Source organism: Haliotis rubra, unplaced genomic scaffold (assembly GCF_003918875.1).
Source record: "Haliotis rubra isolate DU_JTF1 unplaced genomic scaffold, ASM391887v1 Scf20, whole genome shotgun sequence".
In the NCBI taxonomy this organism is placed as follows: Eukaryota; Metazoa; Mollusca; class Gastropoda; order Lepetellida; family Haliotidae; genus Haliotis; species Haliotis rubra.
In genome coordinates, this window is record NW_025766003.1 from 2661149 (window position 1) to 2805327 (window position 144179).

At 38.8% G+C, this 144179-nt stretch overlaps 3 protein-coding genes and 2 long non-coding RNA genes across 13 annotated transcripts; 1 reads left to right on the forward strand and 4 right to left on the reverse strand.

Annotated features, from left to right (window-relative positions):
- Positions 1 to 2064: 2064 nt before the first annotated feature.
- Positions 2065 to 29115, reverse strand: LOC124275601. The gene is made up of 12 exons (XM_046711195.1): positions 28146 to 29115; positions 25270 to 25466; positions 12138 to 12245; positions 11158 to 11251; positions 10306 to 10355; positions 8418 to 8499; positions 7109 to 7194; positions 6199 to 6393; positions 5494 to 5589; positions 4198 to 4440; positions 3928 to 4013; positions 2065 to 3569 (listed from the first exon to the last, which is right to left on the reverse strand). The coding sequence occupies exons 1-12, from the start codon at positions 29113 to 29115 to the stop codon at positions 3371 to 3373; spliced, it is 2406 nt and encodes an 801-aa protein (XP_046567151.1). The 3' UTR covers positions 2065 to 3370.
- Positions 19383 to 60142, forward strand: LOC124275602. 9 transcript variants are annotated; one of them, XM_046711203.1, is made up of 5 exons: positions 19383 to 19467; positions 19688 to 19866; positions 20998 to 21077; positions 56380 to 57310; positions 58815 to 60142. In XM_046711203.1, exons 4-5 carry the CDS (start codon positions 56533 to 56535, stop codon positions 60125 to 60127), a joined length of 2091 nt encoding a protein of 696 aa, XP_046567159.1. In that variant the 5' UTR covers positions 19383 to 19467; positions 19688 to 19866; positions 20998 to 21077; positions 56380 to 56532; the 3' UTR covers positions 60128 to 60142. The 9 variants fall into 9 exon arrangements, with proteins under 9 accessions (XP_046567159.1, XP_046567158.1, XP_046567160.1 ...); XM_046711202.1 differs by lacking the exon at positions 20998 to 21077 and adding an exon at positions 51128 to 51283; XM_046711204.1 differs by lacking the exon at positions 20998 to 21077 and having other exon boundaries at positions 19383 to 19492.
- Positions 33789 to 62813, reverse strand: LOC124275607. The gene is made up of 3 exons (XR_006898318.1): positions 62539 to 62813; positions 60453 to 60456; positions 33789 to 33829 (listed from the first exon to the last, which is right to left on the reverse strand). It is a non-coding gene; the product is annotated as an uncharacterized LOC124275607 (long non-coding RNA).
- On the reverse strand, positions 37473 to 54133 carry LOC124275606. The gene is made up of 3 exons (XR_006898317.1): positions 54012 to 54133; positions 39050 to 39053; positions 37473 to 37592 (listed from the first exon to the last, which is right to left on the reverse strand). It is a non-coding gene; the product is annotated as an uncharacterized LOC124275606 (long non-coding RNA).
- A 176-nt stretch (positions 62814 to 62989) lies between the features above and the next one.
- Positions 62990 to 65953, reverse strand: LOC124275604. Its single transcript, XM_046711207.1, has 2 exons — positions 64773 to 65953; positions 62990 to 64527 (listed from the first exon to the last, which is right to left on the reverse strand). Exons 1-2 carry the CDS (start codon positions 65029 to 65031, stop codon positions 63890 to 63892), a joined length of 897 nt encoding a protein of 298 aa, XP_046567163.1. The 5' UTR covers positions 65032 to 65953; the 3' UTR covers positions 62990 to 63889.
- Positions 65954 to 144179: the final 78226 nt, after the last annotated feature.

A 144179-nucleotide genomic window follows, 5' to 3' on the forward strand; every position in this document is an offset into this window, starting at 1 on the left:
TACTTATATGCATGAGTATAACACACTTGCATTGCAAAAAGAGCGAAGTTTCTGAATATAGAGTATAAAATTAAATGAGACATTGTACATGTTAGCATACAGCTTCTATTATGTATGGCGCTGGATTGTATTGCCATCTTTGTAATTGTATAATGGGTCGGTGGTCCCTGTATGAAATAAACTCTCTCTCATTAACACTGACTGAAGACCACGTAGAGTCGTACATAGAATTCACAGCTCTTTGAAAATTTCCTTTAATTACGCTATCGTTACGCTCTAACCATCTGCTGAGGCGAGTGTTGAGGATGTCAGAGTAGATTTTACAAGGTATGGATATTAACGAAATTCCTTTATAACCAAGGGGTTAGAATTGGTCTTCAGCAACCCATGCTTGTCGTTAGAGGCGACTAACCGGGTCTGGTGGTCATGCTCAGGCTGATTTGGGTGACATATGTTATAAAATTGCGAAGATCGATGCTCATGGTGGTGATCACTGGATTGTCTGGTCCGTTTTACAGACGCCCGCCCCATATCCCCGACATTGCTGAGTGTGACGTCAAACAAGAAACAAACAAACAATAACTTCTCATATATTCATGAGATGAACAGGTCAGTTGCCTTTGTGTATGTTTGTGACGGGTGCCACGAGTGGGGCTAGATACGATAAATTTGTCGGAAAAGCCTAGTATCAACACTGTGTGCTAAAGATCATTATAACTCGCCCGTGGAAGATACTGCAGTGTAATATTTATACAGTTATATCTAACTAGTGTAATACCGCCGCACGTGAACCAGTTCTTCTGGAACTACTTTCAATCACGTGATGTATCACATGACAAAGCAAAATGGCTTCTGTCAAAGTGTTTAGTCCCGTCTGTTCAAAAACATAAGTAACACATTTTTATACGATGTTTTTTAGGATTATATATTTTGGAAGCAAAAAACAAATAAATCGATAGCTTTATATTTTATTAACACTATTGATCACTACAATCAACAACAAAAATACAATGCATTGCAGACGATGCATTCACGAAACAATAAAAATGGACGCAGTTAAAGTTAATGACTGTGTGAGAATTGACGGCTGTATGCGAGGAAGTTATGAACATTGTACAACCTTTGGGAACTTTCCACGTGTACGATGCGCATCTAGAAGATGGATCCAGTAAACAGGTTGCACGTTACAGATTACAAAAACTGTCTGAAACTGTAAGCGCTACACCTAGCGAAAATATCTTTGATGATGATCTGATCAGTAGGATCGTTGACGATGATTTCTTTTGTGAAGAAATTCAATACTGTAATCAGTCGGAAATTGAGGATTTCATTCAGGGAAATGTGAATGTAAACACAGCAAGGAAAACCTCCTATGACTTGAAGATACTGTATCGATTTATGAATGAGCAAGATGATTACAGAAAGATAGAGGATATTTCGCCAGATGATCTATGCAAATTGCTATGCAAATTTGTGATGGTGGTCAAGAAAGGGGATGGGTCTAACTACGAACCGAACAGTCTGAGGAGCATATTATCGAGTATCGATTGGCATCTTCGTTCTAAATCTTACGGAAAATCGATCTTGTTTGATTTTGATTTCAATAATCTGAAAGATGTTCTAAAAGCTAAACAGAAACTCCTGAAACAAGATGGATTAGGGAACCTACCCAAGCGGGCTCAATCTCTCAGTGATATCGACATCGAGACACTATGGGATTCCGGCGAGTATGGGGTAAATAATCCTGAATCCATTTTGAATACGTTGTGGTGGCATAACACTACATACTCTGGTCTGCGCAGTGTAACCCCTCACATGAACTGGGGGACAAACTGATGTAAATGGTGTTGAATATCTTGAATTCGACGAGAGTCAGACAAAAAACACGCACCGGGGTCAACACCCGTGATGTCCGTACTGTCACACCGAAAGCCTGGGCCACATGGACCGATGTCCGGTGTTAGCCTACAAGATGTATGCTGGACTCAGAGCTCTTGGGTTCAATGCACCTGATGCACCCTTGTATTTGGCGACCAATTCAAAATCCGCACGAGTTACCCTGGTTTAAACGGCAATCGGTAGGCGTAAATGAACTCGCTTCTATTATGAAGCGAATGGCATCCAATACTGAACTTGAGCAGACTAAACGCCTCACAAACCATTCTGCACGAACGTATCTTGTTCAAACACCCTCTGACAAAAATGTGCCTCCAACGCAGATTATGCAGATCAGTGGGCATAATAACGTGCAAAGCATCAATAACTATTCGCACATATCCGAAGATCAACACAAAACTATCAGCAAGATATTGAGCAGGTCGAGCGATGATGCTAGTGATTCGCACATGGCACTTTGAGCGCAGGAAAACCGCCAGTTATCAGTGGCGAATGTCGCATCTCAAAATCAAGTTCAAACAATAAATGTCACAGATTCAAGTTCACAATCTGAGTTCAATCTTCGCAGGTGCCGTAAATAATTCAGTAATCAACCTGAATTTCTATGGTGGACAGAACAAATAAACTGACACTTCTTCAAATCTTCAAAATAAAGTTTCCGCCACATTCAAGGGAATCCCTGTTATTGGTTACCCAATGAGACTATGTCTATCACTTCAAATGCATTGTGATTTCAATTGTTGAGTTTTCGATTGAAACTTTTCAAAGTATAAAATGCTAATTTGTTCAAATGACACCATCTATTGTGTTTTTATTTTCAAACTATATGCAGATGGAAATCCCATGATTTCACCGAAGCTATGTATTCATACGCGTGACCTAGATTGTCTTGCTGCAAATGTCTGCACACTGTTAGGTCGTTTTTCGGCGATTTCGCCTGATTAATGTGGGCGAGTAATAAACAGAATACTAAACTCCCTTCCGTGCAATACCATATTTATTAAATTCGTGAATGATTTGGTATCAAACTTTCGCTCGTTTGATACCAAATCATTCACTCGTTTAATAAATATGGTATTACACGGAAGGTCGTTTAGTATCCTCTATATACACTCATGCTCATAATATATTTTACAGTCGACTCAAAATGGGCAATGCCTAAAATTTCTAAATATATATATTCCGCATAACCCATCATAAGACGTCTCCTATTCTGAGGCCTTCCGAATGTTGTAAAAGCAAATACTGAACAAAAGTTGTATGACGCTTTTTGAAATCTTCTTAGAGAGAGCATGTCCGATCGTTCCTTATCAGTAGTGAAATATATAAGTGGCTGTAGTTACTGGAACTTTGGCACAGGCCACATCGATGTAAACCATAAGTTCCCAACTTATGTAAACGGGAAACACAGGAACGGCTTTACTGAAAGGGTCAGAATGTCACACAGAAAGTGCGAATGTTCCGTCGATGATATTCAAGCTTCTGCCGACACAGTTGGAGTACCACCCCTGGATCTGTTATCAGTGGTGCCGCTCCCCTTCCACCAGGAGGATGCTGCTGAGCGTCGAGAATCAGATGACCCGGAGGTCATGGACGGTAGCAAGGTCAAGGACTTTGACGGACTTTGCATGTCTCCTTTTCCGTGTAGTCTCTGCATTGCCATGTCCCAATCTCTGAAATATGAAAAACAGGTCATTGAAGTTGTGTGTTACTGAAGATCTGAACCCAGAAGAAAAGAAAGCAATTGTTTAAGTTCTGACATGAATACACGAGAGTAAATTGAGTCATTGAATATTGTTTTACGTCGGCGTTGGCAACATTTCATATGTATATCCAAGCGGCTAGCTTGGTCTCCAGCATGGGCAGGCAATCAATGGTTGGCAGGAATGACCAAAACTTCCATTTACGATGACACATATTATAAGTCGGGTGACACACTCAAAGTCTATATGCATGCACTGGATTCTCCCCAGACGGACTGTTGGTGTTGATAATCAATCTCATATCATAGGTTTAAAAATCAGTTCTCACCGGATGAGGAAACGCTTGTTGCCGTTTGAGTGAACGAACTGGTTCAAAAGTGCCTGGGAGATCTTATTTCGTATTTGCGTCGACTTCTGTGCAAACAGAGAAATACAGTCAAATGCGCTATTTCATAGGATTATATTTAACAACTGACTGGAATCAATGCAAACATGCGCAAAAGCAAAATAAAGGCCGTATTAAGGAAGTATATGGTTGATCAAGACAACGTTGTCACGTTTATTCTTTCAGCAAGTATGAACACTTTAATACTCTCACCAACAAACGCTGGATGACGTCACTCGCTGAGATGATGACGTTATCTTCTATGATGTCAGCGAAAATGCTTGTGACGTCAAGTTTTAACTCACGAATCAGATGGAGCAGGGATTGTATGTAGCTGGATAACACGTCCCATGATCTTCCTCGACGTGATGGTTCTAGATGGTAAATAACCTTGATCTTGCCGTCCTCCATGAGGTCAGTTGCGTGGGATTCAAAACTGTGGTTAACGTACACACCCTGCGGATTACAAATCGATTATTGGCAACTATATTCACTCAAAACGAATGCTTTCAAAAGATTTATCAGACTGACGCTGTGTCAACTCAGCATGATCAGTAATGTTTGCGAACCAAATTCAACATCAAATAAATGTATCATTTTCTTTTTCTTTCTTCTATCAGAGGTTTCGGGCCAGTGGGGTAGCCCAGTGGTTAAAGCGTTCGCTCATTACGCCGAAGGTCTGGGCTCGATTCCCTACATGGATACAATGTGTGAAGCCCATGCCTGGTGTCCCCCGCCATGATATTGTTGAAATATTGCTAAAGTGAGTGAGTGAATGAGTTTAGCTTTACGCCGCTTTTAGCAATATTCCAGCAATATCGCGTCGAGGGACACCAGAAATGAGCTTCACACTTTGTACCCATGTGGGGAATCGAACCCGGGTCTTCGGCGTGACGAGCGAATGCTTTAACCACTAGGCTACCCCACCGCCCGAATATTGCTAAAAGCGGCGTAAAACCCAACTCACTTACTCACTCCGTCAGAGGTAAAGCAAACATATACATTGTATATATATATTTACCGACAGTAAGACGAACTGATAAATTGATAGTGAAGGTATAATGAAATAAATATCTATAAAATTAATGTTAGGCGTGTGGATCTATATGTGGTGTGTCGTCCGTGTTGGGCCATACAGGCATGACGCCTTGATGGGATTCGGTTGATGAAATTAATGAAATCGCTATACGATATAATACCAACAGCACCTGGACTGCATATCATTGTTTTCTGGATGTCGCCTTGTACACAGTTGTGTAAATACAATGTAGAGTTTCAGAATTTCAGAATACAGCGTCCACTCATACACTGGCTGTACTATTTTAGTGCACAATATAGACAAACAGCACATACATTTAATGTCTTTAAGCATCCTTTTTTAGGGTCGATGTGGGACTATTCGACGTCAAAAGGAATAACTTGGGACTCAATCTGGCATACACTGGAAACTACAGTAACTGTAATGGTTTGGGGATTCTTGAATACGCCTTAATTAATTAATCCGCTTACCTCAAAGTCAACCACCATACCCTCGCTGTTGTCCCTGCCTCCCACAGCATCTAATATGGCTTCTGCTCCTTCAGGGGTTAAGGGATTAAACCCGACCTGTTAAAAGGAAACATGACGCGTGAAAATTCATTATTGTCTCATCTGAATGAGCCTTTGTTTACAAATCGGTAAATCTTCCCCTATTCCCTTGTGGACAATGTGCGAAATAGCCACTGGCCCGCTATCCCGTGGCTGGTAAAAATCCAGTCGGGCCAACAAATCTCAGTCACTGGCTAGTGAATTTTTCTTGGGTCATTTTGTAAATATATCACTCTCTCCGACTTGTTAAGTTATAATACACTTTTAAATCAAGCAAGATTAATGGCCTGATACAAAAAATGTTCATCACGTTAGCAGCTTCATGATGAAACCCGGGCTGGTGAATTATTTTGTGGGATAGTGTTTGTCACCGGGCAGAAGAAGGTACCAATCACTTTATGCCTTGTACAAAAGTGGTTACCAAATTGGACAGTTTTAATTGGTTGCTTGATCCCAGTGAGAGAAGTGATGAGTGATTGGGGAAAGATGGATTGTGCAAGTAAGACTATGGTTTAACATAACTTGAACAGAATGTCGGGTGCGTTTGATGTTGGAAGAAAGCCCGAAATGACCCATGTCTTAGATGTATATCTACTTGCAATGTATACTGCTTGCAGAAAGGCACACCTTGAGACACCTGAGTTCTGTGTTGTAAGCCATGCCTTCAGCTAGTGCCCGAGCCCCAAGCCTTGATATCCTATTTGCACTGACGTCCAGCTCCCATAGGGTGGTGTTCTCCTCCAGCGCGTCGCCCAGGGCCCGTGCACCCTCCACGTGGAACCCGTTCATTGACACACGCAGCACGCGCAGTTGCTGGTTGTACTGAATTAGAACAACCATACAGATCCAGAAACAAACTTTGATAAACAAACATATTGATGCAGAAACAAACATATTGATGCAGAAACAAACATATTGATGCAGAAACAAACATTGATGCAGGAACAAACATATTGATGCAGAAACAAACATTGAACAAAAAACAAACATTTATGCAGAAACAAACATTGATCAAGAAACAAACACTGATACAGAAACAGACATATTGATGCGGAAAGAAACATATTGATGCGGAAACAAACATTGATCAAGAAACAAACATTGATCAAGAAACAAACATTGATGCAGAAACTAATATGTTGATGCGGAAACAAATATGTTGATGCAGTATCAAACATATTGATGCAGAAACAAACATTGATCAAGAAACAAACACTTATGCAGTAACAAACATTGATCAAGAAACAAACATTGATGCACTGAATTCTTTTCACAAAAGGTGATCAAGGCGCTACATTTACCAAATGGTCAATACGCTACACCAGAGCGAAGGCAATGAAAATAGCTTAAGTTTTTTTTGTTATTAGATAGCTTAAGGTTAGTGAATAAAAGACCATGTTTGACAGAAGAAGACAAGGGTACCGTTGTACAAAGCGATCTTAGTACTAAGGTGACCGTAACTCCCATACCTTAACATAGTCTTAGCGCTAAGGTGGTTTTGTGCAACGGTACCCAGGACTCTAACGTTATTACTGACCTTGACCGCCTTGGCCAACATAACAGCTCCTTGTGTGCGTATGTGATTCCAGGAAAGGTCAAGGACATCAAGGCTGACGTTGTTGGCTGGTGATAGAAGTGGACATAATACTTGCGTGTCATCGGGTATTAATGTCACGGTGTAATATGTAACGTTAGATGCAATATTTCATTTAAATGAAATGGCTATCATGTGCATGAGTTTGTTTATTTTGTCTCACCAAATACATTTACACTAGTTTAAATACAATATATGACAAGATAAAATGTTTAACAATGGTTACAAGAGACGGGGCATGCTGGTCTCCCTCACTGAAATCATCTTTGTGAACATTTGGGCTACGACATTTACACAAGAAGTAGGCATTACAAACTTCAAGTTTCCAAGTTTCCACCCACTTTTTCTCATTTGTTTCATTATACATATGATTTGTACGTTTTGCTATGATTGGCAACTAGGTGATTCTGGCACGAAATTGAACTTAAGCTATAGGTATATCGGTCATCAGATATCGCTTGATCACAATTTATTCCCTACCACTGGTGTACCCACCTGGACTACAGATAAATGACTGAAGACTGAATGACAAAGGAAATAACTTCACCTTCCCAAGCGCCCACTACCCCTTTATGCCGAGCAATATTTCTGCACTTCTAGCCATTCTTTACCTCAACAAACTTAGTAGTATTCTGAAAGGCCAATACGGTTAACATATCTCCAGTAAAATAAGTCAATATTTCTTATTCCCACCATGCAAAGTTAGAAGATGCTCAGGAACGTGTGCACGTACCTATTAGTGACGTCATATTATGATGTATATGATGCTTAATTTCCTTCCTACATATGCGGTTCATATTGTTGGACATACTAAGGGAGATTACTTACGCATACATATTTAATCACCGTACTGAAGCACGCGTGGGTGATAATTTCAATATCAAATACCTTTTCTTAAAATACGCGAAGTTTAACAAACGTTTCGTGTGAGTTTATTTTTTCACCGCTTTTAGCAATATTCCAGCAATATCATGGCAGGGGACACCAGAAATGGGATTCACAAACTGTACCCATGTGGGGAATCGAACCAGGGTCTTCGGCGTGACGAGCGAAGTCTTTATCCGCCCAAGAAACTTTTTACTATGGTATCTTTATAAAGGAATACATAGACCCAGGTATTGGCACCAAATGTACAAAACATGAAAGTAGTTCAGAATTGGTTATTTCATATGTACATTTATCGAATCGTGACGGCATATTTTTTCATTGGTTTCATGGATAACACTATCCATTGGTACAGAAGGCTACATACCGATAAAAGGACACAAGTACTTCAATCCTCTTTCACCGACGTCATTGTGTGACAGGTTTAATTCTTTCAAAAACACGTTTCTCTGTGGGAAGGAAATGCGCACAATTAGGACTATATATGGACAAGGATGTACATTATCAGTACTGTTATTAACAATCACATTCGCACCATACAAGTAAGACATGCATCTTTCTTTAACAAATCAAAATCTTGGCAAAAATATTGCACTTTTTGTATTTATTTTTCAGTTTATATCAGGTGATTGTACATGAAATATCTATATCTCTCACAGCATTCAATTTGCTGATCGTCTCTCGTTAAAGCACTCCTGATACAAGACAGTTCGGGTAGAAAACACAAAAAACATACTACCAGACAGGCTCGGTAAGCACGGAGTAAAAGCCACAATTGTTCCTCATAACAAGCATTTGCCTCAGATTTTGGCTACAAGACGATTCTGATAACCATTCTTTAACACATTATATTACGCAGTCCTTACATTAGAATTTCGGCTACGAGATGTACGTTCACGTCCACATTTTATCGAGAAGAATGTGTTTTAGATTTCTAAACGATGAATTTTCCACTTATTCCTTTCTGCTATGTATCCACAATAATAAATAGTAGATTTCCAATTACACAATGAATCTGACACTTGAGCTCATTCCTTTCCACTGTATATCCACAAGAATATACTTTAGATTCCCAATTACACAATGAATCTGACACTCATTCCTTTCCACTGTATATCCACAATAACATACGTCAGATTCCCAATTACACAATGATTCTGACACTCATTCCTTTCCACTGTATATCCACAATAATATACTTTAGATTCCCAATTCCACAATGATTCTGACACTCAGTCCTTTCCACTGTATATCCACAATAACATACTTTAGATTCCCAATTCCACAATGATTCTGACACTCATTCCTTTCCACTGTATATCCACAATAATATACTTTAGATTCCCAATTCCACAATGATTCTGACACTCATTCCTTTCCACTGTATATCCCTAATAATATACTTTAGATTCCCAATTCCACAATTTTCAATGACCAACGACTCTGAGTCTGACACTGATTCATTTCCTTCAAACCTAAAAAAGATTTATAACACGTGCAAGGCATTACTAAATGGTCATTTCATAAACACATACATATGGTTTTGTCTTCATCGTGCTATCAAACCTGTAGCTATTTGCGGTGAACATGAAAAGGTCAGTGTCGTTTATATTTTCACATTTTGTCCACAAGAATATGCTGGATATTTTCAAGTACAAGATGATTCTGATACTCATTTGTTTGAATATTTTACTAACAAGACTATGCTTTAGAATTTCAATTACAAGTGTAAACACAAGGTTTGAGACACTTTATCAACAAAATATTCTTTGGATTTTAAATTACAATATTAAAATGAAACCTATTCTTTTACACATTTTATCAAGAAGACATATTTTCATCTACAAGATGAATCTGATACTCATTCGACATTTTAGCAAGGAGAATATATTATAGATGTTGAATGACAAGAGGATTCTGACGCTCGTTCATTTACTTCAAACTTTGAAATCGTTATGACATGTAGAGAAAATGTCTAAACAAATGATACAGTCGTAATTACGGTATCGACTACTTTCCACAGATATTACTTTTGAATACGAAAACAGTTTTGTCGCTTTATATATTACAAAACAAAAAAAATACTTAAGATTTTCAAGTACAGGTATGAAACACATTCTTGAACACCTTTTATTAACAAAAACTTACTATATTTCCAATTACTGAAGCTCATACCTTCATTCATTTTGCTTTTAGCAGCGTTTTCACGTGATTATGGAAATATTTTGTCACCTGTCTTCCATACCCATACATACCTCTAGACCGCTAACGATGAGTCGGACCCCTTTGTCTCCGATCGCATTACCTGTCGCAGGAATAATATACTAATTATAGTAGGATGCTAAAAAAAATATCACTAATAGTGACTTCTAACAACGTATAATAACCCAGATGTGACTACCAATTGCGTAGATCGATGTTCATGCTGTTGATCTCTGGATTGTCTGGCCCAAACTCGTTTATTTACAGACCGCCGTCACATAGCTGGAACATTGCTGAGTGCAGCGTAAAACTTAACTCACTCACTCACTCCTACACAGAGGCAGAACTGTGACCAGCATTAAACTACGAAGGGTTAATTTCAAAACACATGGAACATTTAGTGTGTATCATATATAAAACGCAGGAGGTGCTTGACTAATTTTCATGTGTGTAGTTGAAACCAGTGTAATCCAGCTACGCTGTATGCATTATGCCACACTAAACGAAGGTCACCTCTTGGCGTGCTTCAGGTGAAGGGGCATCCTCCTCCTGTACACAAGGCGAGCTGCGCTCAGCTGATCACAAACAACGTTGGGTTACTATCAGGGCCTGGAGAACTTCCTTCGTAGTTTAATGCTGGTCACAGTTCTGCTTCTGTGTAGGAGTGAGTGAGTGATTTTAGGCGACAATGCAAAACGGCATAATCCCCCAAAATATCTCTTAAGGGTTTGCACCGCCGACATTGCGCACTCAGGTAAACGCTCTGTACTCTCGACCATGGACTCCGCCAGTGTCAGCACAACATAGATGGTCTTTACTCGTTCTACGTTGGCCTAGACCAATACCTGTCCATCGGTGGTGAAACACAATATTCATTCAAGTGACAGGTAACCTATTTAACTTACCTGCGAGATTTAAGGAATGTAAACGCGACTGTCCCTTTAGCACTAAACGCAGAATACGGGATCCATTGCTTCCGATACTGTTTTCAGACAAATTCTGGAACAAACATGTGATAAGTGAGTGAGAACTGTTTAACGCCACTCAGAGTAATATTTTTGAGTCAGTAGACGAACATCTAGTCTCTGAAATGAACATTTACAGAAATGCGGATCCTAAATTATATTCTTACAATGTAATAAAAATGAGTCCAGGAACTTTCTTCATTTTCGGTAAGGTAACCTGGACATATATTCTAGGTTTGCTGGGGCTATATTGGGTATATTTGATTAAGGGTCAAAATGACAGGCTAGCGAGTTACCTCTGTGTGGCGAATAGCCTTAAAGGGGCATTGATTAATTGCTTCAGCCGGGCAGTCACCTTTGTCTCATTAGCTGCTGTGAGACGATTTGCCACTGAGCGTGACACCAGACTGGGCTAATCTCTGTCGGGACAGAGACAAACTTTGATGCAGATCTTACCATTTTGACAGGATTCAAGGGCACGGGCAGGGTGTTGGAAATGGGTGAAACAAGGGGGGAGTCTGGGAGCCGAAACGACGACAAACCTTTCTTGCACTTCCAAAGAAGAGTACAGACACACTGTGGGGCCTTTGAAGTAAGTGAGTTGATCTTTACGCCGCACTCAGCAATATTCCAGCTATATGGCGGCGGACTGTAAATAATCGAGTCTGGACCAGACAATCCAGTGATCAACAGAATGATCATCGATCTGCGCAATTGGGAACCGAAGACATGTGTCAACCAAGTCAGCGAGCCTGGCCGACCGATCCCGTCAGACGACAAGCATTGGTTACTGAAGATCAATATTCTAACTCGGGCCTTCACGGGTGGGGTCTTTGAAGGCTGGGCGACCACGACCAATGACTATGATGAACACAGGATGGAGTGACAACACGGTGATTGAATTGATTCGATCTACTCACAATATCTGTGATTGTCGTGTTATTGTGTAGCATTTGAGCAAGCCAATACGTCTGGGAAGGTCCTAGTCCGTTGTCAGTAAAGTCTATCTTTGATATGGTGGCGTCATTCTGAAAATAAAATGAAATATAGAGCCGCAGCGTTCTGCTCCTCACATGAATAGTCTCGAATGTCTGTATATAAATGTGTACTAAACGGAGGAGAACGAAATTAAACTAGTGCTCAAAAGAAATTGTACACGGCATAATTTTACATAACAATTCACAAAATTAATATGACGTGATAAGACCATACTAAGCCAATTCACACACGTACAGACCCATCCTTTCCGGGAACACACGGTGAAACAAGTTAATGAATCACGTAAACGTCGGGAAAAATCCAAAACGATTTTTCTTATGTGAAATTCACGTGCATACTGACGGTATAAAACACGTGAGTAACACAGTTGTGAAAAGAACACAAAATATATGCCACGTTTGAGACAAATCGAAGAAAAGAGAAATTTCAGCAAGCATTTATGAAGATCGCTTCCGATCTTATAACTGAGCATTTTAAATCTGTTGTGCAACCTCTCCAAGGCTCAAAGGCGAAAATGCATCCGTTATTCAAGAAAACGTTACTTATCACAAAATTCAATCCAGGCATTATTGGAGAAAATACAGACGAACTGGTATTTACACCCGGACATCCGGACCTCGCAGAAACATTAGGAGAAACACGATGCTGTTATAAGGCGAAAATGCATCCGTTAATATCACAAATCCATTATTGGAAATACGATTATTTAGTCATAGAATCAACTGTTACTGATTGGTAATAAATGACAGATAACAGAACAAAAAGACTCTTAAAAGTAGCAATTAACGGTGAATCACCGATTAGTTTACAGTAATCCTCTGATCACGAGGTACGACATGAGACCATGGAATGATGTAACTTTAAACGAATCAGAGGGATTGTATCTGGTCATGTGACAAGGGTGGAGCAGGCTCGAACACTTTAAAAAGAAACCGTCAGCACTAGAAAGTGGTGCGGGTTACAAAGTCAGCAGAACGTTCGCATCGCGATCGATCAGTTCCATATCTGGTGAAGAGCTTGCCCTATCCTGTCCTGACCACGTCACCTTGTAATGACGAGAGAGATCGAGTAAACCTATGTGAGTATAGAACCTAGTGTTGAGTTATTCCTTGTAATGCCAGAGTGCCAGTACATGAATGTAATGTTGTAGTTAGGAGTCTCGGTCGTCAGACCTCTCACTTCTAAACGTAGAAGCCCCGGACGGACCAAGCGAGTATGTAACCTGAGCTTACATCACCCTGACAATGCGGAACGGCCATCTTAAGGTAACTGGTAACTGGTTACGTAGGGTTTACTAACACCCAAATCCTCACGGTTACGACAAAAAGACGAAAAATTAAGGCTTCATGGACACGCGATGGACGGATTTACATTCTAGAACAGCACGAGGGAGCAACTCGTGTGATATCGTGTGGAGCCGACTTGGATTGTGTAAACTATAGAATACAGGTAGGATTTAAGAGCGTCCTTCATGCGCGTCTTTCATGTAATAATGTAACTCTCTTTGGACGTGAATTAAGGTTAATGTTTGAGAATTTCTGTAACTAATGGAAAGCATGCACTGTGTTTCTTAGTGTCTGTTGTCTCCAGTCACAAGCTGGTAATGTTGACGTAATCCTTGTGTTACTATTGTTATTACTGATTGCTGGGGACGTGCAACCCAACCCAGGGCCACTGACCCATGACAACACTGTCTGTGACCATTCATTGTCTAGTTTCCATCTAAATACTAGAAGTATACGCAACAAGCTGTCTTATTTGAGTGAATTCTTATCAGATCATAATGTTGTTTGTTTTACGGAAACGCACTTAGACGACAGTATTAAAACTGAAGCGCTAATCTGGGAAAATTTTCCTGAGCCAGTACGCAAAGACAGAAATATGTTTGGGGGTGGTTTACTAGTTAATGTTAATAAAAGCCTACCCTTTAAGAGAATTCCAGAACTTGAAAACATCTATGATGATATACTATCCGCAAAATTCGCTGTTGTTATGCAATATATACCGTCCAGAGTATAATTCATTGGCCTTTTGGGCTCGCTTAGATAATAGCGTTGAAATCGCTCTGGATATGTCGTCTAAGGTTGTCATTGTTGGTGATATAAATGAAAATCTTTTATCCGCTAGAAAACTTAATGTAAATGAACTCTTGGTTATGATTTTTTTTATTTGAACCCACTAGAGTTAGCAAAACAACCAGTACTTTGCTTGATCCAGTGATTGTCAGTGAAGACATTGATGATGTTGACAGTGGTGTTGTTGAGTTTGATAGCAATATAAGTGATCACAGAGGAACGTATGTAAACATAAGTACACAGTTATGTAATAACATAGCTTATAAGCGAGAAATCGGGTGTTACAATAAGGGTGATTATGAAATGCTCAATTATCTTATAGAAAATTCAGAATGGAAAGATTTATATGATGGATGTTCAAATTTTAATGATGCGTGTTCACTATTTTATAACAAATTTACTCAACATGTGAAATCATGTATTCCTTCAAAGATAGTATCTATTCGTCCAAATGACAAACCATGGTATGACTCTAATTTGAGGAGAGAATCCAGAAAAAGAGACTGATTACGGAGAAAAGCGAAGAAAACAAAAAAGAGAGCGATAAAAATGCTTCTAAACATCAGAGAAACAGAGTAAACAACATGAAATGTTATGCGAAAGAAAACTGCTATATATTAATGGCCTACTTTTGGAATTATATGCTGAAAATAAATATTCATATTGGAAATTATTACGATATATTGTTATAAACTCGGGCTCTACTTCGCATATTCCTCCTCTCAAGCAGAATATTGATGATGAATTCCCAACGCTGTTTTCTGATTTAGAAAAAGCTGAAAAACATATTTCGAATCAATATCTCGATTGAATGATAAAGATGTACCGTTACCACATTTTCCCTCAAGGACCAACACGCAGTTAGAAAATTGTAATTTCCAAGAAGGAAGTATCTGATGTTATAAAATGTTTGCAGCTAAACAAAGCTTCAGGGCCGGATAGAATAAATCATAAATTATTAAAGAACACTGTTCATTCTATATCTGAGCACCTCTGTTTACTGTTCAATTTATCATTAAAACATAGTGTGTATCCAACTATGTGGAAAAGTGCACATGTCATGCCACTGTATAAGATAGGTGATCACTCTATTGTTTCCAATTATAGACCTATTTCTCTTATAAGTTGCATAGGAAAACTATTTGAAAGAGTTGTATATAAACTTCTATAACTATTTCCATGTTAATAAACTTTTAAATAAGTAATACTCGGGGTTTCAAGCAGGTCATTCAACTGTCCATCAATTAATTGAACTTTACCATCATATTTGTACATCTCTAGACAGCACAGGAAATATTGTATGATATTTTGCGATGTATCCAAAGCTTTTGATCATGTGTGGCACAAAGGGCTTATACTTAAATTAGAGAAGTACGGTATTAGAGGCCAGCTTTTACAATGGATTTCGAGTTACAGAAGTGATCGCAGTCAACACGTCTTTGTAAATGAAGCTATATCCAAGCCCAGGTTTTTAAGAGCTGGCTGGTTTACTCCCGGAATGCGGGTGGGTGGCTCAGTGGTCTCATATAATCCTGAAAAAACAGAAGCAGTGTTGTTTTCCATAATTGATGAAACTGAAGAATTGAAATTATTTTTTGACGGAAAGCAAATCAATTTGGTAAACAATCATAAACATCTCGGAATAACATTTGAAGCTAATGGCAAATGGTCTTGTCACACTAATAAAATTATCAAGTCTTGCTCCAAAATGATATAATCAATGCGAAAATTGAAATATTTACTAAACAGAAATACAATCAACAATATTTATAAGATATTTATCAGACCACACTTTGAATATGCTTGTGATATTATGGGATGGTGGTACCATACAACAGAAGGAAACCTCAGAGAAACTTCAGTTATAAGCTGCCAGAATAGTTACGGGTCTTCCTAGATATACCTCACAGGAAATTCTAGTTTCAAGTCGTATTTAAAGTGTTAGCAACCTATAGCTCCACCATATTACTCGTTTGGTATTAGAAAATGTAATATTATTCACACAAAGTTGAGATATATGATTAGTCAGCTAAATTATGATCTGTATCGTTTCAACATGAAACATTCTGCTTCCAGTTACTGTGGCAATGCTTGTGAAAATGTACATCTCACCCTATTAAAATGTACATCACAGAGAGAGAGAGAGATTAGAGATGTAAACTGTACAAGAGAGAGAGAGAGAGAGAGAGACTTTCGAACAGTCTCTCCGAAGAGAGGAGGCCGAAGAGCCATCTTTAAAACTTCGCCGAATCAAAACTGTCTTTACAATTATAACAAAACTATATTCGAATGAATCCAATCCTCCTCACAACTGTGTTTTTAGTCATCTTTATGAACATTTGTATAATTAAAATATGCACTTGTTCCACCCTTTGGGAGTAGAATCCAATGCTTCATTTCTGCTGCTGGCATTCAGCTGGAAAATATATCTCCTTCCTGTTTGCTTTTTTCTCCTCCTTGGCAATTGGTGGGGCCACAAGTTGACCTCACACTGACATTTAAATAATCAGAAACTAAGGAATTACAATATAAACAAGAATATCATCAATTAAAAAGTAAATATAACACATGTACATACAAATCCTTATTTACAGATGGATCCAAGGATGGTAGCGCAATTGCTTGTGCCACTGTCATTGGATCCAGAACAATATCGTCTCTATTACCAGATAATAGCTCAATTTTCACAGCTGAAGCAAACGCCATATTAACAGCCATGTCTTTCAAAGTATACTCAACTTCACCTTACTTTTAATCGTAGAATATATGTTCATTTAAATCAATGGCTAGAATTGTCCAAATTGCCAACAGCTGAAGGGGTGATGTAAATCCAGCTAGGGTCCATGCAGGTAGCAAAAGTACTGTAAATCCACATAGTCTCTAGTATGGTGATAGACCTTAAGTTTTTGGCGATCTATAGCCAGTTTTTTTTTTACTGTAATGTCCAAAAAATGCTATTTGGTTTAACTTAACATACTAGTTTTAATTCAACTGTGTTAGTCTATGTGTTTTACTGCCCTTTGAGGACAGGTTTTTCCAATGTGCACATATTTTTTATCAACGTCAAAATTGTTCTCGTTGCGATATGGCTGAAACACTGCCGATGTGACGTTAAATATTAACTCACTCACTCCAGCCATATCATGAAAGCATACACTGCCAAACAGAGTCTGTATTTACAAGCTTGTAAATATCTTGAAAATATTATATTTTCAAGACATTTACAATTTCGTAAATTTGAGATTTACAAAAAATTACAGTTCCTGAAACAATATACCCAATAATGTGGCAAGTCTAGATTATCATAGCTTCCGGGACTGAAGGAAGTCTTTGTGCTTCTGTTTGTCATATTTATGAACATAATTTAGGTACCATTTTTAAAGGTCACATGCAACGTAAAACACAACTTTGCAGATTCTGATACCTTTCGGTATGGACTTACCGAAACAAATCATCAAAAATGCAAATTTAACTTATAAAGTTGAAAAATAACGCGATGAAAAAAACCGCGCGAAATCGGAGTTCAAACGATTCACTAATTTTCCCCCAGCGCTTGGGGGAAAAGTGGTTTCAACAGCTGGGCTGCGCTGGGCTGGGCTGCGCTCATAGCGGTACCCTCATAGCACATGCGCAGTGAAATAGGTTCGCGCAGCTTTGAAGCGGGTTGGCCGGTGAATACTCGGTGAAGGTTATGACAGTAGATGACCGATTGAACTGTTTATATAATTTCATTTGTCTGTTTCACCACACGTTCTTCTTACCGACTCACTTTCTCAGTTCGATACTTAAAAGCAATGTCATTATTTAGCGTTGACAGAATTTCTAACTGTGATATAGATATGTCGTTGGCACAGACAAAACTCAATGTCTGTTTTATTGACACCTATGTGTCTGCCTGCCTGTCTGCTAATGACAATATTCAATACACAACTTCGATCACTGACCACATGCAATTTGAACTTAACACCTATCAGGCTATACAACATAAACAAAATGCATTGATTTATGGCCCGAGTTCGGTCTCTGTCACATTATGTAATTACACAGACAGGCAGGTGTGATACTTGTACACATGACATGTTATGATGTCTGTTGATTGCAAAATGTTATACACAAAAAATGAGCATGTATTTACAAAACCCAACATCTCTATATATACACCCACAATGAGCCGTGGGGGCATCTGCAAATGAACCAGCCATTACACTTGAGTGCACACCCACCCGCTCTGACTGGGTTCGGTATCCCGGCTGCTTCGTTTCTTGGGAAATAAACCCAAGTACAAAATATTGCACGTTTGATTTGCGATTGTACGCTTATAATTTTGTTTATATGTTTTTTCATAATCAGCAATGTATATTATATGTCATGAATAAGTGATAATTGTGTTTTAATTATGTTTGATTTTTTGGTTGCACGTGACCTTTAAAGAAAACTATATTCATATCACAGACTAGATGTGGCGTCATATTACATACATTTGCCCCTGTGCTATAATAAATACAGCGCTGCATTTTATAGTGGATAGACAGACGGACCCGTTGAACTTGTTTTTGTTGAGCTATAGGTTAGTTCGACAAGTCGCGGTGACATTGCTCTAATGCACCGATGACAATTCATGAACGGACTGGATTGCACAGGCGGTGAAGGCTGTTTTGTGTTGAAATTACTTTTTAATCTGAGATGTATTTGGATGATAGCCGTTTACTTGAGAAGAACTTAACCCAACTTCAAAAGACTGCTCATTAACAAACTGAATATTTTCAAGCAGATCTCAAGGATAAACAAGCTGATTGGATGGTAATTACATAGTTGATGGACTCTGTATATTACGATATAGAACAAACTTTATGGATAACAACTTCTTTTTATTCGTGAATGCTTGACAACGGTACAAGAATCTGTATCGAAACGTCGCACTCACGAATAAAAAGAAGTTGTTATCCATAAAGTTTGTTCTATATTGTACTTCCCAACTTCTAAAATGCCACTCAAAGAAGTTAAGGACTCTGTATATTGGCTTCAAGACTTTGTTTTAAGTTATACACAAAGTTAGTTAAAGGTCACATGCAATGCAAAACACAACTTTCAGTATAGACTTTCAGGAACAAATTATCAAAAATGCAAATTCAGCTTATAAAATTGAAACATAACGTGACGAAAACCTTCACTGGCGGTGAGTACTCGGAGTTGGCGTTGATGTGAGCTATTTTTCTAATGTTTTGTTGATATTTCACAGGCGCGAGATTTTTGTATGTGATTACCGATTTAGCTGTTTATATAATTTCATTTGACTATTTCACCACACGTTCATCTTACCGAGTCACTTTCTCAGTTCGATACTTAAAAGCAACGTTGCAACTCCGTGTCATACCCCCTAGTCTTTGCCCTTTAAGCTGAGACAACTCATTGGGGCTGCTCCTCCAAGTCGCAAGCGAGTCTACAGAGAGATATACAACAGGATCATGAGGCTCAAAGGAATCCAGGTACTTTGCTCACAGGAACTTTGCCCAAAAGGAAGTTTCCCAACAGGAACCTTGCTCACAAGGAAATTTCCTCACCACATTTTTTATAGGTGAGGACCTTTCCCCACAATATAATTTTTTGCCTATCTTAATACTCACACACCTTAATACTCACACACCTTAATACTCACACTGCACAGGATATATTGTTTTAAAGAGATCAAACATTCATAATCATTGCTCTTCACCAAAGCTTTGTATTTCATTTTCTAATTACAATTAATACCTTATACTAATACTTAATACACCTCAATACTAAACGCTGTTCATTTTGACTCTCTATCAATGTGCCTGATATTATATACTGTTTCGTGTAGTTCAATAAAATAATACATATTTATTTTACATAATGCTGAATTAGTAGAATTATTATGATGGGCAAAGTTCCTCCCCTGTAAAAAATCGTGGTGGGCAAAATTCCTGTGGGCAAATTAAAGTTCCTGAGGGGACAGTTTCTTGTGGGCTTCTTTGGAAAGTTCCGTACTGGATTCCACGTACTTTGCCCACAGAAACTTTGCACACAAGGAACTTTCCCCACAGGAACTTTGCCCACAAGGCACATGAAGATTGCCATGTGCATTAATTCAGTTCAAACTGGTAAATAAATGATACATATTTTGACGTTTTGGTCAGTTGTTGAAAAACACATTTGATCAAGTTAAAATTCTGCTAGGTACAGGCGAAAGGCTTCGCTTATCAAAAGCTTTACAGGAATATGTAATGTAATTTATCAACTGTTGGCAGGGAATCGCAGAGCGTACACAGACGTTGTTGTCTGAATGCATTATTCTAGCAGCAATTGGTAAATTGCATTTATCATAACGACATTTCAGGACCAGATAAAAACGAATTTGAGTAAGTACGGACAGTTTTCAAATAATGATAATTCTAAATGACATTTATAATAAAACATTTTGGACTCGACAGTATCAATCGTAAAACTTGGTCGGTCAGAATTCTTTCTGCAGACGGGAATGGCTTCTTGGCATATGATGGGCTCATGTAATTACATTCCCTGCTAGGATAAGGGTCCAGCATTGATATCGTGATAATACAGTAACACAGTAAGTCCATTACGACATTCAGCTTAGGTTAACGATATTACGTTATTCATTCTTAAATTGTTAATTAATCTAGTGTTAATCTGCACAGCTTATCAAGACAACTCTGTGTTGCTATAGTTCGTCAAAAGGCAGGGTCTAGCGGACCACCCTTTCTCCTGAATAATAGGCTTAACCATGCCTTAGGAATAGTACCTAAGGTAAATACGAGGTTGAGATCTAAACTCGATTCTAACAGCTCAAATGCATCAGTAAAAATAGTTTATTTTTTTCAAATCTAATACATGTATATATGCTTTATTTCGTTAAAAAAATGTAATTCTCTAGTTTATATATTCCATTAATGTAACTTTATTTTACACTATAGTGTCCAACTCCTGATCATCATTTCTTGTTGAATATACGTGTAAAATTGTGTACAATCTGTCTACATCTGGGATAGGAATATCATCAATGCTGTCCTCTATCCCATTTAGGGGCGGTGAGGTAGCCTAGTAGATTTCGCCGTAGACCCGGGTTCGATTCCCCACACCTGCCCGAGGCTGTCAACTTTCGTATCGGGCTGCCTGAAAACAGTTTCCACCAGCCCGATTGTCGGGCTGATATTTATAAATACCACCTTTTGGAAGCTTCGTATGAATAACGCAAGACGATACATTTGAGGCGGGTATCGTTCGAAAACTCTAGATATCACCTTGCCAGGAGTATATTCGCAGTTGAAAGAAACGATTTTATTGGATAAAGATTGGTTTCTAATGATGCTTTTTCGGCCATTGTCTGCTGTAAGGATTGTGATTGGTTTAAAAGCAATGGATACCGCCCTCCTGAAGGAAAACTTTTACATTTAGACTCAAGTTTTTTGTAAATTCGTGCTATTGTGAACGTCGTAAGCATATCATCGCTACGTATACGTAAATTATGGAACTCTGATGACGTATCGTGCTTGGTTGCAGCCGGTGACAAAAATTTCTCATGCATATATTTTCGCATTAAAAATCGTGAAGAAGGAGGCGACGAAAGCCGAGATGTCACTTGACTAACATTTCACGATCGCATGAAAACATGGAAATGGTAACGTATATGTACGTTTGACAACTTTTATCACTACGTTACTTTATTGATTAGTTTATTCAATTTAGATAATTAGTTCCCTCGAAACATCGTTATTTTACTCATTGACAATTTACATGTGGACCCGTTGCCGAAACATTTGTCCGAGAGTTTGTTTTGCAATAGCATTGCAAAAAATAGTTTCTAATTTTAATTCTGTCGAGAATATGTGGTCAGTTGAAATGTAATAAGTGTTTTCATTATGACATTATGAAAAGTGGCAGATTTAATACATAAAATATATGTTAGGTAGGTTCCTAAAATTATATTTCACATTGACGCGACTACTGCCTGGCCGGTAAACCGGCCTCCGGTGTCTGGGGATTCGTGACGTCTTGAAAACCAGCCTGCGGTGTTGAATGGGTTAAGAATTTTCAGAAGTATATATTTTGTGGTATTTTGATGATGAAAGTTGAACTTACAAAATATGAAAGGTACGCTTCGTTTCAAGATCATACTTTAAAACTGGTCATTACAATTAAGACTGTGTATTGGCAACTAAATTGTTCTCAGGTACCCGAGTTGCGATATACTAGGAACTTAGTGTTTCACAGTAAGTGACACTACTTGTACATGTCGATCCTATTTTCTACATTTTTAGTCCTTAAACATATATGTTATGGTTCTGATAACAGTAATCTCAAAATTAGGTTGCATAGTCAGGGATTGTAGTGTCTTTTTATACAATATGTAGTATTACAATATGCCGTTTTGTCATTAAATAACAAAGGAAAACATCTGTTGAGAATGAAAGTCTGTGTAGATTTGTATTTAAACCGTAACAATAATCACAAAAAGTTCACAGATGTTCTTTACCCAATATTCCGGTTCTCAGATAAAAATATTACAAGAGGTATCGTTTGAAAAGCGTATTGAGGTATACCGGTAATACTGTGCGGGCCTGATTAAAATGAAATACTAATGATGTAAATGGTTAACTGGTGCCTTTCGCTATTAAACATTTTCAGAAAATATGTAATTTTGATGATGTAAACCGATAAGTAGAATTGCAAGTTTCAAATGGCATAGGCTGGGGATGTGATTGCGAGTATTTCATGCTTGTTGTTTTTATTTTGAAACAATGATACTTGTTTGTTTTTGTACAAAATGGCTATTTGTCTGGCAAAAGTACGGGCAGTCAACTTTCAAGACGGGCAGGCATCATTTATTGGTCACCTGCCCGACAGTCTGATTGAGTTTGAAAATTATTTCAATCACTGCACATGGGTACAATGTGTAAAGCCCTTTTCTGGTGTCCCCAGCCTTGATATTGCTGGAATATTGCTAAAACGTTCGTAAAACTTAAACTCACTCACTCACCCACTCACTCAACATTTTTTGAGAAACTCTTTGAATGAGGGCGGGGTTATAAATGATGTTTTTTCCTGAACTGGGTGCTAATTTCATGCCTGGTTAGTCTTGTAATTCAGTCCCTGCGATAAACACTATGGTTTCATTCAGTTCATTGGCTTCAGATCATTGTTTTCGCACAGATCTGCATTTTTCTTATTAAACCAGGTTCTATTCATCGTGTTAATGTTGCATGTCTAATTTGTTTTCGGATGTGATTTACCTATGGGCATATGTGCAGCAATGTGGATATATTTATATTTCCTGCACAATTCTATCAGTCACAATCGAGCGACGTTGGGTGGACGTTGGGCTGTATGTGATGGCGAAATCTGATAAATCTTGCCTGGTTTGTTAGAAAGGGGTATCGAAAACACGGTTAGTGCAGCGCTTTGAGCATCGCTCTTGTGTGGTGGAAGTGTGAGCTATATAAATACCCTTATTATCATAATCCTTATTATTAAGAATGACTTCGAAATGGGTATGGGTTTGTATATGTGTCGTCCGCAGGCACCGCTGCTCCTGGGCCTAAACCAAGGGCGATCATTTAAACGCATGCAGACCATATATCAACCCACTCCCTATAGATCATGCAGACCATATATCAACCCGCTCCCTATAGATCATGCAGACCATGCACCAACGATATTCAATGTCCAGACACAAACCCACTCCCTACAGATCATGCAGACCATATATCAACCCACTCCCTATAGATCATGCAGACCATATATCAACCCACTCCCTATAGATCATGCAGACCATATACCAACCCACTCCCTATAGATCATGCAGACCATATATCAACCCACTCCCTATAGATCATGCAGACCATATACCAACCCACTCCCTGTAGATCATGCAGACCATATATCAACGACATTCAATGTCCAGACACAAACCCACTCCCTACATATCATGCAGACCATATACCAACCCACTCCCTATAGATCATGCAGACCATATACCAACCCACTCCCTACAGATCGTGCAGACCATATACCAACGATATTCAATGTCCAGACACAAACCCACTCCCTATAGATCTTGTAGACCATATGCCAACCCACTCCCTATAGATCATGCAGACCATATACTAACCCACTCGCTATAGATCACGCAGACCCTATACCAACGACATTCAATGTTCAGACACAAACACACTCCCTATAGATCATGCAGACCATATACCAATCCTCTCCCTATAGATCACGCAGACCATGTACCAACGATATTCAATGTCCAGGCACAAACCCACTCACTATGGATCATGCAGACCATATATCAACCCACTCCCTATAGATCATGCAGATCATATACCAACCCATTCCCTATAGATCATGCAGACCATGTGCCAACAGAATGCAATGTTCAGATACATTTACATTCCCGAGATCATGCAGATCACATATAAGTGATATTAGGTTTACAGACATCTTTCGACTCCCTCTATATCATGCTGAACCTATAATGTAGGAACCTTTTGTGTAAGTTCAAGCTACTGAATTTATTATTCTATGTTCTTTGAAAGACTCAACCTGAAAAGATGTGATATCATGAATAGGATATATAAATATGAATAGAGAAAAACATTGACAACAGCAGACAATGTTTTCAAAGCGTTAAGGCATATATACTACTCAAAGGAATACAAGAAACATCCAATATTTAATCTGTCATGGCAATTAAGTGGGTAATGCGACCCACAGCCGTCCAAATATGTGTGTACGTACTTTAAGATGTTTGGAATAGGATCACTGTTCATTCCACACATGGCTTCTCTGTCCCATAAAAGGATGTAGTTGCGTAGAAATGTCACAACACCCCTGCGAAATCCCTCCATCCTTACAGGGGAATTTTACTTGAATTTTGCGAAAAACAAATACCCATGCGATGTTTTATACAAGTTTGCATACAGTTTTAATTACTTACCTTTATTTCCTTTGACAATGCCTTTGTGTCTTTTACACCAAGGTAGCGAAATCTCATTGCAAAATCATCTTCCAAAGCATGACGTATGAAATAACTGTTGGGAACTTTGTGCAGCGTACGACACATGTGTTTGTAATCTGGGAAGGGGCTATCCTCTCTTCTCTGTCTTGCTCTCTCAACAGACACCAAGTCGGCACCTGGTGTGAACAGCAACAATTCATCAATGACATTACGACATCACCTTACAATCGGTAGTCAAGGAGGTGAGGTGAGGTGAAATTTGGTTTAACGTCGTACTTGAGAATATTTCGCTCATATGACGACGTGCGTGCGTGTGTACGTGTATGTGCGGCTGCTTGTACTAGCCCAGACTGAAGCTGGTTTTATAGTGCCAGCCCACTGAGATACCATGCCGCAGTGAAGCATGAATACCCCACTCAGACACATTATACTGACTCCGAGCCGACCAGTCCTTGTGGTACCCATTAATGCCGAGCGCCAGGCAGGGACCAACAAGTACCATACTTTAACGTCTTTTGGTATGATGCGGTCGGGGATCGAACCCGCGACCTTCCGCTCTCCGGGCGGACGCTTTAACCACTACACCACAGAGGCGGTCCGGTAGTCAAGGAGCATCGAAGGCTAAATTGGGGGGTTCAATGCGCTTCAATTTGCTAATCAGACATGTGCTTACATCCGTTGATGTGAGTTACAATCCCTTACCCGGCCCTATACTGCGTCGCGTACGTGTGTGAACCCATATATATATATATATATATATATATATATACATGCTGACTTACATGAACACAGACATGTACTGTATGTCTTATATGGTTTTCAGTATATGTATGAGTTCAGCGAATCGTACGTTACCGACCAATAATCACGTACGTGACGCATTGTAGGTTCACACCCGGACTGTCGAATGTTTTATCGACTACCGGACTGTAGTGAATGTTTTGCTCTAATATCGACTACACACCCGGACTGTCGAATGTTTTATCGACTACACACCCGGACTGTCGAAAAGTAGTGGAGCGTGGCAATGCTCAACACTGCTCTAATAACAGCCGGAGTGTCGACTGCCTTGGACCTGCGAACAGCAGAAAGACTGCGCTAATCCGCTCTACTCTAATTAACGAGGGAGAAGACATGAGTGCTATTGTTGTTGAAATGAGAAAAGAGTTTGAGTTTGAGTTCACTATATAGATTTGTCACATTTCCTTCTCAATGATACAGATACAGGCGAAAGTACACAACTGTTGTTGTTGAAATGAGAAAAGTTGCCAAGATTTGTATTTGTATCTGTTGTTGTTGAAATGAGGAAAATTACCTAGATTTGTATCAGGTTTGTCACATTTCTTCTCACGGATACATATGTAACTATATAAGCTAGGTAAGCAACATAAACGATGTCAATATGGCAAATGCGCAGGTTGCGGTTACCTTCACAGAGAACGTATACGGTGACAGAAATTTACATCATGTAGGTTACAAGTACAAGAAGAACAAGGAAAAGAATGACGTCACATAATGGCGTTGTCATAGAAAGCCTACCCTTAACCCTAAACTTAACCCTAAACCTTACATTAAGCTAAATCTAAACTCTAAACCTAAACCCTAACCGCTATAAATAATCGTAATAAATAGAATACATTTCAAGTGGGGGTTACGGGTGGAACTCTTACCCAATGTACTGTATAACGTATTTTGTTTTCCTAAATGCTCGGAGCGTCGAACGCCATAGTGTTAACGCCTAACTGCCTCCTTACGCAATCCCGGAACATCGATTTTATAAACCCAGTGAAATTAAACCCAGTGAGACATGTCGAAAGGAATGTCTGCATGACCCGACCAACAAAGAATGTATTGCATAACAAAATTTGTATGGGTCCAACACAATGTTTACCCGCACTGCAAGCTCCAGCAGCTTCGTTAGAGACGTCAATCCTACACACGAACACCCCCTCCCTCCCCAGACACACCCAAGCTCAATGAATACCCAGGCCCCGTACTCTCAAACAAACGTAAGTCTTAGTTTCTACTTAAGTTAGAGTTTTTACTCAAATTTGAGAAAATGCATTTCCCAGAATGAACTAAAATCGATATTAAACTCAAACATAGTAGACGATTTGAGTTTGGTGGATAGATTACTTAAGTCGTTTGGGCTTTTTTATTTAAAAATTCAGCTGTTTCAAATTGTCCAACTCAGTTTGAAATTTGAGTAAAAGCTTAAGTTTGTTTCGTGAAATCGGGGCCTGAAGGTACGTTTCAGATAGCTACGCCGCGTCCTGTAAGGGACATTTTTATCCTATAAGCTGCATTTATGGTGGGACTATGAACAGTTGAATAAGACATAGGGCTAAATCGCTTTGTAACTTAAGGCCTCGCCGCGTTGATCATTTCACAAAACCACTATTTTAAATACGTTGGTTAGTAATCGAATTATCGCTATCAGGTAATCCTTTGAACATTTGTAACAACACTGATCGCTCTATGGATACACTGTTAAATATGATGCATATGCAACGTTTGTTTGTTTAACGGCTGTATAACGCCGCACTCAGCAATATGCCAGATATATGGCAGCGGCCTGTAAATACATATAATCCAGTCAGGACAATCCAGTGATCAACATCGTGAGCATCGATTGGGGTATGATGACATATGTCAACCAAGTCAACAAGCGTAACCACCCGATCGTGTTAGTCGCCTTTTACGACAAGCAATTGTTGATGAAGATTTTCTCAAAAGTAACAATATGTGATGCCACTGTTTGAAAAGGCAAGTGACACTTATTTCTGCATAATGTAGCATTTTGGTAGACGCCATTGTGTAACACAGTGGTTCTACGATCAGCATAGATGCCATACCTTCATCTAGATCTGTATCATAGTCTTCATCATCAGATGGTATAGGCACTGCCAGCAACTTCTTCCTGGAAACGTGTGGGTAATAGTTCTCAAACTCAGCCCCAAACTTTCCCTTCAGCAGTTTCTGCCTCATCTCCTCCTCGTCCGGGACGGTGTAGTCACTCCAGGCAGAGATGGGGGTGCTGGTGTTTATTGGGATAGTGACCGAGCTCCTTGTGGAATATCTTGACGCGGACGACTCAGCTCGCATTGAGCTTGATTTCAGGTCTAGGTCTCTGATAAAACTCACCGGAGACCCACCTTCACCAGATTCCAGGATGGGAGATGCTAAACGATCAGGACAATGTGATGATGGTGACCTTAGTCGATCTATTGTATCTGGTTGCACACTTGTTGGTGTGTGCTTTGGAGATTCCGTCCCTTGCCCAGCATTTTGTGATGGCTTCTTGTCCTTGTAATCCGTTTCAGAAAGCCCGTTAGATTCACTGTTGCTTTTTGTTCCTATTGGTTGTACCTTCCCAGTATACGCTCCTCTGTTTTGAAATTTTGACATCGTGTTTACATTCTTCCTTCGTTTGAGTAGTTCAGTTGTTCTTTTCTCCACGGATCTTTTACTTCTACCTTCTGGCATGTTGTCCACAGATGTCGACCTTGTATTGGAGGCGTTCAATAGAATGTTAGATATTCTGTCACTGAATCCGCGCATTTGTGTCGACGTCTTGTCCTTAACGCCTCCAGAATGTCCATTCTGCACTTCAGTCCCATTGGTACCCTTACTGCTACCTGACTTGATCCTCCTTTGGGACAGCCCTGAAACACGAGTGTTGTTCTGCTGGGTAGCGCTTTTTGGCTTCTGTTTTTTTGTATCGCACCATGCGTTACCGCGACCGTCGATGGCAAGTTGATAACGGGACTGTCCGAGGATACCCATGCTCTGGGAACCAGAAGGAGAACAGTTTGCCGACGGCATTGTGATCTTCAAAGGAAATTACAAGGTCAGTTGAATAAACGAATGGGCGCTCTGGTCATTTTCATTTGTGCGTTTACAATGTACAATGTATATTTTCACGCCGCTTTTAGCATTATTCCAGCAATATCACGGAGGGGGACACCAAAAATGAGCATCACACATTGTACCCATGTGGGGCTTCGAACCAGGGCTTTCGGCGTGACGAGCGATCGCCTTAACCACAATTTCTAGCATATGATTGTACATCTCTCTATATATTACCGGTAGGCGCAGCATATGTAAACAAAATCAAGTATGTATTCTGGGTCTTTATACTGTTATAAAGAAATCTGAAATCGCTAACTTCGACACCAAGGTGTTTGACTGTAGCAACTTTCCCCATCCCATTGTACGTGCTGCTTGGAAAACATAAATCCCTCCACAAGTTAACCATAGAAGCCTATGAATGCAGTGTGACTGCACAGCCCTATGTAGTGTCAGCTTGCATGTAGCCATTTATGTCTTCGTATTTAAACATATTTTGGGACTTTCGCATCTAATTTGCTGTAAACATTTTGCTTACTTTAAACTGAACACGTAGACATCGTTAAAAAGATTAAAAGTTAAATATATATCCTCATATATGTACATGTATGTAAGACCACGCCGAAGGCCCGGGTTCGAAACCCCGCATGGGTACAATGTGTGAAGCCCATTTCTGGTGTCCCCCGCCGTGATGTTGCTGGAATATTGCTAAAAGCGGCATAAAACCAAACTCAGTCAGTCAGTCAGTCAGTCAGTATGTAAGACACGCTCCCTGAACACCTGAGTTATTAGTTCAGCCTTCGAATCTATCTTTTAGCAGATAACAAGTTCTTAGTTAATTCTAAAACAACTTGATGTTGAATTGTAGAACGGATTTGTAATATCGCAATGTTTGTATTTTCAAAGTGTACTCACATGCCAGTTGGTGATCGTTCATAGAGACAGCCTGACTTCAAATGGTCACAAACTCCCTTTCCTTACACGGAGCTAATGCTCTCTGGGTATAATCACTGTACAGGGATTCATAAGCTGATTTATTGGCCCACAATCCCTAATCTCTCTGCATCAGGTTTAACCCAGGGTAAGCAAATCTTCCCTGGTTATTACTAACGTGAAAGACTCGTTCCGGTAACTCCATTTCCTAGCAATTGTCGTATCTGGGGAATTGTGTGGAAACCAGTGTCTTTCTTACGATCATTAGTTGAAAAATTACATCTGAATGAACTTCCTACTTTTAACTGAGACTTTGAGATGGTGGAGTAAAGGAATTTAGAATGTAAAATTAAAGATAAACAGCATTTAACACCTCACTGTAAACAATATGAAAATAAAACAGAAAAGTGTTGGATCACTGCGTTTACATCAGTGAGATGCTTTCATTGGATTGGCCTGTGTGACAGTAGATCACCGGCAGAAATTACAAAGACTACGTTCAAAGTTGCATAATGCCATGATCTCATGTCTTACCTCGTGACAGGATAATTAACCGTTAACTAATACTTTAAGAGTCTTTTGCATTCTGTTTATCTCAGATGCTGTAACTTCCTGCTTGGGTTGAATGATTTTAAACAGTAGTCGTTGTTCTATGGGAAAATGTTTTAAGGGACACTGATAGAGACAAATTCCGCGGGACTGGTTATTGCTTTTATTGTTGTTTTTCCCCCCGCGACTACCCGGATAGTATCCCTGAATCCTTAACTGGGTTGTGATCTCTGTTGCGCCAACCGCAAGTGCAATTGGTACTATAAGTATAATATGTATATGCTTACCTTGATCAACTAAGATGAAATCATTTTTACTCATAATACTCCATCTTTATTATTATGACAACAAATGTACACAAAGTGAAGTTTAACTTCATCCCTCGGTTATACAAAATGTTAGGACTGAAAAAGTACGAAGTCAGTGTATGTCTGCCTATATGTGTTTCATAATCATTTAGAATTTATTATTATAATTTTATGCATTTTGGAACTTCACGAAAAGTACACGATCTGATTTAGTGTACTGTAATGTCTAGATATTGTTTAGATTGCAAGCGGAACCATATTTCACACACGCGCGACCTAATTTCTGTCTAATCAAAATTCCCGATGAAAAAATGAAGTGGAATGATTTTGCTGAATGCTACAACAAATGAATAAATTTTTTTTACAAAAATTAAACTTTAAACCGACTAAAATTATAGCAATAATAGGAGGCTATTACCTCGTTCGAGGAGCGTATCCAACACTATCCACATAGAGGAACGTTATGTCATTCATTTGCAGCTGTTATGATTCATTTATTAGTTTAATATGCAAAAAATGTAGACAGTTTCTCAACTGGTCACGTGACTGTTTCAGGTTTTTCACATTGGGGTATAGGTTCATTGGTCATCTCAGGTAGCACACCTCACAACTATTTGCATGATGTGTACCATTCTTTAAAAAAGGTAATTTAGTTAGATAACAATGAGCAATCAATCAACGTTTTGGCTGTTAATCCTTTGAAGGAAGGACGTTGTTTTTACACAGGCACTTTACGACAAGGTGTATTCAGTATAGACTACTAAATCTACATACATAAACACTACCTTTGAACAAATCCGCTGTGCGAGATAAACGCAATTAATCAATCAACATGTTATCGGTGAATCCTTTGATCGATGTTTGTTTTTGTAACTCAGCTGATAATTCCTCTTGCTGCAGTTCCATGCGCATATTACAAACCATGTAATACATTTGCCACATCAGACCTCAATTTATAACTTTGGGCATTTACTCAAAAGCTGAGAAATGCTAAATAGGAACCTTTATCGGATAATCTGCCTGGTGTTACCACTAATTATACCTGTTATAAATTCATTAACTGACCATCAAGTGAATGGTGACAAATAAACAGGTGTAGGTTTATACCACCAAACATGGATTACATCAAGGGAGCTGTATTACATACAATTTTAATTGCCTAAAAAGTTAGGGGACAACGCTATTTTCAGGATACGAATGGAGTTTTCAGATTTTTCTAGCAATGGCAAAGTGGGATTGATTTAGGTTACAGATTCAAATGTGTGTTGTTTATATCATAGACCAATATACATCACATTGTTACATTACATGAATACATATCGAGGTAAAAAGACATAAATAAGATCGAATTGGATCAGTCATGCCATCCACGGATCGGAAAATCTGGGATATTTTATTACAATCAGACAAACACTACCGTAATATTTCAAAACGGCATCTAATGGGCATCCACCGTTCTTATTGTCCCATTGTTGAGGTTGAAAAAAAATCTTCCAAAATGGACAGCTGGCCAGTTCCCATGACCATCACTGTCGAGGGAGCACGGACCCGCTACCTGGCGTAATTAGATTGTTTGCGCGAAACATTAATCGCTCTGGATCAGTGCCCCTTTAAGTCGTTAGCTGTTGCAGCCATACCCAACTACCCTGTAAATAAAACGAGACCTCGTTTTCAACTGTGCAGCAGCGTAATAATACGAGGACTCTTTTACATTTGTCAGTGTGTTTGCAGCAAGTAAACATGCCCAGCGATATGAGTGCCGCACTACCGATCAACGATGCATGCAAGGTAAATAAGTATAATAATCTTTGATTTCTTTTAGAAAGTGGTCAAATGTAATATATGTTATATTTGGGATTACACTTTCTTAGTAAAGTACAAATTCTAGTACTTTTTTTTTAAGTTCCCGGAATGGGACTCAACTAAGAAAAAGAACTAGAATTTATACTATACTAAGAAAGTGTAATCCCGAATATAACATATGCTATATACTAATCTTTTCCTCTTGTCTCCTTTGTATTACATTGCGCCGTAAATATATATATTTTTGACAAACGAAGATGCATATGTCGTTTGTACGTAAAATCAGATACTTCCCAAACTATGAAGTTAACCATAAAATGAAGGCCACTCCCTAAAGGTTGATAATACTATTGTTTTTTCTTGCCGTCCTGTAGGCGAAGGGCAAAAGTATAACAGTTCTGTTTTGACGACGATAGCATTTTCCAAACGATATTCGTCTATCAAAATGGTTGAAATAGCTGACAGATATTGATTTCAGCATAAGGATAGGTTCTTGGGAAAACGTACTCCATTTAATTTGCGTCAGCCATGACATAGAAGACGAATTTCACTTTCTGCTCAAGTGTCCATCGTACACTAACCTAAGATCTATTCATTTAAAGAACTATTATTGTAAGAATTATTCAGTTTATAAATGTATACAGTTATTATCATCAGAAAATATTAATACTCAAAGGTCTCTAGGCAGATATGTGTATGAAGCATTCCGTGTAAGAAACAACGTTTAACTTATTAATAATGTCATCCTCACCATCCAACATAAATATTATCTATATTGTATTGTATGTATGGCCAGAGGCCCATGTGGCTTGCGTCAATAAAATCTGTCTGTCTGTCTGTCATAAGGATCCGTGAAGGTCTGGGTTAGAATGAACCTTCAGTAACCCATGCTTGTCGCAAGAGGCGACTAACGGGATCAGGTGATCAGGCTCGCTGACTTGGTTGACACATGTCATCGTATCCCAATTGCGTAGATCGATGGTCATGTTGTTGATCACTGGATTGTCTGGTCCAGACTCGATTATTTACAGACCACCGCCATATAGCTGGAATATTGCTGAGTGCGGCGTAAAACTAAACTCACTCACACTCACTCACTGTATAGTGTTTGCCCAAGTTGCATAACCTCAGACCATCATCTTCATCATCATCAGCTGAAATGTATGTGTCTTGGGAAAATGTCCGGTACTGGAGAGAGTTTACTTCGGTTTAAAAGCCATTGGCCCACGTAAAATCACACACAACAAGAACATACATTAATTGAATAATAATGGCACGAATTTAATTTTAACACAGTAATTACTCATTCAAGACATGTGATTCCTTAATCAATTTTACACAATTGTCAGGAGCAAGGTAGGATTTCCATATGTTAGCAGTGACATGATAGTGGTTTGCGGACAGTAGTACAGATATCTTATTCTTGAGTTATGATAGGCAAGACATTCTATAGTCTGTTTGCAGTGAAAACGTACCGATGAATGTAAAAAAAAAGTAATCAAATACAGTGACATTAAGATGGCGAATCCTCATAATTTTACCTTGCCAATTGAATATTTAAATCTCAGAATTTTATTCAACTTAGGATAAAAATTGTTTTACAAACGATCATAGATTCAAATCGCTATTATTGGTTTGTATTAAAAGGGGGTAAGCGCAATAGTTGGAACAGTTAAACAAATGCACATGCGGTACGTGATGGGCGTTAACGTAGACCAACTCTACTACTTGTTCTCGGTGATTCATTTAATATGCATACCAGCATAAGAAATTGATAGTTGAAGCTGCAAATTGTGAACACTTAATGGCATGTGCCGGTGAACTGTAGACATGAATACCCTCTTTGAGGCATATGGCAGACATTCATATAACGATGAGACTGTCCTGGTCGGTGACTTTAACACAGATCTAACACATGAAATCTAGATCGAGAATGCTCATTCGAGCCTTGAATGAACGGAATTTGATATCTGTCATTCCACTTGATGATCCTACATTATATACTTATACAAGCAAATGTAGGGATATCCAAACTATGATTGATTATGTTTTTGACAACACAGAGCATAGATGTAATGTTATTGGTTACGCCATAGATAACCGTCAGCTTTACAGTATATCTGATCACTATCCCATACAGGTATACTTAGCTCCAGACACTCGTCACCGGTCCTATGGAAACGCTCGTGTTAACTGGAGGAAAGCCAGTGATGATGATGATTTGGAGTTTAACGTCGGCTTTTAGCTGTAGCCAATGTCGCCGACGGGGTAGGTGGTGGGTAAGATAATAATAAATAGGTTTGAATAAGGAGTAAACCACCGTACCTAAAAAATATAAATAATGGGGCATTAACCTAGGCGTGATTTTGAAATGAAAAACGTTAAAAACATGGGAAAAATAAATAAATAAAAAGCCGGTATTAGGAATGGAAAGGGGGAGAGAAAGAAAAAACAGTACAATTGAATTTATAGGGATAAGAGGTAGAGTAATAGCTGAATAGTAGTAGTGAAAATGTTGGACCTATGGTGTTTGGTAGGGGTAGTGGAGGGGAGGGGAGATGATAAGGGAGTATAGCATAGTGGGGCATGAATATGAATGCAGGTGAGCTGCATAATTAATATAAGGGGATTTAATAAAGAAAGAAAAATGGATTAAGTTGGTAGGGGGTGGGGAATGGGGTGAGGGAGCGAAGAAGGCTGTGGGTAAGGGCCGTGGCTATAAGTGAAGGTTGGAGGTGAGCTGGCTTGGGTGAATGGCATTGACCTTACGTAAGAGAGGTTGGGCTGGTTTGTTTACATTTTAGTGGACTGTGATTGGCTAGGGATGGGCGCGGACCTCGCAGCGGATTTAGGGCACTATTGATGAATGAAATTTACTCCCGGGTCTAAATGTGTAGGCATGTGCTGGTGATAATATGGGTAAATTGAATTTTGACGCCTGATCTGAATATATAGGCTAGAAGTGAGTGGTAATGAGAGGGTTTGTTTGGGAGCTTCTAAATTTTTTGAAGTAAGTTGGAGTTTTCAAGGAAGGTGGCTATGGCTTGGAATATATTGGGCGGGTTGTGGGGGTTGAGAAGGAGATGAATGTTGTTGTGGTATTTGGTGGGAATGTTGTTGTGTAATTGCTTAATGTTTGTTTGTTGCAGCTGGCAGTGTGTGAATATATGGTTTATGTCTTCATGGGTGTTGCAGTGAGTGCATAATCCGTCCGGGTGTCTGTTTTGTTTGTACAGTGTGTAGTTTAGGTTAGTGATGCCTGTAATTAATCTGGTAATTGCCCTGTCGATGATTTTGATGTTAGAATATGTGGGAATTTTTCTTATTGGGGATTTGATAATGGATGTGACCCAGGTTGATTTGTTTGTGTTGATGTTGTGTTGAAAGTTGGTATTTGATATGTTTGTTTTAATGAGTTTTTAATTTCTGATTTGGATGTGTGGAAGTTGAGGTTTGGTGATGTGTGATGTGGCGAGTTTGGCTGCTGTGTCGGCGGTGACATTTCCTGTGATGTTTGAGTGACTGGGTATCCATGTGAATGTGATGTTTTTGTTTGAGCGTGTGAGTGAGTCTGTTTGAATAATTATATTGTGAATTAGGTCTGGGCGCGATTTAGAATGCATGTTGTGAAGTTGTTTGATAGAATTGAGTGAATCGGATAGTATAAGGAAGTTTGTTTGGGAAGGGAGGGTATTAGGTGTAATGCAGTGAGAATGGCAGTGAGTTCGGCAGTGTTTATTGTGGTATAGTTGGTATAGTGAAAATTTGTTGTGATGGGAGGGTTTGTTGAACGTGAATGCCTAGGCCTGTGGGTTTGTTAGAGCTGACTGATGCATCTGTATATATGTGTGTGTGATTGGGGTAGGTTGTATTTAAGTAGTTGTTTGTGATATTAGTTATGGTGGATTGACGGGTGTTTTAGGTAGTTGTTTGAGGATTGTGCCAGTGACGTTGGCTTTATGTTATATAGATATGAGACTGAGAACTATGCTTCCATGAAGCAGACACCAAATGTATTATTTCAGAACTTTCTACAAGAGCAGCTTTAGCACGGTATCACCTTACTTATGAAAACTGTCCGAGCAGGTTGTGGTGTCTTGCCCTAGAAAAACATCTATGCTTCTTTGACATTGCAGTACTATTACACATCGGTACTTACGTCAACAACAACAACAACAACAACCCGAAATGTGTTATTTATAAAATAAACTGTGATTGTGGACAAAGCTACATAGGTGAAACATCCCGACCCATCAACACCCGAGTCAAAGAACATCGCACCTCTGTTGCTAACTCCGACACCAAATCAGCTATCTCTGACCACATCAAAGCAAACCCCAATCATCAAATAGAGTGGTCCGACTTCACCATTCTCGCCAACAACCAAACGGACTTCACTAAACGCAAGCTCACCGAAGCCATTCACATCAAACGCCATAAGCCCACCATCAACCGTGACCAAGGATACTTTATTCCATCAGCTTATGATCCACTCCTCCACCAAGCCCAATCTATTGTATAAACATCGCACCTATTGTATAAACATCTCCTTCATTGTTCCACTCCTGTATTTATACATCTCTGGCTTCCATTCACTATCCTTTGTGTACTCACTGGCTTCATCAGCTTACTGCTTAACCAATTATGGCAATTATGTTGTTTCCTTTGTCAATTACAATGTATGTAGTTTCATTGTTATACACAGCATAAATATGCAGCTCCTCCACTTCATGTATCACTCTTGCTTGACAACGGTACAAGAATCTGTATCGAAACGTACTCACGAAGTAAAGAAGTTGTTATCCATAACAACATGTTCCATATTGTACTCAACTTCTAAATTGCCACTCAAACAAGGTACTAACGTAATTCAATCTCATGAATGTCTTTGTGGTACGTTTGCCTATGACATTGTTAAACATGTATTTCTTTATTGTACTGAAACGCAGTATGAAAGAGACAGACTAATTGAAGATTTAATCGACATTCTTGATGTAGAAACGTTTAGTAACCTCAGGAATAATGATGACGATATATTATTTTCTACTTGGGGGTCTTCCTACTCAGTGCACGAAGACCCTCGACTATGAAACACGGGCAATGTGCATAAGCCGAATATGCAGAACTATTAAGTTGTGGAAACGATATTTCTATGAATGTGTATAATTTCTGACATGTATAAATACCATACACATAATACCATATGTGTATATCCATATAATTCCATATTGATTTACTTGTTGTAATGTACCTGTAAACCTTGCATTTATCTTCATATGCTAAGGAGGAAATAAATCTATCTATCTTTGATCCTGTCTGTGATGCTGATATTAGAAAGATCATTATGCCCTCCAAGATAACATGTTGTCACCTGGATCCTGTACCCACCAAGTTCTTCATGAAAATTTTGGACACTCTTCTACCCACAGTCACCAGTATTGTCAACAAAAGTTTGGAAACTGGCATCTTTCCCTCCCGCTGTGATAAAGCCTCTTATAAAGAAGCCTTCACTAGATTCTGAACAGTATTCCATCTACCAACCGGTTTCAAACTTATCTTTTTTGTCTAAAGTGCAGGAGAAAGTTGTGAAACACCAGTTAACTCGACACCTTAACAAATTTCAGTTAATGGACAAGCATCAATCTGCGTACAGAGCATCACACAATACAGAAACAGCTTTGAATTGTGTGTTGGACAAGGTCATTAGTGACAGGTTAATGGATCGACTGCATACTGAATTTGATATATCTGGAACAGTAGTATATACAATGATGGTACAGGACCAGGTCCCCCCAAGGACTCAATTTACAAAACTGAGCCCTTGGGGGAGGCACTAATCCCGTACCATCATTGTATACACTACTATTGAGTTGCATGCAAAATTTGACGAAAATCGGTCGAATAGTTTCTGAAATATTGACTTTTAAGTGAGCATGGGGTCGGTCGGGAAAAATCAAGGGCTTTTATAAGAATCTCATTTTCACTAGGGCTACCCATTTTTTCGGCAACCACAAACCCCATATTCGACCCGATACCAAGACAGGTATGCAAAAAACTGGCACCACACAGACTGTTTCCATAGCCGACAGCAAATAGTCTAGTCTTACCCCAATTGTATAGTTTTCTAGACAGACCCTCCGACAGCTCGCCTAGTATTTTTGCAGATGCACAGTCGCGGGCTTGGGGTTGCAAAAGACGAATGGAGTCGTAGACTTGTCTAGGCCCGTTTTCGTATTCCAACTGCTTTTCGTGGAATTCGTGGTACGGAAAGTAGGGCGCACGCCCGGACGAAAAAAACAAACGCATGGTTCGTATACCCTACTACAATACTTTTTTCCAAATAGGCTGCATTCCACACATCGACTTCTCTACTCCATATAGTGGGGACCCCGAGTTTGGCCGTGGAAACTGGTTTGGGCGTTTCTGTCTTCTCGTCGACCGGTATGTGTGGGCCGGCGTGCTAGCCGGTGTGCTGTGCTTCCAGGTCTTGTGGACGACCTTCCAGAGAAAACGGCAACTAGCGAAATATAGACCCATCTTTGGGTCGATTCCACCATCTGCCCCACCTTCTGGATGTCGAAATTGGTCTGTTCTTTTGTTCCTCGTCCATTTTGTCTAGAGTGCAGTTTGGAATCATCCTCGTCGTCGTCGATGTCCAGCCTAGACAAGACGTCGACCAACATATTCGTGGTTTGCCTCGCACGAGTGTCGATCTACCCCAGGCGGTTGTAGATGTCCTGGATGGTTGGCAATGTACTACCGGGTATTTCTACTTTCGATTTATCTCGAGTCACCTTTTGTGACAATGGTTCGATGACTAGCAATGATACTTCTGGTGATGGTGGTGGTACTTCTTGTTTGACTGGCGGCATGGTTGTGGTTTCCTCGATCGGATCTCGCCATATGTCGTAGAGTCTTTGCGATCCAATACCGAAACGCTTTTTGGTCTCGGCTGCCGACAGCACACCTCGAAGTGCACGTATTTCTTGGACTTGGTCTTGCGACAGTTCTTTTTTCGGAGGCATGTTGAAATTTTTCCTATATTTTTCCTACTTCCTATATGTCTATATGGAAATCCTAATCCTATCCCATTTTTTCTTGGGAAGGCCGGTTTTTCCTCCATCCCACTGCAAACCCAGGAAATCCAGTGGGGAAAAAAGAGAGAGAGAGAGAGAGAGAGAGAGAGAGAGAGAGAGAGAGAGAGAGAGAGAAGAGAGAGAGAGAGAGAGAGAGAGATTGTAAATGTATTTGGTGGGACGAAATAAACAAAGTCTAAAATACAATACATGTATATCGCAAGTTAAAATGTTTAAGCTACCATAACGGTTATGAGAGGCCTTAAAACATCTAAGTAAATATATTAAAAAATTGAGGAGAAAGGGAAACCTTTCACATCATATCAACAAGCATAATCAAATCTAAAGCTCACGGACAAGAAACACATATCCACTCGTGCATTCACCATCCACACACATGCACACATAAGGGAGATAGCTCAATTTCTCATCCGCCTCACACCCATCCCTTTCACCCTTTCACCTCACAGAGTACTGACCACACCCTTCCAATATCGTTCACTTTATAGAGACATACACACACACACACTTAAACCCAACTTCCCTCATCCGTAACTATACCATTACTTTACACTCAAAAGTAGACTAACAAGATTGTTAGCATACATCACCGCACCCAGCTGCCCCCCACATGCACACAATATCTCATTCACAGATAGAACCTAACATCCCAAACTACATTGGTGCTGTTTAACGACTTATTGGTTGTCACTGATGATAATCATTATCAAAATCTAATATTAAATCGTAAGTGAATCCCACATTTCATCAAAATCTCTTTATTCCATTACTGAAGAGGCCACAGGCCTATAGTACAAAATATAAAAACAATAATGGCATACAATCACAATGTTTGCAAACGTTATTTTCTTTGTTCAAAAGCATGGTGGATATACATACCAAGTTTACGAATATAAGTTGTATTATTAGAGTTCATTATCAAATTAAATTTAAACATGGTAGGATGTGAATAGTAATATTGTGGTAGATATTTTGTCCTTAAATCAGCATAGTAAGGACATACCAGCAAAAAGTGGAATTCATCTTCAATTACATTTAGTGCACAAAATTTGCACAATCTGTTATCTCTTGGAATATTATAATATCTGCCCTTCTCGATCATAAGATCATGTGAAGAGCATCTAAATCTGGATAATGAAACGTGGAATTTTCGAAGATTGATATCGTGTAGGTATTGCTCTGTATGGAAAAAGATTTAAAAGTACTGTAAAAAGTGGATTTGGGCGACTGTATTAAAGATGAGTTCCAGGTCTGAATGTACATATCTTTTAATCTTTGCGATAAAGCATTATAAAATGACTTCGGGCAGGTAATCTTTTGTGACAAAAATACATCACTAAAACCACAATGATTTAGTAAATTTCTAACATTCGTTACCCAATTTGATTTACCGTTGGTGTCAAACAAATACATCATGTTATAACATTTCTTAGGAAATCTTGATGCAGGCATATTCAAGAGCTTTACCCAGTATTTGATAACTTTTATCTGTGCTTCTAGATAAAGTGGGAAGCGACCGCATTCACCATAGATCATCACATTTGGGGTATTTAATTTAACTCCTAAGACTTTTTTACACGCGTACAAGTGAACCTTTTCCAATGCTTCCAACCGAGAAAACCCCAAACCTCTGCCCCATATATAGCAAAATTGGTTTAATTTTTGTATCAAATATTTTGAAATATGTTTTGAAATTTACATTGCCCAATTTCTTTAAATTACTGTAAATGCCCATAAAAACCTTCCGTCCCTGTAAAGCAGCACTATTACCATGATGATACCATGATAACGTATTGGCAAAATGGACCCCTAGATATTTATATCCTTTAATAACTTCTAAGTAGTCTCCGTTATAAAGCCATTTTTCTGATTTGAACAATTTAACGCCTTTCTTAAAGACAACAACCTTTGTTTTATTTGCATTTACATTAAGCTTAAATTCAAGGCAATGGCTTTCCAGCAAGGTAATTTGTTTTTGTAGACCCTTCACTGTACTTGAGAACATGATGACATCATCAGCAAACAATAACAAAAATACCTTAACAATGTCCGGGCGCAACTGAATACCATCTGTACAATTTTGATACACAACTGACGCTAATTCATTTATAAAGAAAATGAACAGAAATGGGCTTAGTATACAGCCTTGGCGTACACCAATATTGCAATCAAATGTTGATGACATAACACCATTGTTACGCACACATGCTTTCACATTGTTATATATATTACATAATAGTTTTCCCATTTTGCTACTCAAGCCGTTCTGGGTGAGTAGTTTCCATAATTTGTTCCTATCAACCGAGTCGAATGCCTTGGCAAAATCTACAAATAAAACATAAAATTTACCACCTTTACGTGAGATATAACGCTGTACAAGGCTTTGAAGAAGAAACATATTGTCAGTGGTGGAGTAGCCCTCTCTAAAGCCTGCTTGTGATCCGTGAATTTTATCTTTCGAATCAGCCCAGAAAACGAGTCTTTTATTAATGATATACAAGAAAACTTTACTAAAAATAGTAAGTAATGTGATACCGCGGTAATTATTTGCTAATTTTGGATCCCCACCCTTAAACAGTGGAATTATAATACCGGTATCCCATGCTTCTGGAAAGGCTGCATTTTCTAGCATAATGTTAAATATTACTAGTAGGTAAGGCGTAAGCACATCTTCCGCATTCTTGAAAAACTCTGGTATAATATTGTCTATTCCTGCAGATTTGTCATTCTTCAGATGTCGTATACTTTCTCTTATTTCAAACTCTGAAATTGGTGCATCTAGAATATCAGTTGTAATTTCATCTTCAACATCATTGTCATCACTACTTTCCAAATACATCACGATTGTATACAAGATTTCAAATGAGTGGATGACTTGTTAGAACCTGAAAACTATTTAAGTGTAATGCATGAAATTAAATATTGTCATTTTCTTATAAAATTCCCAGCAGGCTTATAAAGATTAAAAGTAAATGAAGGAAGATGGTTAAATATCGAGGTATCTCTACACGCATGTTGTAAATTCGGTATAGAGGATGAATTCCATTTTATTTCAGCATGTAATTATTATTCTGAAGATAACAACATCAGATAGATTGATTAGCAGGCTTTTGCAGTCAATATAGGATGAGGATTTATTTAGATAAAACTAAAGTTATGGTATTTCAGAGAGGTAGTGTAATAACATAAAAGGAAAAGTGGCATTATAATGGTATTCCTCTCAAGCCAGTGTCAGCTTGGTGTGTTCTTCACTCTTAAGCTCTCGTGGAATTGGGACAGAAATACCCTAGCACAACAATTAGAAAAGGCTCTGTACATTTTGTTGGTTGTTTAAAAGAAAGTCTAAGCTTAACATCAAAGAGTCTATGTTTCTATTTGACAGGGTGGTTTCTCCCATCTTATGCTATGCATGAGGAGTTTGTGGGTTTGAAAGTGTTCAGGTTCTAGAAAATGTTCACCGTAAATTTCTCAGAAAAGTTCTTCATGTCAATTCAAACACCCTAGCATCAGTTTTATATGGAAAGTTGGGAAGGTATCCACTACATGTATCTGGTTGAAATTTGTATAGATGCCCACAACTAGATATTCAAAGGCTTGTTATCTGATGCTGTATCAGCTTGAAGTAGTTGGTAGATTCACGTGGACAACAAGAATAAAATATTTGTTGAATATTCACGGATTTGGTCTAGCTTGGCTGGAACAGGGTGTTGGAGATGTCTCCCATTTTCATGGAGTTTGTAAGGGACGGTTGCAAGATTGTTAGAAACAAACATGGGCATATACCATAGGTGAAACCAGTAAGCTCAATAATTATTTCATACTCAAATCTCTGTTAGAACCTGAAAGGTATCTGTACAAGTTGAAAAGTAAATATTCAAGAATTGTTCTTAATAGATTCAGATGTTAGCCATTGAAACAGGTCATAGGGGAGGAGTTGCTAGAGAGGACAGAACATATAAATATTGTTTTGATAATTTGAATGTATCTGCATTTGAAGACGAAGCGCAGTTTATTACTTCATGTCATTTGTATAACAAGTTGGGAAACGCGTTTTACCAAGTATTTGTACAAGTAATTTATGTAATGTAAACGAACTTAAAAGTTATGACACATGCAACAAAAAATCAAACATAATTAAAACACAATTATCACTTATTCATGACATATAATATACATTGCTGGTTATGAAAAAACATATAAACAAAATTATAAGCGTACAATCGCAAATCAATAGTGCAATATTGTGTACTTGGGTTTACTTCCCGAGAAACGAAGCAGCCGGGATACCGAACCCAGTCAGAGCGGGTGGGTGTGCACTCAAGTGTAACGGCTGGTTCATTTGCAGATGCCCTCACGGCTCATTGTGTGTGTATATATAGAGATGTTGGGTTTTGTAAATACATGCTCATTTTTGTGTATAACATTTTGCAATCAACAGACATCATAACATGTCATGTGTTCAAGTATCACACCTGCCTGTCTGTGTAATTACATAATGTAACAGAGACCGAACTCGGGCCATAAATCAATGCGTTTTGTTTATGGTGTATAGCCTGATTGGTGTTAAGTTCAAATTGCATGTGGTCAGTGATCGCAGTTGTGTATTGCATATTGTCATTAGCAGACAGGCAGGCAGAGTTCTCAATTCTCACCCACAAACGAAATTTCAACCAATCAGAGCGGCGCGTCTCTGTGACGTCATATGAGGAATAGATATGAGGGCTGATGCAGAATTCATCTACATTTCAGGGGTAAATTTATCTTGTTTACAGGTTTGTATAAACCTGAAATCGTGACAACTGTTGTGGAAAATGAAAGCTACATGTTCTCACAATCTACTGTCATATATAGAGAATACTACACGAGGTCTCATTACATACGAATTATACGAAACGAGTGTCCTTCCCATGTTATCTAACCGAGGCGAAAGCGAGGTCAGATGCTTATAGGAAGATCACGAGTTTCGTATAATTCATATGTATAAGAACCGAATGGTATTTTATTTATTACCCACGTCTTACATGCATATAAATTGACAAAATGGCGTATTTTTTATTATGTTTTGGTTTCAAACCGAAACCGGTTTCATAAAGAGGTTGCGGAAGAGTATTGTACTGTAGTACAATATTTGCATGACGTCACACTAATGACGTCACTGCCATGGTAACGGACGTCACGATGCATGTCAGTTGTCATCGCCTCGTACAGCCTCCTACAGTAAACTACTCCGTTGCACCTCGTTTCTTGGTTTCCAGCTGCTTCATTCGGCTAACATCACTGGTGGAAACATTGCGTTTATGTTTTCGACAGATATAATGTCTCAGTTCGACTCACAATTAAACAGCGACACGGCAACGTTCGCAATGTTTACATTCCACAATGCATTTAAGTTGTAGAATGAATGAATTCACGTGTTTGTTATGAATGAAAAGATAGTTACGTCAGAATGTGACCTAATTGAGAGGTAATCGGTTATCCAATCAAATCGTTAGAATTTCAGGTCAAGTCGTTACGACACAGGTCAACGCGATACGACACTCGTGTGACGTACGAGATTAATATGCAACTACCCATACGTTGACCACGTGGGTAATAAAATTGTGTCTCCTGCTTTGCCTAGTGTCCGAGTTACAACTTGTTTTCATAGACGGTTCTGTCAAAATCGCTTGGTGTCGTTAGGCCTTATTTGTATAATGACTGATCCAAATTGATCCCATTTCTGTGTTTTTACCTCGATATTTAATAATGTCATGTAAAACTATGACGTCTATTACGTATGATATTAAAAAATTGACATTTGATTTATTTGAATCGGTAAACTAAACAACCCTATTTTGCCATTGCTAGAAGAATCTGAAATTTTACTTAGGTACATTGTAAATAGGTACATACAGTTTTAGCACACAGCAAATGCTTATATGTATTTCTTATGCAACAATGAAGTTCTGTTTGTATTCTCAAAACAGTTTCGGCCCATAAGTTTTCACATGCAATTAAAATTGCATGCACTACAGCAATTGTACTCCCTGGTTGTAACGAATAAATGGTTTATTCTCATAAATAGTGACAGAGAAAATACAAATGTACAGATTTGTTTCATGGGAGCATACGTCGTCCGGTTTTCACATAGTTGCTTATTTTTAACAATAGTGCTTTATGCGTACAAGACATGAGGGATATAAATTTATCTAATGATTGATAATTACAATAATAGTTTGGTAGGAATGAATTTCTTACATGGACAATATAACATGAAGTGAAGTTCATCTCCTATTGTGTTCGTACACAATGTACATAATCTTTCTTCTTTAATAATATTATACCATCTACCTGTTTCTATTGAAAGTTTATGGTTACAAGTTATAATATAGGTAAGCCAAATGCGTACATTGAATGGGGGTGTAATAGATAACTTTCAAGGTAACCCGTGTTAGGTGGTATAAACCTACACATGTTATTTGTCATCATTCACTTGATGGTCAGTTAATGAATTTATAACAGGTATAATTAGTGGTAAAACCCTTAGATTACCCGACAAAGGTTCCCATTTGGCATTTCTTTTGTCTGGAGTAAATATTCAACATTATAAACATCGATCAAAGGATTAACCGATAACACGCTGATTGATTAATTACTTTTGTCTTACACAGCGGATTTGTCAAAATGTAGTGTTTATGTATGTAGATTTACTCATCTATACTGAATACACTCTTTCGTGTCTGTGTCTGCGTAAAAACAACGTCCTTCTTTCAAAGGATTAACCGCCAATACAGTGATTGATTGCTCATTATTGGCTAACTAAATTACCGTTTTTAAAGAATGGCGGACATTATGCAATCAGTTGCCAGGTGTGCTATCTCTATCTTGGGTGACCAATGAGACTATACACCAATGTGACATACCTGAAACGATATATCACTTTTTCGTATACTAGACTGTTAAAAGACACATTACTTGAAACAGCTGCAGATGAATGGCATATCACTCGTTTTTGTGGATATTGATGGATACATTCCTCGAACAAGGTAATAGCCTGACATTGTTCCTATAAATTTAATCTGTTTTAATTTTAATATTTGCATTTTGTTTTTATTCATTTGTCGTAGCATTCAACAGAATCGTTGTTTTCGCCGTGAAGTGTAATGAGACATACACTAGGGCGTGTGTGCGAATTATGATTCACATTGGCAAACTATAAACTGTCTAGATATTACAGTCCTGTTATAAATGCACTATAAGTATCAGCAGATCGTCTGCTTTTTATTTAGTTTCAAAATGCATACAAGTATGATAATAAACTAATTAGGATTATAAGACCAAATATAAAGACGTACATTGACTAGTATCTACATACTGGTGAGTGCACGTTAACCACGTGAATGTAGCAAGAAATTTATAGCGCAGTATTGTCACTTCGACCCCCACCTCGCTTCCGTGGAAGAAATCGTTATGTTATAAGTTGTGTCATGCAAAATGCTTTTGGTTATGATTCAAATACATATTTAACTACGAGTAGAAAGTAGTTTTGATTTTCTAACTTGATGAAAACACACCATAATCTCATTAATTCTAACAGACTTTAGCCCGTGACTTCACGATTTTCAAAAATGGCGGCGCCCTGTCGCGAACATCCGCCAGTCTGAGGATAAATGCTATTTAGGTTTGTTTTCACCGAGTTACAAAATCAAAACTACTTTCTACTGGTAGTAAAATATGTATTTGATTGATAATAATAGGATTTTGCATGACATAGCGTATAACATAACAATTTCTCTCGTGGAAGCGAGGTGGGTGTCATATAATACTACTTACAGTATTATTGTTACTTCGACCACAACCTCGATTCTGAGGCAGAAATCGTTATGTTACAAGTTGTGTCATGGAAAATCTTTATGGCCATCAATCATATACATATTTTACTACGATTAGTAAGTAGTGTTGATTCTTTAACTTCCGTGAAGCGATTTGAACACAAGTAAGATATCGTTTCAGGCTTCCACAACGCTCGCTTCGCACTCACAAACATAACCCATTTTGCACGAACTGCGGGGTCCTGTGGAAATCTGTGCATGGTGACACCATCGCCCGACCCTAGGAGCAATTGACGACAACGCAACGATTTGGCATGTCTTCGTTGATGTCGAGAAATCATCAAAATGACGAGCTTGCTGCACACTTTCTATACAACTAACTGAAAATCCTTCCTCATATGACGTCACTGCAGTGCTCTGGCGACAGAGTTACGTAACCTGTCTGTGGTTTCGTGTATGCGGGCGAGAGTGAAGTAGGCGACTTTTGGCAACTTTTAATCGCTCGGTACTAATTAACCACAAGTTTTTAAAGAATGAAATTGGTGTTCCGCGTAAGACTGACCACAAATCTTTCATATGTAATAGTTAAAAGAGTAAAAAAACCAAAGTTTATTTGTTCTTTAACAACTAAAGGGGACAACTGACAATTTTACCAACGCTTCATTTACTTCTGGTTGAGTTGAGTTGAGTTGGGCTTTACGTCACATCGGCATTATTCCAGCCATATAGTGACGAGATCAAGTTTCCATTCAGTACCATTTTAAGTCCAAGGTCCAAAAGAGTTATATTTTAAAACATATATTCATTACATTTCTATTTCAAAACAGAAAATGTCATAGCACCAAATACAAAAAGCAAGCAATTTGTTATTCTCTTTAAAAGTTACAGGTCAACTTCCCTCGGGTAGTTTACAATCAGATGCCCGCTCACGCGGCAAAACAGATCTTAAAGATTTCTCGCATCATAATGTGCATTCTTTGCAGTCGAAAAGTCCACACAGTCAAGCAGAATATGCTTGATGGTGAACACTTCATCGCAAGAGACACACATGTGAGGTCCATCCCCATCCGTTTTCAGCAGATAGTCATGAGTAAACTATGGAATCCGAGAAGGGACATTGTCGCTATGTCGCATTGTCGCCCTCTCAAAAACGTAAAGTAAAGTGAGGCAAATTAAACCAAAACGCGACAGGCGACATCGCGACAACGCGACATTTCGCCCATTTGTCGCATTGTCGCGATGTCGCCCTTTGGAGGAATAAAAAAAATATTATTCAAAACGCGACACGCGACATCGCGACATCGCGACAATGCGACCCGTTGTCGCGATGTCGCGTGTCGCGTGTCGCGTTTTGGTTAATTTTGCCTCATTTTGCTTGTATTTGAGAGGGCGACAACGCGACAATCCGACAACGCGACAATGTCCCTTCCAGGATTCCATAGTAAACCGACTGTGGCCAATACGACATCGTCGTAAAATTACCTCATCACGTCTTGACTGACAACCCAAGTAGGTCTAACCAATTGTTGGCTTTCATTCATGAAGTTTATTCTGGTGACAACCATTATAAATGTTTATGATATACATTGTGACTTGACTCTATAGCATATATATACATGTACTCTTGGCTGGAGGCCTTTGAAACTGAATAAAGAATCTTGAATATAAATCTTGTTAGAACCTGAAAAATGTAAGTGTTTTACATGAAATTAAATATAGTAAGTTTCTTATAAAATTCCCAGCAGGCTTATTAAGATTTATATAAATGAAGGAAGATGCCTAAATATCGATGTATCTCTACACACATGTCCTGTTTGTAAATTCGGTATAGAGGATGAATTCCATTTTCTTTTAGCATGTAATTATTATTCTGAAGAAGATTCCGTTATTTTCCACCTTTATAATCGAATTCCAAATATATTATATTCAAAAGCATGTTAACTTGAATGTTATGAATCATTATTAAATCCATATACTACATGTATACTGCTTATAAAAAGAGACAGACTTATACGCTAAACGCTTATATGTTTTTATATTATGCATCCAATATATTTGGATTGTATATAAACTAACGAGCAAAAGAAACGATACCAAAATATATTATCAAAATTTGGACTCGAACTGTCATTTTGTAGGTAGTTATGCGCTTAAAACAATCGCCACAACGCTTCCATAACATTTGTCATGAAAAATGTTGTGTTTGGGCGAACAGTATCACTGCAACAGGTCGTGAAGCATGGACAATCCCGTGAACGGCTTGCATGAAGCACGTGCATCTTTGGGGTATAAGAGTGCACACAAACCTTCCTCGACATCAGACCTTCAAGTCAACTTCAGCGACCATGTCCCGATTATCGCAGGAATCCAGAGAGAGAGCCATTGGAATGGTCATATGGGTGCCACTGGTGTTGCAGCGACCTGCGGTTTGATGGTTTCGGGCGGTTGTGCTACCATTCCTACGTCAACGCCGTAACCAGGTCATGTTTCAGCAGGACAACGCCCGTCTTCGTACAGAACATATTGTCATGGATTTTCTACAGAGAAACAACATCAATGTGCTTCCTTGGCCCTCCAGGTCACCTGACCTGTCACCACTTGAACACTTGTGGGACCCTTTGGATCATCAGATTGTGCTAGAGCCGTTGTGCCTGGAAACCGACGTCAGCCAATTGTAAGCCCTTCAAGAGGGATCCCTGCCCAAGGTACACGGCGTCTGACGTTCTCAGCACGTCGTAGTGTTAGGTCTTGCATTGATGTCCACGGTGGATGTACCAGATGCTGACCACCTGTGTTTTTTGTTTACATCTGTGATCGAATACTGGACACTTCATTCCTTCCTTTATGCAATGACTCAATGGACTTGTTATTGTTGCTTCTCCAATGAAATGACTGAGTGCATGTTTATGTTATATGTATATGGCCTTGTGGCCTTCATGCATTATGAAAATCTTTGTCTTGTCTTATATTGCAAAACAATACACAACGTTCTATGCAAATGTTTAACGCCGGTTCCTGCTTAGGAGATTATGTCTGTGTATGATTCGTTTCCAATTGCTTCACCATTATTATAATTGCATAAATCCATTCAGTTTTTAAATAAAATAAAAATGTTCAGACAGTGAATGGGACTTCTCCCAGGAAACGCTGCCTTATAGAACCCACCAAGAACTTTCCGGAGAATATGAAGGCTCCCAACACTGCAGCCTTCTGCATTACCCAGAGTGTCAGAAGGGCTGGGTTCCCGGTGGAGATACCGGTCACTCTCCTGATCTGCGCCAAGAGATCAGGAAGTACCAAACCAAGGGCACCGAGAAAAATGGGGAACCTGATGACAGTGTACTTGACATTTCAAAGGCGAGGCCCGCATATTTACGTTGCCAATCACGTTGCTGTCAGAAAATTCAATGATATACAGATTCATTGGCTTTGTTAAAAAGGACAAGATCAGGTTTGTTATTATCACCATTATTATGTATTATTTCAGATATGTTAAAATGTGATCCGTCTTCGTGATTCTTTGGAAATGCTGTTCGCTGAGAGGAAAGGCATTTGGATGATAGGAAACCAGACCGAATCATAGCAAGTGGACATCATTATCACCATCCTCACCACGGGTCAAACTAGAAGTTTGTTTATAAAGGTGAATACGTAAGGAAAATAGGAGGGTCACTTCAGACATAAAACCATTCTTCCATCATCCAGGATATATCTGTGACATTGAAGCTGTCTTTGACAGCTCGGGCACAATCAGACCGAACAGAAACTCTATTGGTTGGGGCAGTTTTTGGAATGTAGAGGGGAAAGGGCTTTACTTTAAAGGACCAGTTATCTTTTCATGTGATATTTTGTAACATTACAAAGTGGTATTTAGGTAGATGGTACAGACTGAAATAAACTTTTGTCTGTCTGTCTGGCTGTCTGTGATCCTAATCTATACATGTAAATACCTTTCATGAAACATCTATGATGTTCAAGGAGCTCTTGACAGCTCGGCCCAAGGTGTTGTTAAACCAAACACTGATAAAGAGAGTATGGTGGGAGTGCCTGAAAAAAGGGCTTCATTTAGAGCAACGGAGTAGTTTACTGTAAGAGGCTGCACGAGGCGATGACAAACTGACATGCATCGTGACGCTGGTTTCATTGTGACGTAATGCAAAAGTGTTCGATTACGAGGGGCTAGACTAGAATGGCGCAGTGACGCCAATACATTGTGACGTAATGCAAAAAGTGCACATTATCTTCTGATAAAGTTCTGTCGGCGCTTTGATCTTTTACCGAAGCATCTTAGAAAATACCATAGATCATCTAATTTTCTTCCCATAGGTGTGGTTGTGAGGTTGTGTCTCGATGGGACTCACAGCATCAATCTATTACGTGCAGAACACGTGTTGTAAAATGTTCTGCAGAACACACTGTCGTGTTCCACCCACCTGTGAGGGTAACGAGAAAGAACAGTTCATATATACTGTGGAATCGCCTGAAAGTTCGTACTGACATAGACAAAAGTGTTAACACTGATGGTCCAGACAAACACAAACAATTCCAGAATTACGTTTCCACTGATTCGAGATCGTTGTTACAGACATATAACATCTGGTGATGATGTCGTGATTACATTATTTGCTGTTTCGCTTATAAAGCCACAGCCGTATTTATACAGTGCTTCTTGATTTCAGTTCTTGATATTTTTTTTATGTTGTTTGAACAGGGAGCTTAAAACAAAACAAAAACAGGAGTTTATTTACACAGTTGACAATGATGAAATTTGAATTAAACTTTTCAATCTTCCATTCCATGTTTGACCCATGCTACGCTCCCAATTACTGCCATGTACGGGCTTATATACTAGGCACATAAAGAAACTGTGCATTGTCAAAATATTATCCCAGTTGATAAGTACGATAACAATGTCAAAGGTATATATAAACTTTAATGGAGGGATCACGAGACCATAACAAGTCGGGAGAATTTCAATTGAAAAGTCAATCACAAAGACGTCACGAGTCAGGGGTCAAACGACCATGTCACAAGCTCAATAACGGGTATGTCCACCATCGGCATTGAGAACAGCAGTGCATCGACGACGCATAGAGCCTATCAAACTTGCAAGGAAGGCTTGTAGGATGTCACGCCAGATTCTCTCAAGTTCTGTTGCAAGGTAAAGGACGTTATCTGGCGGATGAGGAAGACGGCGTAGACGTCGATCCATCTCGTCCCAAACATGCTCTGTCGGGGAGAGATCCGGTGAATTTGCAGGCCAAGGCAGTAAGTCAACGTTGTGGTGTTTCAAGAAATCCATAGCAACCCTTGCCGTATGAGGGCGGGCACTGTCCTGTTGGAATGTTAACCCAGGGCCATGACGTTGCAGAAAAGGAATTGTCACAGGTCGAAGAATCTGATCCCTGTAGCCCACACCAGTTAAGTTGCCCTGAACAATCACCAAAGGAGTTCTTTGGCGTGCTGTTATTCCACCCCAAATCATCATGGAACGACCACCAAAGCGATTCCTCTCCAAGACACAGGCCTGTGCATAACGTTCTCCCACGCGTCTATAGGCACGTTGAAATGTTAAACCTGGACTCGTCTGTAAAAACAACATTTCTCCACCAAAACAAGGGTCTGCGGACATGATTTTGGCACCACATTCGGCGAGCTTGTCGATGACGTTGTGTCAGGATAGGCCGTATGGCGGGACGTCGTGGTCTGATCCCGTGATGACGTAAACGTTGTCGAACTGTGTTGGGGTGGATACGGCGAAGTCCTGGGATGGACTGCAGTCTGAAACCTGTGGCGAAGATGGGTCACCCTTATCCATCTGTCCTGTCTTGGCGTTGTTACACGTGGACGTCCAGAACGTGGCCGATCGATGACGTCATTTGTGTTCTGGCAGCATCTCACCAGTGCAGAAATGGTGTTCCGGTGGCAGTGGAAATGTGCAGCCACTTGTCGTTGAGACATTCCCCCACGGACCATCCCAATGGCCTCATGACGTTGTGCAGACGTGAGCCTTGGCATGCTATGCGTTTCAATAGCCGTTTAATTTTTTGAACGATCGCAAGGGCAGGGGTTGAGCTTTCCAAAGTGACAGTTTTGTGTCACATTCATTTGCTCTGTTTCTTTTTCCCGGAATGCACGTGCAACAACGTATTGCACGTCTCAAGGACGAACCCACTGACGTCACGGAACGTGGCACGTGCATGCATGTTGGATACATGTCACTTATCTCTGAGTTTAAATCCTTATGTGTCTACACAGGTTTGATAAATTAAGATTTTAAATTTTTGTATGCACAGTTTCTTTATGTGCCTAGTATATATTGAACTACATGTATTCATCCAGAATCCTTTCAGGCAGGAGGTTATGTACACAGATGGCAATGATGAAATTTTAATAATATTAAACATACTTTTAATCTTCAACTCTATGGCATTACGAGTATGTGCAATATGAATGCACATGTAATACCTTTCAGTTCTGCGTCAGTGAAGTATCACAAACAGACATTGTATTCGTTATATATTGGCCCCAAGCGTGTACAAGCAACTTACTTACAGCGCACGCATGTTATTAGTCTAGTTTGTCGCAGTCTGTTTATTCTATATAAAGTAGAGCAGGACCACATAGAAGGTCCATGTTATCGGTGTGGAAAATCCTAACTTTAATGTTTAAAGTGTTCAATTTGGGGGGAAACTTTGTCCTGGCGTAAGGGACGTATGTCACAGAGAAAGATAGCACATGAATTTCGTTCTCCGAGTAGATATGCCACATAAAACAATGCAGTATGTCTGTGTGCAGCTAATACCCGCACAACGTTTACCATTCGGAAAACTGTACTGAATTCAGAATGTATATGTAAAGATATGTGCCCTGAATATATTCAATTTCGAAAACCTGCACCTAAGATGGCGACAATGATGTTTCGTGTCTGTATTTCACCAGGGCGAGAAACAATATGCAATAAATCGTTATAATGCTGAGAAATATTGAGAACCTCGAGGTAATTTCAGTTCGAACAGAATGAAACAGTGAAATCAGTGAATGGCGATATATGATCAGAAATATATTCTTTGTTTGAACCATAAAATCTGCAACTGAATTAATTGTTGCCAGAGAACAATCCAACTGGCATTGAGCAAGTAGAGGAGAGCAGGCCAGGTCGTAAAATACCGCAAATCGCCATCATGCTGCTCCTGAACAACCTGGCCTCTTCAACACTACATATTGTACGTGCGTTTCAATAATTCCTGTTTCTGACAATCATTTCAAATACAAATCTCTACTGCCACCAAACCATACAGATAAACCTTATGTATAACAACTCCTTATATTTCGTTTTATACAGACTCTTGTACCGTTGTCAACCAGGAATGACATTCAAGAATCTGTATCGCGATGTCGTACGCACGAAATAGACAAGTTGTTATCGATAACGTTTGTCTATATTGTACTTCCCAACTTGTAAAATGACCCTCAAAGAAGTTGCCAACAAACAAAAAAAGTAACATCAGAATATCATCTTACGAAATGCGGATTGCGGTGCTTATAGTAAGAATATGTCGAAATTTAGAAATGGATGTAACAATTCGGGAATACCAGTAATGCGCAGGATCTTGTGTGATGTCGCAGACAACAATTCGTGTACAAAACTTTGGGTCCCAAAAGTACGTATGTGATATATGTGGCATATAGAAAGGAATGAATACTTCCCAAACGGAATAATAGCCAGATTCCTCAGAAATGTTCAATCACCCTTTCATCCAAAGAACGGCATATTTATAGCATTTGCACTTCATACATGTCTTTTGGCTTCGAGAACAATCGTGATGAGACAGTTAAACACAGTACCATGGGGCAAATGGCCATTCCTACAAATCCCTCAAACAAAGTCTTGGGTTTTACACATCTGGATTCATTCCAACAAATCTAAGCCTCTTGAAAAAAACATAACTCATTGACAATACTGAATAAAGAAAGTACAACAAAAGTTTTTGTGTGCGACGTTTATGTCAGTTCAAAGTTGATCATTGGATCAATGATTCCCAAGACTTAACTTTTTTAATAGTTTGCTCGAAAAGTAAGTTTGAACCACAGGTGTTTGTTCAGCGAATTTTACATTTAACCTTCAAAGCGCCACCTGCAACTGCTAATATTTATAACAAACAGGTCATTTATCCCAGCTGGTATCAGAGCTTTTCATGACAGCTAAGTAATTTTTGTATAGTTCCCCCTACCACACGAATGTTTCTTATGTCTTGACAACGATACCTGTTATCTGTTAAGTGATGTGCATTTCGTAGTATAGTTACTTTTATCTTGTAAAATCATTTATCCCAGCCAGTATCAGTGCTTTTGATATTCATATATTTTTAGATCGTTGAATCGTTAGTTGACGGTTGACATCCATAAATCTTGCTTTTCTTATATTGAATAGTTATGTGTAACATTGTTACTGTTATTTATTTCTTAGACGATGCTTTATGCTACATTTGAGTGCTTCCGTTTACATTGTATACTTCCTGTTATCCACTAATTCGAGCTATTTACGATAAGACCATTACTGTTACTATTTTAGAACATGATTTATGTTAGACCCTTAGAGCAAACCTTATTCTGATATCTCGTATATTGTCTTTTTATGCGTTATGTTATATGTATACTCCAGTTGGAGATATGGCTTAATCTGTTGTATGCAATCTTGTGAATCGTTTAAATAGAGATATTGTCTTTTCTTTACAGGGAAAGATCACCTTTGGAGCCATAGCCTTTTTGGGGTGGACCATTACCTCGTTCCTGTGCCATCAGTTTGCTAGGCTCTTCTTGAAAACATCAAACACTGTCCTGGATTGTGGGATCCTGTGGGCGATCATCATTACGCTATGTCAGGTTACAATGTGCTGCCTACTTACTGAACTATATCTCTGTGGATCACACTCTTCAAAGGCACAGAAAACCTTATGGGTGAAGGTCATCTGTCACGGTCTTGCTACTCTGGCAACAAACTACAGTATGACGTTAGTGCATGCGTCATCTACCTTCGCCATAAAGCTCCTGGAACCAGTAACAAGCGCAATAATTCAGTGCCTTGTCTTAGGCAAGACCCTTCCAGCGTCTTCATATTTCAGCCTTCCAGTCATCATAAGCGGCGCTGTGGGTTTCTGTGGAACGTCTCTGAACACCACAATGTCTTTTGCTGGCATTGCAATGGCCCTCTTATCTAATTTAATCCTTGGATTCAGAAACGTGGCCATCAAACTGGAACAAGGGGATCCTTCATCTAAAACAGTTCAGCTGAGACGAAAGGGTGTAGTCCTCATCATTACAGGTGTTTGTCTGTTCCTGGCTGTTGTCTTTGAACTCATTAGTTCTCGAAACCTAGTTTCAACATCTATCTCCTTCCTGGTTAGAACAGCATTGTTGTCTAGTTTCCTTCATGTCGTCTACTCCTACATTTCCACCAACGTCGTGCTGCTCTACATGTCAGTGGTCAGTCACTCTGTCGCCAACATATTCAAAAGGGTCCTCGTTGTGTTGTTGCTTTACTCAGTTGGGAAGAGGGAAGCTATGGGGACTAATTTCTTTTGGCTTGCCATCTGTACCTTTGGCTTAATTATGTATGTTGTGAGCAAGAAAGCAGGACACGGATCAGTCTTCATTATGTCTTCATCAGGTAAGCATAGGTTTTTATGCCATCAGTATTCTTTCTTCTACTTGTGTATGAATATTAACGTACACTCAACGTACAACAGCCAAAGTAGGATACAGAGTCGGCTCGTAACACCGAAGACCTCGGGTTCGATTCCCCAATGGAGAAACTTATTTCTGTTGTTGTTGTTAATAATACTAAACCTTTTGAAACCATACCCGCCCATTCACAGTAATATTACAGACAAATCCAATAAACCATACGTGAATTACCCGATGAATAAAGAAGGTATCGTAATATATAGAAATTATTAACCGAGTGTGTTTCCGTATCATTAATATCTTATAATAGGAATAAAAATTGTATTATGCGAGCCTGTGGCGAGTATAATACATATTTTGTTATTCCTAATATATGATATTAATGATACGGAAACACACGAGGTTAATAATCTCTTATCATATAATATCATTCTTTAAATTACCCTGAAAAAAAAAGAAGCAAAATCTACGTGAATTTATATAAAGAGAATCAAGTATTCGCGTAGGAATACTTAGCGGTACACCAAGGTGAAGGTCGTTCATGACGGCAGCATATGGTTGTGACTAGTCGCTAATACAGTGCAAACATAACTCATGCTTAAATAAGATCTTTCTGTCTAAAATGAACAACAAAATCGGGTAGGGTTTTCCTGGCAGTGTTTCTATTTTCATTGCGGGTAATCACCTCATCAATATCAGTTTCTTATACCTGACGGAATCGATTCGTTGTCTGTATTGTGATCGATAAATCCAAATCCTTGGTTGGTACTTATCTTAGACGATTGCCTTTCAGTCGTGCCTCATAATCCGTACCTTCAATTTAAACGAAGTACTCCGTTTCATTTTTCCAAAGTCAATGTACTGCACTTACGACTCCAGAACCTCTGTCATCAATTCTTACAGAATCACCAATTTTGAGAATGGAGGCAGCCATGTTTGTTCACAAACAATGTAAACTCGCGACGACGTCATCAATGAAATGTTAAACGTTTTAGGATTCGCATGGCGTGTATGGAGTTTTGTGAAAGTAGTTCGTAGATTGACGTAATTTGCATAGTTATGAGATTTCGATACCAAGTTTATCAGATTGCTTTATTGCACCGATAACACCCTCCATTAGATGATAAAAACAATATTATTATTTTAGATGTAAACAAGTAAGTACAGCTAGTCAGTACAAATGAATACCCAGTTTTCACTATCCCTAGTAAAAAAAGGTTCCACTTGGCGTAAAGGGTGTCATATATATAGAATATATGCTATATTTTGGATTACACTTTGTTAGTAAAGTACATATTCTGGTACTTGTGTCGGGTTGACTCCCATCCGGGATTCGAACCCACACGTGAGATACATACTGTTTGGACTATATGTAAAGAAAAACCCATCAAACCATACACGAACTGCGTGTTCGTAAAAAATAATCTTATGGCATATTAATATGAAAATCTGATAAAACATTGATATTAAGCTTTGTTACATTTCAGTTTCTGCTGGATTTCGTTTCTTGGGAATATGTCTCCTCGGCATTTGCTTCGTCGGCGTGAGTCATAACTACGTGAGAATAAACCACAACGTCGCCGATGAATATGGACATGTCACACGCAGTGTCTTAAGAGATGATACTCGGGAGTTCTACGGAAAATCTTTTAAGGGAATTTCATTCTCGAGCTACATTCGAGATTTTTCCTTAGACTTTGCTGTGCCCAATGACAAAGCAAATGTTGACAAATTCCTCAACACTAAACTGATAAAGACACCGACAGAAACTGATATTCTTTCCCCAAAGCTGACAACATCCATTGACATTATCAAGGAGGCACAGCGCATTCAGTTTAATTTATTTTCTGATATACTATCTCCCTACAAATATGCAATTCTTTTAGATATTGCTGCTTTCGAAAATAAAGGGGATCCTGCTATAACAACTGGGGAAGTGTATCTCTTAAGACGTCTTGGTATAAAGATTGTGTATTATTGCAGTACTTACAGGTGTACCAACAAGACACTCGACAGAATCCAAACCCTGGCAACAAACTACTCCCACAAGGACCTTATTGTTTTACTCCATGGTGGTGGGAATTTGGTGGGATATCCTACACATGATATACTTCGTGATGATTTTTTCAAACGTTTTTCCAACTTTCAAATGATGTTATTCCCTCAAAGTGTATTTTTAAAGAAAGATTTGAAAAAGCATTTTCTGTTCTGCCAAGAATTATACCAGAAGAAAGACAATTTTACCATGATATTGCGAGACAGACAATCATTAGCATATGCAGAACGTTACTTTAAAGGTAAACCAAATCTAATGATGGCTCCTGACATGGCATTTCAGATTGGTGCTGTTCCAAGATTTATCTCCCCTTCGTTTGACATTCTATGGCTAAAACGAGAGGACGTGGAATCACCTAGATATACATTGCCCCTTATACCACCTGACATTACAGTACTGTGTTCAGACTGGATAAAATGGTATACGCCGAAAGGTAAAAAAACGATGGAAACTGCCGTCTTGATGGCTAACAATGGGTTGATATTTCTCCAACGTGGCCGCGTTGTCATCACGGACAGACTACACGGTCATATTCTCAGTACCTTATTGGACATTCCTCACGTGTTGATCGACAACGAATACGCAAAATTGTCGGCATACCATAATACGTGGACGCGTAGTCTGGCTAACACGGTGGTCGCAGAGAACGCCACCCATGCCCTTGAACTAGCTGTGCAACTTTTACACAAACATAATGACGTTTTGCCCCCAATTGCTCCATACATGAACGTCCCAGGCGAATAAAATGGATGTCAGGTACCTTCGCCTTACGTGAATGTACTTGAAATGCGTCAGTCTATACATTTGTCGATTTTTACATGATTGCGCAGTGAGGCCCAAGTTGCATAGATGTTGCAGATATGTATAAATAGTCAATATAAAAAGAATACCCAGTCTTTACTATCTCCAGGAAAAGGTTCCATTTTGCGTAAAGAGCAAAAATAGCATGATGTTCTTTATCTGAATGGACCATTAAAAATCAGAAAAAAACACTAGTTGTTCCCGGGAGGGTTAAAGTCGAAAACCTTGAGAGGTTTGAACAATACAGTTATTGTAGAATAAACCGTACGTACCTTTCGTATATAGGCTCTCAGGTGACACGATATGTTGTGATCAAACAGATTAAATTATTGAATAAAACTTGAATATTGAGTGATATTTTCAAGACAGAAAAGTTTATTGCCAGTAAGAATTAAAACATATTACAATTTGACAGAAAATGGTCATCTCTACTGCACACATTCCCAGCCTAATGAAGATCCCAATATCTGTAATGCCAACCCATATGAATTTCTGTTCTACGGTGTACAAGTGTTGTTGCATCATGTACTTTGTATACATGTATCTACTGATTTTGAATGAATAATTTTAAAAAAACAAACAAACAAACAAAAAAAACAACAAAAAAAAATAAATAAAAAAACAAAACAAACTTGAATCAAATCATAATGGAATAGGAAACATTAGATTGCCATTTGCTGGTATCATCACCTTTTGATAATAATCCCTTTTGCTTTGCTGACCAATTTAACCAACTCGTTGGTGAGTTGTACATATGCTTATGTCAGACGCCGTGTCATATTCACCCACATATATATATATATATATATTTTCATAACCACAATATATCTGTACTAAAGAAGTGTCTAAATTAGGATTCAGACAAGGCGTGTATTTAAGAATCACCATCAGATACTGATGATACCAGGTGTTCGTAAAATGGTTAGTGTATGCTGTTCCAAGCGTGACGCTCGTCACAAACACATGCAGGTGCAAGTCAACGTTTCACTTCGAAAAATACGTCAGGTCAAACACTGTGGCTACCGTCTTGTAAGGAAAAAGACAAAACATGACGGTTCCAAATTTGGTTACTCGGACGTAACCGGATTAACTCCTCCGCTTCAAAGAGCACGTGGAATACACCTGTCATCCTGCAGAGCTCGTATCTACTTTCGTCATTACAAACCTCAGACGTCCGACGATAGAGAGATACATACTGTTTAACTTATATGTAGACGTAAATAATTTAGAATGTATGTAATTAATATAATCCCTGCGCAAAACAGTAAGAAAATCGAGAAACCAATGTAGACACCGATACCAATTTAGTATAAAGGCAGTCTGCTGAGTAATTGAAGAAGAGTTTAGACTATTTACATTTGTCTTTGAAAACAGTATTTGCCTTGATGTTTGGTGCAGTAATGTTATAAATTCTATAAAGAAAGCTGATCATAACCCATTCTGTTTCTCGGTATATATAAAAGAATGTGACCACAATATTTTAAACAGTGTAATAACAAAATTACTGAAGATGAATTACATATTTTAATATCATGTCCATTTTATAAAAATTAAAAAAAAACTCTTTCCAATTTTTGTATGTCATTAAATTGCACCTTTACAAATCTGACTGATTTGAACAAACCTTTATTTATTTTAAAAATGTACAAGTCTCATTAGTAAGCTTTCCTTCTTTCAGGCCCACGAAAGATTTAATCTGACATTTTGAATGCATGCTTTAGTAAATGGGTTGAATGTAATAATGTTTTAACGTTGAACAGAATATTTTCGTGCAAATAGAAGCACTCAAAACATTTCTTTTTGAATCAGAAGTAGCTTAGAAGCTTCCAAACAGTCTACTTTTGTACGTTTAACTGATATTATGAAAGTATTTGGTGATGTCAATCGTTTTTGGTATAAACACAGCATGTTAGGTATTGAAAAACAATTTTGTTTATGCTATCCAGTGTATGTATGACAACAGCACGTCCTGTTTTACATCAATGACAGTTCTACTGGTATATTCCATGCTTTATCGGGTTATCCATGTCCATCAGGGTTAGGTGATGTCGCCTACGCTTTTTGCTGTTTGTATTCATGATTTTGTTTGTGAAATTATCTATATTTTGGTATATTTGGGATAATACTATGCTTAGCCATTTATTGCTTGCTGGTGATATAGCTCTTATAGCAGTTTTCAGTGTATGCTAGACTTGTGTCCAGATGGTGTTCATATTGGCGATTAATGGTTAATGTTAAGAAAACAAAAGTTACACAGTCTCAATTTATATTTACTTAGGTAAGGATGTTATGTGTAAGGGCTAGATATTTTGCCCCAGTCCCTTGCACAAGTAACCCAATACCCTGCCCTTTACTAACTATATCATAGGGTTTGGGGGATCAATGCACTGGTGCCATGGGTTCCAATAACAACAGTTTTTCAGCCAATCCCCTGGGGCTATGTTGTCACATGACAGTGGCAAGAGGGACCGTGGGACCCCCAAACTATCGCCCTGTCTACCTGCACTGTCAATGATACAACAAGCCATCATAACCTGTAATCAAGCCTTAATGTTATAATAATATTATTACTGTCTTTTTGTGTTGTGTCATCTTTAACTGGAGTACTTCCTTAAGTGGCATTTAGAAGCTGGTATGATGAAGTGGAACACTTTTTATGGATGGACAACTTCTTTGTTGCAGTAGTAGTTGCGACGTTTCGGTGTAGATCCTAACACACATCATCATTTGCTGGTGTTAGGATCTACACCGAAACGTCGCAACTACTAATGCAGCAAATAAGTTGTCTATTCATAAAAAGTGCAATAGCCGCACTTGACCACCCATTTTCCATGAGACACAATTATTGCATAACGGTAGTTATTCACCAGGTCTTACATATGCATTACACTTACGCTTACAAAGATGTAGACATTTGCGTGAAAACTTGAATCTCAATTTATCATCCTATGATTCTTCTATTTGAGGTCCAAGAGAAATTTAATCTCACAACAGTTAACAGTTAAAATATTTGCCATTTTACAGACGCTTCTTTGTCAACACCAAATCTGAAGAGATATTTTCATACCTTTGGTGATACACTTTGTAATATTGACACTTGGGATGACCTCGCCTGGATAACCCTACCATGCCTGTTGGGTTACAGGCCGGGAGAGCCACATTTCTGAAACACATAGCCTAAATTGATGTGGCTCTCTCGGCAATAGTTACGGTTGAGTGAACATGGAATGTGGCTCTCCCGGCTATGCTGTCAAAACATGCTTAGTGAATCCCGGCAATAGTCATTTTTGAAATGTGGTTTTCCCGTCCTGTCACCGCCTGTTGTCTGTATGTCGCGTGATTACCTTGTCAATAGAGCGAAGAGTTTCAGAACTGTCAAAATTTTGCGCATCATGGACTCAGCTTCACAGGACCTTATGATGTATATATGACAGACCACTTGAAAAGAGTATTTGTAGTTACAGGCATTGCTCTAGATACAAAGAAAAACGACAGTTTTATTAACTTCTTTCTCCCTGTGGCGTACGGGTTTTATTTGTATCGTTTGGGGTAAAAATAACAAAAGTACAGATATATATCTGTGCATTTTCTAATGTGTTTATAGTTTTATTTGCATAACAAAAACAACGTGGTTAAGTTAATAACATTTACCACTCGGGTATATAAATAATCACATTTAATTCATTATGGATGAATGCGACTTCGTCACATTGAACACATGAGTTCCCGGACCCTTCTGTTTACCAGAAAACCCCCATTGTTCAGAAACGAAGGTTGCACCGGTGCACAATAAACCCTGACGTCATTTGACTGTCCATCACATCTCGATCTTTTGGGGGTATCGTGGTCACATGACACATCATGTGAACGTTTCCTCTTCACTGGCCTTTGATTTCTGGTATTTTGTCCTGGCGACACATCTTTACCTACACATCCTGTAACTGATTTCAGTCTTGTGATGTAGTCTCCAAACACTAACTGACCACTACTGGAGGTCTGGACACGGTCACCTTGCACATCCCGACGTACACTTTGAACAAGAGTGTCTAACGTAAACCCGTGGCCTCGGTTGACTTCTGGATAAATGAGGTTTTGATATATTGCGTCCAGTGCGTATTTAGACAGACACTTCTGTTCTACACTGCCTTGTTCTGAGTGGAATACTGTAGAGTGTTGGTACCGAGCTTGAGACTTGGGTCGACTTGTCAAGCAGGGAGGATCTGGTTGTGACCTGTGAGGCTGTGTTCGTCGTACTTGATGGTTGTTGGGGGGTGAAGTCTCCCGTGTCATTTTGTCGTAATTGCAGTCTGTTATGTTGGCCTTGTACTCTGGCTCGTGCTTTTCTGAAAGAAGAGTGTAACACATTATTTTACGGCTACAGCGTAAAGGGAATATGCACCGAGAGCGGTTTCCCCTTTGCGTTCATATTACGGTAATAATGATGATATATGACCCCGTCTTGACAGTGGAAGTACAGTGACGCACTGGGTATGTGATTATGGAAAGCTGTATATTGTTACCAGAACATTTCGTCTTCACCCTCGCAGAGTATTAATAATCAAACTGAACATCCAAACTGGATACTTACCAATGATTGACAGCAAATCTTGCAATATATCATCCGCTGTGTTATCCAGCGTCGGACTTGGGATCACATCTCCTGTTCCCTCGGCTTCTAATAGCACAGAAGATGTGACAGACGAAGCAACAGGACACGATGCGATTAAAAGGGCCGGTTGGTTCTTATGTTGTGGGTCTTCTAAACCCGGAAACTTACTAAGGTCCAGTGAGTATGAAATATTGGTGTCGATACTCAAGGGTTGGCTGAGATGAGATGGTATATCCATAATGATACGAATGGCAACACATGCGAATGAAAAGTCACCAGTTTCCAATGAAGGCAGAAATTAAATGTGTCCTGTCTGTCTCGTCCACTGCATTATAAGTGTTCAGGTAATCCTGTTATTAAGCCAATCTGCTGCCTAGAGTGATTGCTGTTCCTAATACTCTGTACATCCTGGGTTAGAGTTAATTAAGTCAACTCACCTTTCATGTTTATTGTGACAGATAAGGAAGTAAACCAGATAGATACTTTCCTTGCTTCGCTGGATTTCAATGGACACAGACAATAGGTGTTGTAAAAACACCCCAGGGGCAGCTCATCAGAGAGTGTTATCTCTCGAAGCGGTGTCGTCACAACTGAAGTAGATGGCTGCCGTCCCTGTCGGTGGTAATCTATTATGGATTGACTGAGGGTACATCTGGAACTGCTCTTAATTAAGTGATATACATCAATAAGACGAAAATTATCTCATCATAGTGAACGCGTTGCCTTGTGACATTTGCATACAGCCTAATTTGTCCAGAGCCATTTGGTACATGGTTAATTGAGGGGAAAGAATTTTTATACCGACTTTTTTGCTTTGATCTGTTTATGCCTAAGAGTAGATCGGCAACTATTTTGACTGAGGTGAAAACAGTACTTTTAGTGTAGTAATAATTAACTAGTCGTTTAAACAACGACGCACATCTATACAACATACACACATAGTTACAGACACGAGTAATCATATGGTAATTATTTCCATACTAATCAGAATTTCCTTCTTTAAGCAAGGTATAGTGTACATAACTGTATCATTCGTATGTGTTAATGAATCTAACTTTATATATGTGTATGTCTTTAATATGTGTGCACAGACAGAGAGATAGCGTCCCCATTACTACCAAACTACGATCTGAATAACTTCTTTGAGTGGGACTCTGGAACCTGGAAAGTGGAAAATTTAGGAGTAGCAACTTTTTTATTACGTTTCGATGTACATTACGAGCGTAGGACGTTTCGATGTACATTACGAGCGTACGACGTTTCGATGTACATTACGAGCGTACGACGTTTCGATACAGATTCTTGTACCGTTGTCAAGCAGAAATGTAACATGACGTGGAGGCAAAGTATATATACTGAGTGTAACAAAGAAAACATGAAAACAAGATGTTACACTCAGTATATATACTTTGCCTCATTCATTCATTCATTCATGGCGCAAACGGCATTTCGTGGCATAAGACTATCTAAATAACTTTCTGCTAGTTTGCAGAAAATAATACACTTGGACTCATTGGGACAGACACATATCGCCGTATTAGACGGGTGAAATTGTAGACAAAAACGAATTTCAACATTGAATTTCACCGTAAGCGAGCAACAGAGAGTAGAGAAGAATCTGTTTTCCTGGAGGTTCCAGTTGAGCGATTAACAGGAATCCAGCTAATGCTATATCTCTGAGGGCTTGTGTGGTCATTAGTGACCACTACCAATACTAGTAGTGAGTGAGTGTGGCTTTAAGCCGCTTTTACCAATATTCCAGCAATATCACGGCGGGAGACACCAGAACCGGTCTTCACACAATGTGGGGAATCGAACCCGGGTCTTCGGCGTGACGAGCGGACGCTTTAACCACTGGGCTTAGCCATCCCTACTACTACGTCACCAGTGTCCAATGTATCTCAATGTAAGGGCGATATACAGTTGTATTGAGGTGCCAGGAACATGTGTCATGCCGTTATGCCTATATCCCCTTTTCCATTTTGAAATATTTCTGCACAGTTTGTGTATATCCATTTTTATGAAGCGGTTGTGACAATAGATTACACAAAGCCATTTGACAATAAAGTTGTCTTGTACAAATATATTCGGACTACTACAAGTATTGATATGCATACCAAAAGCAATGATTTAGCATTTAGCTTGTACGTAGTAAAAGAGATTCTACAAATCGGTCACTCTTTCTGAAAACATTTGTGGAGTAAGTGTACACTTAAGCCATACTCTACCGACTGCACCGGTTATGCTTAATGTAAAATGCATCCAGAGCCGTTGAAATAACAATGAAGTACTGACCCATAGCTAATTAGGGCATAATTAAGATATCACAGCGCGTGTTGTGATTGCGGTCCACGCTTTCGTTGGTGATGCGATTATTGCTGGAACAATATCAGGTGCGAGAAGAGCCTCTGACAGTTGACTCAATTAGGTAGGCGGTACGGTGTCAATGGCGCAATCAGCACTATCAAAGCTATCACTCATCTGGTAATTAGTACCGTCGCGACACCGCGAGCAGATCATGTCAGCTTGTGACTGAATCATACTCTCATAGACGTCTTCATTGGCACAAATGTCATTGGTTGAACTGACTATACAACGTCGATGTAGTATGTTTATATTCGGCTGGTGCTGTGCCTCAAATATTACAGGTACCTACACCTTAAAGAAGCAATGGGTGTCTCTCGCGAAGTTTTTGAACCTCTCACAATTGTCACCAATATTGAATACGATCTGGATGTGTCCAGGTTCCCGGATTTGGACAACCCACAACATCAGAACTAGCCTGCTCTGTTCATTGCATCGCCCGCCACATACGGGTCATGGTTGATGGCTTTGACAGAACACGATTCCGCGCCAGAAACCTTTGCAACAGATGACATGTTCGAACTCATATAAAGGTGTGTTACTCACTCGCTATGTTTACTTTAAAGCGATAACGGGCTCTCAGTATCGTAACATCATCCTTGTGATACCGAAAAGGGCACGGAGATTCAGTTTAAGTCGCAGCAATTCGCTATGTAGTGTTTCATCCCAGTTGGCTTCGCTTATGGTTCCAGTTAATATGTGGTACAGGTCTGTGATCTGAATCACTTAGCGCCTTCTACCCGATGATTCTGACACGTGAAGATATAGCTGCAATGCTGTAAAAGTCAGCGTTAAACTCATCCCCTCCATTTGATAAAGATGTGATGATTAAAATGCATATTTACAATGACTCTGTTTGTAATATGCTAATTTCACCTGTTGCAGAGAACTGCGAGTTTAATGAGCCCTTTGATTTGGCTCCGGATTCCGAAGCATTATAGAACTTCCTTGATGATGTCGTAGAGCCAAGCGTAGTACGGTATCAACCTGTTTCGTCTAATTTTTAAAACAGGTAAACAGTAGCAATTAGACGACCCAGGCATAGTCAGGGTTGAGTGACTTTGCTCGTTAGACGAAGTAGGCATGTGGACCAATCCTTTTCAAACGGTGTGCAAGTTTCACGACAGTTGTAGACTGTTCCCTCTTGATGAGCTGAATGAAATCAAATATATTCGGGTGGCATCCAGGCCATCACATCACAGAGATGTTCTAGGTTGGATGTTGTGGAAAATATCAAAATTCGGTTGTTATCCCCTTGGTCAGCTATCAGGAACCGGTCCCCTGCATCTGTAGTTGTCCTGTCTCTCTCCAGTTGAAAGTCAGCTTGTGTCTGTGGCAGCTTGCGTAGATTCTTGTTTACACGTATTCATGTGGCCACCATCTGGTCATATACCAACGGATTCGTGGGTTCTTTTAAGTGCACAGGGTTGTGTACTGTACACTAGGGGTTGTGGCAACACGGAAAGAGTCTGCACACAAAGTTGACACCAAGGTTTTTACACCCGGTCACAGGTGGGCTTGATGCCGGCACTTCAACCTCGCTGGATCAGTAGCCTGGCGCCTTAGCCAGCTCGCCCACCGCGCCCCTGCTAAGCATCTTGAGACCCCCAAGATCTCCAGTAGCCTCTCCTAAACAGATTCTACGGGTCCGTGACTTCACGGCTCACACTGACCCATGGGGAAATCACTCATGCGTGGTTAGACAATCCAGGTATAGTCAGGGCCTAAAAATTAGACGAACCAGGTTGTAATCCGTAGTACAGGACGGCCTCGACGCTTCCAATATTTTTCATACAGGACGTCTCCCCCAAGCCGACGCTTCAACGGGCAGTCATGTGACACCAAATAATGACCTCAAAACCAAAAAGCATCCTGCAGTTAGATGTCTTGACCTTTGATTGACATTTTGAGAACTGAATACAAATTCTAAGTCTAACGTACATCGTCCTACTGAGTAACTGCAAGGATGTGTGAAGATTCATTGGACACTCGCTGAAGAAAGCGGACCTTAATGACAGTGCTGATTATTTAAATAGTTACATATGTGAAATGTGTTACTGAACTTACTATTTCCTTGTTACATATGTTATATCTTTGTATGTTATTTGGTGGAAACAATAAAACTTGAATTTATATGGTGATTGTATATTTAAAGATACCACATTCAGACATCGAATATATACTCATGCCAATAATGGTTGTCATCCCTTCAATTGTTTTAATTGGATGGGGGTGGGGGTGTGAGTGTGTGTGGGGTTGGGGTGGGGAGGGGGGTGACAACCATTATTGGCATGAGTATATAATCATCAGAATTTGGCGGAACGTTGTGGTATGGGAAAGCATCACATCTCATGATCGAACACAACTTGTCATTGTCAATGGCAATCTGACAGGTCTGCGATACGGGGATGAGATCATTGGACCTCATGTGCAACTGTTCATTTAAGGACAGAGACGTAGCTTCACGCTTCAGCAAGATTAGGCCCGTCCACATGTAGCTCGTGTTGTGACAGATTTCCTGAGATAGCAGAACATTCCTGTACTCCCCTGGCCAGGTGTTTCTCCGGGCCTGTCCCTGATCGAGCATGCTTTTCATGAAATGGAGAGACGTTTACGTCAAGACTAGAATCAGACATTGGCGTTACCTGAATTGGGACAAGCGTTGGTTGAGACATGGTACAACCTTCTCCTCAATCGCTTAGTGTCATCTAAGCGTCGTCGTTTTCAAGCCTGCATCAACGCCAATGGTGGACACACACGATATTGAATTTGTGAACTGACTTAGTGTAAACATATTTTATTCAAAATAAATTGAACTAGGATTGGTAAACAAGCCGTAAAGGCTTATTTGAATACCTCTCCATTTCATTGATACATGAATAAAACAAATATTAATTAATATGCAGCATGATAGGAAAGCAGGCAACCTGCGTATTAAACATTATTAATCAGTTATCAAACCTATGCGATTTTATTATAAAAGTATGGACAGATTGTAGTATGAAAGAATTTACAAGTACATTTTTGTTTGGATTACCATTTAGGACAGAATTTAAATTATATCCATGTTCGTAAAAATGCGATGTCTGATGTTAGAATAATTAGGACAAGTTAAGAAGTAATGTAAAGTATCCTCATAGGGGTGACCACAGGAACAGACTGGATCAAGTGAAATGTGCCGTTCAAACATGTGCGCTTTCAAGTTACTGCACCCAAGTCTGAAGCGTGAGTGGATAATTTGGCAGAAACGTGTACCAAAGTTTTTATCAAATATATTAAAATTGGGTGGTTTTGATGTTTGGAATGCATTTTTGAATTGGCCTAGGGTTTCAATACCGTACATATTCGCAGGCAAATCATTCCATTGTCGTATTGTATCAGGTAAAAACGAGTTGCTATACAAATCACTACGACATCTTATAGTTTGAATGTTATTACTGTTTCTTAATCTATGGTCACTTAACTTTCGGGCAGTAGATCAGTTATAAAAAGGTGTCAAATGATGAACCATTTTGTAAAGTAATGATAACTTGCTAATTTGTCTACGGTCAACTAGGGGCATAGAGTTAGTTTCCTTGTATATTAAATCATGACTTGTTCCTCTAACTGCCCCTCAAATCGTCCGCAGTGCGTCTAAATGTAGATTTTCGACAAGTTTTTCTTGTTCTTTAGTGCAGTTATCCCAAAGGTGCGAACAGTAATCGAACGTTGGTAATATATATGACTTGTACGTTTGCTCTAATGATTTTCTAGATAATCTATATTTAAAACTACGTAGACAATTTACCAATGGACGAACCTTTTTAACTAATTCACCAATGTGGGAGTTCCATTTACAGTCTGATTGCAAGGTTACTCCTAGGTGTTTATGGTAGCCGACTTCAGTAATGTCTACTCCATGCATTTTAAGCTTAGGAATTGGAAATTGATTACCGGTATTTCTGCGAGTGAATAAAACAGCTTCAGTCTTACCAGGATTAAAGCTAACCTGCCATTTTTCAGCCCAGTGGGAGAGCCTGTTTAGGTCATTATTTAAGGAAGCGGCAGTAACAACATGGTTATCAACAATAACATATACCGAAGTATCATCGGCAAAAAGACGAATGTTACTACTGATACCCTCAATGATATCATTTATGTAAACTAAAAACAGTAATGGCCCAAGGACGGATCCTTGTGGCACCCCAGCAGTGACTTTCTTTAGATCTGAATTGTAATTGTCTATAGCTACTCTCTGTAATCTATTGTCAAGATAACTGGAAAACCAGTCAAGTAACTTACCCTTAATACCATAAGCTTAATACCATAAGGCAAAAGCCTTGCTTATGTCACAGAAAACTGCCCTGACTTCTTTGCCATTGTCTAATGCATGTAGTATAAAATCATACAAGTATGTCAGTTGGTATACAGTTCCATCCCCAGGCTTGAATCCTGACTGCAAATTCGTTAATACATTATTATCTAAACAAAAGTTAAACACATGTTTAAAAATACATTTCTCAAATGGCTGCTGTTACTTTGTTCCGTAAAAGCCTAAATTTTTGCCAGTCTTTATCATAATTTCGAGTCTTTGCTTTCTTATGCTGTCTATTTCTTTTCCTGATAAGTATTCTTATAGCACTATTCATCCATGGATTGTCCTGAGGTCTTATAGTTACCACATTGTTTGGGACATAAATATCACATATATTTCTCAAAACATCAACAAATTCATGAGTTAGTATATCAATATCATTACATCTAAAGATGGAATCCCAGTCAACGTTGTTAAGGCCTCGATTCATTCCCTCAGTATTAGCTAAATCATAATAAAACACTTTCCTTTTAAATTTTAAAGGCGTTGAATCAGAGACCCCAACAGAGACATAAACTGGACAATGATCACTGCAAAAAGGATCAAGCACACCCGAAGTGCGAATACAATTAGGGTTTGAAACAAAGATTAAATCAATTAACGTACTAGTCATTTGGGTGATCCTTGTTGGTTCTGTGATAAGTTGCTGTAAGTCATATGTATCAAGAAGATTGTCAATCATGTTATTAGTCTGGTTATGTATATTGATGTTAAAGTCACCAGCAATAATAGTATCTATGCCCATGTCAATGCCATTACCAATTGATTGGAGGACTAGTTCCCAATAAAGATCACTTTTATCTGCTCTGTAAAAATTTCCAATCAAATAGCTCTTGTTTTTACTCATAACTTTAACCCAGATCGCTTCTAAACCTAAGGGAGACAACTTATCAGCATGTGTAACATGCAGGTTCTCTCTCTCACATAGATAGCAACACCTCCACCTTTTGATGGTCTATCCTTCCTAAAAGGGGGCGTGGTAACCGGGGATAAGAATATTATTGTTATCAATTGTGACATTCAACCATGTTTCTGTTAAACATATAACATCATAGTCACTTAATTCTGCCTGGATTAAATCAACTTTTTCTCTTAAGCTACACACATTCAGATGAACTATTTTTAAGTCAGGATAAGCAAGTGGGCCTGGATTTGGGTGCACATCACCACAGCATAGAAGAATTAGTAACATAATCAGCTGCACTTGCGGATTGTATAAACATAACGTCATTATGGCATATGAAGTTTTTTTTTAAATTTTGCATAGGAATTTAACTGTGAAGTCATTTAAAAAAAACTATTGTCTGTCGGTATGTCGAGATATCAACCGGCATCGTCAAATATGAATATAAACAGATCAATTTGAGGACAGACGGGGTTATTTGTCAAAGGATGTGAAATACGCTCAGGTTGCTGCTTCCATTTCATCAAGATAACAAGTTTCACCTTTACAAGCTCAAAGTGTGTATATTCAAAACACAAGAAACAAATATACAACGCAAATTCAACATAAGACAATTTTCCATAAGTCATAATGGAAAATATTAAAATACTGTTTAGGGGCTTGAAATACTGGGGGTTGAAATAGAGAATTGTCATACAGTGGATAAGAAAAGAAAGGAGGGAAGAGAAGTAATATGCAGTAAATAGGGAAATGTATACTAGTAAGGCTGACGATGCAGTAAACTGTCAAGTAGTAAAACCAGTCTGAGCTGGTTTAGCTTTTAAGTCAAGATTGCAAACTTAAATTCTCAAGGCTTGTACGAGCAAAAAATAGAAAAGCATCATAACTGTTGCCATTACATAATGATGCCTGGCTCGTATAACAGAAAGCACGAGATAAGCGGACTTTCCGTGCTAACAAAATCCCAGACGGGTCAGTTTTGTGAACATGTAACGACAGGAGCAGGGATTTTTCGGATAATATATTACATCAATGGTCAGTTAATTCATTATTTACAAAATCGTTTTATAACAGGATATGCTGGTAGTTGCCTTACTATTTTTATATGTGTCTATCAGTGAAAATGTTGACATTAAACACAGCTGCTCCATGAAACAATACTGGTCAGTCCAATCAAGAGAACAGAGTATACAAATATTACAAACGGAATCCCCCCCCAATGTACAGAGTGTCTGTGGTGGAGCACTATTGAAAAAAACACACAAAAAAAAACCCCCCAAAAAACAAACAAAAACTGTCCTCCGTTATAGAAATAACATTAGTATACACAGTAATTTCTGCATCTAAAGGACATGCGATCCACATAAGAACACATAAATGTATGTTCACTGAAAATATATTGTAAGTCTGGCTCAACGCTACATGTTTTAAAGCATCGTAACGTTGCTAATACACAGATATATCATGCTCACTTTACATGAAGCACGAGATGCACGGACTTTCCGTGCTAACAAAACTATCAGTGAAAACAGGACCGCAAACACAGCTGCTCCATGAAAACAAAACCGAGCAATCCAGGCAAGAATGCGAAATATACAGATATCACAAACGGAAACCGATTACAGGATGGAGTGCCTTTCCAATGAACTGACTTCAAGGGCTTCAAGGGCGTGTCACGATGCGTACTGTCAAATCATACATATTTTGATATTATTCTGTCAACAGCTGAACAGTAATTAAGCAAAACACCACAAATGTTATTTTTGCATTAAATATGGCACAACATCAAATAATGAACAGTTACTTTATTCCAGTAGTATATATTGTGTTTCCCTTTTCGATTTATAACTTCGGTTCTAGATTATTCACTCCCGTCTAAGACTTCTATGCAGTGGATCTTAATACCCACAGATTTCAAAGATTTATGTGTGATGATATCATTTGTTCATCTTGCTTCTACTATAAAGGATACGATATTAATTCAGTCTTATTTGGAAATGCTAATGCAACTAAATAAGGAAATGTTCAGAGGGAATCCCCAACATTGTGTAATCTGTAACAGTTAACGAAGTCTTAGTAAAATAATACGATACTGTTATTTTACATTTTTTACGGAGCGCGATTATGGAATTTATTGCCCGATGAAGCTGTTAACGCTATTTCCCTGAATCAATTAAACCATGTTAAACCAAACAGAAACTCAAAATTACTTTGATTTAAATTTTGGGACTAAATTTTGCCAAATCACCCATTGTCGCCACAAACTCGGCAGTAGATATAATCGACATATATCGGAAACATCCAAGTGTTCATGTGGTCATTATAACGAAGACTTTATTTACTATTTTTCACATGTCAAAACAATCAAAATTTAAGAACAGTTATGTATTTTTATTGTCAAGGATACTTTATACGGTATGAATAACTCAACTAATAGTAACATTCTCAACTCATTATACCAGTTCATCTCTAAAAGTAACCGCTTCCAGTGTTACTACTTATGTATTCAATGGGTCATACCCCACTTTGCCGGACAGCTGATGTGATGATCACGGATTAAGAGTAACGGTCAGCTAGTTTGCTGGCTATAGTCTGTTTTCAGTGGGTAGTTGTCACCCATAGTCTCATTTGGGGGACATGGGCGTTTGGCAGAGTTCGAACTCAATAATTACAAGGCACCAATTTGTTTTGGGTGAACTCGATTTCTAGTAACTAATTTGAGTGAACTCGAATTATATCAGCTAAACTGAGTGAAACTGATTCAAATGATTATTTCTGCCATTGTGCCTGTATATAAAGAATGTAGACATGGTTCCCTCATTGCAAAATTCAGTTCATTCCAAATTCTAGGGGAACTTGTCTCAGACCTAGTTGGTGTCTCTGTGTTGGAATAATTATTATTTATGTATATTTATGAACAAAAATCTTTATGTATATTTTCGAAAAATATTTATGCATATTGATTTATATGTCTTCAGTTACCATTTTCTCATTTTCTGAAAATGTACGAAATGTGTATTTATTAATTCACATGAAGAGAAAATACACAAAAAATGTTGAATTGCTGAAATGAAAACATCGAGATGAAGTTATAGTGTGTACATATAGCCGAAAAAGACTATAAGTTAATCCTCCATTGTTTAAGGATTATCGCGCATCAGTGCATTTTTATCTAGAACAAAATTGTCCGGCAAAACGGGAACCCTCCATTCAATGTACCTCGAGGATTTTCTGCTGCAGCTCATTTCGTTGCTTGGCATAACCAACACCATAAACGAGCACATTCAATATTTAGTCATAGATCAGACATAATGTTTGATGTTCTCTCAATATTCATTCTCAGTATTATTCTTTTGTTGTTAAATTATTTCATTTATGTATCCAGTTGTTGGAATAATGTATTTGAGCGCCGTTTATATAAGCCACCAGGCTTGTTCGCGTATCCAGGTTTCAGTTTGTGTGAATTAAAAATATGTGTAAGCCATATTTTACTTTTCCCTTACAAATTTTGAACCTTGTTTGATCAGTATTCTTGGTGACTACAACCATGCGATGAGAGATATATACATATTATGTTGTTACAAATATCAGAGTAACAATAACAGCATGTAATTGTTAATAACAAACAGCACATGACTGGATGAGGCCATGTAGGCAGTAAGAACAACAAATAGCACGGGCCATGAAGCCAATAAGCAGGGGGATTAAGTTGTAGGACAGTAAAATAGAAACGGCTGATACGATGCAAAAAGATAAAGTCTACAGCTTGATTAGCGCTTCGTAGGCCGATACTGTGTGTAATCGTGGTTACTGATCAAAGGTGTGTGGCGGCGGATTTCGGTGGCTTCAAAAGGTCTTCTTTTCATGTAATCCCGATGTTTGGTGGGTGGAATTTCAACCTTGTCAAACTGGAATAGATGACTGGGGCACTTTTGTTGGTGGTCTGAGAGATCTGATTTGCTGTCACTGTTGGCTTTTTAGGTTTTATTGTCTTTAATGCGGGCATCTTCGGGGTGGGTTTCACCTATACATGTATACGAGTCACCACATTCACAGTTGATCTGGTAGATCACTCCTTTGAGGGGATACTTTCTGGAGAGTGGGTGGTCACTTTGGGCTTATAACAGTGTAAGAATCTACACCGAAACGTCGCTCTATGCAATAAATCAGACGTTGGTATCCAGTAGGCCGTATGTTTCATTATTTCAAAACCTGTAGGCAACTTTGTTATCATACAGAAAACCGTGTAGACATTTATTGTTATCCTTTTCCGTCTTCTTCTATACATATAGCCATACATGTACAGTTTGTAACCATTGTGGCTATTGTTGCTCTAATATGCTTGTGTCGGGTACAATGTTTATGATATTTAGGAGAAAACCCATCATGAAAAATATTGTTTCACTTTGCCATCCTTAGTATATATCCATGACAACTGTATGGGCAACATGACAAATCCTTTGTCAGAAACTGGCCAAAGCGCAGGGAGCTTCTGGACAACAATGGTTTTCCAGAATTAACTGAGACGTCATATATTGATATAATGTTCGGACCATATAACCAGAGTAATTCCGTCATGTTGTCCACGTCAGAACGATTGTGGTTGATGGGTGCACCCTTCAGTGACCTACGACGGGAATCTGCACCACCTTGTAGATGTTAGGTTGGCTCTTTCTAGCAAGTCACGATATCACTGAAATACTGCCTTTGTGGCATTACATGTAACACACTCCCTCACTTACTCTTTCTAACAAATTTTAATGCCACCCTTAGAGACCGTTTGTTGACAAGGTGGATCCCGATGTGGTAGCCATTTGGGTGGCATTATTGGAAGATAAGACTAGCAATGCCATGAACACAAAATAAACGTAAAAGCACAATTTATTTTGGAAAAGTTTTATTTCTGCCACGGGCAGTGAAGACCGTCTTTAGTTCATTTTTGGATGAGTGAGTGAGTTTAGTTTTACGCCGCTTTTAGCAATATTCCAACAATATCACGTCGAGGGACACCAGAAATGGGCTTCACACATTGTACCCATGTGGGGAATCGAACTCGGATCTTTGGCGTGACGAGCGCACGCTTTAACCACTAGGCTATCCCCAACGCCCCCATTTTCGGATGTCCTATGTCGATAGGAATCAATTCACAAGTGGCGATGCTGACAATACATTTGTATCCTTTAAAGATGAATGTTCTCTGTCTAACACAGATTCATATACGTTTCATCCAAACTGTTCATAGCCGGATGATGTTTAGGTGAGTGAGTGAGGGAGAGTACGTCTCATCTAAACATAGCCGGATGATGTTTAGTTGAGTGAGTGAGTGAGTGTTTCCTGACCCATCGGTGACAGCCATCACAAATACATGCAGAGGAAAGTCAACTGATTACTTCAAAATAACCTGAAACATATGATACAAGTCAGAATCAGCCACTATTTACAGACCTACAAGTACTTCAATCACCGGAAGTATATTCTTTATATAGCGACAGCTGCAAGTTGATAAATATGCGCCAACCACACACATGCCATGGAACAAGAAAGCCTCATTTCTAATACATGACACTCACACCTGCCGCTTTTGCGCAATAACGAAGTCATAAATAAGAATTGTGAGTTGTCAACTAAAACAGCTGGAGATACCGACTGATTTACCATGCCCTCATCGACAATCGCTAATTAGCCGAATGTGAATGTCATTTTATTGTCCTCAGACGCGAGACACATTTTGCAATGTTGTGGGGGTGTATTGCTGTATACCAAAGCACTTGACTATATAGATTTGTTGCTCCGCATAAATTCTGTATATTCTGACAAGATGAACAATCAAATCTGAATAAGAAGCCACCGCGAATGCTTACGTACGTTCATCTAATGGCGCATCAGCGCCATTTGATAATGCCAGTGACTCTTCATTCATGTGTGTATAGAAATGTTAACATTTCGAAAGTGCCTAACGGGCATGCTGAGTACATAATCGCTAGCAGATCTAACCCACTGAGTCTTCCAGAAACATGTAGCCAAGACCACATACTTTGAGTACCCAAGTATAAATTGGCACGGACCTCACTGTTGAAGCTATAAATACACAATGTCAAATGAAACATATGTTATATTATTATTAACCTTTCTCCGCAAAGTACAGGTTCTAGAATTTTTCTTATATTTCCGCTTCCATTTTAGTGGATCCCCGATTCTTGAGATATTCTAGAAAATATTCTCTGCCGTTTTGGAAGTGATGGTTGATGATGGGGATGATTTTGAGATTTAACATGACTTTCCGACATATTTCGCACTTGGGCTCACCAGGCTATTTAGTGTGTGATGGAAAGACGGTTGATTTGACCAAAAGATATAGCAACCTGAATGGGTACTTAGGGTGAATGTACACGTACAGATAAAATCTGGTATAGATTTGTAATGTTCATTTCAGACACTGAAAATACAATTAATTGACTGTCTCCATACTCGAAAACCCACAACAATTACCAAAGCTTTAGGAACGATCCGACGTAGCAAGCCCACAGACAGCTCTGCGCTTACGTTGATTGTTGTCTACCTTTTCTTCAGCACGAGCTTGTAAACTCCACACTTCATTTCTCAATTTCACCCTAAACTATACAATACCACTGTCTGCATACAATAAGGAGATTATCACAGATGGGTGTTTTCGCAAGGTTTTATTTCCACCACACGCCTCGTGAGAGTGGGCTTGTATATATCAATGCACTTCAAACGGAGTCCAGAACAATGCTATGAGGCGATTGTGTCAGTGTCTTTGTCTAGTGTTTGTTCTTCAACCGATTAAAACAACATTGTTACATAATCTTTATGAAGTCGTACACACAGTTACAGATCCACAACTCATGTTAAAATACTTGGAACGTTGTAACGGAACGGTGACCAAGTGAGACTTTCACTCAGTGTCATTTGACCGTACATATAACCACGGGATTTCACGAAACCCAGTCATTTCGTCGCTGCGTCCGCCCGGGAGCCCAAGCTGAGTCACGACCCGCACTTGACACCAACAAAGAGAAGCTGCCAACATCTGTCAACATGGACATGCCCTGCCTGAGTGACGTTTTCTCCACAATGGGTAAAGCAAATAGACTGACAAACCAACGATAATATCTAACACATCCTAAAATTAATTTTAACAATGAAAATTGTATCTCACTGCGACGATTTTAGTCACCAAGCTCCATCCGATCAAAACTGGTGATTTGTAAATTAAGGTTTTAAATATGCCAAGACTCTGAAATGTAATGATTCATGAAGTGAAGGCTTTCATTTATCGATTGTTCAGCATTTTTGTATAAAACCTCCTCCTCAACATTGTACCAGTACAGGTAATAATAATAAGTCCTAAGAATAATTTACACATACACACAAAGATTATCAAATTGCATTATCTAACAGACATTCAGTAATGTCGGCCATATGGTCTATATTACAATGTAGTTGAGAGTATGAACTGAAAAACGTTTTTCTAACTCACACAAATATACAGAAATTAATTTCATGACATTTACATTTTGTCAATTTAAAAAGTTTGGAAGAGAAAGATAAACAGTATACACATCACGTAAATGTTTCATATAAAGCGGGAGCGGTGGGGTAGCCTAGTGGTTAAAGCGTGCGCTGGTCACGCCGTGATATTGCTGGAATATTGCTAAAAGCGGCGTAAAACTAAACTCACTCATAAAGCGCCCATAAAATCTGGTAATGATCACCAGTGAAGAAAACACGTTCTTCACTTTCTATGCAACCCTTAATAAAATGTTTACATACACTGTTTTGAGTATCTAATGTATTTTAACGTACATTGAAAATCTGTGAACCTTCCTAAATTTGAAACAATAAAGAAAACTCCGTAGAGATAAGCACATTTTCAACATTTAGCAATTTTTTTTAGGTAAGATAGGTAATTGGTAGCAGACAATTTTGGATACCAATTTTGTGAAGCAATATCTTTCTGTCTTTTCTGCAATCAATACACAGATATATTTACATCACCGAAACTTTGGCAGTCTCAGACATAAGAAAAAAACATTAACATATGAAAATTATTTAGCATCAGTCGCCCAACTGTTTACGAGAGGCTATCAAAACGCTTTGAGCCTAAAATACTTCTTATACGTCCAAGAAAAATAACTGTATCATATTGAAGAATGGTTTATATCATTTACATAAATGCAATATTGACATGCACATGCTGCTAGCTTCCGGTCACGTGACATCTAATCACAAGTACCCCTATTGAAACGGGAGAAATGGATAAGCTTGAATACAGAGCAGGCAGACAGCTACCAGCACTGAGTCCTCGTACTGCTGCCAATCGCTCTTCAATGTGCCTCGCCGGTTGGCCCTCGAGGACCAAAAACTTTATGACTGCTCTGTATTCAAGCTTATCCGTTTCTGTCGTTTAAATGGGAGTACATATGATTAAATGTCACTTGACCGGGCACTAGTGACAGTAAATGACGGGAAATGTCTTGATTTAACCAATTGATGGGGAACTGGGATTTAGCTGTAATGGGATGTAGAGGTTTGGGGAGATAACCCTGGATGGAAAGAAGTACCCAACCTGTTCAGTGACACTTGTCCCAAAAGATAATAAATTTCGTTTAAAGAGTGTCATGTCATACTTGCCCGTCATAAAAGCGTTCGCTCGTAAAAGCGTTATATGATGGTGGGCGAGATTAGCTGTCCTTGCCAAACCCATTATTGATATTTTTCTTCTTCCGTTCTTTCAGGTGGACAGAAGTGTGAACAAATATCAGTTCTGCAGAACAAGGAAGCTCCAGTGGAAGGCCACAGACATGATTACAACGAAGCGTCTTGTAGTACGTCACAGTACACTTTGGACATGATCTTCAACAACCTGATCTACCCAGATGTTAACGAAGGCCAGGGTGTCACATACGACACCCTATTACAAACTGTATCTGAAAATGGCAATTCTTCCTCTGATTTGCTTTGTTCCTGGCTTCCACAGACACAGGTCGGAGACATGTCAGCGCCTGAAGCACCTGAGAAAAGAGGAACCTTTACGGGAAAGAGGAAGCGTTCAGATCAGCTGTCGTGTGTTGATGACGCACAGAAACGTCTAAGATGCATGACCACATCAATTAACGCTAGTGAATCTCCCCAAGCTGTATCAAATGCCGCAACTAGTGACAGGAGGAAACTGGTGCCCAGACGAGTGAAAGAATACAGACGTTGATTCAATTATATCCATTGTCAAATGATCCTACCCATCATGTGTAATCAGTATTTCCTAATTTCCCGAAACTAAGTTTATATCTTTGCCTTACATGAGTTCTAAAGAGTGTTTCTGTTGAGGGTATTCTCAAACGTAAAACTGACATAGGTTTAGCAGTGTTGCTATGATCAAACTCTCTGAAAATAAAATACTAAGACTATTACAATGGCTTGTGTTTATCTTGATACTTATTGGTATTAACCATTCGTTGATATAAAAAATGACATTTTCCATATATACTTGGCACATAAAGAAACTGTGCATACAAAAATTTAAAATCTAAAACCTGTGTAGACACATAAGGATTTAAACTCAGAGAATAGTGACATGTATCCAACATGCATGCACGTGCCACGTTCCGTGACGTCAGTGGGTTCGTCCTTGAGACGTGCAATACGTTGTTGCACGTGCATTCAAGGAAAGAGAAACAGAGCAAATGAATGCCACACAATACTGTCATTTTGGAAAGCTCAACCCTTGCCCTTGCGATCGTTCAAAAAAGTTAAACGTCAACGTGCCTATAGACGCGTGGGCGAACGTTATGCACAGGCCTGTGTCTTGGGAGAGGAATCGCTTTGGTGGTGATTCCGTGATGATTTGGGGTGGAATAACAGCACGCCAAAGAACTCCTTTGGTGTTTGTTCAGGGCAACTTAACTGGTGTGGGCTACAGGGATCAGGTTCTTCGACCTGTGACAATTCCTTTTCTGCAACGTCATGGCCCTGGGTTAACATTCCAACAGGACAATGCCCGCCCTCACACGGCAAGGGTTGCTATGGATTTCTTGCAACACCACAACGTCAATTTACTGCCTTGGCCTGTAAATTCACCGGATCTCACCCCGATAGAGCATGTTTGGGACGAGATGGATCGACGTCTACGCCGTCATCCTCATCCTCCAGATAACGTCCTTGACCTTACAACAGAACTTGCGAGAATCTGGCGTGACATCCCACAAGCCTTCCTTGCACGTTTGATAGGCTCTATGCGTCGTTGATGCACTGCTGTTCTCAATGCCGATGGTAGACATACCTGTTATTGAGCTTGTGACATGGTCGTTTGACCCCTGTCCCGCTTGTGGACTCGTGACGTTATTGTGATTGACTTTTCAATTGAAATTCTCCCGACTTGTTATGGTCTCATTATCATTATCCCTCCATTAAAGTTTATATGTACCTTTGATATTGTTATCGTACTTATCAACTGGGATAACATTTTGACAATGCACAGTTTCTGTATGTGGCTAGTATACATAGAAGGGGCGAGTACAAAGCTTTATGTCATTGGAAAGCTTGGGAGATTACAATCATTATTTATGACAATCCAGAGAAGGAATGGAAAAGTGTTTTGGGCAACATTACAGGCACACTCATGTGTGGACATTATGAAACAGAATATCAGTATACCAGAGAGACCACCATGATGAACATTCAAATAACAAGTCGGTTTTTGTTGTATATATCATGAATCCGAGTTCGCATGCTCGTCTCCCGTTTGGATATAAATACAGTTGCGACACTCTCTTCAATACCGGAGGATGAAGCGACAACGCATGGCTGTGTAAGTACATAATTAAATGTATACATGATTCCAATTTCAAGCTCCTGGAAAAGGTCAAAAATATCCTGGATGTGGAGTATGTCATGTGTGTCTGAAAGACACTTGGGATTTTAGTATCAAACAATAATTTGTGCTCAAACCCAAAATATACTCAAAGGCAAAAGTTATCGTGATTGACTTGAAGTTAGTTATGTGAATTAGTGTTAGATATGTGATTCAATCGAAAAAAAAATACATCATCAGACGTTATAGCTAAAATACATGGAATTATCATGAAACGGCCCTCCCATTATCAGAAATTTGCGGGCCGCTGCAAATGATATTGGACCGCTCAACCTTAACGACAGGCCACTATCAGTTCTGTTGTCAAGTGACGTCATAGTGGGTGCGTGGGCTTACGGTTCATTCGACAGTAATTGGCCTTCGACTGGCAGATATTCTGGGTCAAACAAGTCAAAGCAACCCGAATTCCCGCTTTAAATAGTGGAAATATTGGCTTTCTTGTTGGTGATAACCTTAACAATTGCACTATTAAGGCTGTTGATGGACCAAAACCGAATACTGACATAATTTGACATGTTATGGTCTTGTCAAAGGCCAAGGTCGAATATCGTCACTTTCTGTTGTGACGTCACTTGAATTGTTCGATGACGTTATTGCATTCGGACAGTCAACCCCGTCAGAAGTCGATTTGGGTAAACTTACAGTCAAATTCCTTCATTGTGTCCTTTTTCTTTTCAACACAAATTCCACGTATGTTAGCAATAATAACGGTAATGCTATTTTCGAGGGCATTATCATTTGCAGAAGCCCTCGGTCTTCTTAATGGAAGCGTCCTCGTACTCGTACTATAATAGTTCAGGGCGAAAGTGTGTTTTATTACACTATACATGGTGGTAGAGCGAACTGTTTTTTTAAAATAACAACTGATATTTTTATTATGAGACTTTTTTAATATTGTCAGAAAATCATTCCTCAGTAGTATTGCAAATGGCACATTTTAAACTTTCTTGCAGACACATGCTAATGAAGTCACGGTGAGAAAACTGTCAAAATGAAATTCACACAGTAACGCGTATTCAATAGGGCGTATGTGCATCGTGAACTTTGATGCATGTTTGGCACCAGCGCCTCAAAGAGCCATCAAACGTCGCAAGAAGTCTTGTGTAATGGCATTCCATATCTGTGAAAGCACCTGGCGGAGTTCCTGAAGCGTGACTTGGGGATTTGGCCAACGTCTCAATCTCCTCCATCTCGTCCCAGACGAGTTCGATAGGGGACAGAAGTGGCGATTTAGCGGGCCAGGGAAGGATGTTAACATTGTGCTGCGCCAAGAACTGTACGTCAGGCCCAGCTCGCTCCAAGGTAATCACCATTGTAAACCAAAAGTCACTGTGTTCTTTAATCTGATTGGTTGAAAAACATGATCAAATGGTATTCGATTCCCGGAAATTCGCTGCGTATTAATACGTACAAACATCGCTCACACCATTGTATTGTTACGTCGTCAGCTGTGATGACGTCATTCAAATCATATTTGTGACGTAAAGTCCGAATGACGTCACAAATGAACAGTTCCAGATGCTACCATGGTAGACAGCCGAAACGGCCGGCTGATGACATTTCACATTACTATATTAAGTGTCTTCAGTAAGTTGTATATTTCAATACTGAATGCAAGACTTCAATTGTGGACGGATGCATATGAAAGAATTGTAGAGTCACAGGCCGGTTTTCGCCATGGCTACTCCACAACAGACAATATTTGTATTTTACAATCAATTATACAACGTTATTTATCCAAAAAGAGAGGGAAGATCTACACACTATTTATGGATTTCTCAAAGGCGTTTGATTCTATATATAGATACAAGCTGTGGATGGTTTTGAATCATAACGGTATCTCACCCAAAATGTTCCGTAGTATACAATCGATTTATGATATGTGGTATGTGCCTGTGTTAAAGTTAATAATAATCTTTCAGATACATTTTATATGGTTTGGGCTTAAAACAGGGATGTATCTTGAGCCCGCTCTTATTTAGCCTTTTCATTAACGATTTAGCTCTCGAAATTGAGTCAAGTTGTGAACCAGGTATCCAACTCCACCCAGATATAATTCAGGTTTTCCTTGTTTTATTTGCGGATGATGTCATAATTATTTCATAATATTTGGACTTCAGAAACGCATTAACTATCTTGAAAATTAAAACATATATATGGAAAAAACCAAAGTCATTGTCTTCAAGAGTGGCTGATTACTCTCTAAACATGAAAAGTGGTAATATAAAGGTTGTAATTTGCAATGTCTTACGCATTATAAATATTTAGGAGTTGTTTTTTACAAAAACTCTGTCTTGGTCAAAGCATGTTGATAATGTATTAATACAAGCCAAACGTGCCCTATTTACTATTTTGAGCTCATTGTCACATATCAAGTCACTGCCTTTGAAACTATTTTTTAATATTTTTGACTCTAAAGTTGTGCCAATTTTAATTTATGGGGTGGAGATTTGGGGTCTGTCATATTGTAAGCAAATTGAATCAGTACATGTTCTTTTTTGGGTGTTAAGTACGCAATTTCCAATCACGTTGTGCGACGAGAATGTGGTAGATACCCACTTTATATAACCGTCTATAAAAATTGTATAAAATATTGGTTAAAATTACTTCATATGCCTGATTACCGATTTCCCAAAAAATGCTATGATATGTTGTTGTAACTGGACTTCAGGAATAAGATCCCTTTCGTATGAATATGGTTTGGGATATATTTGGGAAAGACAAAAAGTAGATTGCGCTGAAGTTTTTCGTTCAGAGTTTGTTTTCCGTCTGAAGGGTTCATATGAACAAGAATGGCGTACATGTTTTGTTAAAAGCTCTAAGTCTACCTCGTATATGTTGTACAAACAACTTTTTGAAACAGAATATCATTTTTGTTATTGATCTGTACAGTTTTTGATAATCTACGTCAACGATACATTGCCAAGAATTATTATGAATATCCTACTATGACAAAATTTAATATACTCATGTCTTCTAAACAAACATCTGTTGTTAGAAATTTAGCCTGTTTTATTTACCATGCTTCGCAGCTTAGACATGCTATAGTAAAGTGAACTATTTCATACCTCATGTACATCTCTGGAATACATATACATGTACAAGTATTTAGCTATTGAAGAAGGTAGATATATCTCAATGTACAAAGGAATGAAAGACTTTGTAACTGTGGCTATATTGAGACAGAGTATATTTTTTTATTGATCTGCACAGTTTTTGATAATCTACGCCAACGATATATGGCCAATAAATACTACGAATATCCTTATGTGACAGAATTTAATATGCTCATGTCTTCTAACCAAACAACTGTTGATAGAAACTTAGCCTGTTATATTTGCCATGCCTCGCAACCGAGACACACTATAGTAAAGTGAACCAATTACCTCATACCTCATGTACATTCTCTGGAATACATAAACATGTATGTATACACTTATATGTAATGGACCAATCAATGTTGTACCAGGGGCCGTTGGTCCACATCTGTACTGACAGAAAAATGTGTGCAGACACAAAATGTGTGTGGACCTTTTGGTTTACTTTTGTGTTTACAATGTCGATAAACATCATGTGTTGGCCTATTTCCGGGTGTTATTGAGTATTTGAAGCACGGGAATATTTCATTTGAAACCTCCGTCGGTTCCCAATGAATTACCGTGCTTCAAATACTCAATTACACCCGGAAATAACCCAACACATGACGTTTATCTCTTAAGTGAAGCAGGAAGGTGCCGTGCACATATGTATCGCCTTACATGGTTGGTACGCCGAAATTGGTCTACACGCCCAAATATAATTTTAAAGACATTTAATCTTCATTGCACCTTTATGCAATCAGTTCACATATTTTTGTCGGTAGTATGTTTAGCACAACATCTGCTGTAGTTCTTCAATACAGCTGGTACTTATGAAGTTCTTGAAAGGCATTTAGATGTTGGACGAACACGAATAAGCTGGTGCTTATGTGCCTGTCAATATACTGTGTTAAGTTCACCACGATATAGCTTGTAGATAACAGGGGCAAGGGTCAGACCTCTGTAGCTCATCTCGTGGATCTGTACAATATGGTTTGAGGACAGGGCATATGATACTTCTGGACCACATATCAAGTACACAGGAACTATGTGTACGACAGACTCAGTCCCCTCAAAGTTAATCACCAGTGAAGCATGAAGGTGTCTTGCACTTATAGCATTTACATGGTGGGCACACCGATATTGATCTACACGTCCGAATTTAATTTTAATTCATTACACCATCAGATACTCAATTCACACTCTCGGTAATATATACAGCACCAAGAAGTGCTGTATTTCTTTAACATGCCTGTGATTCTACGAAAGACGACATTTGAAAAGTATCTCCTTCGTCCCTGAAATCAGGCCTGTTTTTTATTCATAGATGTTATTTTAATGATGTGTTATTTGATGTCTAGATAAGGTACCTTTAAATATCATACAATCACGGAATAAATTCAAGTTTTATTCTTTATAATGAATAACATAAGAACACATAACAAATGTAACAAGGAAATGTAGTAACTTCCAGTAAAACATATCACATATGTAATATGTATATTTAGACAATGAGCACTGTCATAAGGTCCGCTTTCTTCAGCTGGTGTGGGGTAGCCTAGTGGTTAAAGCGTTGGCTCGTCACGCCGAAGATCCGGGTTCAATTCCCCATATGGGTACAATGTGTGAAGCCCATTTCTGATGTCCCCCGCTATGATATTGCTGGGACATCACTAAACGCGGAGTAAAACCATATTTACTCACTCTTCAGCTAGTGTCCAACCTTGCATTTTCTCCATAGCACGATGTACGTTAGGCCAAGAATGTGTCTTCAGTTTCTCAAAATATCAATCGAAAGTTAACTTAAGAAACCTTCCCGAAAACCATCTTTGGGATTGCCTAGGACACCCGATAATTTGCTGCGTGGATAGGTAGGACATATACAAAGTGTCCGCAACATTCCGCACCAACATGCATGGAATCGTCTGTAAGCTTGTTCCGTTTCCGTCGGTAAGCTTGTTCATCAGCATAAGATTTTCGTTTAAGACATCTCACTAAGGGATGCTCCGTGGTTCCGATGTCATTATTTGGTGTCACATGACTGTCTGTTGAAGCGTTGGCTTGGGCAAGATTTGCTGTATCGAAACTAAGAGTAGCGTGGAGGCTGTCCTGTACTACGTTTGGGTCTATGACATCATCAAGGAAGTTCTTTAATACTTCGGAATTCGGGCCCATGACAAAGGTCTCATTAAACTCGCAGTTCTCTGTAACAGGAGAAAATAGCATATTACAAACAGTGTCTATTCAAACAAGCATTTTAATCATCACATCTTTATCAAATGAATGGGATGAGTTTAACGCTGCTTTTTACAGAATTCCAGTTATATCTCGACGTGTCATAATCAAAGGGCAGAAGGCGATTCGGGTCACAAACCACGAGCCCACCTCTGGTTCGACACCAAAACTGTTCCCGTGCCTCTTTCCTTATCTCAAGGAGAATGTTAGGTTAGTGAGACCCCGTTATCGCTTTAAGGCAATCATAGTGAGTGACATACCTATGAGTTCGAACATGCCATCAGTTGCAAAGGTATCTTGAACAGGTGCGGCATCGTGTTCTTTCAAAGCCAACAACCACGACCCGTATATGTCGGGCGATGCAATGAACAGAGCAGGCTGGTACTGATTTTGTGGGTTGTCCAAATCTGGGAATCTGGGCACATCCAGATCGTATTCAATAGTAAATTGTGAGAGGTTCCAAATATTTTGAGAGACATTCATTGGTTCTTTAAAGTGTAGGTACCTGTAACATTTGGTCTGCAGCACCAGCCGAATATAAATATACTCCATCGACATGGTATATTCAGTTCAACCAATGGCACATTTCAAAAATGACTATTGCCGGGAAGGCCACATTTCAATTACATGGCTGTAGCCGGTAAAGACACATTTCCAATAGATTAATTAGTTAATTAATGATTACCGTAACCGGTAAAATAGTGTCCCCATGTATAATATTGTTTTCACAAGAAACGAATAATCTTTCCTACTCACAAGCGTGGTGTTTAGCAATACCGGTAAAAGGCTGTTCCTGCACTAAAAGCCAAAAGAAACGTTACCTTCATACCTTTATGAATTACTTAAAAACTTTCAAAGACATGTTAGAAGGTATTAGTTTACATGAGAGCTTAACAACACAGATTTATGCAAATCACGAACCAAATTCTCAAACGCATTCATATTTAGGTGAAATGCATCTTTTTCAGAAGAGTTAAATTGTCCTATTTTCGACCATGCCGAAATAAACCAATAACAGTGATTTAGATGTCCAAAAGAAAGGTTGAAAAAAAGAATGTTTGTAAATTGTAAATGTTTGTTTTGTGATCTTACGCCATTTTATCTGTTTGTACACATGGCAACAAACTAAACCATTATCATCATTATTATGTTTTACAGATTCAGATTTTTTTTATTATTATGTGATACTATTATATGTAAATACCTATCAGTATATTATATTGTGCTAATTATAGAAATAAAATCTGTTGTGATCTGAATAAAATTATGAGGAAACATGTCTTGTTTTGTTAAGTACAGTAACCTGTTTGAATCACTAAGCATGTTTTGACAGCATAGCCGGGAGAGCCACATTCTATGTTTACGCAACCATAACTATTGCCAGCAGAGCCACATCAACTTTGGCTATCGGTTTTGGAAATGTGGCTCTCCCGGCCTGTAACCTTTGTGCCAATGAAGACATCTTTATGAGAGTATGATTCAGTCACAAGCTGACATGATCTGCTCTCGGTGTCCCGGCGGTACTAATTACCAGATGAGTGATAGCTTTGATAGTGCTGATTGCGCCATTGACACCGTACCGCCTGCCTAATTGAGTCAACTGTCAGAGGCTCTTCTCGCACCTGATGTTCTTCCAGCAATAATCCAGCAATAATCCACAAACGAAAGCGTGGACCGCAATCACAACACGAGCTTGCGATTTCTTAATTATGCTCTAACTAGCTATGGGCCAGTACTTCATTGTTATTTGAACGGTTCTGGATGCATTTTACATTATCTATCTCCTGTGCAGTTGGCAGAGTGGTGATCGGAAAGAAAGTCACAGGAAAAAAGTCACAATTTTGGCTAGGAAAGAAATTCACAGGAAAAATAATAACTGTTTATTATCTGCGTAATATGTTTAATTATGACCATAAGTCACAGTATCAATCACAGAATCAAACATAAAGAAGCATTGTCACTAGGGTGACATAATCCCCCGCCGCAAATTATCAAATCAAACTTACAAAATGAAGGTTCGCAGTTTAAGATGAAGCTAAATGTAAAAAAAAAACAACATGACCAATCAACCGCTCTCAATATTCTCATCCAGTACTCTACTTTTGTTGTTAAAATATCTCATTTATGTATCCAGCTGTTGGAATAATGTACTAGGGCGGCGTTTATATAAGACACCAGGCTTATTCGCCTGTCCAGATTTCAGTTTTTGTGAAATAATAATATGTTTAAACCACAAAAACTGATACTGACTTCACGACACTTCAACATACTCCGTCAGAAATACACAAAAACATTGCGCATAAGCCTCCAAAGAGAACCCCCAAGGATTAGCAAAAGCTATGGTTTCTAGCTAATCGGATAATGAAGAATGAGGACAAATTTATGGATATACAGCTTCTTTATTCTGTATAGCAGACGTTTCGACATAGATTTTAATGTCGTTGGCACTTTATAATCTATGTCGAAACGTCGCCTATACAGAATAAAGAAGTTGTATATCCATAAAATTGTCCTCATTCTTCAAATACTCAACTTCTAGAATGTCAATCATGTATGTATGTATGTATGTATGTGTGTGTGTGTGTGTGTGTGTGTGTGTGTGTGTGTGTGTGTGTGTGTGTGTGTGTGTGTGTGTGTGTGTGTGTGTGTGTGTGTGTGTGTGTACATGTATGTATAAATGACACTGTAATAAAAACTAATAATAAACTAAAACTAAAATTCTGTCCCAGTGTGCCCAAGTTGATTATTTTCTGCAAACTAGCAGAAACTTATTTACCGGGGTAGATATTCTTATGTCACGAAATGCCGTTCAGAAGTTGGTTTGGTATTCGTGGAAAAACTATCATTCTTTTTGTCTGTGACATACATATATAAAGTGTTATTAGATTCATTAACACATAATGTCATAAAGTACAATATGCCTTGCTTTGAGCAGACAATTCTGCATGTTATGGAAGTGGTTTTGAACCATATAATAACTCCTGCCTGTAACTATGTGTGTATGTTGTCCAAGTTGCGTGTCATTGTTTAAACGACTCGTTAATAATCACTACACTAAAAGTATTGTTTTCACCTCAGTCAAAATTTTTCGCTTTTTGGTATAAACAGATCAAAGCAAAACGCCCAGTATAATAATTCGTTTCCTTCATTTAACCATTTGCCAATTGGGCAAATTAGACTGTATGCAAATGTTTATAGGGCAACGCGTCCATTATGATGAGATAATTTTCGTCTTATTGATATACACCACTTAATTAGGAGCAGTACCAGATGTACCCGGGCACCTCAATCAATCCATAATGGATTACCACCGACAGGGACGGCAGCCAGCCACTTCAGTGTTGACGACACCGCTTCGAGTGATAACACTCTCTGATGAGCTGCCCCTGGGGTATTTTTACAACACCTATTGTCTGTGTCCATTGAAATCCAGCGAAGCAAGGTAAGTATCTATCTGGTTTACTTCCTTATCTGTCACAATAAAAACACAAGGTGAGTTGACTTAATTAACTCTAACCCAGGATGTATAGAGTATTAAGAACAGCAATCACTCTAGGCAGCAGATTGGTTTAATAACCAATTACAGGAACACTTATAACGAGGTCGCCGAGACGGACTGGACACATTTAACTTCTGCCTTCAGTAGAAACTGGTGACTTTTCATTCGCATGTGTTGCCATTCGTATCATTATGGATATACCATCTCATCTCAGCCAACCCTTGAGTATCGACACAAATATTTCATATTCACTGGACCTTAGTAAGTTTCCGGGTTTAGAAGACCCACAACATAAGAACCAACCGGCCCTTTTAATCGCATCGAGTCCTGTTGCTTCGTCCGTCACATCTTCTGTCCCATTAGAAGCCGAGGGAACAGGCGATATGATCCCAAGTCCGACGCTGGATAACACAGCGGATGATATATTGCAAGATTTGCTGTCAATCATTGGTAAGTATCCAGTTTGGATGTTCAGTTTGATTATTAATACTCTGCGAGGGTGAAGACGAAATGTTCTGGTAACAATATACAGCTTTCCATAATCACATACCCAGTGCGTCACTGTACTTCCACTGTCAAGACGGGGTCATATATCATCATTATTACCGTAATATGAACGCAAAGGGGAAACCGCTCTCGGTGCATATTCCCTTTACGCTGTAGCCGTAAAATAATGTGTTGCATTCTTTTTTTCAGAAAAGCACGAGCCAGAGTACAAGGCCAACATAACAGACTGCAATTACGACAAAATGACACGGGAGACTTCACCCCCCAACAACCATCAAGTACGACGAACACAGCCTCACAGGTCACAACCAGATCCTCCCTGCTTGACAAGTCGACCCAAGTCTCAAGCTCGGTACCAACACTCTACAGTATTCCACTCAGAACAAGGCAGTGTAGAACAGAAGTGTCTGTCTAAATACGCACTGGACGCAATATATCAAAACCTCATTTATCCAGAAGTCAACCGAGGCCACGGGTTTACGTTAGACACTCTTGTTCAAAGTGTACGACGAGATGTGCAAGGTGACCGTGTCCAGACCTCTAGTAGTGGTCAGTTGGTGTTTGGAGACTACATCACAAGACTGAAATCAGTTACAGGATGTGTAGGTAAAGACGTGTCGCCAAGACAAAACACCCGAAATCAAAGGCCAGTGAAGAGAAAACGTTCACATGATGTGTCATGTGACCTTGAGCCCCCCAAAAGATCGAGATGTGATGGACAGTCAAATGACGTCAGGGTTTATTGTGCACCGGTGCTACCGTCTTTTCAGAACAATGGGGTTTTTCTGATAAACAGAAGGGTCCGGGAACTTATGTGTTCAATGTGACGAAGTCGTATTCATCCATAGTGGATTAAATGTGATTATTTATATACCCGAGTGGTAAATGTTATTAACTTAACCACGTTGTTTTTGTTATACATTTAAAACTATGAACAAGTTATAAAATGCATACATATATTTCAGTGCTTTTTGTTTTACTTTTGAGAAACGATACAAATGAAACCCGTATCTCACAGGGAGGGAATAGCGGCGGACTAGTTTATGAACGTGTTATGCATATGGACATCAAGTGCATATATTGATAAAACAATAATGCGCAACCAACACATAGCTCATCCATCCATGCACAATAGAAATCACATATGTGACCAACCTAACGATTAGAGACATTGACAATATTCATTTAAGGATTGAAGTTGTATTCTTTCACGTTCATCAGCTGATGAAGGCAGCACTTCGCGCATCTTGGAATTTGCTCATGTGTCTGTCTGTCCGACAGCAGGCATGGTAGGGTTATCTAGGCGAGGTCACCCGCTACTGTCAATATTACAAAGTGCGTCACAAAAAGTATCAAAATATCTACTCTCCAATATTTGGTGTTGGCAAAGAAGCGTCTGTAAAATGGCAATAGCTTTAACTGTTACTGAGTTACATTCTGCAATTCGCTTCAAGTCTGGATGGTGGCCAGTCTTCTCCATAATAGCATTTATTGCCAGATGATGCCCTTTACAATGTATACTAGCCGACTTGGAAAAATCTTCAGATCAAACACAACTTTTAGATTACGTGACGTAGAGGTTTTGGTTAAGGAATCCCGACTTGGAAAAATCTTCTCAGTGGTCAAGGTGATAGTTTCTACCGGAACAGCGAAAGGTCAGTGTTTCCACTCCTGGCCAGAAGAAAGAAGTGGATACCCTGCATTTCTCGGCATTTAGGGGAAAATCCAAGGACTGACCGGGTTTAAGGCAGTATACTGTGCATGAGGGGGTTGTTCATGTTAAAACTGCTACATGGTATCTCAGTGGGTTGGTACTACACACAAATCCGGACAGGTGCAACTTTCCGCATACACACGTGCATGCCCGCCACTATATGAATTCAGAATTCTTCAGCGGGACAGTAAACTCGATTTCAAGCCCAACAGAGAATTAACAACTACAAAATTTATATAATTAAGATTAGTGGTCGCCCCGACTCGACTGGAGATTTGTCGATATTAAAACCAATTCGACGTGAAACGGTGTCAGCACACGAAGCAGACCTTTTGGGTTGAAAGTATGCTGAGTTTTCATCTCCTGTTGTAATGTTACCCTGGTACCCGATTGATTGGTGTTTGCTTAGTGGATTAATGATGGGTTATCTGGATCAACATTAGCATGATTAGTGAACTGTCTTCAATATTGAACACTTAACATATGTTGTTTGTTTAACATATTGATGATGTCCAAACAACAAAGGATGGAGGATGACAGAATAATCATCATCGTGTTTAATGGACGTAAATGGAAGGACTGTTTCTGCCATTACAATAAAGCAACGTATCTGTCCTATGTACACAACGCATTGTATGGGTAATGAAATACAATCAGTTACGCTGAATTTGGATCCAAATTTACAAGTGACAGGAGTGTTCAAAATATCACAAACACACATATATGTTACAGCATTTGTTCATCTATCCTAGCAAGTATACGTTAGTGAGGGAGAGAAAATGTTTATTAAAGTGTCACGTGCTTTTGTGATAAAACACAGTACATTACATTACAGACATACATTAAACACAAAAAGCACCCGACCATTTGGCCTATGAGACACTCACATCACAAACATTATGACAACAATACAATAAAATAAGAGAAATACAATAAAACATACATTCCAGATTAATAACATGATATTTTAATATCACAAAAGTTATAAAAGCACGCGCAACCACACCTATCATCCACATTGACGCAAGCATGCACACTCACACGCAATCACACAATTTTGCACTCGCCCATCCGTTAGTTATAAGACTGTCAACACATTCCATGCAGCACTTACCGACAGACGCATACTTTTGTCAACACACAAGTATGCACTCACCCATCCGTTAGTAATAAACTATCAACACATTCCATGCAGCATTTACCGACAGGCGCATACTTTTGTCAACACTGACCATGACATGTATTGTTCACAACAAGCATGAGGTTAATTCAAGTCAAACATACTCTTCTTGTTCATGTGCAACTGCATCAGTATGATACATCATCAGTATGGTCCATCAGAGATACGTCATTCGTTGAAAGTTGATCACTATGGCGGGTTTTGAAATTTTATCTCCACACTAACAGTGTTATGCTTTACTCAGCAACCCGGTCCTATCCTATAATACTGCCAAGGACTGCAATAACATTCTTAATACATGTTGTGATATTTTATACAAATATCTTGTATATGTATAGATATTTTATATCACATATGTCTTTAGTTTTTATGCAGTAGTTTCTCCCATGAATCACTGAGGGATTGGTTGTATAAACAAGTGAGACAGAAATAAAAACATATCTGTCTGTTTGTCTGGCGGTTCTCTCAACGCTGAACCTGTTTCACCTCCGTGGTAGACTGTTCCCTCTTGATAAGGTCTGTGCATAAAGACATATGCATCCCTGCGAACGGTTATCTCCTAGTTGACAGACACCCATTTCACGGACAGTTAACTGAGAAAATGTTTTGTTTGAGAGATATAGATATGTACATACGTAATTAATTGAAAACATTCTGATGTTCAGTAAATGAGAGACATGCATTGTCATGTAAGATAAGATTAATACCAATCAGTGTTCTAATTTTAACAATACTTTCTAAAGATGGTAACAGTTTATGGTTTTGAATAGTATGCAATGGACATTCAAGGAAGTAATGAAAAGAATTCTCACATCCATGGCCACATTGACTTGATGCGTCATGTTTTGTATTTATTCGAAATAAATCATAATTAAGTGTACTCGTCATATATCTTAATCTTGTGTGCAAAACATTCAACTTCCATTTTCCATATGAATAATACTTGGGTGCACATTTTTCTTTCACATGGATATAAGATTTAAATGATGCAACAAAGTCGCAATTTCTAATAGCTAGAAATAACTACTCTTGATATTCGATTGTTTTTGTATTTGTATATTATGAAGGATTATTTTCTGCCCATATATGAAATACGTTTATACTTTTTATTTAAGATATAATGTCTTTTATTTACATCATTGTTAATTAGACATTCCATCATTATGCTCTGATATTGATAGCGCCACCACAACACATACTGTCTATGATTTTAAAGTGGTTTACTATTTAGCACTCTTGATAGTTGCATGCGACATACATTTAATCAAAACCAAGGATCGTTATGCACAAAACGCATAGGAATAAACGTGGGTACAATAAGTGATCATTCTGCTTCATATATAGTGCAAGAGAGATGTTTTCTGTTATTAATCATAGCATCTTTGAAATTCATGTCAAGAAGTTTAACATTCGTTACCGTGAAATAAAACAAAACAATCATTTAGGAATTGACCATGAAAATAAAGTTGATTTACCACATTCAATACAAAACAAATCATCTGGAACGTTAAACTCTGCAGCACACGAACATTTTGAGTATCGTAAATATATATCGAAACCTCTAAAAAACCGTTTACAACGAACCAAACTCATTACACATTTCAATATCAACAAATCAATAAGTGTAACGCGTTCACGATGACGCTTTTATGGCCTAATGGACAAAACAGTATACGAAATTAGTCTTAAAACCTTTTTGGATGCCTTGAGGCACTACAATAACATTGTCTGTGAACACAGACAGTCCATAAACGATGTGATATCGACAGACAAATGCTTACTGATGAAACCTGGGGATGTTTTTATAAGATGTTAAGCCCCCTGAAAGTAAGCTTGCTCATCTAAATGCAATTCCAAATGACTTATTCACTAGTAAGGCTTATAAAACAATACTGTCATTGGTTGACATAATTATACGATGTTGGAAACTATAAATATACTGACGTCGCCCAATTCATTATGAATCTTGGCCCTATTTGCTAACGGATAGCTTGCTGCTGCATTTAGTGATTTCATATCTGCAGCACAAATAACCGGTATACCTTAGTGAGGAAATTGATAGTGTTTGGTTCCGTGGCTTGTTTAAATCAAGTTGTGTTTAATCTCTGACAGACAGCGATTATTCTCATCAGGCAGCCTATGGACCCCCACTACATCTGGCAGCCTGTGGACTCCCACTCCATCAGGCAGCCCATGGACCCCCACTACAAGAACGACCCACCTGGGATGATGACGTGCTATATCGGACATGATAATAATAGCACGATGGATGTACCAAGTCAAATTGAGTGTCGTGGGAATGACCTCTCGGTTTCAGGTACCATATCGAAATATAAATGTAAATTGCTTTAACAGTTGTTCTCAGAAACCTCATAAACACCCCAATATTCGTCTTAATGTGTGAGTGACTGAGTAACCTTTAGCAATATTCAATATTCCAGCAATATCACATCGGGGGAGATCAGAAATGGGTTCACACTTTATACCCATGTGGGGAATCAAACCCGGGTCTTCGGCGTGACGAGCGAACGCTTTAACCACTAGACTGCCCTACCACCCCCTTAATGTATGACAAGCAATTATGAAAATATGTATGCAATGAATATGAGTATATAATGATGTGTTGGAACAATGATAATTATTCAGTGTGTGTTCAAAAAGACATTTTTTTGCTTACAGATGGTCTGGAGTGGGGACGATTTCCAGAACCTGTTTACCTGAACATGACGCATCGACATGAAGTTCATCACCTGCAGTCTGATCACCAAGCGGCATCCTCGCACAGTTGTTGTTCGCAATATACTTTGGATATGATATTCCACAACCTTATTCACCCAGATGGCGAAGGACAAAGTTTCACACTGGATACTTTATTACAGGCTGTATCCGATGAATCATGTACACAAGGAACTCAGTACTGTAGATATGTAGAGTCAAGTGAAAGAGGAACCCTGTCAGGAAAGAGGAAGCGGTCACATGATTCATCAAGTGGTCACAACACACAGGAACGTTTGAGAAACGATGTTCATTCACATGACTCATATCTATATCCTCATCGTGTAGCCAACGTCATACATCATGTCAGGAGATTGGTGGTGCCAAAGAGACGTTTACCAATCAATCGATGACCTTATTTTAACTTTAGTTGTTAATAAATGTTATCATATCCTTTCGTTTAGTTGTTATGGTAATTGCAACGCCCGTGAAGGTCCGGGTTAGAACTGGTCTTCAGAAACCTATACTTGTCGTAAGAGGCGACTAACGGGATAGGGTGGTCACGCTCGCTGATTTGTCACATGTCATCGTATCCTAATTGCGTAGATTGATGATTTGATGATCATGGATTGTCTGGTCGAGACTCGATTATTTACACACCGCTGTAAATATATACCTATAATATTACTGAGTGCGGCGTTAAACAACAAACAAACGAAACAGTAATTGCAACGTCCACCGTAGCTAGGATCCGATTGAGTTTTAACATTATTTTATGCCACGTTACGTTGCCAGAAAGTGTAAGTCGAAAATAATCATTCTGTAAATTTGCATTAGTGTATGTTACGAGCTTGTGACAACTTGACAAGATACACATTTTTCAGAAGATAATTAACTTTTAGCCATGTCATTTGAAATATCTTATTTTCAAAGGTAACTCGGTTGTCATAAATGAAATGTTGAAGCTGTTAAATCGTTAAGGCATTTCATACAATAAGATGTATGACGACTATTTTGCAAACATAAAAATGTCACAAGTTGTTTGGCATGGTGTGCAGAATGCATGATAAGATATATATTTACCATACTTCATAAAAGCAATGCGTCACGCAGATACATGCATGCATCCGCACCCACAAACGGTGAAACTAGTTTAACTTTTGTGACCTGACGCTTTTGCATACATTCTTATTCTTCAAAGCAATAACGGCGTTCGTATATATATAAACAAGCGTTTTATTGCAATTCTTTCACAAAGGTTAGATTTTCTTCCTCAGAACGACAACGTATATTTCACACAGTCTAAATTGTATTCTAAGATGCTTCGGTTAAAGATCAAATGCGCCGACAGTACTTTATCAGACGATAATGTGCACTTTTTGCATTGCGTCACAATGTAACCGACGTCATGATGCATGTCAGTTGTCATCGGCTCGTACAGCCTCCTACAGTAAACTACTCCGTTGCATCCCGTTTCTTGGTTTGCAGTTGCTTCATTCAGCTAACACCACTGGTGGAAACATTTCGTTTATGTTTTCCGACGGATAAAATGTCTCAGTTCGACTCACAGTTTTACAGCGACGCGGCAACTTTCGCAATGTTTACATTCCCACAATGCATCCGTGGAATGTGGCTTGACTAGTCAGCTTCGTCTGGATGTACTGATCTAAAGTTACGTTGGTAGTAGAAACGCGACGTTCATATTGCCCCATATGGTTTACGTTAATCACAGATGTAATTAAAATAATTTAGAGAAGATATTTAACCCGAACGTAAACCGTCATCAAACTGTTTATCATTTGTTTTTATGGTAACGTTCGTCTTAACGTAAGGGGGCAGACACGTCAATAGAACAGCTCTTCAGTTAGCCCTGTGCGAGGATTCTTAATGTAGTTCACCGACACCGTCGTTTTTTTTTCTGCCGTAGATTAATTATCCTTAGAAAGTATTAAATTTGGCATCTTAGAAAAGAAATACAGTTCGCTCTAACACCATGTACGCAATCGTCCTCGTGCTTTAACTATAATAGTTCGGGGCGAAAGTGTGCTTTATTACACTATACATGGTGGTAGAGCGAACTGTATTTCTTTTCTAAGATGCCAAATTTAATACTTTCTACTTTTTATGCCATGGACTCATGCTAATGTATCACATATTCAGATTCAGATTCTTTATTTACCTTTATCTTTACAGACAATCGGTGGTACATACAAACACGAGAGTTGGTACGGGTGGATTACTACACATTGATTGTAATGGAGAATGTACAGAACATTGCCTATTATTTAGCAATCATTTCATTTCTCAGACAACAGGCTTTATACAAACATTTACCTAAATTACATAACTGTTTTACATTTCGAACACTTAAAAGTTGAATAAGTTTATGCATTAGATTAGATAAATTACTAACAATCTCTTTAGACGCTTGATCTAAGATTCGCTGCTTTACAACTGGTAGGTATGCAGGGCATATCTCTTGTTTAAGCCATAATTCATTGACACCAATGCTAGATAAAATATTCTTCACCGGATACGCCCAGCTATTATCACCACGGGTCTCCACTTCCTCATATGAATATTAATAACAGTTTCGAAGAATAAGATTATTTGTGTGAAGCAGCTTACACCAATACTGTATTACATGTATATTAAACTGTCTCTGATATATGAGAGGAAAACGACCTAATTCTACGTTTGATATGAAGGATGGATTAAGTCGCGCCTGACATATGGTCTACTTATCACCACAGTGTGTGCTAGTTACCTTAGGAACGAAACGTGATAATTATCATATAACTTCAATGTCGTTAGAAGCAGATGACGAACATATGCGACTAACTGTTTGTGGCAGATTGTAGGAGTGTTTATTTCTATTTACAAGTACACAGTAATAAAAAATAGCATATACTCTTAAAAAAGGGACTTGATATGCTCTTTTGGAGGTTTTTTAAGAGTGCATATACACAGGCGGTATTCGATTGTACATGAAAAGCGTATGTTGCACCTCCGCATCAACCCATTTTCCACTGTACAGTTTTATAGGGACAACCTGGGCTTACAGTAATTCAGTCAGTAATTACAGACAATATTTTGAATAGAACCGACAGATGAAGCTTTTTTGTACCCTAAACTATATATTTACGATGTGACATTGATTCTCTTTAATGGGATGATTTACTGTCCCCGTTCAGATCGGTTATCGTGCCTTACGAACAAATATGTAAATCTGTCAATCACAGTAATATAGATGGTTTATTTCATACAATTAGGCCTTTTCTATGCAGGCATAATGCCGATTTTATTATATAAATGCCCAATGCATGTATTGTGAATGTTGCAAGCCTTTGTTTTGACTTAAACTAAACTGTACGCTAAAGGGTCGTTTCTACTGTCTACTGTCCTAGGCTGTGGCTGTACGGCTAGTTGCACCTTTACAGAGTAATTGAGTCCTGTGGTAAGTATTCGGAAAAGGTTTATATGGTGTATCACAAGTAATTTTCATTATATGAGTTCCGGTGGATATTTGTGAAGTTTTGCAGGTAAAAGTGAAGTCATATCCGACAACCTTTGTACTAATTACATCAACAGTTACGCCATATGCTATGTTTTAAACATTGTGCTATACTAGAGTAAACATGCAGGTCGATGTGGAATTATGTCTTGTCGAAATACTAAATACCCGTTTGCTTTAAACGGTACGGTATACTGCACGGCTTAAATTCATTTCAGTCATGGATGTTGAGGCCCCAGACGAGTCTTGCCTTTCATTAAATACGTCACAAGTAACGTTACTGAAGCTGAAACTACGACACTCCTATGCGATGGATGCGGGCGAAGCTTCAGAACTAAGCATGGCTTGAAACTTCACTCCGTCAGCATCCACAACATATGGAGATTCGAATGCGTTGTATGTAATGAGAAGTGTCAAAGTTGTAAGAAATATCGAACTTGGCAAAAACCTGTTCGGGTAAAGATGACACCAGGGAATGTGATGTCTGTCAGAGTGTCGTTGCAATGGACTACAAGAGATGCTTACACATCATGGTAGAATGTACAAGTGCCATACATGTAATACAAGTTTCTAATGGCGATTCTCGCTGAGAACAACGTATACAATGAACAATGAACATCTGTGCCTGTACATATAGATATCATATGTATCTCTGATAGCTCAGGTAAAAAGTCCTCTGCTTTGTGTTCATGTCGCTGCAGTGGATATCCATGCATAAGTTGAGTTTAACTGTTATATACGTACCGAAGACAAAGGGCAAACTGACCGAAGTTAGGGCAGTGTTTGAACAGACATAATATTTTGACAAACTATCCTATAAATAATAACCTATGATCATGTCACAATATACCAAAATATTGAACATGACGTATAATTTTCTCGATTTTTACCTCCATGCCGATTTGAACATCGATAAACTAGAATATAAAGTTTGAGTACAGGAATTCGCATAAGTTTTGGACAGGGTCGATCGTTGTTCGTCCATTCATCATTAGAATTAAAATATTCGTTGAAATGATTCTTGATGTCTCAATCACACCTTGAATATTAGACAATGAAGTATATTTTCACATAAATACACTCGAAGATTCCTGATAACAATTAATGGTCATTAGTTCATTCAAAGTCACAATTATTTTGAAAGACCAAGGCGCCAAAACATAGCAAGTTTGTTGTCTTGCTTGAAAAGTATCACTATCTTGTCGTATTATTAAGAAATGTTATTTTCTGGCGCTCTATGCAGTGATTTGATGTCCTTCCTCAAACCACGTAAAGACATTTTTATTGTTAGGTCGTTTTGACATGTAATTGAAATGTACCTCGAAGGAAAATTAAAAATACTTGAATGATTATGATACTGATATAAATTTACTTTTGTTTGCGCAGAAATGCAAAACATTTGACAGTTGCATTTTAGAACTTTGAGCAAAACGTTATTTTGCATCGAATATAAGTTTCGTTGTAATTGCTAATGCATAAATTATGATTATTGAACAAGAATAGTCAAAACGTATAGATCCATTTCAATGTCAAGTCGGAATGGTCATGATATGGCTGAAATATTGCCGATGTGACGTTAAGTATTTACTCACTCACTCAAAACGTATAGAAATATTATGAATAAACGCTGTGAAAAGAAAGATATTAAAACTAAACTTTCAATGTATTTGAAATTATTATTACGTCAGAGGTGCCCAGACTTAGGGAGGTTTGCCCTCGGTGTATTGTGTACTTGATTGCCATGTTTAACTTGTCAGTTGCAACGAATCATGTACATCAAATAATGGTTTCATAATCTCGATGTTTACAAATTTTGCGATAATATTTATAATATCTTATGTTAAGTGAAGTGACGTACATCACTTTAGATAAACAACTGGTTGTTACGTTAATGTTGGTTTTTCAATTACCCCAGTGTTGGAATATCTTTTTGGTTATTTCTCAGCAAAAAAGTATCTGCCCCACAGTCTAAATAAATGAAATAAAATGTCGATAGCCCTTTCGAATTCACATAGACCTAATAACTGATAATGGAAAAGCTACAATCCACAATTCGTTGTCAGACCTTTAAACCATTTGTTGGATGAGCGTCAACAGAATGACAAATAATAGTCTTAAAGTCTGAAACAAGAGTACAGTAGTAGCAATGGAAAGTCGCCATCAGTAATAGTAGAAATGTAGTATGCATTTAGCCTGAAAATTAAAGAAACCCATTGTAACAGGGATTGTGTTAAAATACATGCATCGATATCATACCAACTCCAGTACCAGTGCCACAGCTATTTCTGCAACTCCCCGTACAGTACCGGGGCAACAACCAACAGAGCGTACAGTCTATATTTTTCCATGTTTCTCGCTAAATGTAAAGAACTAATCATTACAACTTCACACAGGAATTTGAATAAGACGTATTTTGTTGTAAACGTGAAAAAGCAACGTGTGGTCATCACTTGCGTAATATCAGGAGTAAAACAAGCTTTTTCGCGATCGCTACATTAGTTTCAGCCGGGGAACCGCTTGAAATAGACATTGATGACAAAACTAGAAACATTATCATTATTATCTGATTCCAAATATGTGGAGAAAGACTTTATATTCTCATATTTAAAATGTTGCACTTGTTAAAGGTTGCGAATACCTTAAACTAACCGTAAACGTGAAGTCTGGGTTGTCCTTGGAAAACTGTACAGTGAAAAATGGGTTGTTTGAAAGGTGCAACATCCGGTTTTCATGTACAAATACCCCCTGTGATATAACTGATTCAAACATGATATCAATGCTCAATTACAGTAAAATCATCACTTCACAAATTTCAAAAACATATCCAGAACGTTTTTGGTCAAACCACAGAGGGCTATTAAAGCCAATTGGTCAGAGTAAAATGTCAGTATCTGGTGTGACCACCATGACCTTCGATAACAGCTTGGCAACGGCGGCCCATAGAAGAAAGGAGATGCCGAATGCTGTCTTGAGGAATGTTTTGATACTCTCGCTGCAGTGCTGCGTGCAGTTCTTGTAGTGTCTGAGGTGGCGGATTACGGTTGCACAAAAGTTTCCCAGTGGATGTTCAACGGGGGACAAATCGGGTGATCGAGAAGGCCATGGTAACACCTGAACGTTGTTTGCTGGAGGATGTCCTGGCAAACACGTGCAACGTGAGGTCCACATTATCATGCTGAAAAGATGCGCCGTTGACGTTGATGGCGGGAACGATGTGACGTTACAAAATCTCGTCTCTATAGCGAACCCCATTCAATGCACCTGCCACGTGCACAAGAGCTGTCCGGACATTATGATGGATACCTGCCCCCACCATGACACTTCCACCACCAAATCTATCGACCTGCTGTACACAGCTATCGGCGTAACGTTCCTTCCGACGTCTGTATACACGTGGATGTCCATCAGCACGTCTGAGAAGAAACCGAGCAAAAAGTCCGGTTTCCCGTCGCCGATTGCGCAATGTTTGGTCGGAGATTCGGCGCAGTCCTGTGGATATTGCTGTCGTACGAGAGCGAAGATGTCTCAACCGGATGTAGCGACCCTTTGAGGCGTCGGTAACTCTAGGTCTGTAATTAACACTCACAGTATTGTTGTATCGGGTCCATAGGTGTGGGGTGGTCTGTCAGCCACCTCATGCTGCGATGCCCCTTTTATAAACGGCCGATGGCGTTGTGTCGCTAAGCTTCTGTCAGTCTTGGCATTCTTTCCTCGTCTATAGTGGCTTAAAGCAAAGCATCTGGAGTACCGTTGATGTGGCTTTTTAAAGCCTACAGTCATTGGCTTCAGCTCGTGTTGATACACAATTTCATAATGCACGTGCATTTTATGGAGGGTACGTTTTAGCGATTCACTACAAACGTGAGTGTAACTTTACGTTTTTGTTCAACGTTTCTTTCTTTAAACGTTTTGTCGTTGGCAACCATTCCTCCACATGTTGGAATTTAGCATGGATTGGTTTGTGTCATCAACCTCATCATCTTTCCGCAGCAACTGATCTCCATCCTCTGTTGTCTGGATATGATGGAACAATTTGAAACAATCAAGGGTAACCAACGTACGTCCTCAATTGCTGTATCTTTAGGCGTGTACTATCGTAGTGCCTGATAGGTGGAAATCTGGATATGAAGACCTACTGAATGTTGCCCATGAAGTACCTGAACCTGAAGTTGGATATGACAATGCATATGAAGAACATTACTTTAGTGAAGCCTTTACAAGTGAGGAACTTATTAAATCTTTTAGCCGTACGAAGAATGGAAAATCAACTGGGACGGATGACACCTATTGAGGTTTTACGGAACTTGTGTTCACCGGAATTTCTTTGAAACCTTTTCAGTAACATCTGCAACAGCCAAGGTGTTATTCCGGGTGCGTGGAGCCAGAATATCATCAATCCCATTCCCTAAATCCAATAGGGAAGACCCATGTGACCCAATTTTCTACCGGGGTATACCTCTAACGTCTGTTACTAGTATATACAAGCTATATTGTAACATCCTGAATAGCAGACTAAACTATATTGGCTGAGGACTATGATGTAATTGCTGATGAGCAAAACGGAATCAGAAGAGGCAGAAGTACAGTTGACCACCTCTCAACTCTAGCGTCTATTTTAGGAACCAGGAAGAAGACGAGTGAGAGAGTTAAAATTTACTGTCACTTGGCAATATTTCAGCCATACCGTGACTAAAAGGGTCATATCTAAATATTTTATAATGTTATACCTTAAACTCTGTCAGCGAAGGACAGTAAAAGAACTAGAATATCACAGTTAAAGATTTGAAACAAGCATCTGACGTACAAGTATATACTATTTAGGACATTACAACATAAAAAATGGCTAGAGATCGCCAGTAACTGAGGGTAGATCACCATATTAGGGACATGGGGACTTACTGTGCCTTTGCTACCTGACTGGAGCCTTGCAGGAAGAAGACGAACATATTTTCGTTCACAGTATGAGTCAGTTAGACGGCCCATCCACTTATGTAGATTGAATCAACTTGGCGTGACATATGTCATTTACAGGAACGTCGCAGGAACGCTGCGTGCGAGTTTAACGGTTTCAGGACGGATTGGTTTCCAATTAACACTGGTCTTATACGTCTTATGCAACTGGAAACTGGTGTGGATCTAGGAAATGATCAAGTCAGTGTCAGGGCCTCATGTATACCGACGATATTGCTTGGCTGTTTAAGTACTTGTGCGACTACAGGAATTTAAGCATAAATGCGGATAAAACATACAAATATTTACTTTCGTAATCTTAGTATCAAAAGAACAAGCACAGTTTTGTGGTGGCACTGTTTTAAAATTAACAGATAGGCATGTTGAATTCTTTTAGATCAAGCTAAATGTGTTTCAGTCAGGTAGTAGGGTACAAGGTCTTGTTTTAGCTAAGTGTATAGTTATAGGAGGTATGCCGTACGACTCATTTACGAAACTGTTTATCCGTTTACCCACTTGTTCTACTCGTAATAACGTACTGTGCAGCCATTTGGGGCACTAAACAGTTCAGTGTTATAAATAAAGTGCAGCACCGTGCTTGTAGATATTTTCCAGGTGTTGATATATATACGCCAAATGATGCTGTCAAATGGGGAATGGGCTGGACATGGTATCACTGTGGAAACTGTCCTTGGCCATATTAGATGACTTGTAAATAGTAGACTCAAAAGGCGACTGTTCACATGGACAGATAACCCTGTGTAAAAAATGTAATAACTGGAATTATAATGTATGTCAGTTCCTAACCGAGTTAGACAGAAGAGAATCTTACAGTTTATCTGATTTCATGTCACATTCGACTATAACTAACTGTATAGATGTGTATAATAGTAGACACTGTGTGGAACATCACAAAGGATCCGGAGGGGTATGTGCGTTCGTAAGGAAAAGCAAGTGGTTTGATGTGCTAGTAACTGTGCTGGATACTCCAGAAAGTGCTCATGTTTTAGCAATCAATCTTCAACTTAAGACTTGAATGTGTGAGGTGAGGTGAAATTGGGTTTAACGTCGTGATTGAGAATATTTCGCTCATATGACGACGTGCATGCGTGTGTATGTGTATGTGCGGCTGCTTGTACTAGCCCAGACTTAAGCTGGTTTTATAGTGCTAGCCCACTGAGATACCATGCCGCAGTGAAGCATGAATACCCCACTCAGACACATTATACTGACTCCGAGCCGACCAGTCTTTGTTGTACCCATTAATGCCGAGCGCCAGGCAGGGACCAACAAGTACCATATTTTAACGTCTTTTGGTATGACGCTGTCGGGGATCGAACCCGCGACCTTCCGCTCTCCGGGTGGACGCTCTAACCACTACACCACGGAGGCGGTACTTGAATGTGTATGTGATCGGTCACGCCGAAGAGCCGGGTTAGAATCCCCACATGGGCACAATGTGTGAAGCCCATTTCTGGTGTACCCCGCCGTGATGTTGCTGGACTATTGCTAAAAGCGGCGTAAAACCAAACTCAGTCAGTATGCGATCGGGATAAGACTGCCGTCTACAAACGCCCTGGACAGTGTCTATCGAGAACAGTTACAGTACACATTGGACCTATTTGATATATATATATATATATATTCACAACAGGGGACGACAATACTTAGCGATTTCAATGTAGACATTCGTCACTGTGTTAACAATAAAACCAGATCTCATCTGTACAGAGAACACTGGATAAACTATCTGTATACTCGGTTGTACCATTGGACGATGAGGCTAAGTTCACATTGTACTTACCTAGTTGATTGTTACACATTAAAACGCCTTTCGGATAGTAACAGCTCTTTCGCGTTTCGTCTTGAACACACACTTAGTAATTACCCCTATTTCAACATAGCGGTATATATTCGTCCGTAGTGGGACTGTCATGGTTGACTGTCACAATGTAAGAGGCGTACTGGGGTGCTGTGTAGTATCACCACAGATTTTCAGTGATCAATTCAAATACCTTTGAAAGCTATTATGCCCTCTACAGCAAATGCAATCTGTTGCTGGGGATTTACAAGATTTGGAATTCCTTTGAACTGAAGTTTCTTACATTTATGAGATTTCTCAGGAAGAAATATCCCAAAGATAAATGTACAGATATGTGCCGACTGTCATATGAAAAGGAAGATATGGTACCTGAAACTGAGAGGTCATTCTCGGGACACTCATTTCCATTCGATACAGCCATCGTGTTACAATAATCAGGTCTGGTGTAATCTATTGATCCCGGTAAGTCGTTCCTGGGGACCCACATACTACGTGCTCTTAATGATGTCTGACAGGGATCGGATCCAACTTGACAAAAACCAATCAGGTTAAACATAAGTATAATTTTTTAACAAACATATACAGGTTAGTTTTGGTGCAGGTAAAAAATCAGCAAATGCAGCACCTTGCTATCCGGGCACATCAGGGCCAAGATTCCTGATGCATAACTGTTCCAGCCAATGACAGTACTTGCTCCATAAGCCTTACTGGTGAATAAGTCATTTGGAATTGCATTTAGATGAGCAAGCTTACTTTCAATTGGCGTCAGGCATACCGAGAAGTTAGTGTTGCCTGATGACATAAATTCGTTATAAAAACATCCCTTGGGGTTCATCAGTAGGCATTTGCCTCTCATAGAAGTATCACCACATTGTTTATGGACTGTCTGTCTACGCAGACAATGTTGTTGAAGTGTGTCAGGGGGACCAATACCCTATTAAGGCTAATTTAGAATTCTGCTTTGTCCATAAGACCATAAACCCGTCATCGTTAACACATTACACTTATTGATTTGTTTGTATTGAAATGTAACAATGAGCTTAGTTTGTCGTGAGCGATTTTTTTCTGAAACTTCCTTTCACGAACCCAGGCTATGTTGAACGTTGCAATTACCAAACAACTAAAAGAAATGAGTTATTATCATAACATTTATTAACAACAAAAATAAAACATGAGATCAATTTTGGATTGATAAACATCTCTTTGGCACCACCAATCTTCTAACATGATGTATGACGTTGGCCACAGAGTGAGGATCTACATATGAGTCATGTGAATGAACATCGTTTCTCAAACGTTCCTGTGTGTTGTGACCACTTGATGAATCATGTGACCGCTTCCTCTTTGAGGAACCCTGACAGGGTTCCTCTTTCACTTGACTCTACATATCCACAGTACTGAGTTCCTTGTGTACATGATTCATCGGATACAGTCTGTAATAAAGTATCCATTGTGAAACTTTGTCCTTCGCTAACATCTGGGTGAATAAGGTTGTGGAAAATCATATCCAAAGTATATTGTGAACAACTGTGCGAGGATGCCGCTTGGTGATCAGACTGCAGGTGATAAACATCAGGTCGATTCGTCATGTTCAGGTAAACAGGTTCTGCCAATCGTTCCCACTCCATACAGTCTGTAAGCAAAAAGAATGTCATATTAAACTCACACTTAATAATTAACATTGTTCCAACATATCAATATATGTTCATATTCAATGCATACATACATTGTACTTACCTAGTTGATTGTTACACATTAAAACGCCTTTCGGACAGTAACAGCTCTTACGCGTTTTGTCTTGAACACACACTTAGTAATTTACCCCTATTTCAACATAGCGGTACATATACGTCCGTAGTTGGACTTTCATGGTTGACTGTCACAATGTAAGAGGCGTACTGGGGTGCTGTGTAGTATCACCACAGATTTTCAGTGATCAATTCAAATACCTTTGAAAGCTATTATGCCCTCTACAGTAAATGTAATCTTTTGCTGGGGTTTACAAGATTTGGAATTCCTTTGAACTGAAGTTTCTTACATTTATGAGATTTCTCGGGAAGAAATATCCCAAAGATAAATGTACAGTTATATGTCGACTGTCATATGAAAAGGAAGATATGGTACCTGAAACTGAGAGGTCATTCATAGGACACCTGTTATGACTTGGTACAGTCATCCTTTTACAATAATCAGATCTGATGTAGTCCATTGATGTCATCATCCCAGTAAGTCGTTCCTGTGGACCCAAAGACTACGTGATGGATGATGTCTGTCGGAGATCAAACGTGATAAAACAAGCCCGGTTAAACAAAAGTATGAATGTTCACACGATTATATACAGGTTAGTTTTGCTGCAGGTATAAAATTACAAAATGCTGCACATAGATATCCGGACACAACCGGGCCAAGATTTATAATAACTTTGGCAACGTCGGAATATTTATAGTTTCCATTATTCTTAACTGTACTAGCCACTGAAAGTCTTTCTTTATAAATATTACGGGTGAATAAGTCATTTGGAGTGGCATTTAGATGAGCAAGCTTACTTCCAAGGGGATTAAGATATGCCCACAAGTTATTCTTCTTAACTAGTGAAGAAAACCTGTTATGAAAACATCTCTAGGGCTCATCAGTAGGCATTTGTCTCTCCTAGAAGTATCATCACATTGTTTATGGACTGTCTGCCTCCGCAGACAATGTTGTTCTACTGCCTCAAGGGCTCCAGTTAGGTATTGAAGCTAATTTAGTAAACCGAATTGTCCATGAGACCATAAACCCGTCACCATAAACACAGTACACTTATTGATTTGTTTGCATTGAAATGTAACAATCAACCTGATTCGTGGTAAGCGGGTTATACAGTAGTTTCGTTTTAATATATTCAAATTGTGCAGTATGGTGTAGTTTTTAACGTTTCTGGTGTTATGTTTGATATTGAACGTTGCAAATTAAGTGCATTTATATGGCCATTGACAGTGTCACAAATACTGTCATCATTTAAAATGTTTAGTAGTAGACGTTCAGAAGAAAAAAGAAAACTATCCAAATATCTGCTAGTATTAGATAAAAGTATAGGGAAAAATTGTTAAATCTGTACTATATCAATTTGCTCATTCTTTAGACAACAAACCATTTAATAGGTCTTAATTTATGGCATTATTATGCTTCATTTTCAACTGTTCGACCTGTCATTAGGCCATGTTTGTTTATATGTATTTAAATGAATTCTGTTTGACTGTCTCTTGTACCACCAAACGTGGTTATATGAGAATAAACTGAACTGAACTGAACTGATTTGTTTTTCTTCTTTATTCGCATAGTTTGCTGCTGACCACATAAGTGAATGTTTGGGTGAACTTTGTGTTGTTATATGGATAATTGGATATAAGACCCAAAAGATATGCTTTTCATGTTTATTTAGGCACGCATTGATTTGGGAAAGACAGAAATACTATGTGGTTTTCAGTTAATCCTGGATAATCCATGGAAAGAGTACCAAAAGGCGAAAACTTACTCTCAGAGCCATCTGGAAAGGTTATGTACTGGCTGACTTGATAGTATTTAATTTTCCCCTTTGTATCTGCTTGATGTGTTATCTTCCATAGTTCTTGAACATAACAAATACACAATTGTTTCTGGCTCTTCCTCACAGACTGTATATACAGCTGTAGACATAAATTCGTACATTCAACCAACAACATACAGTTGTGGTCAAAATAGTGTTTAATATTTATAATTGTAACCATCGCAGATCGCTACATTTTTGGCTTATATTGTTCATTAACAAGTCCTTCCCGCCATTCACGAGTCATATGATTTAGTGTAATCAACATCTGATAAGGCTTGGTAGAAAATTTACTATCCCTTGGAATTAGATATTAGTTGAGCTATATCACATTGATGGGGAAGAACTCGGAAGTTATTCTACCGGTTGGGCATGATGATTCTTCTCTGGCCAAAGTCTTCTGTGAGTACTTCTCTGACAAGATTTCCAACATCACATCCAACTTCACCAATGTGCAAGAGGTCACCAAAACTCATGAGTACAATGGATTGCCTGTGGAGAGTTTCAGACCTTTGACTGAAACTGAGGTTCTGAAACTAATCGTGAGCTCAAAGCCAACCTTTTGCCCTCTGGATCCGATCCCGACAAAGCTGTTTCTTGAACTGTATTGATGTGCTTTTACCTGTCATTACCCAGATCATCAACCTAAGTTTACAAGCAGGTAAGGTGCCAGATTCTTTCAAGTCAGCCGTGGTCATGCCATTGTTGAAAAAGTCTAACTTGGACCCAAGTTTGCTGAAGAATTACCGGCCAGTGTCCAATGTATCATTCATTTCTAAACTTCTTGAGAAAGCAGTTAAACTTAGACTTCAGGAGCATTTAGTTGCCAATGATCGTCTTTACAAATACCAATCGGCCTACAGGACGGGACATGGAACAGAAACAGCCTTGAATTATGTTCTTAACGATGTAAACATGATTGTTGACAGTGGTGATGTTTCTCTTCTGGTATTGCTCGATTTTACCTCGGCTTTTGATACGGTGGAACACCGGAGATTGTTAGCACGCTTACAGTGTGAGTTTGGAGTACAAGGAACAGTTCTCACCTGGTTCAAGTCCTATCTGACGGACAGAAGACAATGTGTGATGATAAGGGACACCAAATCAGAGAACATCCAACTGACATGTGGTGATGCAACGACTGTAATAAAGATGACACTCATGATACTCATACTGATAAAGTAGCATTGTACGTGACAATATATATAGTCAAAAACAATGTTCTCTTGAATTAAGTAGAAAAATAGTTTACATGTTTATATAGTGTGCTTGCTGATAAGATTTGAATATTTTCTGACTACATATAAGTTTGTTTAAATAAGTCAGATTTGTAAAGGTAGGATTTGATAACATACAATGTTTAAAACGTATTTACTCTCCGAATCCCCGATCCATTAAACATAACTGGTTGAACAAAGTTTTCATAAATGATTTCTTCAAAACAAGATATGAACAGGATTGTTTTCAAACAATGTTAGGTACCGAAAGACGGGTTTGATGCACCACGTCGGTTACTTCAATATATGGTATCAAGAGCTGGCATTGCAGGAATATTGCTAAAAGCTTACATACCCTTCATAACCGTTGGATTAATAATCCCTGGTTGAAAGTATGCACATGTATTTGTTACATTGACTCAGGGAGACTATGTAACGTTGAATAATGTTGTAGATTATCCCTGATTGATTCAACAAGCAGGGCCAACACATGTTGGCATTTCTGTACAAACCATACGTCTGTATTGCCAGTGGTATTGTACTATATGTTTAATATTTTGTGGGAAGATGGATCTAGAAAGTTTAGTAAGATCGTCCTACACGGGGAGACTACAGCAAAATACGGGGTTTGTCTTACTTGAGACAAAACATGTTCCGTCTCTAATGATAAAAAATGTAATTTAATAGCTCAGTCTCCGAGCAACAAAGCCCCAGTACGTACACCCATTGTTATAAGAAGCACACGCTAGTGTGTATCCCTCGTATCTGATAAAGTGAAGGTAATCCACAGCATATTAGTGTTTGCTTAAATAACAAAGTTGGTCTGATTTTGTCACCCAAAGGTAATTAAGGACCATTTAATAAAACAAACGAGATAACCTTGATTATCATGTGTAAGCCCATGACGTGTTTATGGGAGGTGTGTAATTCATCTGTTATATGTCATCTGTAAATCTAAATTTACACTGACAAATGATTGATTTCTATATTTGTCACTATACCCATCCTAGTCTATTGAAATGGAACAGGACATGTATCACTTCTCTAAAGAAAACATAAAATAAATTATTTGGTATCTATGTTGCTTTTATCATAACCCATCCAAGGTTCAAGTGTTATATCTAGTATGTAGACCACAACCCCATTTACAATATATACTTATTTAGTTAATGTTTTATTCCCCTGTACATTTGTTAACATAGTTGTGAACCGTTCTCTTTCCGCATAGGCGTGCCATATAGATTTCTAAAGAGTGATGCATTGTTTGAACATTATAGGGTTTTAAAGTGATTGGACTTATTTAAGTTATGACAATATACCGCAATCGGTACGTTCAGTGTACTGTCACTGGTTATCTTGTACTCGGTACAATACGTTTGCAATTCATCGTCAATACACGAGTATATGTTAAATGAATGTGCACACCTGTTACCATGTCATTGTATGAAGTTGAGTATGCACATGTTGCAGCATGTCAAGTGCTGAGTTAGATATTGCCAATGAAGCAGAAAAAAAGCGTTTCATTTAAAAGTTGATTAAAACATGATAGATAGATTCATATGAATTCAAGTTTCAAAGTTTATTCTCATGAGTCATATACATGACATAGAGTAAAACAAATATATGTGCAAAACAATGAAACACATACATATTACATTAACGGAGCGTACGCAAGCCCCATTTTACAAAAAGAGCAAGTTTAACAAGTATTGGTTTGTATGTGATAGACATAAGTGAAATATATTTATCCACAGTGGGATGTTTACAATAATATAGAGGGAGATATTTGTTCATGAACCACCTGAGAGCATTGATAATTATTTGAATAGTCCCAACGGCAGAGCCAGGGTGACCAGATAAACACACTGTATATTATGACATTTACTGCTCTGGAATACGCTTGAGATTAGCGAGTTGATTAGTCATAAACCCTGGCCGTCACGCCTTGCATAATTAGGTGTTTATTGCAACTTCAGTTCATGAGATAAATGTCATGCTTTTTAAACAACGGAAATGAGGCCAGTTGTTTCAGTCATGTGAGTAATGAGCGTTGTCAATACAGCCATTCAGCACGGCATTGTCCTTACCTTAGATTAAGGCTTAGTCTTCGAATATATATCATTTTGATAGTAACAAATAATCCCATTTAAATTGAAACGGAGCCCAAATGAGATGGGAGATTCTGAACCTGAGGAAATCTAGACTTGTTTGATTTAAGGCTTAAGCATTGCAGGGAGGGCAAGGCTGTTGGGAAAATAATGCGGCTCAGTGACTGTGTGACAGTCTAGCCTCACCGAGACGGAGTAGATTATTAGGCTGGTCACAGAGCAAGCTTCCACAATGAAATAATGTCTTTCTGAGAAAAGCAAGATTTATGGATGTCAACTTCTTTATTGTAGTGAGTACCAGTCACCTGATGAAGGAGCAAGCATACACTCCGAAACGTGTTATTCACAATAAAGAAGTTGACATCCATAAATCTTGCTTTACTTATGCATTCCACTTCTAACTGCCCTTCAAAGAATTTCTTTCTGGTTTAGTATTTTTAAACTGATAGTCATAAACTTACTTGTGAAGTATTTGTTGCCTTATGGTTGTATCTTTCAAACAAGGATCAACATTTCTAACAAAATATGTTGCACTGCACTAAATTATTCCAACCATAAACCAAACGCACGACTTTAGGAATCACCATTCAGTGGTGGTGACGCGACATCTAATGCTGGAGCTGTTGGAATATTGCTCAACAAAATCGACAAAAGGAATGTTGACTGATGGAAAGTTTGAGTCATCCCGCCTGGCATGTAACTTGTGGATACATATATCTTTCACGACAAGAGGAATGAGTCATTACATTCTAGTACATGTAATTGTTAACCCCGCTTTCATAAGGTCAGCAGTATATCAGAGTATCAGCGCGTATTTAGGTGTAGTTTTAGTGTGTGTTTTGGAAGAGGGAAGTGAGAAACATGAGTGACCCAGTCGTCTAAGGCATCGCACTCACAAATCGATGTAGAACATGTAACAAAGTGTTTGATCCGCTCTCGAAGATAACATGTCATATCGCCGTGAGATGCGCTAACGATGGCCACGTCTGGCAAGCCTGATCTCATTGTTCAGACATATAATGATGAGATAATGGCACAAATAATAACATCTTGTCGATATACATAGACATACTATACCACTATATTTTGATAAAGAAACCATGTAAAAAATAGCCAAGAAAGATATTCATCACATTGTTTAATGGATTAAATAACAACAATAACAATGAGCAATGTCTTGCTATTAACACATAAGCTCCCGAATTCTTCTTGGAACTGGCATTGTTCTTTCGTGTGGAATCATATTTGCCATCATTCGGGAATACACACCTGATTCTTGAGGTAGTGTGTTACAGTTTAAACGTTTCTGTGTTTCATAATCACATGTTACATCACTTGACCGTTTCCGCTTTCCATACCGATGGTCTCTTTGGAAAGGTTGCTGTGATGGCATCGGGTAACTATTGTCTGTTATGTGTCTTGAGGTGTAATAACCTCCAGGAATGGTTTCAGGATGTCCAGAATGCACTCTCGGCTGTGGCTTGTCTCGTGGAACACTTTGTACTAAGGTATCTAATGAGAAGGACCCGCCTCTACTAACATCTGGATAAATGAGGTTGGTAAAAATAACGTCCAAAGCGTATTTTGATAGACTGCTGTTTGTCACAAGCTTGTTAGGACATGAGGCTGCTTGGGGCATGTTTGTGTTCACTACAGCCCGAGATGGTGCTTGTGGCCTTGCGCTGACTGGCTGGTGGTGATGAGGCGTACACTGGACCTGCTGTGTTTGTCGTACAGACTTTGTGACATGCTTTGGTGTTGCTACTTGCCTTGATTCGAAGGTCTTGTTCTCCCAATCTGCGCATACAAATACATTATCTTAGTACAATTCATCTAAAACAACAGAAACCTGTTGTCATATGAATCATGACATGTATTATTATAAAGATTGCTATCCACTGATCAAAACAGATTTGACAATGTTGTTTTATAAGAAAAGGTTCATTATTCAATATGAAATATAAATGTTTAGGTTATTTTCAAAAAGGGAAATACATAGTATATTCAGCAATTGAGAAAATATTCTAAAGCTTGACAAACACGTAAATTGTGACTTATACACGTTTACGCAAAATGTACATTTTGCTAAATATATTACCTTGCATAAGTTGGGAATAAAAATATATACACATTACCTATAACGGATAGGAGATCCTCTAAAAGTTCCTCATTTAAGCCTGGAATATCCACAGTAGTCGGACTAGGTATTATATCAGCAGAAACAGCAGGTGCTGGTGACGCTATGAGCAGAGATGGTTGATTCTTGTGTTCGGGATCATCAAGGCCTGGAAATCTGCTGAGGTCCAAGGAGTAGGCGATGTTGGTATCGATGCACAGAGGTTGTCGGAGACGTGGTGATACATCCATTTTGAGGACAAGTCAACGAAGCATGGATGGAACTAGAACAAAAATATCCACAAACAATGAACACAGAGCTCCAGGTTATCAGGTGTGTGGTCCCTTTTGTATGTCTGCCTTTAACACTCGTAGTCTGTTATATCCAGTTCTGAGTACAGAATAGCCGTAGAGCCCGTGATAAACCTTTGTGGAGAGGACACCGTTAATGAAGGTCACCACTCACACCTCCTTTTATCCATGACCTGTGATGACATAATTTGGTAGAAACCGACCAATCAAATCGCGGGTTCAGATTGACACGCGCGACTCATCTGAAATTAGAGTGAATTAACCCGATGTTTATTGTCACAGATAAGGAAGTAGAACCAGATAGGCATTGGCCCCGCTTCATCGGTTCTCAATGCAATGGACAATAGGTGTTAAAAATAAACCGGAGGGGGTAGCTCATCAGAGTCCTTTATCTCTCGTGGTGTTACCATCACAATTGTTATAGACTGGCTGCTGTCCCAGATGGTGTTGCTATATTGTATCTGGAGGGGGAGAGGGCATCGCTGAGTCGATTTAATTAAGTCAGCTGTTTATGGACGAAAAGAATAACTCCATCAGCCCTGACGCAACATTATCACAGGATTTACCTAATACGATTGTTAGGTAAGACGGTGTTTGGGATAACAGTTTGCATTTGTTGTCGTGAAGACAAAATACTCACCCTAATAAACCATCTTTTATCATTCCTTATACACAAGTCAATTACGGTGTCTGAGCTATGAAGCACATTTAATTTGGTTAGAACTTTTGGAATTGCGAGAATTAATGTGAGTTTTTTTCGTCGAAAATGTTTCTTTCCCATTAATGAAGACATGTTCTTGGGCCGGGAAGGGCCATGTTTTAATTGCTCACTGGTATTGACGATGATCTGGATTTGATTCCCCGAGTTGTTTAAAATGTGGATGGTATTGTCAGTGAAAGAATAGATGCTGGAAGCGGCACTAAATTAAACGCACAAACACCTTCTTATGTCTAGGTTATATATGCACTCGTATTGATAACAAATCATACACTTTTTAGATTGTCCCTGTTTTCCGTGGTCATGATCGGAAAAATAGAATAATAATGTACAATTAGTTGACCAGTTGTATAACATGTATTTCATTGTTAAGGTGTGTTTGAACTATTTGGACAGAATACCGCCTACAACACTTTGGTGAATGGAGTAAATGATTCTCTTTCATGACGTTTATATTTAGTTCACTTTCCTACATTGCATCCTGGTTGATATTTATAAGTATTCTTTGCTTGTTGTTTCGGAATGACAACTTCGAAGAAGTCATATATGTAACAACTTACACTGTATAACATTCGAGAAATCTTGAATATGTTTGTCAGCGCCATTACCGCTCTAGTTGGGTAACGCCTACATTCTTCATCACGGACAGACAGATAGTTTATGAAAGTCTCGCCTCATATATACAGTAATAGTACATGGGTAAAGTATATGAAATATAGTAGTAAAAAAAGTAATAAAATGTTTATTAAAGTGTCACACGCAGTAAAATACAGAATCACATAAAACAATTTAAAGGAAGTGCGTCCATCCATACATGGGCTTACGAGACACTATAAATACATCATAAGTACATTATGGTACACACATGATAGAATATAATATGGGACACATTGATAACAACAACAGACTCCCCGATGAAACAACAAAAGAGAAAGAAAAAGAATAACAGGCGATTCCTAAAATAATCATGATAAATTAAGTCCAAAAATGAAAATGCATAAATTAGATATACATTGTATAGATAAAAATAACATTATGCTGCCATTTGCCGTCTTTTAAACATTTTATAAAGTGCATTAGATAATTGTTTTTTGTAAAACATCGGAATTCATTATATAAAACAATTTATCTTCATCACAAAGGTGATTAAAATGACCTTTGCTTCCTGCAGCTGCCTGAAAAAGATTAAATCTAATGTCTTTATAAAAAGTACATTGGATGAAAAAGTGAAACTCGTCTTCAATAAAATATGTACAAGCATTTTTACATAGCCTTTCTAGCGGTATAGAAGGCTTTTCAAGTAGCCTTTTCAAGTGGTATAGAAGGCTTGGTTTTTCTACCCGTTTCAACATACAATGGCAAAATTCCACACCTAAACTTAGCTAAAAAACGACGATGGTCTCGAAAGATAACATTTTTTACATAAAATTCTACAGCATGGGAGACCTTAAACTTTCCGTAAGTTGGTAGCTTATTCCGTTAACTTTACCGTCATCATCCCAGAGTTTAGCGTGCCATTTTAATACGTCATCATGCATTAAAACTTCTTTTAAAATATTTTACACAAGATTTAGCTTCCCAATTATTATTTAACAAATGGGCACAGCTATATTGTCGAACGATATTCATTAACTTGTTATCCCAAGAGGAAGGAATCACATTTGCCCATCGATGGCAGCCGATGTTTTGCTGCAAAGATTTCAATCTTAATAAATATCTGAAACCCTATACCTTTCGTCTTACAGACACTGAAAACCATCCCATGTCCCCTCTAAGTGCAATAACGGGCGCATTCTTACTTACACCAAGAAACATTCTACATGCTCTATTTTGTACAACTTCTACGTCCCTGTAATTGTTCATACCTCATAAGCTAGAAGTGTCATATAAAAACAGTAATGTATGAGCCGTTCTATAGGAGTTACGAGAGCCTTGTATATATATTGAACGCCCCTCGTATTTGTTGGTAATGTTTTTGCGACAATGAAGTTAAGTTAAGGTACTCCAAATATGGAAAAAAAGCAAACAGTAATTCCCATCCACAAGAGAGGCAATATTGATGACTGTAGTAACTATAGACCTGTAGCACTGACAAATTGTGTATCAAAAGTATTTGGACAATGTGTACATAAATATGTTTATAATTTCTTCAAAGACGACGATATCATAAGTAAGATGGAATCTGGGTTCACCCCTGGAGATTTGACTATTTATCAATTAATAGATTTATATTATTTTATTTCAAGTTCACTTGATAAGGGTAAGGAGGTAAAGGCTGTATTCCGCGATGTCAGCAAACCGTTTGATGAGATATGGCATAAGGGACTTTTGAATAAATTACGTTCTGTTGGGATAGGTGGTAGTCTACTAAACTGGTTCGATTGTTATCTCCATGATAGAGTACAGAAAGTTGTTATAAATGGATTTAATTAAGAATATAAGTCTGTACTAGCAGGTGTCCCTCAGGGATCAGTGTTAGGACCACTGTTATTTCTGATATACATACTAGTAAATGATCTTGTAGATGATATAGACTGTAATATTAGACTATTCGCTGATGATACGTCACTTTATGTTGTTAAAGATGATCCAAGTGTATCAGCTATGCGCTTAAACGACGATTTTGAAAAAAATATCACAATGGGATAAAAATTGGCAAGTTAAGTTTAATTCCGAAAAAACAGAAAGTATACAATTTAGCGTTTACGTTTACCGTGTTTTAAATCCCCAGTTATCAATGAAAGGTATCCCCATTAAAGAGGTAAATAAACATAAACATTTGGGACTCGTTCTTCAATCAGAGTGATATTGGACCTCACAAATAAATAGCGTTACATATAGGGTTTCACCGATGATAATCTGCTTGAGAAGTTTTAAATATCGTTTATCAAAAAACACTCTTAAAATCATGTATAAATCCTTCATTTAACCTTTGTTTGATTACTTGAGCCACACATGGGCATATTGTACAATGAATAATAAAAAACATGTTAGAAAAATTACAACTTGATGCTTGAAAACTATATGTGGGGCAACACACGGTACAAGCCATAAAACATTGTATGAAGAAACTGATTTCCTACCTCTAGCTGAAAGAAGACGTGTACAAAAGTTAAACATTTTTCATAAAATGATACACAATAAAGCGCTAATTATGTAATATGCTTCCAGAACCCGTATCTGCGAATATTTCCTATGATTTGAGAAATTCAACAAATTTACTAAACGTTCCCTCAGGAACAACCTTCTACAGTAAATCTTTCTCACTGAGCAATGTAGAACTTTGGTAACTTTCACCAGATGATATTAAATAAATACAATCTTCTAAATCTTTCACAGATAAAATCTCACACAACTCTAAGAAATGTTATGCATTTTTATGGAAATGGATACAACCTCAAATCGGTCCTATATGTAAATATTGAAGCATCAGAAACTGAACATTTGCAAATTGTTAAATCTTTTCATTGTTTTATTGAAAATCTTGTCGATTGAAGTTTTAAGAAGTAATGTACTGAAATACAATGTAATACATAACAGTAAACCTACTGTAAATGAATTCATTTCATTGATCAAATTCAATGTCACTTAATTTCTTTGTGAGTTACTTTTGAAATGTCATTCATATGTATACATGTATACATGTAATCAATGTTTTTGTATTGGAGCGGCATATGACAAGCCTTTGGCTTGTTTGCCAATTCTTTTCATTATTCATAATGAATAAAATGTGTTTAAATAAAAAATATCATAACAATGCATAAACATATCATTTGAAAATAAATATAACATATGTACATACAGTTATACTTAAAGGGTAAAACGTAGGCATGCAAAATTAAAACATAATGAATTTATATGATACAAAATATACACTCTAAAAGGAGTTTAAGAATATAGGGGACTGTGGCTTTTTCTCTCTGATCCTCGCTGATGCGCCGTGCTAAAGGTGAAATACTGTCAGCTAAAACAGCTCATCCAGGTGTTTGGAGTTTGTTGTTCTGTGAACGGTTGACCAAAAGAATGCTGCCGTTGTGCATATACACTTCTAGTGTGATATTCTAACCTTTGTACTGAGGTGTAAGCGCGATTTTGTACTACATTGCACTTAACTGATTCCAGGACAGCTGTTTCCCGGACAATTGTCCCAGCAAGGTTATCTCCCATTTGACAGACACCCATTTGACAGACACCCAATTGACAGACACTGAACTAGAAGGTTAATTAGGGTAACACCTACGGGTAAAATAGAACAGTCCACTTCTGGTCAGTAGAGCAGGGTCAGCCTGAAACAGGTTCGTTACTGAGAAGTTTGATTGTGTGTAAATAACTAGAACTTTGTTGTGATTAAATGATAAATGATTTCTCTTCTCAAAATTGATTTTACTATCAATTACTATCTAACATAAAAACAGGTTTGTCACTGAGAGATTTGATTGTGTTTATTGATAGAAAAGACCCCTCCCAATAATAGCATATGTACAACAAAAGTTAACTGAGAAAACGTTTTGTTAGAGAGATAAAGATATGTACATATTTGAAAACATTCTGATTTGCAGTAAATGAGACACCTGTATTGCCATGTAAGATACGATTAATACCAATCAGTGTTCTGATTTCAACAATACTTTCTAAAGATTGTAACAGTTTATGTCTTTGAGTAGTATACAATGAACATTCAAGGAAGTAATGAAAAACATTCTCACATCCATGACCACTATTGACATGATGCGTCATATTTTAAATATTTATTCTAAATAAATCGTAATTAAGCGCACTCGTCATATATCTTAATATTGTGTGCAAAACATATAACTTCTTTATTCCATATGAATAATATTTAGGTTCACATTTGTCTTCATTTGATTTATATGATACAACAGTGTCGCAATTTCTAATAGCTAAGCTAATGTTTTCAATATGATGATGCCGACTCCCGTTAGACTAGAAGGTTAAACCGAAATGATTATGAAAATAAACTGTTTTATATATTGCAGCAATAAAAATTCAAATTACTTTCGTCCATCTTTCAAAATAAATAATATAGCTTCAGTTTGTTCCTGTGTTTTTATTTGGACTATTCCATTATAATGTGTAGGTAACAGGTAGTAGATAATCTATTCACTGAACTGCAAATGTTGTTGTTTTAAGGTGTCTGCGAACTGGCTGTCTGCGTAATGGGAGGACACCCCTGAAGAGGGAGTTTGATGCAGGTGTAAATCCAGCACAAACTGTTAAAACACAAGCTCAGCTCTTTTACACTTGCTGTGGAGAGTTGTCCTTGGGAGGCATTTGTCCAGCAGAATGTCGTTGTAAGGGGTGCTTGTACGGGGGACTGTTTTCCGCGGGTGTGTTCATTGTGTTTGACATCTAGTTGCCATGACAACATAACTGAACTGTTACTCTTTCAAAATAAGCTTAGGTTGTTAACAACGTGATATTCCCGTTGCATAAAAGCCATAATGTGTAAATTGATAAATATTTCTACTCAAAATTCAGTCCACAAGCAGAAACATCGACCTAGTTGAATTTATACAGAACGCCAAAGTGTACCCTGTCTTGACTATCAGAACTGATTTCATATTGTTACCGATGTAATAACCAGTGTTATTATTCCAAGTATACTGTATCTCCCACGTGTGTTGTATGATCGTTTGCATATGACGCTCGCATCCCCAATGACAACGATTGTTTCGTTGTTTGTAACTAACATAGAAGAAGAAGAAAGAAGAAGAAAATTGCTTTATTTAGGTGTCACATGCTGTAGTACGAAATGTGTGGTCATGTTATAATACATAAGAAACAGTACCCGGCCAATTGGCCTACGAGACACTAGATTACTTGAAGATATACATGTGTATAAAATATAGAAGTGAATAAAATAGTTACAACTTTGTTTACGTACATACATAAAAAGGTACACATACATACATACGTACGTACATACGTACGTACATACATACATACATACGTACGTACGTACGTACGTACGTACATACATACATACATACATACATACATACATACATACATACATACATACATACATACATACATACATACATACATACATACATACATACATACATACATACATACATACATACATACATACATACATACATACATACATACATACATACATACATACATACATACATACATACATAGAATCTTCCCCTAACTAATATTTCAAGAACATAGTAGCTTTGAATTCATAGATGCAGATGCACATATCCACTGTCAGTATCAGTGTGTATTATGGCTGGGATGGGTTTAAATTTTACCCTTCCCTACCCTGATACCATATTCTTCAGCTCAGAGGCTAACATTTCTGAATATCTTTACTATGTATTATATTAAAAACAGGTCATTATTAATTAGGTCTAAATCTTAAAAGACAATACAACCTTTTACCCATGAAAGATCATAATGGGTCCGGGTATTGCGACATGTGAGATTTTGAATAGTGTCATGTGACCTTGAAAATAAGGTCAAGGCCACCCTTAAAAGACTATTGTCTGCGTAATCCCCAATGAAGGGGGTCATATAGTGTCAACATAATTGAGACATTGCGTGCAAGGTTTTAAGAGATATCGCGTTAACGTAAGTTTGAAAAGTGGTCAAAGTGTCCACCAAATCGACTGGTGTATGCGTTATCCCCCAATGTAGGCTGTCACCAAATTTGAAGACATAGGGTGCATAACATATTGCATTAAAAAGAGTTAGAAAAGTGGTCAAAGTGTCGTGGTGACCTTGAAAATAAGGTCAAGGTCACCCAAATCGACTGGTGCCTGCGTAATCCCCAATGTAGGCCGTTACCAAATTTGAAGACATTGGGTATAATAGTTCATGAGATATCGCGTTAACAACTGTTAGAAAAGTGGTCAAAGTGTCGTGGTGACCTTAAAATAAGATCAAGGTCACCCAAATCGACTTGTGTCTGCGTAATCCCCCAATGTAGGACACATTGCGGCGGGGGACAACGAAGATCGCACATTATTAATTATACTTAACTATTTGGATGTTTTGAATAACGCAGAGTTATCGCCCAATCTGCATAGTGTAGATGAATAACCAGGCTTGCGTGTCGTTTTAGCTTCGTGATGTTCATAGTGAGTAGACAGATTTTGCAAATCGTAATATTATCAGTTGTAATAGTGTTGGAGATAGTAAACTGAGATAAATAATTTGAGATGATTTGGGGTCGTATATGCAAGGGGCGTTCAAAAAGTAGTCTTCTATTCTCCCTGGTAATAGGCAGGAAATTAGCGGTGCACTGGACCATGAACTTTGTTGTTATAAGCTATAGGGGTTATGGGATGTAGGTGTTTTGTGAGGTTACCGTCTATCCGATTCAAACAAATCTTAGGCATCTAAGGTACACACAAGTCTATATTCTCTAACACTTCGTCGATATCATATCTAAGAACGTAATTCCTTGAAGCATCCTGTCGCAGCAGCCATTGCGTTTGGAGATCTGTTGCATCAAGAACCTTTGCCGGCGGAATGTTTACTGACCTAAGGAATGCTACAACTGAGATTATACATGCTTTGCGTGCTTTCATGCCGTTACTGGATTCGTAAGGTTGTGGAAAGGGTTTTATCGCCTTTACATATGGCGCCGTGAGGCACACTACCATGCCCCGTGCACTTAATTGATCCTAGTACATCCAACCCCCGGCCAATTGTCCCCAGAAACTGCCCCATGGAAAACTGACACCTATGAGCACTGCTCCCCCTACCCCCATCCCCAATATCCTTCCGAAAACCTGCCCCAATTAAAATATACACAAGTAATTGAGAAAAGAAAATGAGACTAATTAGGACAACTTTAACACAAATATATAAACCAATCACGCTGAAAACCCATCGATACACATTCACTCTTCCTATTGTATCATCATTTAAACCCCAGGGAGGACAGGAGTAGCACGTGTATAGAAATACACAAACATTATACACACCTGTACTCGGAGGTAAAATGTATAGTAACGTGAAATGCTTTCATTTGTAGTCATGTGAATGAATTTGTGGATTTGAACCAGAGAAAGGGTCTGTTTAAATGCTCGAAGAAACGCAACCAAGCAGTCATTCGAGCTGTACGAAATTTGCAAAAACATGATATTCGGGTAAAATGGCCTGTAATGTTCACTTCAAAAGGCTAGACAACCAGACGCTTATCATTTCCACTCAATGCAATCTAAAGAAGTCAGAAAGAACACACCTCTCTTCGTCGTTCTAGGACAAATGCAACATAACATGCCTCGGGGGAAATGACAGATGGAGAGCTGTCTGGTACCCCGCAGCGTGACGTTGGCCGTCGATTCAACGTCCATATTAACAGCATTTGGCTCTTATAGCGAGTTAATGATACCTATTAATGACGTTTAACTTAGCTTCAGTGTTTCCCCTCACACACATGGAAAACCTAAACCCTCAACAAAAACTGCTGGAAAAGGTTATTTCGATACAGATTCTTGCCTCTTTGTCACGGTCACCTGCTTGACAACGATGCAAGACTCTATTTCGAAACGCCGCATCACCTGAATAAAGAAGATGTTAATACATTACGTTTGTCCTTATCGACGCTCCAACTTCTAAAAATACCACTCAAAGAAGAAATGAGAAAGGTATGATAGTTAACGATATTATGATGCAACGTTTCGTATGGATTCTTATACCGCTGTCAAGCGACTTATATGTAGTATGACCAGAAATTATTTAGAATTTTAGGAATATGTTTAATCGGATTTCTAATATAAACAACCTTAACCAGCTATCAAGTGCTTGGTTTCATTCAAGAGAGACAACTCCGTTAATCCTTTTTTCATTAGTTTGTGAAGAGTTAACCCCTTTGTTTACTTGCTAGCAGACGACATTTTCAGTGATCCTCAGTATGGATGATTTAGAGAAGAGGAAGTTGATTTTAGAGTATTATTACGAAGGCATCAAATCAGCTAAAGTGATTTCAAGTAGAACAGGCATCCCTTTGTCCACTGTTTATCGTATTTTGAAAAATATTGCAAATGGATATGGCATTGAGCACCAGGGAGGCGCAGGTAGGCCCAGAAAATTGATTGTCGGTGACAGGAGGCGGCTTGGTGTTCTTGTTTCTAAAAACAAACGAAGGAGTTTAAAAAAAAAACTTAAGGCTGGATATGACGGATAGAGGAACTGTGGCTGTCTGTAAGGAGACAATTAGAACTGAGCTGCATGCAATGGGTTGGCAGAAAAGTCGAGGAATTCCATCACCGATCATGAAACCTGAACAAAAGGAGCGAAGGTTGAACTGGTGCATAGAAATTTTAACTGGGACAATGTGATTTTCTCAGATGAAAGTTCTGTGTGGCTGTTTCCTAATACACTGAAATTCTGGACCAAACAAACTGAAAAACCTTTGTATCAGCGCCTTTGAAAAACCTTTGTACAGTACGAAATTTAACGTGTGGGGTGGCATATCTGTGTTAGGGGCAACGCCCCTCTGTGTATTTGAAGGGAGTATGAACAGTGAGCGGTACACAGATATTCTCGATGGACATTTACTTCCATCTGTTCACGTGTTCTATGCAAATTTTTGGATTTTCCAGCAGGACAACGACCCAAAACATCGTTCAAAGCATTCACAGGCCTGGTTTCGGACCCAAAATATGACATTATTAGATTGGCCAAGCTATAGCCCTGACCTAAATCCAATAGAAAATGTTTGGGGACTTATGAAGGAAAGTGTCAATAAGAAAAATCTGACATATATTGCTGAAATGAAAGAAGAGGTGGTCCGATATTGGGACAGCACGGACCACGACTTTCTAACTTCTTTGATCAGTAGTATGCCCCGCCGCATTGAAGCCTGCATTGCTGCCCATGGTGACTTGACAAAATACTAACTGTTCACCTGCCTTTGAATCTGGAGTTATGTTCTGCTAATATTCACATTTAATACGTGAGTAATGAGTGAAAAAATATAAAAAACTACAATCTTTAACTTCTCAAATATTTCTGGTTGTACTGTACACCTAACAGGGATATATCAAAGGGATTAACAACAACAATGAATATTGGTAATAATGCAGTAACAAATGTTGAAGAGGCACAACAGAATATTACATAGCAGACAGAATTCATTTGCACTGATGGCTGGAGAGCTCTGTTCTGTGCGTTCCAATCAGTTCATTGTCGGCGGATTGGATGAGATATCCTTGGCCTCTGTTGACTGAGGGCTTGTGTAGACGGATTTGAACTACTTCTGCCAGTTTTCTTTAGGTGAAGCCCTGGAGTTTTTTTAGTAATATTGTCATGCGGCATACACAACAGATGTACAAGAACAGTGTTTATAGCATGATGGTAAAATCACCTCGGAAACAGTCATCCGACTTGGAAGGAGTGAGTGAGTGAGTGAGTTAAGATTTACAGTCACGACTTGGAAGGAAGGGCTAAGAAGTAAGGGTATGATTATTACATAAATGGTGTTTTTCTGGAGGCTTTAAAATGTAATGTGAGATGAGAGGCAAGAGTTAACTCCCCTTAAATATCTATCAAATGCAGATGGTTCTGGAATAAGTTCATTCTGGTCCGTTCCAGATCGTTCTGTAATATTCAGTCTAAATATAGCAAACCACTACCCCAACTGAATCTACCGGGACAATGAATAATAGTTGAAACACTGTTGCACAAGTTATAATACTTTAAAAAGAGCAAAAGGAAATTTGACAGACATTGTTAAAAGAAAGAATTTTGTTTAGCATTCGTTTCGATATTGCAACAACCTGTCACCGCTACAATGGGAGATGGCATGTCCCGGTGATTTCCATACAAATGACCCACTGGTTGCGATAAAATCAAAACATATACACTCTTAAAAGAATGAAAAACCAAAGAAACGCATAGGTGATTTCCTGAATTTTGTAACAGTAGCAAAAATAATACAAATATACTATTTCTTTCCCAAACGTCATCTTTGTGTGACTGTAAACAGGAAATCATCATGCCACGACCGAGTGCCGCCAATCGAAACATCGCCATAGTCGCAGTCTGCAGTTGCCCGACATTTCAACGTTCATCAGAGCACCATATCTCGCCTTTGGGATCGTTTCCTGGAGATAGCCCAAGAAGCGGCCGTCCAAGAGTTACCACCGGCAAACAGGACCGCCACATCCGGGTTGCTCACTTGTGCCATCGTCTTTCCACAGCCGTGGAGACTGCACTACGCGTCCCTGGTTTGAGAAGAATTTCCGACTAAACTGTCCAGAATCGATTGCGTGAAGTGGGGATTCGACCAAGAAGGCCAGTTGTCGCCCCGGTTTTGAGAGACTTCAATCGCGAGTCTGGAATCGAGTCTGGTTCAGTGATGAATCACGTTTTCTTCCAGTGTGTTTAACGTCAGAGAAATGGACGTTTTGTTTGTAATTGCATTTGACAGGTCGACAGATTCGGCGGAGATGGTGTCATGGTGTGGGGTGCGATATACAGCACGCAAAGATCTGATTTAAGGGGAATTTAACTAACATCAACGTGCAAGTCCTTGCACGTCATATGCTTCCGGTTATGGACCGACAGAGGGCGTTGTTCCAGCATGACAACGCTACTTCACCTACAGCACATTTCACAGTCCGCTACCTTGCCATTTCTAAAGTTAGTGTCTTGCCATGGCTTTCCCGATCACCAGATCTAAACCCGATAGAACCTATGGGATGAACTCGATCGATGTGTACGTCAACGTTAAAACACGCCTCAGACACTTCCATGACTGGCCTTCGCATTGCAGAAAGAGTAGAGAAGAATTCCACAAGGGCGAATTATCCATTCTGTGCCGAGACGGTGCCCTGCAGTTGTTGCTACCAATGGTGACCATACAAAGTACTGACCTTGACGCCATCTTGTGGCCTCAAGTAAACAGAAACATAACAATAAAAGCTGCTGTTGTGTTTGTGAACTCTTTGTCTACAGACGTGTGAACTTGCACCTTTTTACCATTGAAATTGCATGAAATAATTGCTCTTAAACTGCTTGGAAATATTGATTCAAAATATTTGTGTTGTTGTGAGTCCACATGGCATTAATAGTCATACCTATCTCAAATGTGTTTTGTAAAGGTCTAGATAAGTCCCTCCTGAATTGTCTTAATACAGCCTTCTTTTGTAATATAATGGCACATGATGTGGTGTATCCCCTGGTGATGGAATATAACATTTGGTATTAATGCAGTCTCTCGTATGGATATGGAACACTAATATTGATCTGAGATGACGACTGTGCTACGCCGACAGGGCCAGGAGAAAAATAATTCATTAAGCCTCTGTCTTCCACATGCACTTGGCTGTTGTGATTGGGCGTTTGAATCAGACATGGTGCTGGTGTGTTTCAGCACCCTTGTTTTTCGCTGTTTTTGACAATATTTCACTTCACTCAAACTCAACGAATATTGAATCAGTTGCTTCACTGCATGTTCTAACATGACGTTTAAAGTGCCCATTAAGCACACAAAAAGTTGCATTTACCTTAGAGTATAAATGACCTCACCACATTTTAGTTTATATATGACTATCAAATTTTGGGGTGTTCCCATACTTTGTGTTTGTTGTATATTTCTGGAGTTTAAATATATTATCACTCGGGAGAAAAAGGTCCAATAAGTTACATTAATACTATTCAACATCAAACAAATGTCTGAAAATGTTGAAAGCTGTGAACAGCTGTAAATAATTATTATAAACATTGACAAATGTATCTTCAGTATCGACCAATTTATTTATTGCACTGATTTATAGATATAAAACAGTTCTGAAGGTAGAAGTCAATTGTTGCCAATCATAAAATATGAAAGCAAAATTTATTAAAGCATCCAAAATTTCATGTGAAATTGTAATTGGAAATATTTATTGAGTGTTGAATGAAAATATTCATCATGCAGTTAATATATTTCATCACATTCAGAAAGGCATGAACGCGCGTTTGAAACACAAATAATCTATTACGAAAGATTATTAGCAGGCAACGCCTGCTATGACATCACATCCGTTGACCGTTGCTATTTCTGAAAATATGTTTTAGTTTTCGTGTCTTTCTCGCCATATTAAACTGAAAGTGATAAATAAAACAATTGTCATCATTCGCCAAGTGTTATACATTATATATTTGTTGATTTTAAAATAGCAATATATTGTGCAGAGGCTAGGGGAAACGCGAAATGTTTGTTTTAGCAGGTGAAATACGACGCGGGATTTGTTTGGATCAGTATCGAAAGTATTGAACTATAACACTTGAACGTAGGACTGGGGATTATTAATAAATCCTTTATTATATTCTGCAACTTTCGTGACAAAAGACATTGGCATAAATCCAAATGGAGTCATCAGAACAAAAGTTGTGATACATGGAACATTCGATATTTTTACGACTAACATTTTCGTTTTTTTTATAACTGGGGTACATGTGCCAATTTAAATCTTCGTCATTTGCCATTTTTAAATTACCCTCTGGGTATGTAACAGGGTTATCAATTGCCAGTAAATTAAAGTGGACATGGATCCAATTGGAGCTAAAACTATACATTGAAAATGTATCAGTTAAACCATTTAGGCGACATGAATTTAGCTTCACGCACAGAAAAGCTACGTATCAGCGTAAAACAACCTTCTGTACCCATACAAAGACCAACTTTACATGAAAGGGCAGATTTACGCTAGAAGAAGTTCGTTACACGTGAACCCTCATGGAGTTTCTATTAGGCAAAGTCTTTTCGGGAACGTTTTCAGCTTCTGACCCTTTCAGCTGATCAGAGACTTACTCCCTCATGCCAACACATGTTCATAGAAACGTTCCAGTTGTGGATAGGTGTCACAGGTGTCCACATTGAATGTCCTTGTGAATTCGCTGGGTTGAGCTGTCTCCTAGTCATGCACGAGTCCATTGATGTTATGTTATCACTACGTATTATCAGTGTATTGTCAGTAGCATATCGATTACATAGTTTCAGGTAATAGGTGACCAATTGTCGGCGAGATACGGCAGTGTAGGTTTCCCTTCAATTTCTGATGGACAGGCATGCTGAGTGGCATGCCATGAAATGTTCTGTGGTCCCTGATAATGAACCTGTTGATCTTCTCTAGTGCCATATAGCAAACCATGTGATGCCAACTGCCGTGTCCGTGGTAAATCTTGTATAACGTAACCTTTTGATGCCACACAAGATGGTGAATCCACTTTTGACGTCCATAGTCTATGTGTTAGGGTATTAGTCGTGTGTTCGTTTAGCGTGGTTTCTCTCCTGTCTGCGCTAAAAGGGTTCAGATGTTCGTTTAGCAGAAAGTCTAATCTTGTGTTAGTTAGGCCTTCATTATCATCAGGTGTGATAAACAGGTCGTCAATCATGCATTTGAAGGTGTGTGGGTCAACAGGACTGCTGAAGCCGAATTCTGGAAAATGTTTTTCGTCGGACTCTGCAAAGAAAACGAAAACATCATAAGTTTCTTATTCATGAGAATTGTTCTGCTTAAAGCAGAGTCGGTTGTACGATTCTAAATGCATCAAACATCCCCCTTTTTTATGAAACCACTTCAGTTTAACTCACCAATCATTGCATACAGAGTATCAATTTCCGATGATAACGAATCCTCCCCTCTTGTGACAAGAGGGTCTAATCGTGCAACGTGACAGATGTGTTCACCCCAGGTATGATCAACCAGAAGGTCAAAGCCACACATGAGGCTGTCACCTCCACGAAACGCTGACATGTCCGAGTCGAAAGCAGCACAGTGAGCTAGAAGCAAGTGCTGGTGTTAAATACGTTCCGTCATCTGCTGAAAATGACTATATCATACCACTAGCCAGGTGGTAACATTTATAACCGTTGACGTCAGTCGTTTTAACAAGTTCCATAACTGCGATAAACAAGTACTCCGTTACGTTAGAAACGTCACTTCAAACTACATTTTGAAGCACCCATATTGGCATATTGCTGAAATCGATAAGCATCAGCCGAGAAAGGTTTTCATGAAATATCAAATCGCCCCGTTTTATGTCTTTGCACACGATAAACATACAACATATAATAAATGTATTGACACTATTGTGACGCATGTCACAAAGTGACCAGCAAATATCTAATAGTCTCATGATATGTAAAACTATCATAGAAGCGACAAAACCCTTTCCACATTCATAAGAAATCTATGCCAAAAGCAGAGTCGATAGTAAAATTGTGACTATATTATGAGCAGATATTTGTTTCAGCAGCATTACAGCTGTATGTTGTTGTTTGTGACATATCTAACCTTTATATCTTCAAATATTTTCAAAATCTTATTTGCCAGGATTACATACATAACCCATGTAACAAACAAATACTAGTATACATACAAACTTGAACATGTGCCTTTCAGATTGTGAATTAATCCAACAACCAACGCTGTTGTAACGGCCTCAAAACACCAAACACATGAATAGTGATTCCGAACCTTTCTCAGCTAATTCCAGCTTAATATTGCGAACAATCACACCCACAAAAGTCAATGCCGGATAGCGCATCTATATGGATTTTTTGTTTGACCCTTCGGGTGCACCATACATTGATCACTGACGTCATTTAGCAAATATGCTTACAGTTCGAAAAGTTGAAAAAGAATTGATTTCGGTTTTGATAAGCAAAGATGGGCCTCCTCAGCTGACAACTTCTCAGAGATGGCAAGTTATTGGTATTGGTAATCAGAGGTTCATTGTCATTCTTCGACTTTCAATCGATTGGCCAGTAAACATCAGCAAACTAATGACGTTAAGGACCTCCAGCTACAGAACAACCACGAATGACAAACTTCTTACGAGGATACAGAAGAAGATTATTTTATTTAGATGTCACGTGCGCTGTATATACAGACCTTCTCAGAATCACAAGACTCGATCATGTCAAGTTGTATGTTTAAAACTGAGTTGGTTCCACATCATCGGTTATCCAATAGAACGTGCAAAATCGCCCAGTCTTTGAGCCTTACTACATATCAGACGTCCGTTGTTATTCCAAGAGCACCAGGAACTGTTCTCCCGTGTCTGTCCTCTGGTAAACATCTGGGATGGTGATGTCCTCTCTGCATTTGGGCAAAGCGGGGAAGATGGATCGTCTGGCCTTGTATAGCTGGTTCTTCACCATATGGAAAGTTGGCATTGCCTTGACCAGACATATCCATGCTCCATCTGTCAAGGTGGCCACTTCTTCATTGAAAAGAGAGGGTATTGGTCTGAGGGTGGATTTGGGCTTTGACTTCAAGCTCGCCAGTGTCTCCCGAACCTAGAATAGTAAAATTATACATTACTATACTCAGCAGCATAACAAAACGTCAGTACGTATTCAAAATTAGATAGGCTCTGTATTCAAATCATAACAGAAATGGTCATAATAAACGGATCAAAACATTTTTGTGTATAATATCTTGACACATCAATGAATAACTCAGCACAATTTCAAGACATTACGTGAACGTTTGCAGTCCATTCAGACTCTTGACTTCAGTATCTAGTGTGACCACCACGAGCGGCAATAACTGCAGCACAGCGTCTATGCATGGAGTGCACCAATTGATTGATGAAGGCCATTGGCACCTGGAACCACACTCTGAGAAAGGCCTGGCGCAATACATCGGCTGTGTTCGGCCTTGGTATGACATTATTCCTCAGAATTTCATCCAAAAGATGTTCGATTTGGTGTAAATCAGGACTAAGGGCTGGCCACTGCATAATGTTGACACCGTTCTGCTGTAGGTAGTCCCGTGTATCTCTGGCAGTATGGGCGTTATCATGCTGGAAAATGTTGTTCCGGTGACGTGCGAAATGTGGTATGACGTGGGGTCTGAGAGCTTGGTCGATGTAGCGCACCGCTGTGATGCCGCCTCCTCTCCCTGGACCAAGGTTCTGGAACACCACAGGACCCACTCTCTGGTTCAGGCCCATTCCACCCCATACCATGATGCTTGCACCTCCCCATGAGTCTCTTTCGATGACACATTGGTCTGAGTAACGCTGGCAACGTCGTCGCCATATTCTTGTTCTGCCATCTGCAGTTGATACGCAGTACCGACTCTCATCTGGGAACAGAACAGTTCTCCATTGCCTATATTGCCAGTTTTGGTGTTGTAGGGCAAACTGCAGACGTTCACGCCGATGACTAGGGGTGACGATAGGGTCACGGTAAGGTCTACGGCAATGGAGGTTCCCGCTGTTAAGACCTCGGCGTACTGTATCAGTACTAATTGGTCTTCCGTGTGTTCCCACTGTCTGGCGTGCTGTTTCGGACAGAAAGACAGACAGGTAATTTATCAACGTCTCACTTCATGTACAATATAAAAAAAATAAAATAACAAATGACCAGTAAAAGCATATGCACCATTCCTTATGGAATTATGAGAGACTATATCTAAAATATATAAAAGCTACTAAAATGTAGGCTGTTTCGGATGCCAGCATGAAGGGATTCTGTACATGCTGTCGCACAACATGGCGGTCTTGTCGTCATGTGGTCACCCTTGGTCTGCCAGTACGGGGGCGATTATTAGTGATGTTTGTGGCCCGGAAACGTTGCTGCAGCAGCCTGTAGATGGTCCGAACGTTGACCTGGAAGTGATTAGCATCAGCCTGTGCAGTGTGGCCAGCTTCAAGTCTTCCTAGCGCCTGGTTCCTCTGAGCTGTAGTGAGTCGCGGCATCCTGCTCACGTTGTAATGTGAATGTTTCAACCACGTTTGGGGGTGCATTTTATAGGGCTGGTCCTTGTGAACAGCACGTGCAGCATGAGTTGCATGAAAAACATGGAGAACACCGTACCATCTCCGAGATCAGGTTGCGTTTTTTAGACCATTTCCTGGGTTCCATCCTGAGTTTGGGAAGGAATGTCTTTGTTCAGGTAAAGTTGGAGATGTTATAAAAAATATACACTCAAAACATTAAATGAGTTTACATTTATCCGTTTCTGCGAAGGAAAATTTCAAACTGACGTTTCTTTTGCTGCTTAGTATATTTCCTGAAACATTACTATATTACATTCATGACAATATTACATTCATATTACACAATTCTAAATACATATTCGATAACGAGCATTAAATCTTTAAATCTTTTTATTACATACATTCTGCACTCGTTCGTGGCTGTGTGCTGTTGGGTAATTTGATACAACATCATTGATGGTTGACGTTGTACCTGTACAATCTTTGGAGATACATCGCCAGAAAATCCATTCGTCTGTAACCTTCAGCACACAGGTACCTACCACCACGTGAAGTAGGAAGGAACTTGTAATCTAACTCTCTTAACTGTACATGAGCCATTATGAAAATGATACTAGCTATTGTAACTTGATGGTATTTATACAATATGTAAGACATGTAAGTGTACTGTATGGCACTGATTGAGTGAACACATTAATCAGTATCATCATAATCTCAGTGAGCTAAACTCAGTAAATTCAAATCATATTCCACAACACAGTTCAGAATTTTACAGCACCCAGTGACTTAATCCATCATGACAACATCAAGGAGACTATACTGTAATAACAAAATTCTACTTCAGGGGAATACCCCTAAAATATTATTGAAAATGAGTTTATGGAGTTAGCCAGAAAACATCTGCAAAGTAATGGCGTTAGGGACCGTACAGAACGACCGCGACTGACAACTCCTAGCGAGGAAGAACAGTCCTTCTCAGAATTACAAGACTTCATCATGTCAAATTGCATGTTACAAACTGATCCACATCGTCGATTGTCCAACAGAACGGTCCAAAATCGCCTAAAATAGGCCGGGTATAGAGCCTTGCAACCTTCCAACCGCCTGTTACTATCCCAAAAGCACAAATCAGCGCGATTAGCTTGGTGTCAAACTCGACGTCACTGGAATCAGGGATAATCTAATCGTCTTCTATTCTCCCTGCTGGAATTTGACGTCGTGAGGAAGGGTCCACTGGTCGGAAGAGTTCGTGTTTGGATCAGCAGAAATACTGAATATGCACAACGGAATACAATGTATTTGTATAGATTTCCTGGGGGTCAGAATCTCCCATTTCAAATAGACTCCTTTTTCACTGAGGCTTCTTTTCAATTTCAGTGAGATTTGTTTTCTCTCTGAGTCATAGACTAACCGTTAGAGTATCAAAGACCTTAAGGAATAAATTGAAAATCTAGTTCAGCTCATGTCTGAAATGATTGGGCAAATCAGGGTAGAATACCCCTAACATTAATAATTGCTCTGGGCTCCTGGGTCATATTTTATTCATTTTTGTATTTTGCAAATTATAGCGTTTTCAAATTACGTGTGTGTGTGGTGTCTGACTTCTTATTAAAGTAAAATATTTAATTCGATAGATTATGTTCACAAAGGAATCCAGTAGTAAAAATATGTTCTGTTAGATGATATTTTCTATGGCAATAAATGTGATCTGATAAACTGAAACAAAGTTTAAAGTGTCAACATGTATAAAGAGTGCGTGAGTGAGTTTAGTTTTACGCCGCACTCAGCAATATTCCAGCTATATGGCGGCGGTCTGTAAATAATCGAGTCTGGACCAGACAATCCAGTGATCAACAACATGAGCATCGATCTGCGCAATTGGGAACCGATGACATGTGTGAACCAAGTCAGCGAGCCTGACCACTCGCACCCGTTAGTCGCCTCTTACGACAAGCATGGGTTACTGAAGGCCAATATTCTAAACCGGACCTTCACGGGTCACATGTATAAAGACAGAGGAATGGAACAGTATTATGATGCAACGAATTCGTAATAATATGTTTATTCGATCCCTCGGCATACTAGACACACAAACTGCATATATTGTAATACATAAATGAAAGCATACTGTAACTAGTCGGCTGTTGAGAATCTTTGTTTATCAACAAGCCGACATCCACTCAAATGCAAAGACATTACAATTTGACCCGGCTCCCGGTAATTTGTCCGAATCACTTTGACAAAAATGACGCTTTGAAAGACTGGCTCGGGTCAGGCAAAATGGGGACTTCTAGTTCACCTCGCAGCTTAGGGAGATTAACAGTTATGCTTCATTGATTGTGCAAATATTGTTCTTCCCTGTGACATATAGTTTGGCCACAGCTCACTAGTTAGCTGGTTGGCAAGTGTACATCTATAGATATGACACCAATAAGCATTCAATTATTTTGATTAGTTATAACATCACTCTAAGTGAACTATGTTAACTTGACACGTGTATGAAATATGGGGTCTAGTGCATTTATCAACCATGACAAACGCCATGAATGTTTACTCAGGTATACACTATACAGGCTTTCGTTGAGTTTAAGATGTTACAAAATGTCTTCTTTCCATTTGATTAGTTTTGCAAGCTAAGTACATTGGCCTTGTCATTGACTGAAGCCCGTACGCGTGGCAAGCTTCAGCCCATTTGTTTAAATACCGGTGATACAAAACGTATGGCCAATCATACGTTTCACATCAGTTCACAATGGCAAACATATCTCCCCACCGGCTTCAACCTCTGTGTATCGACACAGACATCACCAACGACCTGGATATGTCCATGTTCCAAGGTCTGGACGACCCACAAGAAATGTACCAGCCGGCTCTGTTGATTGCCACTGTCTTGAGCGACCACGTTCACCACAACACACAGTGTGTCAACGACGACTATATACATCGTGTTCCAAATGTCCCCGATATCTCTTGAATATCTTGAAGGTATGTTGCGATTGTGCTGCACCATTCACCCCACTTTCTATACCTTCCTTAAATGTCTTCATTAACCCTTATTGATGGAAACATAATATTGGAATTAATATATATACCAGAGTAAATTGAAGGATTGTTTTATCATGGTTTTGTATTGCTTGATGTACGTATACGTATTTCAATGAATAAACTTTAACGACTTTCATCTCCAGCCAACAACCAGAGTCTGTTCTCCGGCCAATACCCCAGTAGTGCCTTGGATAGCAGCACTTCCAAGTTGGTGCTGGAAGACGTCGCAGAGGAACTGTCGTCATCATATGAAATTATAATCTCTCAAGATACACGTGTGCAGGCTGTCAGATAGCTGAATCAATCAAGTTTGCATCATTTCATCACACCAAAGTCAAAACCGTTTAGAAAATAGATAACCTTCAATTGATGTATGACCTTACCCAGATTATATCAGAACCAACTAGAATTACACCACATTCAAGTATCCTGATATATTTGATTTTTGTTTCGAATGTTAAAGCTGTAAATGAATCGGGAGTTCTTGGCCCTATCTGCAGTGACCATTGTCCGATATTTGTGACCATCAAAGAACCAAATCCCCTCCCTATAAACTATAAGAGGAATTTATAACTATTCGTTAGCTGATACAGAAAGTATGAACAGGAGTGTCGATGATATTGATGGTGATATGTTATTTTCTTCCAATAATATAGATAAGACTGCAACCGACTTAACATCCGCAGTAACGAAAATCTGCGATCAACATATACCAAATAAGACTGTCACTATTAGAGCTGCAGATCCGCTTTGGATGACGAGTCAAATAGTTCTTTGATTCGGAAACGTAATCAGAAACAGAAAGTAAGATTGTTTATGGATAACAACTTCTTTTATTATATATACTAGGCACATAAAGAAACTGTGCATACAAAAATTTAAAATCTAAATTTATCAAACCTGTGTAGACACATAAGGATTGAAACGCAGAGATTAGTGACATGTATCCAACATGCATGCACGTGCCACGTTCCGTGACGTCAGTGGGTTCGTCCTTGAGACGTGCAATACGTTGTTGCACGTGCATTTCGGGAAAGAGAAACAGAGCAAATGAATGCCACACAATACTGTCACTTTGGAAAGCTCAACCCCTGCCCTTGCGATCGTTCAAAAAAATTAAACGGCTATTGAAACGCATAGCATGCCAAGGCTCACGTCTGCACAACGTCATGGGGCCATTGGGATGGTCCGTGGGGGAATGTCTCAACGACAAGTGGCTGCACATTTCCACTGCCACCGGAACACCATTTCTGCACTGGTGAGACGCTACCAGAGCACAATTGACGTCATCGATCGGCCACGTTCTGGACGTCCACGTGTAACAACGCCAAGACAGGACAGATGGATAAGGGTGACCCATCTTCGCCACAGGTTTCAGACTGCAGTGATGACTGCCCAAACCATCCCAGGACTTCGCCGTATCCACCCCAACACAGTTCGACAACGTTTACGTCATCACGGGATCAGACCACGACGTCCCGCCATACGGCCTATCCTGACACAACGTCATCGACAAGCTCGCCGAACGTGGTGCCGAAATCATGTCCGCAGACCCTTGTTTTGGTGGAGAAATGTTGTTTTTACAGATGAGTCCAGGTTTTACATTTCCCATAGTGATGGACGTCAACGTGCCTATAGACGCGTGGGAGAACGTTATGCACAGGCCTGTGTCTTGGGGAGGAATCGCTTTGGTGGTGGTTCCGTGATGATTTGGGGTTGAATAACAGCACGCCAAAGAACTCCTTTGGTGATTGTTCAGGGAAACTTAACTGGTGTCGGCTACAGGGATCAGATTCGTCGACCTGTGGCAATTCCTTTTCTGCAACGTCATGGCCCTGGGTTAACATTCCAACAGGACAATGCCCGCCCTCATACGGCAAGGGTTGCTATGGATTTCTTGCAACACCACAACGTTGACTTACTGCCTTGGCCTGCAAATTCACCGGATCTCTCCCCGATAGAGCATGTTTGGGACGAGATGGATCGACGTCTACGCCGTCTTCCTCATCCGCCAGATAACGTCCTTGACCTTGCAACAGAACTTGAGAGAATCTGGAGTGACATCCCACAGGCCTTCCTTGCATGTTTGATAGGCTCTATGCGTCGTCGATGCACTGCTGTTCTCAATGCCGATGGTGGACATACCCGTTATTGAGCTTGTGACATGGTCGTTTGACCCCTGTCCCGCTTGTGGACTCGTGACGTTATTGTGATTGACTTTTCAATTGAAATTCTCCCGACTTGTTATGGTCTAATTATCCCACCATTAAAGTTTATATGTGCCTTTGACATTGTTATCGTACTTATCAACTGGAATAATATTTTGACAATGCGCAGTTTCTTTATGTGCCTAGTATATGATGCGACGTTTCGGTATGGATTCTTATACCGTTATCAAGCAAGAGTGAAGTACTACAGCACAGAACAGACTTATATACATGAACAGGGATTAAGTAATAACAACATGTAGGTATGAATCAAGGGGATTAACAACAACAACAAGGCACGGTGGTAATAATGTAGTGACAATAGGAGGAAGCCAATGGTCCTAGAGGCAGAAACAAAATATACATGGCTGATGAGATTAAATAGCAATGATAGCTGGAGTGCTCTAATCTGTTGTTTTTATCAGTTCATTGTACGCAGAAGGGATGAGATATCCCTGGTCTCTGTTGATTGATAAAAACAACAGATTAGAGCACTCCAGCTATCATTGCTAATTAATCTCATCAGCCATGTATATTTTGTTTCTGCCTCTAGGACCATTGGCTTCCTCCTATTGTCACTACATGATTACCACCGTGCCTTGTTGTTGTTGTTAATCCCCCTGATTCATACCTACATGTTGTTATTACTTAATCCCTGTTCATGTATATAAGTCTGTTCTGTACTTTACTATTGCTTGACAACGGTATAAGAATCCATACCGAAACGTCGCATCATATAAAATATCCATAAACAATCTTACTTTCCTATTAGTCACCAACTTCTAAATTCCAATCAAACAGATCATCGGAAACGTAATCGTTGACATAAAATTGCAAAGCCATGTAACCATCCAACGAAGTGGGCTAATCTCAGAACAGCAAGAAATTAAGTTACTTCCGCTAAACAAACTACTAAACAAATATTCGTCTCTAAAATTAAAGATTCTGTTTAAACTTCGCTGGGTACCAAAACGTGGTGGCGTCTGACTAAAGCGTTCATAAAATCACGCACCAATGACAATCATTTTCGAATAATTATCTACAATGATACAGTCTATAATGACCCCGAAGAAATCACCAATGTTTTAAACAATTACTTTATCGCTCAGTCGACTATTGTAGATCCAAATCGAGATTTGACTGATACCGAGGTTCCTTGTAACTCAATATTAACTAACATCACTCTAACCTGCGATGACGTCAGAGATAGTTTAATGTCACTGGACACATCAAAATCGACCGGTCCGGATGGGATAGGAAATAAAGTATTTAGATATACCGCAAATAGTCTAACATCCATGCTTACGAAATTATTCAATTTATCGCTTAACCAGTTTATTTCCCCCTGCTCATGGAAAGAAGCCTCGGTAACACCTATTCACAAGAAAGATAGCGCACATGAATGTTCAAACTACCGTTCTGTTGCACTCACATCTTGTTTATCGAAAGTCGTTGTGAAATGTGTATTTCAATATGTATTCAACTTCATAAGAGATAACGACTTACTGACTAATTTACAATCAGGATTCACGCCAGGAGAATCCACAGCAAATCAATTAACCTTTTTGTACAATTTCATAGCCAAAGCTCTTGACGAAGGAAAAGAACTTAGAGCAGTCTTCTGCTATAAAAGTAAAGCCTTTGGTCTGGCATATAGGAATTATTTATGAACTGAAAACTTTTGGTATCCAAGGCGAACTATTTAAATGGTTTGAAAGTTATTTAGAAAACAGAGTACAACGGGTAGCAGTTAACGGGTATTAATCTGACAAGAAAACTGTACTAGCTGGAGTACCTCAGGGTACAGTCCTTGGACCACTTCTTTTTCTAATATACATCAATGATATCGTTTGTGATATTGACAATAACATTCGTCTCCTTGCGGATGACACTTCATTATATGCTATAAAAGAAGATCCATCAATTGCTGCTACCTGTCATAATAATAATCTAGTTACAATTTCACAATGGGTCCGTGAGTGGCAGGTTACATTTCACCCAAATAAAACCGAAATTACTCACGTAAAGCGAAACCGTCTCTAAAACTACTCATGGACGGAGCAATCATAAAAGAAGCCAAACGTCATAAGCATTTAGGATTAACACTCCAAAGCGACTGTACATGGAATGATCACACTAATGATATTGTACGTAAAGTTCGCCCTCTGATCAGTTGCCTGAGGAATTTTAAATACCGATTATCACGTAAAACGTTGGATATTATGTATAAGTCCTATATCTTGCCAATATTTGACTATTGTTCGCATATTTGGGATAACTGTACGTCTCAGCAATCGCGTACATTAGAAAACTTACATCTTGATGCTCTGAGAACTATATGTGGTGCCGTTCGTGGCACAAGTCATAACAAACTTTATAATGAAACCAAAATTCAGTCCTTGCAAGATAGAAGGTACTGCCAAAAGTTAACTTTTTTCTTTAAGATGTACAATAACCAGTATCTTTGTGACCTGATCCCAAACTCCGTCTCCGGAACTACAAGCTATAATTTAAGAAAAAACTCTGACATACAAGGAATTTACAGTCGAACTGCCTCTTATGCCAAATCCTGTTACCCAACACAATAAATTCATGAAATGCCCTACCAAAATTCCAAACAGTCATGTAGTCTCACAGAATGTTAAAACCTAATTACAAAATCCG

Bases quoted from the DNA above. Each gene is read 5' to 3' on its own strand.
- LOC124275602 (XM_046711196.1), top strand. From the start codon at position 29,075: ATGCTCTGGGAACCAGAAGGAGAACAGTTTGCCGACGGCATTGTGATC. The intron at 29,141-56,379 runs GTCAGTTGAATA...TTTTCTTTACAG, and splicing joins TCTTCAAAGGAAATTACAAG to GGAAAGATCACCTTTGGAGC. The intron at 57,311-58,814 runs GTAAGCATAGGT...GTTACATTTCAG, and splicing joins CTTCATTATGTCTTCATCAG to TTTCTGCTGGATTTCGTTTC.
- LOC124275601 (XM_046711195.1), bottom strand. From the start codon at position 29,115: ATGCCGTCGGCAAACTGTTCTCCTTCTGGTTCCCAGAGCATGGGTATC. The intron at 6,394-7,108 runs GTCAGTAATAAC...GTTCTAATTCAG, and splicing joins TGTTGGCCAAGGCGGTCAAG to TACAACCAGCAACTGCGCGT. The intron at 4,014-4,197 runs GTGAGAGTATTA...CTGTTTGCACAG, and splicing joins ACGTCATCCAGCGTTTGTTG to AAGTCGACGCAAATACGAAA.
- LOC124275604 (XM_046711207.1), bottom strand. From the start codon at position 65,031: ATGGATATACCATCTCATCTCAGCCAACCCTTGAGTATCGACACCAAT. The intron at 64,528-64,772 runs GTAAGTATCCAG...CTCTTCTTTCAG, and splicing joins AGATTTGCTGTCAATCATTG to AAAAGCACGAGCCAGAGTAC.